This window comes from Erinaceus europaeus, chromosome 13, assembly GCF_950295315.1.
Source record: "Erinaceus europaeus chromosome 13, mEriEur2.1, whole genome shotgun sequence".
Classification (NCBI taxonomy): domain Eukaryota; kingdom Metazoa; phylum Chordata; class Mammalia; order Eulipotyphla; family Erinaceidae; genus Erinaceus; species Erinaceus europaeus.
In genome coordinates this window covers 52,136,895-52,256,401 of record NC_080174.1, presented here as the reverse complement: position 1 = coordinate 52,256,401, position 119,507 = coordinate 52,136,895, and the positions used below count along the sequence as shown (strand labels likewise).

The 119,507-nt window shown below is 41.8% G+C and overlaps 2 protein-coding genes, 1 non-coding gene and 1 pseudogene across 18 annotated transcripts; 2 read left to right on the top strand and 2 right to left on the bottom strand.

The window, feature by feature from the left end:
* The first annotated feature begins 284 nt into the window (after nt 1-284).
* SFPQ (splicing factor proline and glutamine rich) lies at nt 285-20,939 on the top strand. Of its 4 annotated transcripts, XM_060205881.1 has the most exons (14): nt 285-1,265; nt 2,229-2,417; nt 2,679-2,980; nt 3,225-3,320; nt 6,243-6,439; nt 6,535-6,619; nt 9,160-9,277; nt 9,775-9,823; nt 9,906-10,027; nt 12,494-15,438; nt 18,394-18,440; nt 19,054-19,134; nt 20,310-20,428; nt 20,849-20,939. In XM_060205881.1, the coding sequence occupies exons 1-10, from the start codon at nt 402-404 to the stop codon at nt 12,629-12,631; spliced, it is 2,160 nt and encodes a 719-aa protein (XP_060061864.1). In that variant the 5' UTR covers nt 285-401; the 3' UTR covers nt 12,632-15,438; nt 18,394-18,440; nt 19,054-19,134; nt 20,310-20,428; nt 20,849-20,939. The 4 variants fall into 4 exon arrangements, with proteins under 4 accessions (XP_060061864.1, XP_060061865.1, XP_060061863.1 ...); XM_060205882.1 differs by lacking the exon at nt 12,494-15,438; XM_060205880.1 differs by lacking the exon at nt 20,310-20,428.
* On the bottom strand, nt 18,625-85,875 carry ZMYM1 (zinc finger MYM-type containing 1). Of its 13 annotated transcripts, none has more exons than XR_009553792.1 (14): nt 85,688-85,874; nt 75,636-77,396; nt 60,584-60,687; nt 58,380-58,452; nt 57,802-58,051; nt 47,761-47,938; nt 47,441-47,653; nt 43,373-43,526; nt 33,578-33,727; nt 33,188-33,225; nt 28,878-32,154; nt 28,104-28,261; nt 25,407-25,488; nt 18,625-18,928 (listed from the first exon to the last, which is right to left on the bottom strand). XR_009553792.1 is itself a non-coding variant. In XM_060205855.1 (12 exons), exons 3-12 carry the CDS (start codon nt 77,083-77,085, stop codon nt 29,854-29,856), a joined length of 4,911 nt encoding a protein of 1,636 aa, XP_060061838.1. In that variant the 5' UTR covers nt 77,086-77,396; nt 85,263-85,419; nt 85,688-85,874; the 3' UTR covers nt 28,298-29,853. The 13 variants fall into 13 exon arrangements, 9 of the variants coding, with proteins under 9 accessions (XP_060061838.1, XP_007533163.3, XP_060061837.1 ...); XR_009553790.1 differs by lacking the exon at nt 18,625-18,928 and adding an exon at nt 22,503-22,723; XR_009553791.1 differs by having other exon boundaries at nt 25,407-28,261.
* Nucleotides 83,134-83,240, top strand: LOC132532498 (U6 spliceosomal RNA). The gene has a single exon (XR_009544452.1). It is a non-coding gene; the product is annotated as a U6 spliceosomal RNA (small nuclear RNA).
* Nucleotides 85,876-87,681: 1,806 nt separating the features above from the next.
* LOC132542373 (S-phase kinase-associated protein 1-like) lies at nt 87,682-100,090 on the bottom strand (annotated as a pseudogene).
* Between the last annotated feature and the right edge of the window lie 19,417 nt (nt 100,091-119,507).

Below are 119,507 nucleotides of genomic sequence, written 5' to 3'. Positions count from 1 at the left end.
ACCCACAGGAATGAGGATAGTTGCTTTCACCGCAAGACTCGTCCGGGACAATACTCATTCAAATTTTCCCCAGCAAATCACAGTGGCCCACAGCCAAATTCTTTTACGCGCATTGGCCAACTGGAGACTTCAGCCCACGCAATGCCTCCCGCCTCTCATTCGATAACCAATAGGAAAGATTACTACTACGTAAGTTAGTGTCATCGAGGAGCGTACTTTCAATTGGCTGTTGGAGCTACCAATCCCTGTGTGGGCGGGGCCATGTGAGCTGTCCTATATAAGGAGAGGACAAAGGCGGCGACACCGCCTGTGTCGTCCGCCATCTTGTTGGAAGCAAGGTGGCCTCCAGGTTTCCTGAGCGTCTTCTCCGCTTCTGCCTCGACCGTCCCTTGATCTCAGACATGTCTCGGGATCGGTTCCGGAGCCGCGGCGGTGGCGGTGGCGGTTTTCACCGGCGCGGAGGAGGCGGTGGCCGTGGCGGGCTTCACGACTTCCGCTCCCCGCCTCCCGGCATGGGCCTCAATCAGAACCGCGGACCCATGGGCCCCGGCCCAGTCCAGGGTGGACCGAAACCTCCCATCCCGCCACCGCCTCCCCATCAACAGCAGCAGCAGCCGCCGCCGCAGCAGCCACCGCCACAGCAGCCGCCGCCGCTGCAGCCGCCGCCGCTTCAGCCGCCGCCGCTTCAGCCGCCGCCGCAGCCGCAGCAGCACCCGCCGCAGCCGCTCCCGCCGCAGCCGCTCCCGCCGCAGCCGCCCCAAGACTCGGCGAAGCCTGTCGTTCCTCAGGGGCCCGGTACGGCTCCCGGGGTAGGCAGCGCCCCTCCGGCCTCCGGCTCGGCGCCGCCCGCCACTCCTCCGGCGTCTGGGGCTCCTGCAGGCCCAGGGCCCACCCCGACTCCGCCGCCCGCCGTCACCTCGGCGCCCCCCGGGCCTCCGCCGCCAGCGCAGCCGAGCAGCGGGGTTCCCACCACGCCTCCGCAGACCACAGGCCCGCCGCCTCCCTCCGCCGGAGGTCCGGGGCCCGGGCCCAAGCAGGGGCCAGGACCGGGCGGCCCTAAAGGCGGCAAGATGCCTGGCGGGCCGAAGCCCGGCGGCGCCCCAGGCTTGAGCACGCCTGGCGGCCATCCCAAGCCGCCGCACCGAGGCGGCGGGGAGCCCCGCGGCGGCCGGCAGCACCACCCGCCCTACCACCAGCAGCACCACCAGGGCCCCCCACCCGGCGGACCAGGCGGGCGAACCGAGGAGAAGATCTCCGACTCGGAGGTGAGTGGGCCCCGCAGCGACGCGGCGGTTTCCCTAAGATGGCGGCGCCCCCATTACCGTCCCCTCCCCCGCCCCCTCCCGCTCGGTCCTCCATTTTGTCGGCGACCGGAAAGGGCGCCTGCGCTCGGGCCTGGGGGCGGGGCTGGAGGCCCGGACCGGCTGGCAGGCTTGCGGCGGGCGCGGGACCGAGGAAGGGAGCGGGCAGACGCTCTGACGGGGCTGCTCCAGTATGCGGGACCTGGGCACCGTTGTGGACCCTGAAGTGTAGGGCTGCGTGGAGCGGGGCCGTTGAGACTGAAAAGCGCAGGCGCACTCACGTGATCACGAACTTTGGGCCTGTTTCTTTGTTTAATTTCTGTCGGGAACCGAGTAGATTTGTGGCTCCTGCGGCTGCAAGTTTTTATAATCCCGTTCGTGAGCGCTGTTTGTCTGTTCTTAAGAGTGCACATTATGAGGCCAGGAGGTGGCGCACCTTGTTAAGCACTTACTTTACAGTACAAGGACCCAGGTTCAAGACCCTGGTCCTCACCTGCAGGGAGACAGCTTTATGAGTAGTGAAACAGGGTTGCAGGTGTCTATCTCCCCATTCTCTATTTGTCTCTATCCAATAATAAATAAAAATATTAAAGAGTATTAAATGCATTGGATGTTAGGATTATGTTGGCTATTCACTTTAGATTTTAAACAGAAAGGGTGACCAGTTGATGGAGAAAATGCAGTGCTGCTGTGCCCTGCCCACCAAGGTCCCTGGAGTTTTTTTTATTTATTTATTTTTATTTTTGAGAGAGATGCAGAGAAAGACACAGTGAAAAACACCAGAGCACTGCTCAGCTCTGGTTTATGGTGGTGCAGGGCATTGAATCTGGGACTTCACAGCCTCAGGCATGAGAGTTTCTTTGCATAACCATTATGCTATCTACCCCCACCCGTCCCTGAAGTTTTAAGTCACGTTTTTCTCACTAGGGATTTAAAGCGAACTTGGCTCTCTTGAGGAGGCCCGGAGAGAAAACTTACACTCAGCGTTGCCGGTTGTTTGTTGGGAATCTGCCTGCTGATATCACAGAAGATGAATTCAAAAGACTATTTGCTAAATATGGAGAACCAGGAGAAGTTTTCATCAACAAAGGCAAAGGATTCGGTTTTATTAAACTTGTGAGTGTTTTACTCCCTATTATGTAAAGGTCATATGAAAGGGTCATATTTTGAAAGGGTCATAGTTGCAACTATAGACGTGTTAACATGTTGATTTTGATGCCTAGAGTAAGGTGGTTACAGGAAAAATAGAACTTCTGTATGTTGTGTTGCTGGTACCTAAGAAAGGTAGAGAGAAAGAATGAGGAGTGGCAGTGGGCTCAAGACAACTGAAGTGTGGCATAATTTGAGGTCATTAATGAACCTGTCTGATACTTTTAGGAATCCAGAGCTTTGGCTGAAATTGCTAAAGCTGAACTTGATGATACACCCATGAGGGGTAGACAACTTCGAGTTCGTTTTGCCACACATGCTGCAGCCCTGTCAGTCCGTAATCTTTCACCTTACGTTTCCAATGAACTCTTGGAAGAAGCCTTTAGCCAGTTCGGTCCTATTGAAAGAGCAGTTGTAATTGTGGATGATCGTGGAAGATCTACAGGGAAAGGCATTGTTGAATTTGCTTCAAAACCAGCTGCAAGAAAAGCATTCGAAAGATGCAGTGAAGGTGTTTTCTTACTGACAACGTAAGTTTTGTGCTTAGTAATTTTTGTTTACCAGTTTGTATAAAAATTGCATAAGGAGCTCAGCTGTGGTGCACCTGGCTAAGTGAATATTACAGTGCAGAAGGGCCTGGGTTCAAGCCCCTGGTCCCCACCTGGGGGGGGGGAAGAAGTTCTCCAGTGATGTCTATTTCCTCCCTTCTCAATTTCTCCGTCTTTACAATAATTTTATAAAACAAACTTATGTGTTGGACCGTTTCATTAACAGAACCCCTCGTCCAGTTATTGTGGAACCACTTGAACAGTTAGATGATGAGGATGGTCTTCCTGAAAAACTTGCACAGAAGAATCCAATGTATCAAAAGTAAGACTAATAATCGTTTTGACCAGTGTTATTATGTATGAGTATGCTTTATATGTAGTAGTTTTTCACTGTTGCTTAAAATGCACAATTTTAAATGGATATGAGTTTTATGAAAATTTTAAAGGTTTTTAAATGATTATCAAGGGCCAGGGATTAGCATACCTGGTTAAGCACTCACATTACAGTGCACAGGGACCCAGGTTCAAGCCCCTGGTCCCTGCTTGCAGGAGGAAAGCTTCACAAGTGGTGAAACAGGGCTGCAGCTGTAGGTGTCTTTGTCTCTCTCCCTCACTCTTTCTCTCCTTTTAATTTCTGTCTGTATCCAATAATAAGTAAAATGAATTTCAGATGGTTAGGGATTGTTCTTGATATTCTCTTTGGGCTACTGCATGATATGTAAGTTTCATCATTTTTTAAAATGGAAGCCCTGGGGCAGTGGCGCAATGGGTTAAGCGCACGTGGCGCAAAGCGCAGGGACCTGCATAAGGATCCCGGTTCGAGCCCCCAGCTCCCCACCTGCAGGGGAGTCGCTTCATAGGCGGTGAAGCAGGTCTGCAGGTGTCTTTCTCTCCCCTCTCTCTCTGTTTTCCCCTCCTCTCTCCATTTCTTTCTGTCCTATCCAACAACAAAGCAACGTCAACAATGGCAATAATAACCGCAACGAGGCTGCAACAACTAGGGCAACAAAAAGGGGGAAAAATGGCCTCCAGGAGCGGTGGATTCATGGTGCAGAGACCGAGCCCAGCAATAACCCTGGAGGAAAAAAAAAAATGGAAGCCCTTTATCCCTTGAGGTTGGTTGGCCAGGAGATGGCACAATAGATAAAGCATTGGACTGCAAAGCATGAGATCCTGTGTTTAATCTATGCCAGCATACGTACCAGAGTGATGTCTGGTCATTTGTCTGCTATCTTTCTCATACATATAAAGAGCTGGGTGGTGTCATACCTGGTTGAGTGCACATGTTACAATGCACAAGGACCCAGGTTTGGCCCCTGTCCCCACCTGCAGGGGGAAAGCTTGACAAGTGTTGAAGCAGCGCTGCAGGTGTCTCTGTATTCCTCTCTATTAACCCCTTCCCTCTTAATTTCTGGCTGTCTCCAATAAAAAAAGACAATAAAAAAGGGGCCAGGTGGTGGCCACCTGGTTGAGTGCATGTAGTACAATGTGCAAGGGCCCCAGGTTCAGACCTTGGTCCCCACCTGGAAGAGGAAGCAGGACTGCAGATGTGTCTCTGTCTCTCCCTATCACCTCCTCCCTCTTGATTTCTGGCTGTCTATCCAAAAAGTAAAGAATAATAAATTAAATAAAAAATTAAAATAATATAACTCTTTGACAAAAGTAACTTTGTATGCAAACTTTAGAAAGAAATGGTTTCACAAAATACAGCCATCAAATTTTGAGTTCATGTCGCAGTGGATAAAGCATTAGTCTCAAGCATGAGGTCCTAAGTTCAATCCCCTGCAGCACATGTACAAGAGTGATGTCTGGTTCTTTCTAGTGGGTTAAGTGCAGATGGCCCAAAGCTCAAGGACTGGTGTAATGATCCCAGTTTAAGCCCCCAGCTCCCCACCTGCAGGGGAGTCACTTCATAGGCGGTGAAGCAGGTCTGCAGGTGTCTTATCTTTCTCTTCCCCTCCTCTCCGATTCTCTATCCTATTCAACAATGACAACTAATAACTACATTAATAAAACAATGTCAACAAAAGGGAATAAATATTTAAAAAAGTAAAATCTTCAAAAATATGACTTAGGAAACAATTAAGGAGATGGAAATGCCCTCATTTTATCATTCCAGGATTTGTATTTTTGTATGAACCGAAATGGTTTGTTTGCCTTTTAGCATTCATTTCATAGGCCAGGGAAAAGATGGATTTTATTATTTATAATTTTTATCTATTTAAAAAAGGAGACATTAATTAAAGCCATAGGATAGGAGGGCTACAACTCCACACAATTCCCACCACCAGATCTCTATATCCCATCCCCTCCCCTGATAGCTTTCCTATTCTTTATCCCTCTGGGAGTATGGACCCAAGGTCATTGTGGGATGCAGAAGGTGGAAGGTCTGGCTTCTGTAATTGATTCCCCACTGAATATGGGCATTGACTGGTCGATCCATACTCCCAGTCTGCCTCTCTCTTTCCCTAGTAGGGTGGAGCTCTGGGGAATCAGAGTTCCAGGACACATTGGTGTGGTCGTCTGTCCAAGGAAGTCTGGTCAGCATCATGCTGGCTGGCATCTGGAACCTGGTGGCTGAAAAGAGAGTTGACATACAAAGCCAAACAAATTGTTGACCAATTATGGACCTACAGGCTGGAATCATGCAGATGAAGTGTTTGGGGGGGGGGGTGTTGCTCACTACAGACTATCCTGTACTTTGCTTTCAGGTATATATTTTGCCCTAGTTTATGGATACGTGTGAACATATGCTCTATCTCAGGGGACCTGGTCTATATCTAGGTTTTGGGACTTTGTTAGGAGGTGAACCACCTGGAATGGAATTAGAGAATCCTATGAAAGGAAAGGTCTCACCCAAGTAATGAAGCTGAAGGGTTGTCATTCCACACCTGAAGTCTCTGGACACAGTTGTGAAGCATGCTGGGGTGGCACTTGTTGCATTGAATATAATTTGATATGAATTGAGAGCAGCATGCAGTGAAGTGGGCCCCACCCTAAGGTTCCAGGACTGGGGAAAATAGGCTCTATAGTGGAAATGTGAGGTTCCTTCAAGAAGACAACGGATAGTTATTGTTATCACATTAATTTGGTAATTGGATTAACTTTGAAAAGTCCCGTTGTTAGGATTTGATGTATAATACCCAACATCTTGTATATAGCTGTGCAAAGATGGATGTTTTTAAGGCAACTAGGTAGGAGTACTGTGTTAATTAATAAATTGGTTCATGTTTTGCTTTATAAGGGAAAGAGAAACCCCTCCTCGATTTGCTCAGCATGGCACATTTGAATATGAATATTCCCAGCGGTGGAAGTCCCTGGATGAAATGGAAAAACAGCAACGAGAACAAGTTGAAAAAAACATGAAAGATGCAAAGGACAAATTGGAAAGTGAAATGGAAGATGCCTATCATGAGCATCAGGCAAATCTTTTGCGTCAAGGTAAGTTTTGCTGACCTTAAATAACACAGTTATATGTGCTTGGAACTTCAAGGCTTATTTATGTGAACCTCAAATCTTAATTTTCCTATGTTAAGATCTAATGAGGCGCCAGGAAGAACTGAGGCGAATGGAAGAACTTCACAATCAAGAAATGCAGAAACGTAAAGAAATGCAGTTAAGGTAAAATTTTGTTACATAAAGGTGATTGCTCACTAGTTGCAAGAGTACTATGAATGGAAGGAGCCCCAGCTGCGGATGGGAACACCATGCTGAGGGGAAAGAAACTGCATAAACATTGGAGTAGTGCAATGTTACATTTCTCTGTGTGTGTCCTAGAAGAGTCAGCTGGGAGTGTATAAGCGCAGATGCCGCAAAGCACAAGGGCCAGGCTTAAGGATCCTGGTTCAAGCCTCCAGCTCTCTACCTACAGGGCAGTCACTTTACAGGTAGTGAAGCAGGTCTGCAGGTGTCTCTTTCTCCCTCCTTCATTTCTCTCTGTTCTAATGACATCAATAACAATAATAACCAAAACAATAAAAAACAAGGACAAGTGCAAAACTACATTTGGGGGCCAGGTGGTAGTGCACTGGGTTAAGTGTAAGGATCCTGGTTTGAGCCCCAGGCATCCCACCTGCAGAGGGATCACAGGCAGTGAAGCAGGTCTGCTGGTGTCATCTTTCTCTCCCCCTCTGTCTTCCCTTCTCTGTTCTGTCCAACAACAGCAATTACAATAACATGGGCAACAAGAATGGGGGTTAGATGGCATCCAGGAGCAGTGAGTTTGTAGTGTAGGCATCAAGCCCCAGTGATAAACCCTGGAGACAAAAAAAAAAACACATTGAAAACCTTAGGGGGTGGTGATCCAGGAGTGGTACAGTGGATAAAGCAATGGAAGCTCAAGCATGAGGTCCTGAGTTCAGTCCCCAGCAGCACATGTACCAGAGTGGTGTGGTTCTTCCTATCATTCTCATTAATAAATAAAACATTTTAAAAATGTTTTTAAAAAACATTGTTAAAGAAGCGTTGAAGGGGGCTTATAGGCTATAGGCAGTGGTTCACACAAACTCCTGCATTTCCTTACCTGTAGGGGGACACTAGCAAAAGGTGAAGCAGGTCTGCAGCTTTTGTCGATTGTTCATCCTTATTCCTCTCAATTTCTGTTTTATCAAAAAAGATAAATGTACCTTGGCTACTGGGAAAGGTAGATTCCTCATGTAGGTACCAGCAACAACCCTGGTGGGTGGTAATTTTTAAAAGGTTAGGGGTGGGCTGGCAAAAACAGTTGATTTGAATAGTGTGCTGCTTTGCCATGGGCATGACCCAATTTAAGTTCCAGCCCTCACCATGCTACAGGAATCTGCGCTGCAGTTTTCTCTGACTTTATCTTAAAATTTTTTAAAAAAATATTTTTTAATATTTATTTTTATTTATTCCCTTTTGTTGCCCTTGTTTTATTGTTGTAGTTATTATTGTTGTCATTGTTGTTGGATAGGACAGAGAGAAATGGAGAGGGGAGGGGGAAGACAGAGAGAGGGAGAGAAAGATAGACACCTGCAGACCTGTTTCACCGCTTGTGAAGCGACACTCCTGCAGGTGGGGAGCCAGGGCTTGAACCAGGATCCTTATGCGGGTCCTTGTGCTTAGCGCCACCTGTGCTTAACCCACTGCGCTATAGCCCGACTCCCCTTAAAATTTTTTTTTTTTTAATTAAACCTTTGTTTCTGAATTAACATTATCTTTTAAGATATACTTGTGCTGGGAAAACAAACAGCTGTTGGTATGCAATAGTCTTTCATGCTTGAGACTTCAAAGTCACTACCACCACCAAAAGCCAGAGTTAAGCATTGGTCTGGGTTGGGGACAAAAGAGAAACATTGTAGGTAAAAACATTTTTTTTAAAGTACATAGAGATTAAGTACAATATCCAGCCTGGTAGTGGTGGTTCACCTGGTTAATCACTCAGTGTGCAAGGGTCCAGGTTCAAGTTCCTGGTCCCCATCTTAAGGGGGAAAGCAGAGGTGCAAATGTTTCTTGTCTTCCACCCTCTCAATTTTTGTCTATCCAATAGGTAATATTAAGTGTTTTTTTATAATTAAAAAAATATTCCCTTTTGTTGCCTTTGTTTTATTGTTGTAGTTATTGTTAGTGATGTCATTGTTGGATAGGACAGAGAAATGGAGAGAGGAGGGATAAGATGGGAAGAGAAAGACACCTGCAGACCTGCTTCATCACTTGTGAAGCAACCCCTCCCTGCAATTGGGGAGCTGGGGACTTGAACTGGGATCCTTACACGGGTCCTTACGATTTGCGCCACGTGTGCTTAACCCGCTGCACTACCACCCCGAGTCTCAATCTTTATTTTTTGGATAGAGACAGCCAGAAGTTGAGAGGAAGAGGGGAGAGAGGGACACAGAGACACCTGCAGCCCTGCTTCATCACTTGGAAAGCTTCCCCCCCCCCGCAGGTGGGGACCGGGGTCTTGAACCTGATTCTTGCTCACTGTAACATGCGCTCAACCAGGTGTGCCACCACCTGGCCCCTAAACATGTTTTTCTTTAGTGCTTTATTTGCTTTAGTCTTTACAGCTTTTGTCCTAAATATCACCATCCATGCTTTTATTGCATTTGCTGAATGAAACCTGGATTTTCCTAGAGATAGTTTTATAAGATTTATTTTAAAATATATAGCTAACATTCTAGTTTGCATTTGAATATTTTTAGGCAGGAGGAGGAGCGACGTAGAAGAGAAGAAGAGATGATGATTCGTCAACGTGAAATGGAAGAACAGATGAGACGCCAAAGAGAGGAAAGTTATAGCCGGATGGGCTACATGGATCCAGTAAGTTATTTTATTGAAATCTAATTGGAGAACAAATATACTAATATTAATAGTATATATGAAATGAATCTGTTGTTTGGGGGATCAAAATGTCTGGATGCAGTTTGAGAGTATTTTGAACAGGATGGATCGTAGTGCACTGAAGAACATGCATGTCACCATGTGTAAATGAACCGGGTTCAGGGACAAACCCCCACCCACCCACCCACCTGAAGGGAGGAATGCTTCACGAGAGGTTGACACAGAGCTGACACAGTGCTACAGGTCTCTGTCTACTCTTATCTCAATTCTGTGAAAAGGAAAAAAAAAAAAAGGAAAAATGCTGCCTGGAGCTGTGGATTCATTCATGTGCGCACTTCACCTAATCTATAACCCTGGTGTCAAAAAAAAACCTGTATTGTGAACCATTTAATTTATGGACAGCTGATTATACTCTTGAGTGTTAGTAAGAGTATAGTGCAAGTATATAAAAGGGGTCTTTTTTTTTTCCCCCCCAGAGAGAAAGAGACATGAGAATGGGTGGTGGAGGAGCAATGAACATGGGAGGTAAGTATGAAAATTGAATTGCCAGTACCATTGGGTATAAATATTCTGGTTGAATTGTAACCAGCATTTTTATTTCCCCTAGATCCCTATGGTTCAGGAGGCCAGAAATTCCCACCTCTAGGTGGTGGCGGTGGCATAGGTTATGAAGCTAATCCTGGAGTTCCACCAGCAACCATGAGTGGTTCCATGATGGGAAGCGACATGGTAATGTATCTTGAGGGACATCGTGCCAAGGAAGTTCTTGCTTTGACCACTTAATGTGTGTGTGCGCGCGCGTGTGTGTTTTAAGGAGGTGGCTGGACCTCTTTTTTTTAGATCCCCCTCATGTAAATTATAATATTGAAGATTATTTTGGCAATTTTGAAGAACTCTGGTAGCCTAAAAGATAAGGTTGCCAGTGAAAAATCAATGATGTTAGTTGTATGGGAAATTACTATGGCAACAAGTAGATTTAGGTGCTTCCTCTATTACATTGCTTGTGTACTTTGTCACTTCGGTGCTTGGCAAATCAGATTCAAACTTTAGATAACGGACCTGATTATTCTACATCTGAGAGTAGTTAAATGGCAAACTCACTTATTAAGCTGGTATTTGCCATAATGAATCAGACTTGTAGTTTTTACTATAGGCATGCTTTAGTGACATAGAAATTTGACCTATATTTGGTGTGGCTTCTACCCATGAAAAGGGAATTATTTAGTGATTGACTCGTCGTTACCCACCTGTTGGGCCTGTCTATAGGTAACACTTTCTAAAATAAACTTGACATCTCTACTTGGCAACAGGGTAGCAAAAATCAGTGATTTTTAAACATAAACAGTTGTGTGTATTTGACCTGACACTTCATGATGTTTCAGTGGCTTAGCTTTATAGATAGTTTGTCAGGAAACTTTACAGATATCAAGTGAATTGGTCTGAGTGGTTGTTGGGATTTTAAAAATATTAGGATAACAGTACTGGTTTTAGAAGTGGGGTTAGGGGAGACTATATTTTCACAACAGTTGAATCTAAGAAGTCTACCTGCAAACTTTGGGAAAGGAGGGAAGCTGCAGCATGTAGTTTAATAGATTCAGTCTACATATAGGAGTGAAAGAACTTAATATGGGCCTTCACCTCTTAAATCTTGTAAGATTTATTCTGATAGGAGAGTCCAGAGCAGCATCTAGCATACACATGGCAAGGATTGAACTCAGGAACTTGGGCTTACTACTGTTGCTGCACTACTTCCCAGGCCTAGGCCTCTACTTGAGGCTTTTGAGAATTGTATAGTTGGTGGGTTAAAGGTAGTGCTGTAAGCTTAAGATTGAATCTTTTAAATTTTATCTATAGGCAACATTTTGATCTTGATGCTTCCTAGAATGCAGATTGTAGATGTGTATCAAATTATCAATAGCTCATTTGACTTACTGTTCCCATAGTAAAGGTTCTGTTTTCTATAATAGATAAAGCTCTCTGGGTTCTAAGAAACAAATAGTGTAATTGTTAAACACTGTATTTTTTTGTTTTCTGAGATATATAGTATACTCAAAAAGTGAAAATGTTAGATCATTGAAAAATAATTTCTAAAGGTTTGAGCTTTAAGCCTTTCAACTAAATGTGTACTTTGTAGAAAACACATTTAAATTACTTGTGCAGGAACATTTAAACCCTGACATTTAGTGTACCCTACAACTTTAGTAACTAGTTTATTTGAAATGGGATTAGGTAGTATATGCTTACATACATACACAGGGACTTTCTGTTTAGCTACTTAGACTTTTCTAAAACTAGAATTGCCAAAACACAAGATGGAATAACTAAGGCACTGCTTTATTGCAGTCACTTAGGCTTGGTGTTAAGCTTTGTGAGTGATAGCCAAAGCTTGGAATCATAACTAAATGTTACTGGACTTTGCAGAAGCTTAACTGGGAAAGTTTGGGCTCTTTGAGGGTGGTGGGCTGTAAATTCAGTTTGTGAACAGTACTGATAGTACTGGGAACCTAGTTGTCTCTGGTTAATAGCGATGGCTATGAAGCTGATGTATACCTGTGAGAACATGGCAACACTTGAAGTCAAGTTACTGTGCCGGTTAAGTGACTAAATTGACAAGTCTTTCATGCTTTTCCTTTTTGTAGTCTGGTAGCATTTTACAAAAACTTTGAAATTTAAGATTTCTGCAACTTAGCAGATGTGTCTTAAGATCTTGAAAAGCACAAGGTTTCTTACACAATACATACCACTAATTGGTGAGTAGGTCTTTGGACTTCATTTGAGTGAATTGGATCTGTCTGGTTGGGCTTGTTAGGCTTACTTGGAAATTAAATTCCTGTCCAGACCTTGAAAGAATTTCAGTTTTCAGTGGGTTGTTAATCCGATGTGAAATTTCTTGACTCATACTGGAATGGGTTTTCACATCTGTACTAATTCTTAAATTTTTTAGCACTGCAGGGAAGATCTATTCTTTGAAACAGGTATATGAGAATGGCTCAAGTGGGAACATACCACAAGGCATGTATTATCGTAAACTAATTTTCAAATTACCCTTTTTTCCTTTCTATGTTCCCGGTACCTGTGGATCGACTCATTGGTGATTGTATCGACGAACGTTGACTACGGAACCTTCTAAAATATTTACTTAACACACATGGACATCAACTACATATAATGAACTGTTAATTACTGTTCCAATAGCGTACTGAGCGCTTTGGGCAGGGAGGTGCGGGACCTGTGGGTGGACAGGGTCCTAGAGGAATGGGGCCTGGAACTCCAGCAGGATATGGTAGAGGGAGAGAAGAGTATGAAGGCCCAAACAAAAAGCCCCGATTTTAGATGTGATATCTTGGCTTTCATTCCAGTTTGTTTTTGTCTTTTCTTGTTTAGATACCAATCTTTTAAATTCTTGCATTTTAGTAAGAAAGCTACCTTTTTATGGATGTTAGCAGTTTACTGACCTAATATTTGTAAATGGTCTGTTTGGGCAGGTACAATTATGTAATGCAGTGTTTGAAATGGGAATTTTTTTCTTTTTGGTTTTTTTTTTTTTAACTGTATAATGTCCCTCAAGTTATGGCAGTGTACCTTGTGCCACTGAATTTCCAAAGTGTACCAATTTTTTTTTTTTACTGTGCTTCAAATAAATAGAAAAAAAATAGTTATAATGTTGATCTTCAACCTTGCCATTCATGCTTCTATGCACATTAGGCTATACATATTCCACTTTGAAAGCATGAGAGTATTTAGACCTTCAAATGGCATATGCCATTTTTGGGAAATATTTGTAGGTTAAATATTGCTTTCCACAAATAAGTATCCCCCTTGTTTTAAAAATGCATATTGAAGTAGTTTGATTTATTTGGCATTACAGGAAGCAAGCTGGTGCTAAGTATTTTTAAATGGTTCTGTAAGCAAAGCTGAACTGTAAACCTTCAGGAATGTGTATTAAGATTATGGAATGGGTGTAAGATTATTGATAGGGGAGAAAGTGGGTATAACTAAATGGCTCTTCGATGGCCTTTGATCTAACCTTTCCTTCAAAGATTTTGAAGTAGAGAAGACCATGTTGTTGCAGTCCTTCCTCCATCCTTGTTTTCTAAAAGAACAAGTCCCAAGCCCTATCAATGGCTTGTATCCAACTTTCATATTTGAATTAAAGATTGTTAAACATGAAGTCTTTTCATTCATGTATTACTTCTAGTGATTTCTAGAGATGGGAGTTAAGTCTTAAAAATTCTACTTGAAATGGTGTTTCAGTAACCATGATGAAGGAGGTATAGCTAGAATAGAAGTTCTTGTAACTTTTGTATCTCTTCGTGTTACTTCTGCTGGGCAAATTTGTAGGGCCTTAAAAATATATTTTTCTAAGAGGAAGTTGGGGATTGTTAATAGGTTGTAGATGAGACCATTCTCACTATAAATTTAACTTTTTTTAACCTGGAAAGTTTATTTGGAGAGTTGCTCATGCTACTCAGTACAAATGTCCTTTTCTCCCACCATAAAGTTTTGGAGTACTTCGATGGTGTTGTCAGTTTGTGTCAACTTCATTGAGGAAGCTTCCATCAGAATATGAGACATTTTGACTTAATATTAAAAGTAGATTGTTAACTGTTGTCTTAGAGTAGAAACCTGCTATTCCAGTGTAAATACATTAGTAGAGAAACAACATAGTAGTAGATACACTGAATGTTTGGCTGTGTTCTTAGTTACACTTAAAATCAAATTTGTGTATTAGTTTTCATTATGGAATGGAACTTCTGCTATGGTACTAATTGGCAAAAAGTAAACTTCTAAAATTATGCTAATAGTACTGAAGTTTAGTTTTATGCCTGAGTAAAAAGACCTTTTGTTGAAATCAATTACACTTTTTTGCATAGGAAACTGGATAATACTAAAAAGTAAGATACTAGTAGAATGGAATAAAAGGCATGTCACCAAATTCCAGTTTTGTGACAGGTACATGGTGAGCTAATTAAGGGAGAGAATCTCATTTCTTCTTACCAAGGGATTTTGAATTATGGATAGCTACACTTGTATCAATGAGGAATTACCAAGTCAATTGGTGATACAAAGGACATTTTCTGTATAGAAAAAAGAGTCTTGATAAGAAAGGAGTCCATTACAATTTAACCAAATTGTATTATAGGGACTCCATGAATAAGACATGGGGTGTTCATGGGACACCCATAGAGGGTGAATTTGAATGTATGGGGTGGGGGCTGGTGGGAGATGGGGAAATCTGCCTATAAAATTAATGTTTCAGTTTATTTTTCAGATTACATGCCTTTCTTTATAAGGGATGCTGGCACAGACCCCTAAAATAATCTTTTGGTAGCACTGTACCTTTGAAGAGTGGTGAAGGATGCATAATCTCCTTACAGTTGTGGCTTTTCATAGCCTTACTGTGGGCTGTAGAATTGCTAAACATTGTTTAGCAAATAATGTTGCTTGGTTTCAAGCTTTGACTTGATTGATCACTGTAAATAGCAGTGTACCAAGGGATGTAAGCTATTCAAGTCTTGCAACGGACACAAAACTTTAAGCCTAATGTGAATTTAGGTCAGTTTTGATAAGTTTGTTTGGGAAAGGGATGGTAGTATTTTTCAAGTATTTTAGTCATTTTTCCTTGTTTAAAGAAACCCCCATTTCCTCCTCTTCATTTCCTCATAATTTTGTGTTAAGAGGAATACTGATAGTTGTGTTAAACTTTTAAAGAACTGCATTCTCTAAGAGTCTCTAGTGTAACTGTTCTATTAGCTCACAGTAGTTAGTGAAACCACAATCCTCTTAGAATGCTAAGTTCTTGAAAACGTTTTAAACCTACCACTCTATTTTATATCACTAACATAAAGAGATAGTTGGGAAGTTGTAAGGTCACACCTGTGCAGTGACACATGGCAGATAAAAATTTAGATACTTGGCTGTTCTTGGGCAAGCCACTAAGTTGTGATGGAATATTTTCTGGTGTTCATGGACTGCAATTATGCACTATTAAAGTAGTGGCCTGCTACATAACTGCGTTTAGCCAGCATTTCTGCAGTGCGTAACTGTGAGGAACGTAGTACCGCAAATGGCAATGGACATTAGGATCCGGATGTAGTATTCCTGCTTGCTCCAAGATTCTCATTGCCGACTGCATACAGGTAGGTAACAAGCAATATAATCTAACTTGGTGACTTGCTATGTACTTTTATTCCGTGGGCATTCTGACATCACACTTCTGACGATGAAATTACAGTGCAGCACCTAACACTTGTAAAGCTAGCTTATGTTAAAACTGTGTGGGCTTGGGTTTAGAGCTGTAATTGTCAGGCAGAATTCAGTGTTGTTGCATTTCTCAGGTAAAAAGTGCAAACTTGATTCTTTGGCACATGTGACATAGTTGTGTGGTTTTTAGTTGCATTGTAACTGAAGACAACTTGGAATACATGAGTGGTGTGGGGGAGGGAAACAAACCATACTTGGGGGAAAACAGTGCTTTTTAGCACCCTGACACTGATGTGTGTAATGTGATAGTTTGTTTCTGTTGCAGCAAACTGACCTCATAGGTCAGCAGTATCAGTAATTTCAAACTAAAAATCTTGGCAATTACTTCACTTCAGTAGTTTGAATTGAGTAAAGTGGGAAAGAAATTTTTTTCTAATAATGTAATTTTTTTTTAATGGACTCCATGGGAACACTTAACTTGGGTCTAGGTGGGAATCTAACGTGACTAGCTTCAAGTTATGTGACTTGTCTAAATATGTCTATACTCTAAACCTGGGGGAAGTGGTGGTGTGGCACTTTGACTTGCCTACAGTTGAATAAATGTTGGGAAACAACTTCCCAACTATAAGACCTCGTCGTATTCTACAGGGTAACCACAAATGTTCAGAGTAGTCTGTTTTTTGGGCCCCTTAGCTTTAGCGGATATAATAGAAAATGTTTTATATATCCTTTTTTTTTTTTAAGTTTTCAGAAGCATCTTTTGTTGCTTAGGACTTAGATTTTACATCAGCTGATGTTCCAGACCTCAATACAACTTAACATTGGTCTCTGAACTGCTTTGTAGCTAGCATGCATGAGAAATAGTTCTTATGTATGATGCCTTCTCTATTAACTGGAAAGTTTGGTCTACTTTGCATAAATGTGAATGTGAAAACTTCATGACTATGAGACTTACCACCATTGTATCAAAGAAAATGGCTTACTCTGACAATTCACAAGTTGGGGACAGATTGTACTTAAATATGTAGTTCATGACTCTACTCTAAAAGAGCAATTGGTAACTAGTTTAGCAACTAATATCACAGTGCAGATTGAACATAATATTTAGTGACACTTGTCGCTAAATTTGCATACAACTCTGGTGGGCTTTACTGTGGCATAATTCACTAAGATGATGGCCATCTGCTATCACCGTGATTTAGTGACTGGAAATATTGTTATGCAGTCAGTTAAAATTTTGAGAACATGTACTTGTAAGGACTTAAGGAACATCATTGGGGTGGGGGACTAATTTTGCTTCATTCTGTTTATTTGAGATAGACTTGCACTTTCGAATGAGAAGTCTGACTGAAGAAATTATTACTGATTTTAATTTGTATGTAGCTACAATTTGTGAATCTTAGTGCAGAGGGCTTTTTATGAGAAAGCTTGGGAATAAATGCGTTTCAGTGATAACACTATACTGAAGGTGCTTGCATTGTATTTCATAGTATTTTATTGTTACAAATCCAATTTATTCTTTTTAAGAGAATAGTAATGTTCAGAAGTGTGGTGCCAGAATATAAATATAATCGTAATGTTAGGCCTACAAAACAAGATACTGGTGCTTTCTGAAAGATGAAAGTAATGTAATCAGTGCTCTTCAACTACGGTTGCAACCTGCAAGGATTCCTAGCAGTCTCACTTATCCCCAATAAGTAGATGTGTGTGACTAGTTTTGGACTTTTAACCTTAATGGGGTTGCATGTCTCCTATTGTTACTCATTGTCAGCTGCACTGCAGTCCTGCATTTTTAGCCTATCCCATAATTTTGGACAGTTTTTAGAGAGCTGGGTGTTTGTTCTGGGCATTTGTATGGTTTTGGCTTTAGCTGATAAATGTTGCAGTGCTCTTTGAGCTAGTGCAGTTTCAAATGGCTGCCTGCTAAGGAAAGAATTCGGAGGATCTGACTACTCCTCATTCGTCATTGCTGCTAGATAATGATTGGCAATTTTTTATATTCATCTGTGGAAATCTCCACAGTTGTTGATTAGCTATCAGCCATAAAATTGTTGTTTTTGAACACCAGTGCTGAAAAGATTTTTTATTGGGTAAAAGGGGAGGACTGAATGTAGAATAGGGCAATTGGGAGAATGGAATAAGAATGAAAATTGATATAGTATCCCTTATGGATGGTACATGTGCAACAGGAAACTAATATTCTTGGCAGTAAATGATAGTAAGAAAAACTTCAAACTTTGCTGATCTTTCTGTTGCGAACTTGGCGCCCTGCCTGTCAAGGTCAATTTTTATTTTTCTCCTCAGAAACTAGTCCCTTGCTGTCCTGATAAGGCATAACTTACTGTGCCCTAACTTAAAATCAGTGAGGACTTAAAGGGGGAAATAATGGAGCAAATAAAAGATTGCAGGGTAACAACTGCAGTGTGTATTTTGGAATTGGGGAATGCATTCATAGAGGACTCCTGTTTGGAGGTGTGGTCAGTCCACCTGAGCATAGAAGACATACTTGGGTGCAGAGCTGGGTATGTGCTTTTATATGAGAAGAGAGCTTGTGTTAAAACTTTATGGGTGAGTTAAATGTTGTCACATACCTTCACATAAGGGATAGTATATTTTGGATGGCAGTCAAACTTCATTGTGCTCAGACTGGTGGAAATGGCAGTTAGGCTCTTGTGTTTAAGAAGATTCATCCTGATTCAGGTGTATTCTTTATGTAAGAATAATAGATTTTTCCCCTCATGAAGTTCCTTCTTTTTTTTTTCCCTTTTTTTTTTTAATGCTGCAACTTGCCCCCCCCATCTGTCTCTGCAATTTTACTCTTTAAAATTTGACGTTAACTAGCATTTTCTAACCTTGATATAACCTATATTAACTTTTTTTTTGTTCTTTAGGTAAGAATAATTGATGTTGGCTGATACGGAGTACTCACTAACTTGAAGTAAGTTTCTTTAGTTTTGTAGGGCACTTTGGGTTTAATGAAATGTATCTGGCTTTAAATGATTACCGCAGGGCTGGGATAGATGGTTATGCAAAGAGACTTAAGCCTGAGTCTCTGTAGAGCCCCAGGTTCAATCCTTACACAACCATAAGCTAGAGTTCAGCAGTGTTTTGGGGAAGGGGAAAGACACACAAGATAACTACCACCACTAAGGTAATACTTTATGATAATCAGGTTTTCACGTTGACATGTTTTGGAGCTAAAAAATAGGTGTATGAGTTGAAATAAGACGGAGAATGATTACAGAATTGTCAGACTTAGAAGGTTTAAGAGAAGATAGTACAGAAAATGCGAATTAGTGATCCAGGAGGTGGCACAGTGATAAAGCTTTGGACTCTCAAGCAGGAGGTCTCGAGTTCAATCCCTGGCAGCACATGTGCCAGTGATGTCTGGTTCTTTCTCTCCCCCATCTTTCTTATAAATAAAACCTTAAAAAAGAAAGAAAATGTGAATGAAAAAAGTATTTAAATGTACCTTTTATTAGTGTCAGAGTATTCCCTTCTCCCTTAATGGAAATGTAACTAACTTGTAAAATGATATTTTGTAATGATAGGTGGATAAGATTTTCAAGAAATCACACAACATGAGCCAGCCAAGAGGGAAGGTTAAGTTGATGAACTGAGAAACTATCTGGGTAAGTTCAGTGAATTCTTACTTTCTAAATAGCCATCAGAATAACTTATGGATGACAGTAATCTCACTTTAGTTTGCTTTACTTGAAAGCTTTGAGCATTTATACAACTTGATTGGGTTGTCTAGGTTAGAATTCACCCTTTAGAAATGAAAGGAACTTGGGAGTCAGGCTGTAGCACAGTGGGTTAAGCACAGGTGGCGCAAAGTGCAAGGACCCAGTGTAAGTATCCTGGTTCGAGCCCCAGCTCCCCCCACCTGCAGGGGAGTCACTTCACAGGCAGTGAAGCAGGTCTGCGGGTGCTACTTTTCTCTCTCCCTCTCTGTCTTCCCCTCCTCTCTCCATTTCTCTTTGTCCTATCCAACAACGAACAACATCAACAATGGCAATAATAATAACCACAGTGAGGTTACAACAACAAGGGCAACAAAAAGGGGAAAATGGCCTCCAGGAGCGGTGGATTCATGGCGCAGGCACCGAGCCCAGCAATAACCCTGGAGGGGGGGGGGAAGAAAAAATAATAAAAGGAACATAATGTGTTATGGCCAATATAGATTCAGTTCTGTTTCCTTCACATTGACAGCTTTGGGACTGTGGTCTCTTTATGTACTTCTCTGCCTCTTGAAGAAAAGTAAAAGATAAGGGGAAAAAAAAACCCCAGGGACTTGTTTTAAATTGGTCAGGAAAATGACTTAGCATAGCATATGTCTTGCTGTACTGGGTAAAGTGCACAGATTAACTGCATTGATGCCCTAAGCCTCCACCTTTGGGGTTGGAATGTGGTAGGGACCTTCAAAACACTGGTTCAGTGTCTCTCCTTGCTTCCTCTGCCACTAATTATCAAGGAAAAGGGAAAGAGTAGCTGCTGCCAGGAATGGTTGGTTCATTGGGTAGGCTCTAAGCTCTAGCAGTGGCTCTTGGGGGGGGGGGTATGCCTATATATGAAGCCTTGGGTTCAATCTGTAGCACTGACATAAGAATGATGAAAATCAAAATACAACATTATGAATGGAGTGAGGCTCTGGTCTCTTTCATTTTAGGGGGTAAATAAGGTCACATGCATATGACACTATTCTGAAAAGTGGAAACGTTTTAATAGTTTAATATTGAAGTTCCATATTAAATGAAAAGAAATCTACTTAGAAGAGCTGATAATACCCTCCTCTCCCTTCCCCAAGAGCATTGTTCAGTTTTGGCTTGTGATGGTGATGAGGACTGATGTTTGGAGCCTCCCGCTCTTCCTTTAAAAAAAAAGCTGCGGCTCAGTGCCTACACCACAAATGCACTGCTCCTGGAGGTCAGCCTTTTACAAACATTTTTGTTCCCCATGTTGTTGTCTTTGCTGCTGTTGTTGGATAGCACAGAGAGAAATCAAGAGAGGAGGGGGAAAGATAGGCACCAGCAGATCTGCTTTTTGCCACTTGTGAAGTGACCCCATTGCATGTGGGGAGCTTGAAAGGGATCCTTAAGCTGTTCCTTGAGCTTAGAACCATGTGCACTATAACCCACTGCGCTAAGGCTGGACCTACTGTGCTCCTAGAAATTTTATTAAAATAATTTTCATTATTATTGCAATTGGACACATGTAATACCAGGGACCTCATGCTCCACTGATAATTGCTTTAAATAAAAGATTTATTTACTGGGATAAAGATATTTAATGGTTATGATAAATGAGAGCTTGAAAACTGATGGTTATATTTTTTTCAATTGACAGGATGAGGTGACTAAAGAAAACCAGTGAGGAAGAGGACAGGAATGAATGAACAACCTACTTGTCATTATTAATAAAACATTTTAAAACTGTATTATCATTTGTTTTAGTTTTGTTTCTAGGTAGGACACTTAATTTCTAAAAATTCCATAGTACTTCATCAGTTTTCTAGGTGAATAAAACATTTCATAGAGAAGGATTATCTAAAAGAGCCTCTTAATTACTAGTTTAATCCTCAACAGTTGAACCTGATAATCTTAAAGTTGCCATCATTATCGGTTTTATTAATGGAACGACAACATTGTTGACTTAGAAAATAACCTAGAGTGTGGTCCGGGGAGGTGGCGCAGTGGATACAGCATTGGACTCTCAAGCATGAGGTCCTGAGTTCAATCCCCGGCAGCACATGTATCAGAGTGATATCTGGTTCTTTCTCTCCCCTATCTTTCTCATGAATAAATATTTAAAAAAAATAATCTAGAATTTCAAACATAACAGGATTAAAATAAAAGTAAATGGGGCTTGATCATAGTGCACCTTAGCTGACTATGTCTAAAATGTCAAATTTTTGAGAAAAAGGAAAGCAGCCAAGTTATACTGCTCATCTCTGGCATACAATGATGCCATTGATTGAACCCATAGTGTTTCAGACCTCAGGCATGCAAGATGATAGCTGTTTTCTTCAACCAAAAAGATACATTGAGATAAAATGTATACTGCACATCACCAGTATTCCACACCTCCCATTCCCTTTGGTGACATCAAATGTGCAGTCACAAGATTTTCATTTTACTGTATAAATGTCCCACATAATGAGAGAAACTGATTTCCCCCCCCCCTCCTCCAGGGTTATTGCTGGGCTCGTTGCCTGCACCATGAATCCACCGCTCCTGGAGGCCATTTTTTCCCCCCTTTTGTTGCCCTTGTAGCTTCGTTGTGGTTATTATTGCCCTTGTTGACACAATTCGTTGTTGGATAGGACAGAGAAATGGAGAGAGGAGAAGACAGAGAAGGGGAGAGAAAGATAGACACCTGCAGACCTGCTTCACCGCCTGTGAAGTGACTCCCCTGCAGGTAGGGAGCCGGGGGCTCGAACTGGGATCCTTACGCCGGTCCCTGCACTTTGCGCCACATGCACTTAACCCACTGCGCCACCGCCCGACCCCCAGAAACTGATCTTTAATACAAGTTATTTTAGTGTCTTTGCTCAGAGGCTTATGTTGGCATACCTAGTTAGGCTCACCAATATTACTGTGTGCATGGTTTTCAGTACCTACCTGTGGGGAAAGCTTCACAAGTGTCTACCTTTCCCCTCTCAATTTTTCTCTTATCAAGTGAAATAAGAAAATTGGGTAGGGGACATAGGATAATAGTCATGCGAAATAAACATGTCTGAGGTTCCAGGGTCCCAGGTTCAGCCCACCCACCCCCCCCCCCCCCCCCCCCGGTCACAATAAGCCCTAGTTGAGCACAGGTCTGGCTCCTGGTGACAAGGGGGGACTGAACCTGGGACTTTATAAAGCCTCAGGCATGAGTCTCTTTACCTTAAGGATTCTTTGTAGATCTATTGGGTCCTGTGAATGCACATGCCCTAAGAGAGTGAATAAGAAGCCAGAGCACCATTCCTACAGGGACCAAACCTTAGGGAAGGCCAACACTCAGTTTTTTTTTTTTTTTTTTTGAAACTTAAAGCATTAAAGGACCACAACAAAACTACATTAACCACACACCACTGAAATTTCCTTCAGTGTAGTACAAGCTCTCTAGTCAAGTGTCTTGCTTCTCCCTTGATGATTAGGTGGTTTTTCTGCTCTGGTAGGATGAGGGCTGGAGTTGAGTAAACCTGGGCAGCTGTAAACAGGGTTGGGGGGTGGGTTCCTGAACAAAAACCATACATGAATCAGCTTGAGCTACAAGTTCTGGGCCCCAATTTGATCAGTTTCTCTTTTTACCTCCAGGGTTATCACTGGGGCTCAATGCCTGCAGGACAAATCCTGGAGGATATTTTTTTCCTTTTGTTGCCCTTGTTTACTGTTATTTCTATCATTGGATTGGACAGAGAAGTTTGAGGAGGGGAAGACTGGGAGAGAAACACCTGTAGGTAGACCTGCTTCACTCATGAATCGACCCCCCTGCAGTTGGGGAGCTGGGGACTTAAGCTGGGATCCTTAAGCTGGCCCTTGTGCTTCATTCCATGTGCACTTAACCCGCTGCACTACTGCCCTCTGATTAGTACACAAAGAAAGGCTGACTAGTTATAGCTAGGTATACAAAAACTAATAAGATAAGCAGAGGTAATAAAAAGTTAAAAGCTCAGAAGTCAGCGGTAGAGCATCGGGTTAAGCTCAGGTGGCACAAAGTGCAAGGACCAGTCTAAGAATCCCACAGCCCCCAGCTCCCCACCTGCAGGGGAGTCCCTTCACAAGCGATGAAGCAGGTCTTTTCCCCTCTCTCCATTTCTCTCTGTCCTATCAACGACAATAACTACACAACAACAAAACAAGGACAACAAAAGGGAAAATAAGTATTTTAAAAAAAAATTGCCTAGCAGACACTATGTTCTGATCACAGAATTCAGGTCTGAAAGGAGATTGAATCCTCAGTCCTAGGTGGTGGCAGTGGAACTTGGGGTTGGCAAAAAAGCAAGCAGTAGGGTTTCCTTGCCTATAGGAGGTTCACAGGCATCCAAGTTTGACATCCTCGAGGAAACACGAAAGACATGTCTCTGATATCTGATTACTGTAAAAAATGGCGACTAATCCCCAGCACTGCAAAAACGGTATCATCTGTTTTCCATCTACACCATGCCTCGGCCTCGCGTGAGCTTAATGTGCAGCTTGACGATACGAGAATCCGGCATGAAGCCCAGCCAGTCTATTTTGGCGATACTCTCGATGGCACTCTGTCATTTCACGAACATCTCATAAAAACTGCAGCAAAGGTGGGCGCGAGGAATAACATCATTGCAAGACTGGCCAGCTCCTCATGGGGCACAAGCGCTTCCACACTACGATCATCATCTCTGGCATGCTATTCCACTGCAGAATACTGTGCCCCAGTATGGTTCTGTAGCCCCCATGTCCACTTGGTCGATTCCAAATTATACTCCTCCATGAGGATAATTTCTGGAACCATCTGTTCTACCCCGGTTCCATGGCTGCCAGTTCTTAGCAACATCGCCCCGCCAGATATTCGTCGGGATGTGGCATCATCTAAGTTCATTTCCCACGTCTACGCTCGACCCGACCTGCCAATATACGCGGATATCTTCGCCCACCCTGTCCAACGCTTGACGTCTCATCACCCAATCTGGTCCCCTATGCCTACACTGAACTTCTCTGTTCCAGACTCTTGGAAACAGAGTTGGCAGTCAGCTGAGATAAAGAACAAACACCTCATCACAGACCCCTGCAAGCGTCAACCCGGCTTTGACCTAGCACGTTATGATTGGGCCCTCCTCAATCGCTATCGAACAGGCCATGGCCGGTGTGCCGCTATGTTCCATCGCTGGGGAGCCAGAGACGACCCGAACTGCCCCTGCGGCTACAGACAGACTATGACCCACATAGTCAACGACTGCCACCTCTCCAGATTCAAAGGAGGTCTTGAAACTTTACATCAGGCTCAACCTGACGCTGTTGACTGGCTACGGAAGAAGGGCAAACGCTAGAAGGAGGTTCACAGGGTGCTTTGCTGGGTGTTTTAATAATTTTTTGCAGTCATTATGCTGTTTCCCCCAAACCTTCAAAATGCCAATTTACTTGATATATTTATGCAGAAGAAAACTTTGCTGGAGGGTAGGAGAATATAGCATATTTATGCAAAGAGACTCATGCCTGAGGCTCTAAGGTCCCAGATTCAATTCCCTGCACCATCATAAAACAGGTGATTAATGCTCTGGTTAAAAATAAAAAAAGGGGGGGGGGCAGGGGTCAGTTCAGTAGTGGTGCATTTTGTTGAGTGAATATATGTGAGAGGACCCAGGTTCAAGCCCCTGGTCCCCACCTGCAGGGGGAAAACTTTGTGAGTGGTGAAGCAGTGTTGCAGGTGTCTCTTTGTAAGAAAAAAAAATCACCTTAAAAATCATCTTTTTAAAATCTATTTATTGGATAGAAAACCAGAAAATTTATAAGAAGGTGTTGCAGTTATCTGATTGGGTTAAAATAATAGCTTCTCCTCAGGCAGAAGTTGAAAAACAAGATCACAAGCGAAAACACAAGTGGAACCTGAAATGTAATTGGCATATTGCACCAAAGTAAAAGACTCTGGGGTAGGTGGGTGGATGGGGATACAGGTCCATGAAGAATGATAAATGACATAGTGGGGGTTGTATTGTTAAATGGGAAACTGGGGAATGTTATGCATGTACAAACAATTGTATTTACTGTTGAATGTAAAACATTAATTCCCCAATAAAGAAATAATTAAAAAATAATAGCTTCTCCCTTTGAATAGTCTGACGACTCAGAACTATCAATAGGAAGAGGGTCTCTGAGACCCTAAGCTCCTGGAGCCACTTTTACCAAAAGAACCAATGGGTTAGGAGGGCGAGTTTTCTTACCTTGTCTGGAAGTTTTCTTTCATTGAGATAAACCAATCAAATGGTGAGACTGAGATGGCAAAGGGCCCTTCTCTTTTCTTCTCTAGAAGGTGGTGGGGAGAATGAGAAGGGGTTAAAGGGAGAGAAAACAGGGAGTGAAAAAGAGAAAGGGATTTACCAATAGAATCCAGTATAAGACATGGCAATGCCTCCCCCGACATAAACTACATGGCTCTAGAGTCCAGGTAATTTCTGGCTGCCTTTAAATCTTAGTGAGCTGTGGTCCAGGAGGTGGCACAGTGGATAGTGTTGGACTCTTGAGCATGAGGTCCTGAGTTCAATCCCCAGCAGCACGTGTACCAGAGTGATGTCTGGTTCTCTCTCCTATCCCACTCGTTAATTTTTTATGTTTATTTTCCCTTTTGTTGCCCTTGTTTTTCATTGTTACTGTAGTTATTGATGTCACTGTTGGATAGGACAGAGAGATGGAGAGAGGGGGAGTGAAAGACACCTGCAGACCTGTTTCACCATCTGTGAAGCGACTCCCCTGCAGGTGGGGAGCCGGGGGCTCTAACCAGGATCCGTACGCCGGTCTTTGTGCTTTGCGCCACATGCGCTTAACCCGCTGCACTACCCATTAATAAATTAAAAAAAAAAAATCTTAAGTGAGCTCAGGGGTACTTAGCTCCCCTTGAGGTGTGAAGGAAGATAATTGGGATAGGGCCAGAGAAAGGAGACACAGGTAGGGGGAAGCTGAGCAGAGGGCTAGCTCTGCAGCCTCTCCTGGGTTTTGGCACCAAAATGCTAAGAAATACGGGACAAAAAAAAAAAGGGGGGGGTGGACGTGGTCCGGGAGGTGGCACAGAGGATAAAGCATTGGACTCTCAAGCATGAGGTCCTTAGTTCAATCCCCGGCAGCACATGTACCAGAGTGATGTCTGATTCTTTCTCTATCTTCCTCATTAACAAAATCTTTAAAATAAAAAGGGGGAGGGTGGGAATGATGGTGGCATACCTGCTTGAGCACATGTACTACAATGCTCAAGGACCTCGGTTTAAGCCCCTGGTCCCCAACCAGCAGGAGGAAAGCTTGGTGCAGTACTGCAGGTGTCTGTCTCTTTCCCTGTCTCCCCCTACCCTCTTGATTTCTGGCTATCTCTATCCAATAATAAAGAATTATTTTAAAAAGACAAAAAATGAGGCAAAGAGACAGGTATGTAGTAGCCAAGGGAAAGCCTGAGAAGCCCAGTTAAAGTAGCCAGGGTAGCTGAGGAGCCCACCCTGGGACATGGCAGGTGAGCCTTATACAGGGTCTTCTCAGGGCCTAAATTTGTGATCCATTTGTATTTTTTTTTTGCCTCCAGGGTTATCGCTGGGGCTTAGTGCCTGCACTACAAATTTTCTGCTCCTGGATGCCATTTTTCCCATTTTGTTGCCATTGCTGTTGATGGATAGGACAGAAAATAGAGAAGGGAAAGATGAGAGTGTGAGAGAAAGACACCTGCAGACCTGCTTCACCACCTGTGAAGTATCTCCCCTGTAGACCAGGGACATGACTTCACTGGATGTTTAATCAGGTGTGCCACTGCCTAGCCCTTCCCCCCCCTTTTTTTTTAAACTCTTTATTGGATAGACACAGCTAAAAAAGGGAAGGGGGAAATGAGGAGGCTGTAGTGCACCTGGTCACAGACACACAATCAAGCCCCTGGGCACCATTTTACAAGGGAAAAGCTTCAAGTGTGGTGAACCTGAGCTGCAGGGGTCTTTCCCTCCCAATATGCCCCTCCTCTCAATTCCTGTCTTTATCAACAATAAAGGTATTTTTAAAGAGAGATCCCTATTGGCACTACTTCACTACTTGCAAAGCTTTTCCCCTTCAGATGGGGACCAAGGACTCAAACCTGGGTCCTTGCACATTGTAATGTGCGCTCAACCAGGTGCACCACCACCAGGTCTCAAATGTCTCATTCTTTCCATCTCCTTCCCTCTTTTAGCCAGAACACTGGCTTATGGTGTGGTGTGTGGGTTTGAATCTAGGACTCTGAAGCCTTAGGCATTAGTCTGTATAACCATTATGCTAACCCCCCCCCCATTCCCTCTTGATTTGTCTCTAATATTTTAAAAAGACAGGAGTCGGTAGTGCAGTGGATTAAGTGCACTTGGCACAAATTGCAAGGATCCCAGTTCCAGCCCCTGGCTCCCTCCCCACCTGCGGAGGAGTCACTTCACAGGTAGTGAAGCAGGTCTGCAGTTGTCTTTTCCCATCTTCCCCTCCTCCTCTCTCCATTTTTCTGTCCTAACCACAACATCAATAACAATGGCAACAAAAGGGAAAATAAAAAAGACATGGAAGTTGGGAAAAGGACTCCACAGGTAGAGCACTGAACTTGTGTATATATGAAACTCTTGGTTTGATGTACTGTGATGCTTTCTAGTTTCTCCCTTAGATGTATAGATTTTGTGTTAACCAGAAATTAGCAGTATGTAATGCTTACTCTAAAGCCTAAATGCTATTGTCCACACAGTAAGAAATATAAATGGTTCACAGCCAGCTATTTTTTTGTTGCTACTGGGGCTTCATTGCCCTAGACTGTTTGCAGAAAGCAAAAGATAGCAGAGCATGTAAGAATCTCCAGTGCAGTAAGAAAGGGCTACTGTTTGGTTATGTGAATGGCACAGCAGACACTTTCAGATGAGCTATTTTGTGGGCCCACCAACCTTAATCATTTTGTATTTACTGGTTTGTTGGAAATTCATGGCTGGGTGGAAGGTAGATGGCATAATGGTTATGTCCAGAGACTCTTACACCTAAAAGTCTACTCCAAAGTCCCAGGTTCAGTCCCCCATATTACCATAAGCAAGAGCTGAGCAGTGCTCTGGTAAAAGAAAAACAGGAAAAATACACATAATCATAAAATTTTTCAACAACCCAGTATTTATTAATATAACAAAGAAGTGAGAAACTTTGGCACACATGTTGCTAGGGCCTAAACTCAGAATCTATTTTTTTTGCCTACAGTTTCTGGGGCTCTGTGCCAGCACTATGAATGCACCATTCCTGGTGGCCATTTTTTTTTTATCCCTACTTTTTTTTTTTATTATTGGATAAGACAGAGAAATCAAGAGGGGAGAAAGATAAGACACCTGCAGACCTGCTGCAGGTGGGGAGCTGTGGGCTTGAACCTGGGTCCATGTGCCTTCTATGTGTGCTTAACTGGGTACCCTACCACGCACCCCAGAGAACCTCATGTTTTTATGTCCGACATTAAATTATTGTATAAGCAACCTTCTTAGGTAGAAGTGCAGAAGCTCATCAAAATGTAACCATTACAAAGGTTTAAATACCATTAACCAACTGACCAACTGGCAAAAGATCAGTAAATAACAGGTCATAATGAATTGAGGAAATAGGTACACACACGTAAGATTGTAAAGTGACACAATATTTATATAAAGCAGTCTGTTAATAAAAGAATGCACAAGTTTCCTAACTTAATAGTTCCTAATTTTCCATATAAAATTGGATCTTGGGGCTAGATAAGTAGTTCAGTGGTGAATCACATGGTGAGGTCCCACGTACTATCCTCTTTAGAAAAAAAAAAAAAAAACAAAGCAACGTCAACAATGGCAATAATAACTGCAACGAGGCTGCAACAACTAGGGCAACAAAAAGGGAGAAAAATGGCCTCCAGGAGCGGTGGATTCATGGTGCAGGCACTGAGCCCAGCAATAACCCTGGAGGGAAAAAAACAAAGCAAAACAGTAATTCTGTGCAATATAACCTATGTACAAGATTCGTAAGAGGGTCTATTTATAATTACAAAAGATTATAATGGAAAATGTCTAAGCAGGGATTGCTCAAATATGGTAAATGCACACGATGAAATCTTCATATACATACAATGAAATCTTTTGCCACCTGAGTAATTATCATGGTTTGGTGTCTACTTGACTGCACTTTTCCCGGTGGTTTTTTTTTTTTTCTTTGACAGCAGATGAGAAAGAGGAGCCAGTGCTCCATTTCTTGTGAAGCAAGAGGTGTGTGTTAGGGGTACCAAAGTGGGTACCTCACACATGGTAATGTGTGCACTCTGAGGTAAGCTGCCACCTGGCCACCCATACAACAAAATTTTATGCAGTTAAATAATTAAAAAGATTAAAAATTAAAGACACTGTACTAACAAGGAACAAGGTAACTTAAATGGAAAACACATGTTGAAAAACTGTACACTATACATTCTAGAAGGCCGTTTAAGAAACAGGTAACACTTCAGGAAGAGGGAACTGGGTACTAAAATATGAGCAGACAACTTTTCATTATGTATATTCTATATACTTCTGAATTTTTAATCTAGTGAATGCTTACAGGTTCTGTTTGGGAAAAAAATTCTTCAAAGATTAAATTATAAGATCTCAACATTCTAATGGGTATACAAAATTATTTTAGGTAAATTCAAATTAGCATGCATTATATTTCTATTTGATGGATAAACTTTTCCACAATGCCATTGAGTCTTTCAGTCTCCATGAGTTTATTTGTCAATTCCTGCTCAACAGCCATTAGGGCCAGTCCACTAACCTTCTCTTGTCCCATTGTATGACTTACGTATTTCTTAAGATGATTCAGTGTAGAATGTGAGTTTTTGGCACTTGCTGGAGTAATAGGCCAAGATAAAGCAATATACAATAGCTTTGATATTCCAGGAATATTATTGAGAAGACCATGCTGAATGAACAAAGAGCCAAGATTGATGAAGTTAATACAGTCATTTAGGACAAAGTTGAGCCTTGCATAATGTTGATAAAATCTAAGTTCTGGAATGATGTCTGCATCAAGTTTATAAAATTCTTCAACATGTTTGGCTTTTGCTTCATTTAGTGGTTCATTCCATTTAAATAGTATTTCTGCAATTTGCTTCATTTTGCAATAATCAAATTCTGAAAAATACAATTTTAAATTTTGTAATACGCTGTCCAATCCTTGGTGATAAATATGAACTTCATAGTGTTCTTCTATAGAGGTAGGAAAAAAACCACTCTCTGAATTTGTATGTCTTATTGTCTTCTGAATTTTTCTTTTTCTCTCAAAAGAAGGGTTTTCTACTTCAAAACAAGTTATTTTTTGACATATTTCCTCTGTTTTTTCCCAGACAGTTTTGAAACAGGCATTACTTCTTTCAGATGATAAACAATCCAAAATTGCTTCAATCTTTGAAGAGAGAGAAAAAATGTCTATAGTTTCACTTTTAAGTTCTTTAGAAAGAATTCCTGTAACACTTAGCACTCTATAAAGAAAATTCAAACAAAAGATAAATTCAAATTTGCAAACTGATGTCAACAAATCATTCAACTCATTAGCCAAATTTGTATTTGAAGGATGGCTTGAGACAGCTTGTAGTGTTTCAATAATCTCTGGAAGACCCTCAATCACAGATAATAACGCTCGATCATGGACAGTCCAACACAATTCTGATGTATGTTTCTTGCATGTTTTGTTTTGACTTAGTTTAAAGATGTTTTGAAAATTTGCAGTCACTTTCTCAGACATATGAATAGTGTTAAACAAAGAAGTAAGAGTATTTAGAGCACTTCGTAGTTCTTTTACTTCTTTACAAAACCTAATTATCGCAAAATCCAAGAAATGTGCATAACAATGTGTATATAAAGCCCTTGGCTCATCCTTCTTGAATTCTGCTGCTATGTTATTAAATGTCCCCCTTAAATTATTTGTACTACCATAGGCTTGGCCACATATTTTACTACAGTCAAGTCCAACATGTTGCAGATAAGTTTTGATACTAATCTGTATGTCAGTCCCAGTCCTCTCTCCAACATCTATGAAACCCAAAAACCTTTCCTTAATTAAGAAAGTCTTTGATGTTTTATGTGGGTATCTTACACAAATTGAAAGCTGTTCTTTTGTGTTACTATCAGTTACCTCATCACATATTATTGAAAAAGCTGAGGAGACATTGATCTCATTCACAATATCTTGCAACATTTCAGTCTTTATTATTTCAATAAGATCATTCTGAATTTGTGTACTATTATAAAAGTCTATTTGGGAGCTCATATGACGAAATAGGTCTTCTCCTTTATCTCTTGCTCTGATTTCTAACAATTCTAAGAAATTGCCCTTATTTACAGATGTAGTAGACTGATCATTTTCTTGTAAGATTAAACATTGTTTCCCCAAAAATAAAATATTTTCAATTATAAGTTGTAGGTACTTTTTATTTTCTTCTGTCTTTTTAGAGTGAATGGATACGTTATTACCAACAGTTTCATCACAAAACTGGTATTCTTTCCAAAACTGCAATGACTTCAAATGCATTTCACTTTTTTCATGCTTTCTGAATTTTTCTAGGGTTTTTTTCCAATTAGAAATACTTTGGGTTGTAAATGACTCTCCACTATAGCTAAATTGCTTTTGGCAGAACAACTGGCATGAATAACAAAATGTCATGTCCTTTTTAGCACTATTTTCCAAGTGCTGAAAATTTGAACATGAGGATTTTTTAATGTTTCGTGTTTTACGTTTAACAGCTTGTGCTTTCGATGGAAATTCCGGGGGACACAATTCATCACTTATGTCCACAGATTTCACACTGCACTTAGGAGCCTGGTTTGACACATGGTCTTTTTCTATTTCCATACTGGAGTCAACTGTATGCTGACTGAGTACTGGTGAAGATGGTGAAAGGCTTGGATGATCCACATTACTTTTAGTAATACCACTGCCTGATTCACTGGGTGAACTCACAGACGTCTTAAAAAAGAAAACAAGAAAATAATAGTTGTATTAATAATTATCAATAAAAATTCAAACATATCTATTAACACAAAAGGAGTAAGCTCCATAAGAGGAAAAAGGAACAATTATTATTATTTTATCTCCAGGGTTATTACTGAGACTTGGTGCCTGTACTAAAAATCCACTGCTCCTGGAGGCGACCTTTCCCTTTTTTTGTCCTAGTTTATCATTGTTTTACTATTGCTGTCATTGTTGCTGGATAGGACAAAGGGAAATGGAAAGGAGGGGAAGACAGAGGAGGAGAGAAAGATAGACACCTGCAGACTTGCTTTACCACCTGTGCAGTGACCCCCTGCAGGTGGGGAGCCTAGGGCTCGAACTGCTTTCCTTATGCCGTTCCATGAGTTTATTTGTAATCTAGATGGAGCAATATATGTTAAAAACACCTTTTAGCATATAATAATGCTTACTGCTCAGGTGACTAGAGCTACTTACTTAAAAAACAGTAGTATCCCAGAGAAAAAAGCTAATATATATCTATATATCTTTTTTTTTTTTTTTAACAGAGCACTGCTCAGCTCTGGCTTGTGATGTGGGGGGATTGAATCTGAGAATTTGGAGCCTCAGGCATGACAATCCCTTTGCATAACCATTATGCAATCTCCTCCCCACAGTAAATATTCTTTTTTTAAAAAATATTTATTCATTTTCTCTTTTTGTTGCCCTTGTTATTTTATTGTTGTTGTTATTGATGTCTTCGTTGTTGGATAGGACAGAGAGAAATGGAGAGAGGAGGGGGATATAGAGAATGGGAGAGAAAGATAGACACCTGCAAACCTGCTTCACTTCCTGTGAAGCAATTTCCCTGCAGGTGGAGAGCCGGGGGCTTGAACTGGGATCCTTATGCCGGTCCTTGTGCTTAGCGCCACCTGCGCTTAACCACTGCGCTACCGCCCAACTCCCCCAGTAAATAGTCTTACTAATGTTATCAAGTCAAATTTGAAGTTTGGTATATTTATGCTCTTATGGATAAAATAAAAAAACTTACATTTGTGATGACATTTGCTGTTTCTAAAGAAACTGTACCTGTTAAAACAAATTGGAACTTAAAATGCAAGATCTTATATTCAAATAAAAAAAGTAACAACCCCAAACAATAACTGCTTACTTCATACCAGGCAGCAAAAAGATAACTTACAAATATATATATTAAAAAATTTTAATATCTTTATTGGATAGAGACCGAAATCGAGACAGAAGGGAGAGAGAGAGAGGAAGAAAGACACCTATAGCCCTACTTCACCACTTACAAAGCTTTTGCCCCTGTAGGTGGAGACTGCGGGCTTGAACTTGGGTTTTTGTATATTGTGATATGTGCGCTCAATCAGGTGTGCCACCACCCGGCCCCTATGTTAAATATATTGACATCAATTTTTACCTGGTAAGACATCAGAGTTTGTGGAGGGCAGAGCAACTTGAGTATCAGCTAATGATACTATGTTGCTTATAACTGGAGTTGTATCTGGAGTTGTATCTTTCTTTGGAGAAACACGCTCCACTGAAGCATTTTGCACCATGGAAACATTTACTGATAAAAATAAACAGAAAGAATTTAAAAAAAAAAATTATTTACTTATTCATGGGGAATGCTAGGAGGAGACAGAGAAAGAACCAGGTATCACTCTGGTACCTGTATTACTGGAGACTGAACTCAGCTTGAAAAGTCCTTCATATTTGAAAGTCCCATGCTTTATCCCCCTCCTAGACCATGAAAAAATTTAAGAACTAGGAATAAAATTAGAATGAAAGTAGCCATAGCACTCTATCCAAGTGTGTTATTTTGCCAAGTAACAACTCTTTCAGCATGAATATTCTTTTTCAAAAATTTGATGGGGGCTGGGCAGTGGCACACCCATTTAAGCATACTATGTACAAACTCCCGGTGGTTCAAGCCCCTACTCCCCACCTGCAGGGGTTACTCTTCACTAGTGCTGAAGCAAGTCTGTAGGTGTCCATCTTTTTCCCTTTCTATGCCACGCTTCCCTCTCAATCTCTGTCCTAATAAAATAGAAGAGAGGAGAAAAAAAAGCCACCAGGAGCAGAAGCGGTGGATTCCTAGTGCTGGCACGGAGCCCGTATGATAAACCAGGACTCAAAAAAGAAAAAAACACACAAAGATTATGACAAGTAAAAATGCTTAAAAGGACGTGGGGGGGGGGGGCGGCGGCAGGTGGCGGCACACCTAGTTAGGCACATATATTACAATGTACAAAGACCCAGGTTCAAGCCCCTGGTTGAGCCTCTGGTCCCCACCTGTAGGTGGAAAGCTTTGTAATTGCTGAAGTACACAGGTGTCTTTCTGTCTCACTCCTTCTCCACTCAATTTCTGGCTATCCCTATCCAAAAAATTAAGATGATAAAAATTTTAAAAATGAATAAATTAATTAAAATGCACTATAAAGCTGAACAGTGCTCTGGGGAAAAAAAATCAGTAATAATCTTGTCTTTACAAAGCAAAGATTACATATTTTCAAAAATATTTTATTTATGTACTTATTTATTGGATAGACAGAGAAGTTGAGAGGGAAGGGGGAGACAGAAAGCGAGAGACACTTGCAGCACTGTTTTACCAATTGTGAAGTCTGCCCCCTGCAGGTGGAGACCAGAGGCTTGAACCCTGGTCCTTGCACACTATAATATGTGCGTTAAATCAAGAGTTCTATACCTGATGCTCTGAGATACCAGGTTTAATCACCAGTACCACCATGAGCAAGAATTGAGCAGAATTCTGCTCTCTTCTCTCATTAAAATAAAATATTAAGAAAATATTTATGGGGGGCCAGACAGTGACACACTCGGTTAAGCGAACGGTATTTTTCTTTCTTTCTTTCTTTCTTTCTTTCTTTCTTTCTTTCTTTCTTTCTTTCTTTCTTTTCTTTCTTTCTTTCTTTCTTTTTTTTCCCTCCAGGGTTATTGCTGGGCTTGGTGCCTGCACCATGAATCCACCGCTCCTGAAGACCATGTTTTCCCCCTTTTGTTGTAGCCCCGTTGTGGTTATTATTATTGCCATTGTTGATGTTGTTCATTGTTGGAAAGGACAGAAAGAAATGGAGAGAAGAGGGGAAGACAGAGAGAGGGAGAGAAAGACAGACACCTGCAGACCTGCTTCACTGCCTGTGAAGTGACTCCCCTGCAGGTGGGGAGCCGGGGGCTCGAACCGGGATCCTTACGCCAGTCCATGCGCTTAACCCGCTGCACCACTGCCCGCCCCCCTGCCCCGTATTTTTCTGTTTCCCCGTCCAGGGTTATTGCTAGGGCTCAATGCCTGCACCATGAACCCACTGCACCTGGAGGCTATTTTTTCCCCTTGTTGTTTTAGCTCTGTTGTGGTTATTACTGTTATTGATGTCCTTGTTGGATAGGACAGAGAGAAAATGGAAAGAGGAGGGCAAGACAGAGGGGGAGAGAAAGACATCTGCAGAACTGCTTCACCACTTGTTAAGTGAGCCCCCCATGCAGGTGGGGAGCTGGGGACTCAAACCTGTATCCTTCTGCTGGTCCTTCCAATTTTCGCCACGTGTGCTTAACCTGTTTCGCTACCACCCAACCCAGGTGAACAGTATTAAAATTTTTTAAAAAATATTTTATTCATTTATTTATGAGAAAGATAGGAGAGAAAGAACAAGATATTCTGATACACGTACTGCCAGGGACTGAACTAAGAACCTCATGCTTAACAGCCCAATGCTTGATCCACTGTGTGACCTACCGGACCACTTAAAAATTTTAAATATTCGTGAATTCAGACTCTACTGTGCTCTTGCAGATTACTCAGTGAAAGGACAGTGATCACAGCTTCCACCACCTGTGCAGGAATACCAAAGGAGACCACCCACACCGAAACAAGACAGGACTAGAATGACCACAGGAACCCAGTAAATCACCCGTGAGTACAAACACGCGTGGCTGGTGACAGAGAGGAGAGAGGGGCCTAAGGAGAGATTAAGTGACTGCTAATAGTTCAGCAGTTTATCAGTGGAGACACCACCTCCAGTCTGCTCCACCAACAAGGGGACAGCTGAAGGGAGGAAAGGACTCCCCAGAGACTCACCAAGTGCAACTCTGAGTCTCCATTGCTACTACCCTCAGAATCTGGAGCAGCAACAGGGAGGGACACCAGGGGACAGAGCTCTAACTGGGAAACTCAGGAGAAGACCTATACCTCGGTGGCATAGCTGAGGGCCTGTGAAAGTCTCTTTGCATAACCACTGGACTATCTCTGCCACACCCTGCTTTATCTCTTGGTCAGGAGTCAATGATTAAGCTAAGAAGCCTATTGATAAAAGCCCTCAGGCTCCCACAGCCTACAGGGAAGAAAAAAGAAGAGGCTTTTACATCACTGAGCTCCAACTCAGGGATTGAAAAAACTGTTAAATTTCACCACGGTAAAACCTTTATATTGAAAAGTACTGATAAAGGGAACTCATAACATAATATATAAAATGGTTAAAACAACAAGAAAAAATATTGGAGAATCGAACCAGGACAACAGTCCAGCTAAAAGTCCTCCAGAGGGTGAAGCACAAAACAACGAGTTCAACATCCAAACATTAGCTAAGGAAATATTCACAGGAGTGAGTAAAGAATTTGAAAAAATTGTAATCAGAAATGCAGGAACAACAAATGAGAATATGGAAGAAAATTCTAATAATCTCATGGTTATTAGAGAGCTGAAAGCTGAAATCGCTGAGCTAAGAAGGCAACTAGCTGAACAAGCTAAAACAGTATCAGAGCAGGGCAACAAAATAGATGAACTCCAGAAAGCAGTAGAGGGAAGAGAGAATAGAATCTATGAGGCTGAAGACAGAATTGGCAAGATTGAGGATGAATTAGAGACAACTAAAAAAGAAGTAAGAGATCTCAAAAAGAGATTAAGAGATGCTGAAAACAACAACAGAGTCCTATGGGATGACTTCAAAAGAAACAATATACGCATTATTGGCTTACCAGAGGAAGAAAGAGAAGGAGAGGAAGAAAGCATTCTCCAGGCCATAATAGCTGAAAATTTCTCTAGTCTAGACAACATCAAAGACATAAAGATTCAAGAAGCCCAGAGGGTCCCAAACAGAATTAACCCAAACCTAAAGACACCAAGACATGTCATACTTAGAATGGAAAGGAATAAGGATAAAGAAAGGATCCTCAAGGCTGCAAGAGAAAAACAAAGAGTCACCTACAAAGGAAAACCCATAAGAATAGCAGCAGACTTCTCCATACAAACACTACAGGCCAGAAGAGAATGGCAAGATATCTATCGAGTGCTGAATGAGAAAGGCTTTCGGCCAAGAATACTATATCCTGCTAGACTGTCAGTCAGACTAGATGGAAGCATCAAAACCTTCTCAGACAAGCAACAGTTGAAGGAAGCAACCATCACCAAGCCTGCCCTCAAAAGAAGTTCTGAAAGGTCTCCTATAAACAACCAGACCACCACAAATAGGACATATATCAAAACACTCTAAAACTCTACAAGATTGGTGTTAAAATATCTTCAATCTTTGATATCAATAAATGTCAATGGCCTGAATTCACCTATTAAAAGACACAGAGTAGGAAGATGGATCAGAAAACACAACCCAACAATATGTTGTCTACAGGAAACTCACCTAACTCAACAAGACAAACACAGACTTAAAGTGAAAGGATGGAAAACTATCATTCAAGCCAATGGCCCACAAAAAAGGGCAGGAACAGCTATTCTCATATCTGACATGACAGACTTTAAAATAGATAAGATTAAGAAAGATAGGAATGGACGCTACTTAATGCTCAGAGGATCAGTCAATCAAGAGGACTTAACAATTATTAATATCTAGGCACCCAATGAGAAGCCATCTAAATACATCAAACTTCTACTGAAAGAGCTACAGCAATATATTAACAGTAACACAATCATAGTAGGGGACTTCAACACCCCACTCTCTCTACTTGACAGATCATCCAGGAAGAAAATCAGTAAAGACATAAGGGAGCTAAATGAAGAGATAGATAAACTAGAACTATTGGACATTTTCAGAGTCATTCATCCCAAGACACTGGAATACACATTTTACTCAAATCCACATGGATCATTCTCAAGGATAGACCATATGTTAGGCCACAAAGACAGCATCAGCCAATTCAAGAGCACTGAAATCATCCCAAGCATCTTCTCAGACCACAGTGGAATTAAACTAACACTTAACAATCAACAAAAGATTAGTAACAGTGCCAAAATGTGGAAGCTCAACAGTACACTTCTTAACAACTTCTGGGTCAAAGAGGAAATCAAGGAAGAAATCAAAATGTTTCGAGAGTTCAATGAAAATGAAGACACAAGCTATCAAAATATTTGGGACACAGCTAAAGCAGTCCTAAGAGGGAAGTTCATAGCTATACAAGCATACATTAGGAAACAAGAAAAGGCACAAATAAACAGCCTGATTGCACATCTTAAAGACCTAGAAGAAGAACAACAAAGGAATCCTAAAGCAACCAGAAGGACAGAAATCACTAAAGTTAGGGCAGAAATAAATAACATTGAGAATAGGAAAACCATACTAAAGATCAATGAAAGTAAATGTTGGTTCTTCGAAAGAGTAAACAAAATTGACAAACCTTTAGCCAGACTCACAAAACAAAAAAGGGAGAAGACCCAAATAAATCGGATCATAAATGAAAGAGGAGAAATCACAACAGACACTGCAGAAATACAACATATCATGCGAGGCTTCTATGAACAACTATATGCCACCAAGCTAGAGAACCTGGAAGAAATGAATGATTTCCAAAATACCTACCAACTTCCAAAACTAAGTAAAGAAGAAGTGGATAACATGAACAGGCCCATCACAGCTAAGGAAATTGAAACAGTTATCAAAAATCTCCCCAAAAATAAAAGTCCTGGACCAGATGGTTTTACAAATGAATTCTACAAAACCTTCAAAGAAGAACTAATACCTCTACTTTTAAAAGTCTTCCAGAAGATTGAAGACACTGGAATACTCCCTGCCAGCTTCTATGAAGCCAACATCACCCTGATACCAAAAGCAGACAGGGACACAACCAAAAAAGAAAACTACAGACCAATATCTCTGATGAATATAGATGCAAAAATATTGAACAAAATTCTAGCCAACCGGATACAGCAGTATATCAAAAAGATTGTTCATCATGACCAAGTGGGGTTTATCCCAGGCATGCAAGGTTGGTTTAATATATGTAAATCAATCAATGTGATCCACCACATCAACAAAAGCAAGACCAAAAACCACATGGTCATATCAATAGATGCAGAGAAAGCCTTTGACAAAATACAACATCCCTTTATGATCAAAACACTACAAAAAATGGGAATAGATGGAAAATTCCTGAAGATAGTGGAGTCTATATATAGCAAACCTACAGCCAACATCATACTCAATGGTGAAAAACTGGAAGCATTTCCCCTCAGATCAGGTACTAGACAGGGCTGCCCACTATCACCATTACTATTCAACACAGTGTTGGAAGTTCTTGCCATAGCAATCAGGCAGGAGCAAGGAATTAAAGGCATACAGATTGGAAGAGAAGTAGTCAAACTCTCCTAATTTGCAGATGACATGATAGTATACATGGAAAAACCTAAGGAATCCAGCAAGAAGCTTTTGGAAATCATTAGGCAATACAGTAATGTGTCAGGCTATAAAATTAACATTCAAAAGTCAGTGGCATTCCTCTATGCAAACACTAAGTTAGAAGAAATTGAAATCCAGAAATCAGTTCCTTTTTCTATAGCAACAAAAACAATAAAATATCTAGGAGTAAACCTAACCAAAGAAGTGAAAGACTTATATACTGAAAATTATGAATCACTACTCAAAGAAATTGAAAAAGACACAAAGAAGTGGAAAGATATTCCATGTTCATGGGTTGGAAGAATTAACATCATCAAAATGAATATATTACCCAGAGCCATCTACAAATTTAATGCTATCCCCATCAAGATCCCAAGCACATTTTTTAGGAGAATAGAAAAAATGCTACAAATGTTTATCTGGAACCAGAAAAGACCCAGAATTGCCAAAACAATCTTGAGAAAAAAGAACACAACCGGAGGCATCACACTCCCAGATCTCAAACTGTATTATATGGCCATTGTCATCAAAACTGCTTGGTACTGGAACATGAACAGACACACTGACCAGTGGAATAGAATTGAGAGCCCAGAAATGAGGCCCCACACCTATGGACATCTAATCTTTGACAAAGGGGCCCAGACTATTACATGGGGAAAGCAGAGTCTCTTCAACAAATGGTGTTGGAAACAATGGGTTGAAACATGCAGAAGAATGAAACTGAATCACTGTATTTCACCAAATACAAAAGTAAATTCCAAGTGGATCAAAGACTTGGATGTTAGACCAGAAACTATCAGATACTTATAGGAAAATATTGGCAGAACTTTTTTCCGCATAAATTTTAAAGACATTTTCAATGAAATGAATCCAATTACAAGGAAAACTAAGGCAAGTATAAACCTATGGAACTACATCAAATTAAAAAGCTTCTGTACAGCAAAAGAAAACACTACCCAAATCAAGAGACCCCTCACAGAATGGGAGAAGATCTTTACATGCCATACATCAGGAAGACAACAAATAACCCCATCCAAAAATGGGGGAGGACTTGGACAGAATATTCACCACAGAAGAGATCCAAAAGGCCGAGAAACACATGAAAAAATGCTCCAAGTCTCTGATTGTCAGAGAAATGCAAATCAAGACAACAATGAGATATCACTTCACTCCTGTGAGAATGTCATACATCAGAAAAGGTAACAGCAGCAAATGCTGGAGACGGTGTGGGGTCAAAGGAACCCTCCTGCACTGCTGGTGGGAATGTCAATTGGTCCAACCTCTGTGGAGAACAGTCTGGAGAACTCTCAGCAGGCTGGAAATGCACCTACCCTATGACCCTGCAATTCCCCTCCTGGGGATATATTCTAAGGAACCCAACACATCCATCCAAAAAGATCTGTGTACACATATGTTCTTGGCAGCGCAATTTGTAATAGCCAAAACCTGGAAGCAACCCAGGTGTCCAACAACAGATGGGTGGCTGAGCAAGTTGTGGTATATATACACAATGGAATACTACTCAGCTGTAAAAAATGGTGACTTCACCGTTTTCAGCCGATCTTGGATGGACCTTGAAAAAATCATGTTGAGTGAAATAAGTCAGAAACTGAAGGATGAATATGGGATGATCTCACTCTCAGGCCGAAGTTAAAAAACAAGATAAGAAAAGAAAACACAAGTTGAACCTGAAATGGAATTGGAGTATTACACCAAAGTAAAAGACTCTGGGGTGGGTGGGTTGGTGGGGAGAATACAGGTCCATGAAAGATGATGAATGACATAGTGGGGGTTGTATTGTTAAATGGGAATCTGGGGAATGTTATGCATGTACAAACTATTGTATTTACTGTTGAATGTAAAACATTAATTCCCCAATAAAGAAATAAATTAAAAAAATAAAAATAAATAAAAATATAGTAATATCAAATAAAATAAAAAAAAATTTTAAATATTTATTTGCCTTTTTGTTGCCCTTGTTTTTTGATTACTGTTGTAGTTATTATTGCTGTTGTTATTGATGTCATTGTTAGATAGGACAGAAAGAAATGGAGAGAGGAGGGGAAGACAGAGTGGAAAAGAAATGTAAGACACCTATAGATCTGCTTCACCACCTGTGAAGTGACTCCCTCCCTGCAGGTGGGGAGCCGGGGGCTCAAACCCAGATCCTTAAGCCATTCCCTGCACTTCGTACCACCTGCACTTAACCTGCTGTGCCATCGCCCGACTCCTGCGAACATAGTATTATGAGCAAGGACTGGGTTCGAGTCCATACTCCCTACCTGTAGTGCGCACACTTCAGAAACAGTGAAGCAGATCTGCAGGTGTCTGTTTTAAAAAAGATTTACCTCATGCTTTATCTACTGCGCCACCTCCTCCACCACCTCTTTTCCTCTCTATCTCCCCCTCCTCTCCCAATTTCTCTGTCCTACTGATTTAAAAAAGGAAGGGAGAAAAAACAATTACAAATAAATACTGTACCTCTGACAGTAGTCTTCTTTTTATACTAAAAAACATTGCTTTGCAGTAAGTTAAAGACTAGGATTTCAAGTCAGTTTAGCACTGGAGTGAATCAAGGCTGTATGTTAAGGCAGAAGAATAAAGCTCCTTTTTAAAAAACAAAACAGTGGTCTGGGAGGTGGCATAGTGGCTAAGGAACCAGACTCTCAAGCACGAGGTCCTGAGTTCAATCCCCAGCAGCACATTCACCAGAGTGATGTAAGACTCTCTCTCTCCTCCTATCTTTCTCATTAATAAATAAATCTTTTTGAAAAAAAAGAGTGTGGGAGGTGGTGCAGTGGGTAAACCACAGACTCTCAAGCATGAGGTCCTTAGTTCAATCCCTGGCAGCACATGTACCAGACTGATGTCTGGTTCTTTCCATCTTCTCCTACCCTCCCCGTGAATAAATAAAATCCGGAAAAAAAATAAATAAGAGAAAGAAAACAGGGGTGAGTGGTGGTTCTCCTGGTTGAGCATACATATTACAAAGCACAAAGACCCTGGTTTGAGCTCCAGGTCCCCACCTGCAGGGGGAATGCTTTCCAAGTGATGAAGCAGTGCTGCAGGTGTCATTATCTGTTTGTCTATCTATCTCACCCTACATTCTGTATCTGGTTGTCTATATCCAATAAATATAGATAATAAAAAATTATAAATAAAAGAAAAAGAAAAGAATTTCAGGGGGGCATGGTGGTAGCACATTTGGTTGATCACATTATGTTACAATGTGCAAGGGACCCAGGTTCAAGAACCCTGTCCCCACCTGTAGGGGAGGAAAGCAGTGCTGCAGGTGTCTATCTCTCTTCCTCTCTATTTCCCCTTTCCTTCCTGAATTCTGTCTCTATTCAATAAATACATAAACCACTTCAGATAGAGGCAGGACAGAGGAGGATACATCATAGCGAACAGTTTGCCTGCTTACAGAGCTTGCCCTGATGCCATCTATAGTGTTCTCAAGAGGTACTGCGGCTTACACCTGGGTCTTTGTGGATGGCAAAGTGTATGTTATCTCCCAGCACACCAAACCATTTCTTTGACAGCTACTGAATGTCTCACATCTGCTAAACAAACATTACCTGTAGATGATTCAGTCTTAGCTTTGCTGTAAGCAGAGAAACAAGTAACAGAGCAGAAAAGCTCTATCTTCCCCACGTCATTGGTAATCTCAATCATTTCATCTGAGGGCTTCAATGCTTTGCAAAGAATAGATGTAAGTATTTTGGCTGGCTTCTGTTGAAGATTAAAGTAATAGTAACACATATCGTTAATAAACAAATATAAACCCGTTACCACCAGATATTACAAATGACGAAGAAATCACATTTTATACTTTCTTAAAAACACTGAAAATCAAAAAAGGCTTTATACATTAAAAAAGAAGTCATATCGTATACTGAAGGAAATTGATCTACCTGCTAGACTACTAAATAAATAAAGTCTAACAATTATAGGTCTTTCTATCATGCCAGTTTGGGAGTTAGCCAACAAAACCTACTGGTAATTAGTGTTAAGGAGCCAGAAAGAATACTTAACACACATTGTAAGATGATGTAGGAATCACTTTCTGTTTCCATGTTAGAATAACAAGTATATTGTAAAAAAGCACTATATATGAAGAGGTATAGAATCTAGTCCATTCAAGGGAGTCGGGTGCTAGGACCTGCAATAAGGATGCTGGTTCGAGCCCCCAGCTCCCCACCTGCAGGGGAATCACTTCACAAGCAGTGAAGCAGGTCTGCAGGTGTCTGTCTCTCCCCCTCTCTGTCTTCCCCTTCTTTCTCCGTTTCTCTCTGTCCTATCCAACAAGGACATTAATAAAACAGTAACTACAACAATAAAACAACAAGGAAAACAGAAGGGAATAAATACACACACACACACACACAAGAATCTAATCCATTCAATAAGCAGTAAGTATTGAGTGTTTAGACATGACTGGGGTTCACAAGCCAGATTTTCTAGTGAAATAGGAATTTCTAGTGAAATAGGAATCATTTCTGAACTTAAGACATGAATACTGGGGACCAGGTGGTGGCACATCGGGTTGAGTGTACATGTTACAATACCCAAGGGCACAGGTCCAAACCTCTGGTCCCACATGCAGAGGGAAACTTCATGAGTGGGGAACCAGTGATACAGGGGTCTTTCTTTCTTTCTCTCTCTCTCTCCTTATTTTCTTCCCTCCTCACAACATCTATCTCTATCAAAAAAAAAAAAATACATATATATATATATATATATATATATATATATATATATATATATATATATATGGAAGATAATGTTGACTGGGTACTGGTACACCTGGTTGAGTGAAAATTACAAATAAGGAACTACATTTGAAGCCCTGGTCCCCATGCGCAGAGGGAAAGCTTTGTGATTGGTGAAGCAGTGCTGCAGGTGTGTCTCTCTCCCTAAATCCCTGTACCCTAACAAAAAATGCAGGGTGCTTTGTGAGGCTCCTCACAATTTCCCGATAATTTCTGACTATATCTATCCAATACATATAAAAAGACTTCCATGCCCGAGGCTCAATTTCTAGCATGACCATAAACCATAGCTGAGCAGCGTTCTGGTCTCTGTATCTTTCTTCCATAAAATAAGTAAATACCATAAAAAAAAAAAATAATAAAATAAAAATAACAATCCAACACATGATAATAATGAAAAAGAACTACTCTGGGGAGTGTAAAGACAAATGAAATTAGGGGTGCAGGCAGTATCCCATCAGGTTAAACACACAGTACGAAGTACAAGGACCCCATAAGCAGTGAAGCTGGTCTGCAGCTTTCTCTCCTTTATTTTCCCCATCTCTCTCAATTTTTCTCTGTCCTATCCAATAAAAATAAATAAATAAGGGTCAGGTAATGGAACACCTGGTTAAATGCACGTACTACAGTGCACAGGGACCAAGGTTTAGGCATCTGGTCCCCGCCTGCAGTGGAGAAAGCTTCACAAGTGGTGAAGCGGGGCTGCAGGTATCTGTGTCTTTCCCTCTATAGCTCCCCTCCCCTCTCAATTTCGTTCCATCTCTATCCAATAAAAAATATTTAAAAGTAAATAAAAATACAGCAGCAGAAATCTTTTTAAAATTTTTCTTAATCTTTATTTACTGGAGATGGAACGAAATTAAGAGGGAAGGGGGAGATAGAGAGGGAGAAAGACAAAAGACACCTGCAGCTCTGTTTTACCACTTGCAAAGCTTTCCCTCTGCAGGTGGGGACTGGGGGCTTGAACCTTGGTCCTTGTACATTGCAACATGTGGGCTCAACCAGGTGTGCTACGATTCAGCTTCACAGAAGTCTATTAAAAGTCTTATTTTGGGAGTCGGGCAGTAGCACAGCAGGTTAAGTGCACGTGGCGCAAAGTGTAAGCACCCGCAGAAGGATCCCAGTTCGAGCCCTTGGCTCCCCACCTACAGAGAAGTCGCTTCACAGGCGGTGAAGCAGGTCTGCTTCTCTCCCTCTCTGTCTTCCCCTGCTCTCTCCATTTCTCTCTGTCCTATCTAATAATGACTGGCATCAATAACTACAACAACTACAACAACAATAAAAAAGACAAGAGCAAGAAAAAGGGAAAATTAAAAATAAATTGTAAACCATGCATTAAAAAGTCTTATTTTATCTCTACCATCAAATTTTCAACTGAAACCATGCTCAAAGCAACTAAAATCTATATCCTTTATTAATTTTTAAAATTTCATTTTATTTACTTTTTTTGTTGTTGCCCTTGTTTTATTGTTGTAGTTGTTACTGTTGTTGGGATAGGACAGAGAGAAGTGGAGAGGAGAGGGGAAGACAGAGAGGAGAAAATAAGACACCTGCAGACCTGCTTCACCGCCTGTGAAGTGACTCCCTTGCAGGTGAGGAACTGGAGCTCGAACCGGGATCCTTATACCAGTCCTTGCACTTTGTGCCACATGTGATTAACCCGCTGCGCTACTGCCGAACTCCCCATTTTATTTACTTAAAAAAATTTTTTTTAAATATTTATCTTCCCTTTTGTTGCCCTTGTTGTTTAACATTGTTATGGTTATTAATGTCATTGTTGTTGGATAGGACAGGGAGAAATGGAGAGAGGAGGGGAAGACAGAGAGGGAGAGAGAAAGACAGACACCTGCAGACCTGCTTCACTGCTTGTGAAGCAATTCCCCTGCAGGTGGGGAGCTAGAGGCTCGAACTGGGATCCTTATGCAGGTCCTTGCGATTTGTGCCACGTGCACTTAACCCGCTGCGCCACTGCCCGACTCCCTTTATTTACTTTTAATGTCAGAGACAGAAATATACAGAGAGATGCTAGAGCATGTTTAGCTCTGGTTTATGGTGGTTCTGGGGATTGAACCTGGGACTTTGAAGCCTCAGACAGTTAAGTCTTTGGCATAAACATTATGTTGCCTCCCCAGTCCTAAACTGTATATATTCTTACATATTTTCTCTTCTTTCTAGAGACAGAGAAAACAGAGTGAAAGAGAGTACCACTACATGTGGTGGCGGCGGCTGGATTTGAACGTGGGTTGTGTACATGGCAAAATAGCACATTATCTAAGCAAGCTATTTGGCCAGCTGACCCCCGCCCCCTGCATTTTTTTCTAAAGTAGAATCATCCATAGATGAACTAATGAAGGGAACTCAATTGTTAATTTTTTTTTTTTTTACTGGATAGAGACAGAAATTGAGAGAGAGTGAGAGACAGATACCTGTAGCTCTGTTGCACCATTCATGAAGCTTTCCTCTTACACGTGGGGCCCAGGGGCTTGAACCTGGGTCCTTGTACACTGTAATGTGTGTGCTTAACCAGGCGCACCACCATGTGGCCCAAATTTTAATTTTTTTTTCTGCCTCCAGGGTTATTGTAGCTAGGTCTCAGTGCCTGCACTACAAATCCACTGCTCCTGGAGGCCATATTTTTGTTGTTGTTGATCTTGTTATTGCTGTTGGATAGGACAGAGAAAAGTTGAGAGAGGGGAAGACAGAGAGAGGGAGAGAAAGACAAACACCTGCAGACCTGCTTCACCGTTTCTGAAGCGATCCCCCGTTTAATCCACTGCGCTACCCACTGCCTGGCCCCCTAAACTTTAATTCTTTATTTGAATCCTATGCACTCTAATTCAAACCTCAATGTATGCAATAGATTTTGATTCATACCTTCTTAAATCCTGTAATACTCTTTGAACTATTCGCATTAAGAGACTGTTCTTCCATAGGAAGTATATAGAACAAATTAGAGCTAGTGTAGCAGTAAACTCCACAGTTCTCACAACAGTTCATGGTGAAATTGTTATCAGAGTGAAACTTTGAAAAGCAGGCATTACTGCAAAGACTATGTTTTACATCCAGGTATTTTACTTCATACTGAATCTAGAAGTAAACAAACAAACAAACAAAAATCAGTAAAAATTCTGATATTTAAGAAGAACCACCAGTCCCTAAAGGTCAAATTCATATAAATATATATAGTAACTTACGATAGCAGTGTTCTGACACATGCTGCATTTTGTTAAAATGTTATTAGTAGTACACAGAGTAACAACTGGTTTTCTTTTTTCTTCATAATGTGAAAGACATGCTTGGCTGCAAAAACTTTTGCTCGAGGAAGTATCTTCAGGCTGGGCATTAATCACATCCTTTAGATTTAAAATGTCTCTAAAAATAAATTAGAGATACCATTATATACTTGTTGTTTTTACTCTAAAGTAACCTTTTTTTCCCTCCCTTTATCTTAAGTTAAATTAGTTTCTCAAACAAAACTCTCCTCAGTTTGTTTCTTTGAATGGAAGAACTATGAAATAAATAGCAGTAACAGCTGTCTAGAGGTAACAAAATCTGAATTGGTACCCAGTTCTATCATGCTCATTAAGCAATGACGTCGAAATCATTTATACTCCCTAAATACTAGATTGCCCACCTACAAAACGCAGATTATAATACATCTGTGTGTATGAATTTGAGGATTACCTACCCTATCCTAGTGGGTGCCAGTGACAGATCCACATATATATAGATGTGCTCACAACAGCACTGTTCAGAGGGTGAGCGGACAACATAATGATTATTATGGTTATTAAGAGACTTGCATGCCTGAGGCTCCAAAGTCCCAGGTCCAGTCCCTCCACACCACCATAACATAGAGCTGAACAGTGCTTTGGGAAATAACAACAAAACAAAAACAAAAGCCATTCAAACAAACAAAAAACACTGTGTAGGATAGCCGAAAGATGCAAAAAGGTGCAAATGTTCATCAACAAAAGAATGGATAAATGAACTCTAGCATATAGAAGTAATTTCTTCAGTTATATAATGAGCACAACTATCAGAGCCCTACATTTGCTATTAAAAATTAATCACTTTTATAAAACTTGATCCTTCAGGGCACCTTTCAAATAAGGTGTAATGAAATGGGATGAGGGTAATTAAACATCTCTCTTGGATGACAATTTTTTTTTTTTTTTAACCAGAACACTGCTCAGCTCTGGTTTATGGTGGTGCAGTAGATTGAACCTGGGACTTTGGAGCCTCAGGCATGGGAGTCTGTTTGCATAACAATTATGCTATCTACCCCTGCCCGGATAACAAAATTCTATGGCTGTCTCCTATGGGATGTTGTGAATTACACCAGAGCTAATAACTTTTTTCACAGAACACATTTTCTTCATTTTTTAAAAAATTAACAAGTTCAGGAGTTGGGCAGTAGCGCAGTGGGTTAAGAGCAGGTGGCGCAAAGCAAGGACTAGTGAAAGGATCCTGATTTGAGCCCCCAGCTCCCCACCTGCAGGGGAGTCACTTCACAAGCGGTGAAGCAGGTCTACAGGTGTCTTATCTCCCCCCCCCCCCCCCCCCCCCCGTCTTCCCAGCCTCTCTCCTATCCAACAATGACAACATCAATAATAACTACAACAATAAAGCAACAAGGGCACCAAAAGGGAATAAATAAATATTAAAAAAATATTAACAAGAGAAAGAACACCAGAGCATCAGTGGCATATGCAATGTTGATGACTAAATACAGGATCTCATGCTCAACTGCTATTCTTTTTTATTATCTGTATTTATTTGCTAGAGACAACCAGAGAGGGAAGTGGGAGAGACACCTACAGGCTTAAACCTGAGTCCTTGCACATTGTAACACGTGCACTCAACCAGCTGTGCCAGCACTTAGCTCCTTTTATTTTTACTTATTTATTTTTTTATTATTTAAAATTTTTTTTTACTTTTCTTTTGTTTATTTATTTATTCCCTTTTTGATCCCCTGCAGGTGGGGAGCCGAGGGCTCGAAATGGGATCCTTATACCGGTCCTTGCGCTTTGCACCACATGCACTTAACCCGCCGCGCTACTGCCTGACTCCCTACTTATTTTTTTTAAGTTTTTTTTTTTAATTATTTATTCCCTTTTGTTATTGTTGTAATTATTACTGTTGTTGTTAATGATGTTGTTGTTGTTGGATAAGACAGAGAAATGGAGAGAGGAGGGGAAGACAGAGAGGGGAGAGATAGATAGACACCTGCAGACCTGCAGGTGGGGAGCCGGGGGCTTGAACCGGGATCCTTATGCCGGTCCTTGTGCTTTGCACCACATGCACTTAACCCGCTGTGCTACCGCTGGACTCCCCCTACTTATTTTTTATCATAGACTAATGTGTCTTTTTTTTTTTTTTAAGATTTATTCATAAGAAAGATAGGAGGAGAGAGAAACCAGTCATCACTCTGGCACATGTGCGGCCGGGAATTGAACTCAGGACTTCATGCTTGAAAGTCCTAAATTCCATCACTGCGACTCCTCCCAGACCACATGTGCTTGTGTAACAATTATGTTAACATTCTCACCCTCTTTGGATCTTCAATTATCTACTCACTCAGTAGTACACTCTACTGAGTGAGCCAGTCACGCAGTGGAGTGTACTCATACAATCATGTGTGATAATCCCAGCTCAAACTCCTGGTATCTCCTGCAGGAGAAAAGCTTCATAAGTGGTGGAGCAAGGCTGCAGGTTTTTCCTTTTCTCTCTCTCTACATATGCAACTTCATCAGGAGTCATATTGTAGGTACTGGGCCATAGAGATAACCCCTAGGTGGTAGGGGGAAGAGTTGTTACAGAAAATATAGGTCTACTACAGCTATCAGAATATTAAAAAATTTAAAAAAAATTGTTAGTGCTAAGGTTTCACTGCTTCACTGCTCAGAGCCCATGCTCCCCTGACACACAGAGTCAGAGACACCAAAGCACCTGGTTCTCCTCAGTGATGCCAGTGCAGCACATGTACCAGTATTATGCTTTGGTTTTCTCTCCCCCTCACCCTATACATCTCTCAACCATAAATGCATAAAATCTTCAAACAAACAAATAAAAAACAACCTGCTGTCAGGAGGTTGCTCACTCATGTAGAGTACATAGTCTGTCAAGTATGATGGCCGTGCATTTAGCTCCAGCAAAGCATGGAAACGCCAGGAATGGAAGGTGCCGGGTGGTGGCACACCTGGTTGAGCGCACGTTGCAATGTGCCAGGACCCAGGTTCAAGTCCCGGGTCCCCATCTAAAGGGGAAACTTCACGAGCAGCGAAGCAGTGCTTCAGGTGTCTCTCTTCCTCTCTGTCTCCCTTCCCTCCTGATTTCTGGTTGTCTCTATCCAATAAATAGTTTTAAAAAATTAAGGTGGTCGGGCAGTAGCGCAGCAGGTTAAGTGCACGTGCCATGAAGCACAGGGACCGGCAAAAGGATCCCAGTTCAAGCCCCTGGCTCCCCACCTGCAGGGGAGTCACTTCACAGGCGGTGAAGCAGGGCTGCAGGTGTCTGTCTTTCTCTCTCCCTCTATGTCTTCCCCTCCTCTCTCCATTTCTCTCTGCCCTATCCAACGACTACATCAACAATAATAACTACAACAACAATAAAAAAGGGTAGCAAAAAGGAAATAGATATTTTTTTAAGTCTTTAAAAAATGAATTAACTAATTAACATCAACAACCAACAACAATAATAATCACAAAAAGGCTACAACAACAAGGGCAACAGAAGGGGGGGAGGGCCTCCAGGAGCAGTGGATTCACGGTGCAGGCACTGAGCCCCAGCAATAACCCTGCAGGCAAAAAAAAAAAAAAAGAAAGAAAGAAAGAAAAGAAATGCCAGGAATGGTGGGTCTCTCCTCTCTGGCTTTCCCCAATTGTCACTCTCAAATAAATAAGAATGTAATAGTGGTAGTAATGATGAAGAAGACATTGGGCTTGGGAGCTTGCACAGTACTATCACTCATGCCGTATTAAAATCCAACACTAGCTAGGAGTGATGAAGCTTTAGTGATGACCAAAAATAAATAAAAATAGTAAAATTAGGAGACTGAGCAGTGGTACTGCTGATTGAGTGCACATATTACCATGTGCCAAGATCCTGGTTCAAGCCCCTGTCCCTCACATGCAGAGAGGATGCTTCACTAGTGGTGAAGCATGTCAGCAGGTGTCTTCTCTCTCATTTCCCTGTCCTATCAAACAAAAAAGAAAAAAAAAATAGCTGCCAAGCACAGAGGATCTGTAATGCCAACACTGAATCTAACCAATAACCCTGGTGGCAAAACTCTCTCTCTCTCTCTCTCACATACACACACACTCACAAACTTTAATCATCATTTTCAAATGCCTGATTTCTGAAATGGAATAAAAACCACATTAACAAAACATTTTAAGTCATTAGTATATGAAGACCTCAAGAATAACTGATACTTAAAGTCTTGAGACAAAATTAGCATTAGGGATAAGGAAACCACGTAGTGCCACTACACTATTATTCCAGGTGGCCAGGAAGATGGTAGACACTAAGAAAAGTGGGCACCCACCAAAAGCAGTTGACTATCTTTCAAACTAAAGAAGGTCCTGCTTGGAGAAACTGGCAAGGAGTAACTCCAAGGATATAAACAAGAACGGCGATCTTGGTTTCAAGGTGCCCTAGATGCACTGAAGGCACTCACTCCACATTAACAAGAAACCACCTTTTACTAGTAATATCTCCATTTGTGGACAGACTTTGTCTTCTGTGAAGGCCAAAATGAAGATGTAAAGGACTACTGTCATCCACCAAGGAACCTCTACTACATATGGAAGTACAATTGCTTTAAGAAGCACTACTGGGAAAGGGTAGATAGCATAAAGGTTATGCAAACAGACTCTCATGCCTGAGGCTCCAGAGTCCCAGTTTCAATCCCCTGCACCACCATAAGCCAGAGCTGAGTAGTGCTCTGGTGTGGTAAAAAAAAAAAAAGAAAAAAAAAGCACTACCAACAAGGGCAACAAAAGGGAATTAAAAAAAAAAAGCACCACAAGGGGTGTAGGATGGTAGCACAGTGGGTTAAGTGCACATGGCACAAAGTGCAAGGATGGGCTCAAGAATCCTTGAGCTCCCGGCTCCCCACTGGCAGGGTGATTGCTTCACAAGCAGTGAAGCAGGTCTGCAGGTGTCTTTCTCTCCCTTTCTCTGTCTTCCCTTCCTCTCTGTTTCTTTCTGTCCTATCCAACAATAATGACAGCAATAACAACAACAATAACAACGATAAACAACAAGGGCAACAAAAGGGAAAAACCAGGCAGTGGTGCATGCACCTGGTTAAATACACACATTACAATGAGCAAGGACCCAGGTTCAAACCCCTGGCCCTACCTGCAAGGGAAAGCTTCACAACTGGTGTAGCAGGGCTGCAGGTGTCTCTCTCCCTCCACAATTTCTCTGTCTTTATCCAATAGTAAATAATTATGCCTTTTGACCTGCTCAAGGTGTCCAGATCCCAAGCTCCAAAAAGCAGTTCCAGAAGTTTGAGCAAGATTAGACACTTATCCTTTCATCCATATAAAACAATTCATTTTCTATTTGTACACCAATCCCCTCCCCTGCCCTGTCCCCCACAGGCTACACTGAAAAAAAAAAATGAATGGCTTCTTCCAGTTTGCATTACCACCACCTTTTCATCAATGTATAATCGTATTTTGTGGCAGTGGTACACTGAATTAAGCACACATATCACCATGTGCAAAGACCTGGGTTCAAGCCCCTGCTTCCCACCTGCAGGGTGGAAACTTCACAAGTGGTGAAGCAGGTCTGCAAGTATCGTATCTTCCCCTTTCCCTCTCCCCTCTCAAGTTTTCTCTCTGATCCAAAAAAAAAAAAGAATAAAGAAAAAATGGCCACCGACTGCAGTGTAGATTCACAGTACCAGTAACAACCACAGAGATAATAAATAGTATTTTGTATAAAAAATACAATTACACTGGGATTCGGGCGGTAGCGCAGTGAGTTAAGCGCACGTGGCGCAAAGCAAAAGGACCGGCGTAAGGATCCCGGTTCGAGCCCCTGGCTCCCCACCTACAGAGGAGTCCCTTCACAGGCGGTGAAGCAGGTCTGCAGGTGTCTATCTTTCTCTCCCCCTGTCTTCCCCATCTCTCTCCATTTCTCTGTCCTATCCAACAACGACGACGACATCAATAATAACTACAATAAAACAGCAAAAGGGAATAAATAAATATTTTTAAAAATACAATTACAAATAAAACTGATTTCCTATTCTTGCTCATATTAGATTCCTCTGCCTTACAAAGCAATACATACACAAAATTTTTCCTGTTCTAGATGACTTTTTCAGATAAAGAGTCAAAGAAACCATAGCACCAAAGCTTCTCCAACATGGTCAAGGCTGAACTCAAACCTGGGTGACACACATAGCAAAGCAGTGCACTATTCAAGTGAACTATCTTGCCAGTCCTTTAGTCTTTTTAACTTGTCTGGGATATGTGCTCAAGATATAGGAATAAGTGACAAAGACAGCAACAGGAACAATAAACTCTAAGGGCCTCATTTTCCTTAAATCTAAGAGAAACTTTTTAGACTGGATATAATCTATAAGGACCCTTACCGTTATTTGCTTCTGCAGAGAAAGAAAGCAGTCTGAAGAGAATGCCATATAGTCCATAGCAAAAAAGGGGGGGAAAAGGACAAAGCACTGAAGGCTTAAAAAAAAAAGCAAAAGAGAAAGGTTAAGTAGAGTTCCAAGGAGTAAGACTTGAAGCAACGAATAACATCTGAAGCAGCAGCCAAACAAGGAGCTGAGGCAACCAATAAAAAGTTTTTTAAGTTTCTTGAGAAGAATCATAGTGACAGCTAAACTACACTGAATTCTTATTACATGCCAGTATTATTCTCATGACTTAAGTATGTTATTCAGTGTCTATAAATTTTACATATATATAACAACACAGATGGAATAAAAAAGAAGCTCTCAATGCTTTTCAAAATTTAGCATGTATGCTAAAGCTAATAGGGATAGTAAATATAGTTCTGCTTTAGTAAGTCTGAGTGAGAATTCAGATTCTGTATTTTCTTTCTTTTATGATTTTATTTATTTATTTATGAGATAGGGGGAGAAAGAACCAGACATCACTCTGGCACATGTGTTGGTGGGGATTGAACTGGGGATCTCATGCTTGAGAGTCCAAAGCTTTACCACTGCGCCACCTCCCAGACCATGATTCTGTATTTTTTAACAGGTTTCATAATACTAGTAATAGCCACTGAGGGATCATATCTTAGCTAGCAAAATGTAGCCATCAATGGAGGCAAAATATTCAAATTATGATGGTCTGATCTAAAAAAAAAGACATTATGTGGAAGGAATTATTGTATTTTGAAGCAAAACTGGCAGTCTACTTGTTTTCTTTCCGTCTTTTTTTTTTTTTTTAAACAAATTGCCACCAGGGTTATTGCTGGGGCTTGATGCTGGTACTTTAAATCCACCACTCACAGTGATCATTTTTTCCATTCTACTTTGATAGGACAGAGAGAAACCTGAGAGGGGAGGGGGTGAAAAAGATAGACAACTAACTGCAGAACTGCTTTACCAGCTGTGAATTACCCCTCATCTCCCTCCAACCCCGCACCCGGGTGGGTCCTTGTCCATAGTAATGTGTGCAATCAACCGAGTCTGCCACAGCTGGGTCCCCCATGTGTCCTCTTATTCTGAAGCAAAGACATTTAAAAAGTGTTGAATTGACTTAGCAATCATATTAATATTAATATTAATATTAATAATAATAATAAATGTTGAACTTTCAAGCTGGAAGTGCTGAGTTCAATCCCTGGCAACACATGTTACCAGAGTGCTATTTGGTTCTCTTTCTCTTCACATCTCTCTCTCTTTTTAAATATTTACTTATTCATTTTCCCTTTGTGTTGCCCTTGTTTAATTGTTGTGGTTATTATTGTTTTTTTTATTGATGTCTTCGTTTTTGGATACGACGGATAGAAATGGAGAAAGGAGGGGGAGAGAAAGATAAGACACCTGCAGATCTGCTTCACTGCTTGTGAAGCAACTCCTCTCCAGGTGGGGAGCCGGGGGCTTGAACCAGGACCCATCTCTCTTAAAAACAACTTAGTGGTGGTCCGGGAGGTGGGGCAGTGGTAAATCATTGGATTCTCAAGCATGAGGTCCTGAGTTCAATCCCCGGCAGCGCATGTACCAGAGTGATGTCTGGTTCTTTCTCTCTCTTCCTATATTTCTCATAAATAAATAAATAAATAAATTCTACTTAAAAAAAAACTTGGTGGGGAGTTGGGTGGTAGCGCAGCAGGTTAAGCGCACGTGGCGCAAAGCGCAAGGACCAGAGTAAGGATCCCTGTTCAAGACCCTGGCTTCCCACCTGCAGGGAATTTGCTTCACACGCAGTGAAGCAGGTCTGCAGGTGTCTTAGCTTTCTCTCCCCATCTTCCTCTCTTCTTTCCATTTCTCTCTGTCCTATCCAACACAAGATATCAGTAACAACAACAACAACAACTATAACAATAAAACAAGGGCAACAAAATGAAATAAATAAACATTTAAAAAGCACCATTTTGAAATTAGGTACTACCTTTCTCTGCATCAAAATTGCAGTACACACATAAAAAAGCTAGCAACAAAAACAAGGGCAACAAAAGGGAAAATAATTTTTAAAAAAATTTTAAAAAGCTAGGAACAGATAACTGTACAGTAGTTCACAGATATTTTTAAAAATCATACACCACACACATTTACTTATTTGATTTCCCAAAAACAAATAATTAACTTTATGTACCAATACATAGCTTTATTAATCTTGGAAAATCCAAAGTAATTTAGGATTCCCTACAAAGTTAAAAGGTAAAATAGAATCTATACAGAAGAATCCTACTGGGTCCAGGTGTGGTACACCCAATTGAGTATGTTATAACGTTCAAGGACCCAGGTTCAAGTTCCTGCCCCCTCTCCACCTGCAGGTGGAAAGCTTCAGTAGTGGTGAAGCACTGCAGGTGGCGTGTTTCTTTTCTCCCTATCTTTCCTCTCAATTCCTGTCTATCTAAAACAAACTAATAATGCTAATAATAATCATACTCTGAAAATTTCAAATGAAAACTACAAGTAGGACTAGGGAGGAGGGAGGTAGCTTAATGACTATGCAAGACTTTCATGCCTGAGGCTCTGAGGTCCCGGATTCAGACCCCTGTACTGAGCAGCGATCTGGCAAGAGCGAAGAGGAAAAGAGCTATGATGTTGACCGTGGTGTGAAACTATAATCCCCCCTGTATCTTATAATGGCAAAACCACTATTCAATCAAAATTTAAAAAATGGAAAATAAATTTTGGAACTGAAACAAAACCCCTCACATTTTGTGTATTTCTTAAACCAGGACACTGTTTAGTTTTGGTGTAAGGAACTGCTGGGGATTGAACCTGGAACCTTTGGAGCCTTATGCATAAAATTTATGTGCATAATTATTATGCTGTCTCTCCAACCCACATTTTAATTTCTGCCAACCTCTCAATAACTTACTTCTGAAGAATCTGTAAAAGGAACTGAAAGCAAAAGGAGTGTTTCCACCCCCAGATAGTCTTCAAAAAAAAGTGAAAAATGTACAAAATTATAGTATCTCTATTCAAAATTTGTGTATGGGGAGTCAGGCTGTAGCTTAGCGGGTTGAGCAGCGCACGTGGCGCAAAGCACAAGGACCAGTATAAGCCCCCGGCTCCCCACCTGCAAGGGAGTCGCTTCACAGGTGAAGTAGGTCTGCAGGTGTCTATCTTTCTCTCCTGTCTTCCTCTCCTCTCTCCATTTCTCTCTGTCCTATCTAACAACGACCTCAATAACAACAATAAAAAACAAAGGCAACAAAATGGAAGATAAATAAATAAATATATTTTTAAAAATTGTGGGGGTCGGGAACACGTGGCACAAAGCGCAGGGACCATAAGGGTCCTGGTTCGAGGCCCTGGCTCCCTACCTGCAGGGGAGTCGCTTCTCGAGCTTCTCTCCATTTCCCTCTGTCCTATCCAACAACGAACAACATCAACAATGGTAATAATAATAACCACAAGGAGGCTACAACAACAAGGGAAACAAACAGGGGAAAAAAATGGCCTCCAGGAGCAGTGGATTCATGGTGCAGGCACTGAGCCCAGCAATAACCCTGGAGGGAAAAAAAAATTGTGTATGGAAGTAAAAGGGGTCTGATTTAGAACAACATACTTTAAGCAGTTTGAACAAGTTCTCTTGGGGAGAGCTGGTGAATTAGTAGATAAGATGTATTCAGAAATGCACGGTGTGGAGCAGAAAAGCTGAGTAGACCCTTTCCTCTGGTAAGCAGTCTGTCCCCTCTGAAGAATTTTTTTACAACCGGAACAGGAAGCCTGAGTAGCTGTAGTTGAAACTGAAGGAAGCATTTTATTCATGCCAGGTGATGCCAGAGAAAGTTGAACGCCCGCAGTCAAGTGTGAAGCTATAAACACAAAACAGGAAGGAAAATTATTTACATAAAATTAATCTTTCCATTTTTTTTCAAAGCTACTTTCCCAAAACAAAAGCACTGCAAAAAGGTAGAGAGATACCATACTGTTTTTGCAAAAGACTTTGATGCTGATGGTTCCAAAATCCCAGGTTCAAACCCCCCTCCTACCACCACCACACGTCAAGAGTTGAACAGTGCTTTGGTAATAATAAAAATTAAAAAAATACATATATGTAAATCCGACTAAATCAGCTGCCACATGAAGGAGAATAAATGAATGAATTTAGGATTCTCAAATGAATTTCAATAATTCTATTACCACTGTCTGAAAATGTGGTGTTTATTTTCAGTTCACTCTCCTGAGTTTTGGGCTGTTGGGCTTGACAATACTCCTACAAAAAAAAAAAAAAAAAGTTGAAGGATAATGAATACAATGTATTAAGACAACCATACAACATAAAACAAATCATGTGAAAGTCTATTCAATGAATTATGTAACTGAATTTAACCATGGCACATAGGTAAGTGCTTCCCTTACAGCTCGTGAATAACAATCATTATTGCACTACTTTTCCATTGTATATACTTAGATATGACTCCATAAAGTTTTGACAAGACTGTAAACAATCCAATAAAGAAATAAAAAATAATAAATAATAAACTTTGGTAACTTCCTCACGTGCTACCTAACAAAGGAGAGTAGATATACACAATCATGACACCTATTTCCCCTCCTTGTTCTACTCATATATAGCTAATTGCTTTCATAAAGGTTTTAAAACACACACAAAATGTTATCAACATATTGGGCTATGGGTCATATAACGGAGGATTACCTTTTCCAGAGCAGCAAGCAATCTATCTTTATGTTTGAGTGCTCACATGTTGAAGAAACAACTGATTTCTGATGGATAATATTTCCCTACATCACCAATCCAATGGGAGACATGATCTTACTTAATACTGATTTACTTTATTTCTTTTCAGATACAGGGAGAGACAGACATCACAGATGGGGGCAGTGCTGGCTGAGTTCAACTCTGAGTCAAATGACTGGCAGTTTATGCTTACTATTCAGGTAAACTCTTTTACTGGCTTCTTTATGCCATTTCTAAACAGTGTACAAGAAAGAGATAAATTAAAACTGAAAATAGCTTTGTGGGTGGCTTGGGGGATAAGATAGCCATTATGCAAAAAAGACTTTCATGCCTGAAGCACCAAAGATCCCAAGTTTAATTCCCAATCACCACAAGTCAGTGAAGCAGTGCTGTGGTAAAACAAAAACAAAACTTTCTTGTTTCATCTGAAATTTCAGCTGTGGCAATAAATATGATTATACAAAACTTATGCCTGAAGCTCTGAGGTGCTAGGTTGAGTCCCCAGCACCAGCCAAAGGTACACATTACTCCAGTGTACCTCTCTCTCCTTCTAACCTTCTCTTCATATCTCTCATTAAAAAAATAAAATGAATTTTGAAATTTCTGCTGGTTCATATACAGAAATTCTGGGTGTGGATAGATAATGGTTACATAAAGAGATTCACTCATGCCTGAGGCTGCAATCCCCCACAACACCATAAACCAGAGCTGAACAATGATCTGGTTAAAAAAATAAAAAAAAAAAAGAACATACACACCCCTTCGTATCAAAGCTCATGCCTTAGGCAATACTTTCATCCATGCAAAAGCTCAATTCTAAACAGAATAGTCTTCTCTAATCACTTTTTTCATGTAGATTTTGGATTCACTGTTAGAAGATTCTACTGTAGGGAGAGATTATTGTATATAGCATTATATATGTACTGTAATTAGAACTGTCATCTTTATTACTAAGTTGTAGAAATTTTAATGGCAAAGAAAAACAGAAAAAAATAATATTGGCTTGAGAATTATAAAAATAAGGCTAGTTACTTTTTCAATTCTAATGAATTCTGTACGAGTTTAAATGATCAAGTCACCTTCTTGATATTTTTTATTGTGGCACTTAATTCCACACACTACATTATTTGATCAACCACTTTAGTTGGAAGGTTTATTTTTTTTCAACTAATAAAGCAGTAACTGCACTATTCATTTAAAATTTTTTTATATTTATTTTCCCTTTTTGTGCCCTTGTTTTTCATTGTTGTAGTTATTATTGATGGCATCATTGTTAGATAGGACAGAGAGAAATGGGAGAGATGGGGAAGAGAGGAGGAGAGAATGATAGACACCTGCAGACCTGCTTTACTGCCTGTGAAGCGACCCCCCTTGGAGGTGGGGAGCTGGGGGTTCCAACTGGGATCCTTACCGTGGGCCATGCGCTTCGTGCCACGTGCACTTAACCCGTTGTACTATTGCCCAACTAATTTTAAAATTTTTATTATCTTTTTTTATTGAATAGACAGAGCCAGAAATTTGAGAAAGGGGGAGGAAACAGAGAAACAACAGCACAGCTCTACTGCTTGTGAGCCCTCTGCAGGTGGGACTACTAAGATTTATAATATTGTTTTAGGGGAAAAAAAAAGTAAGGTGAAGTATTTACCTGAGCATCATCAGGTTCCATCTTGAATTCATGCAGATGCTCCAATGGTGTTGCCACTGCCTTGTCATTTTCACCATCTACTAGTGATTCCTTCATTTTAGTATCTGAAGCAAAGGAGTTCTCTAGTTATAAATCAATGCCTTTTTCTTGGTGAACAGTTCAAAAATTCTTAAAACAATATGAATTAATGCAGACTGATTTAAAAATCTGTCCTTAAGGGCCAGGGAAACAGTGCTTTATCAAACAAACTTTCATGCCTGAGGGTTGGAGGTTCCAGGTTCAATTCCTGATGGTATCAGAAGCCAGAGCTCGAAGAAGCAATTACAGAAGCCAGAACTCCCATCTTCTCCACCCCATAAATAACTCTGGTCCCTGCTCCCAGAGGGATAAAGAATAGGGGGAGTCGCAGAGCAGGTTAAGCGCACGTGGCATGGTGCAAAGCGCTCAAGGACCGGCGGAAAGATCCCGGTTGGAGGCCCCAGATCCCCACCTGCAGGGGAGTCGCCTCACAGGCGGTGAAGCAGGTCTGCAGGTGTCTATCTTTCTCTCCCCCTCTGTCTTCACCCTCCTTTCTCCATTTCTCTGTCCTATCCAACAACATCAATAATAACTACAACAATACAACAAATAAAAGGAAATAAGTATAACAAAGGGCAACAAAAGGGAAAATAAATAAATAAATAAATATTTTTTTAAAAGAGAGAATAGGGAACCTTCCAATGGAGGGGAGGGGATACAGAACGCTGGAAACGCTGGAGGTAGGAATTATATGTAATTGTACCCCTCTTTATTATCAAGGTTCCTTCATAGCACCAACACTTTAAAAAATTATTATTGAATAGAGACAGAGAAATTAAGAGAGGAGATAGAGAAAACTGCAGCCCTGTTTTACCACTCGTGAAGCTTTCCACCTATAGTTGGGGACCTGGGGTATGAACCTGGGTCCTTGCACACTGTAGTGTGAACGCTTAGCCAAGTGCACCACCGCCTGCCCCCTCCTTCACTTTCTTTCAAACATATTCAATAGTTTTGCTTTATGCTTTAGTTGGAAAATCTTTTTAAAAATATTTAATTATTAATGAGGGAGAGGAGGAGAGAGAGAGAACCACATATCACTCTGGTGCATGTGCCACTAGGATTAAACTCAGGACCTCATAGTACAGAATCTCGCACCTTATCCACTGCACCAACTCCAGGGTTACTGCTGGGGCTGGGTGTCTGCACCAGAAATCCACTGTTTCTGGAGGTCATACCCCCCCAACCCCCACCGCCATTTTTGTTATTGTTGGATAGGACAGAGAAATTGAGAGAAGAGGGAAAGAGAGGGGTAGAAAAAAGACAGACACCTGCTAACCTGCTTCACCACATGTGAAGGGACACCCCTGGCCCCCTGAAGGTGAGGAGCTGGGGGCTTGAACCGGTATCCTTACACCTGTCCATGCGCTTTGTACCATGTGAGCTTAACCATACTGCACTATCGCCCGCCCCCTTAACTAGTCTTCACTTTAATCCCTCAGAAATAGCTTTAGAATAAAAACATCAATCTTAATGGTTTTTTTAGTCACTTTTTTCTTTTTCTGTTAATTTTTTTTAATCTTTATTTATTTATTTTGAATAGAGACAGAGAGAAATTGTGAGGGAAGGGGAAAATAGAGTGGGAGAGAGACAGAGAAACACCTGCAGACCTGCTTTACTACTCGTGAAGCTTTCCCCCTGCAGGTGGGGTCCAGGAGCTTGAAGCAGATCCTTGCCCACTGTAATGTGTGCGCTTAACCAGGTGCGCCATCGCATGGCCCCCTACATGCTGCTGCTTCTTTTTAAAAAATATTTATTTATTCCCTTTCATTGTCCTTGTTTTATTGTTGTAGTTATTAATGTCGTTGTTGGATAGGACAGAGAGAAATGGAGAGAGGGGAAGACAGAGAACGGGAAAGAAAGATAGACACCTGCAGACCTGGTTCACCGCCTGTGAAGCGACTCCTCTGTAGGTGGGGAGCTGGGGCTCGAACCGGGATCTTATGCCAGACCTTGCACTTTGCACAACTTGCGCCTAACCCACTGCGCTACCGCCCAACTCCCTACATGCTTCTTTTTAATTTAACAGTTTTTAGAAAATGCAAAAAAACCTTCTTTCTATCCAATCATCTGTATTTTCTGTGTCCCCATAAGATTCAGTCATCATGGTGCGGGAGGTGGCGTAGTGGATAAAGCATCAGACTCTTAAGCATGAGGTCCTGAGTTCAATTCCTGGTAGCACATGTACCAGAGTGATGCCTGGCCTTTTCTCTCTCCTCCTATGTTTCTCATTAATAAACTTAAAAAAAAAAAAAAAAGTCAGTCATCATTGGCACTTCAACTCCTTTTCTCTCTTTATTGGTTACTCTCATATACATTTCAATACATTCAAGCAGTCCAGGAAGTAGCACCATTGTTGGAATTTCAGACTTAAAAGCATGAGAGTTTGATCTCTAGCATACAATGTGTCAGATGGATGCTCTCTCCCTCTTTCATTTTACTTGTTTGGTGCCTACACACACACACACACACACACTCTCTCTCTCTCTCTCTCTCTCTCTCTCTCTCCACCACTACCAGCAGGCAATTTCTGTTCTTTAGTTCAGTCCCCAGAACGACCATAAGCCAGAGCTGAGTAGTGCTTTGGTAAAAAACAGAAACAACAATCTACTTATTAAGGCTGGCAAAATAGCTGCTTTGCCCTTGGATAGGATGCTTGCTCTGTCATAGGCACAACCCAGGTTTGTGCCGCATGAGAATCAGTGGTGTTTTTCTGTCTATGTTTCTTTTCTTTTTTTTTTTAAAAAAAAACCATTTATTTATTCATTTATTTCCTTTTTTTTGTTGCCCTTGTTGTCTCCATTGTTGTTGTAGTTATTATTGTTGTTGATGTCGTTGTTGGATAGGACAGAGAGGAATGGAGGGAGATGGGGAAGATAGAGGGGGGGGGGAGAGAAAGCTAGAGGGGGGGAAAGAAAGATAGACACCTGCAGACCTGCTTCACTGCCTGTGAAGCGACTCCCCTGCAGGTGGGGAGCCGGGGGCTCGAACCAGGATCCCTATGCCGGTCCTTGCACTTTGCTCCACGAGCAGTTAACCCGCTGCGCTACCGCCCGACTCCTTCTATGTTTCTCTCTGAAAAAGTCAGACTATAGCAGTGAAGTTCCAATGATGATCAAAATTTGAAAAATAAAGTAAAGTAAGTGAATTCTTTTTTTTTTTAAATGTTGCCAGAGGCTGAGTGGTGGCGCACCTGGTTAAGGGCACGTTACAACGCACAAAGACCCGGTCTCTGCCTACAGAGGGAAAGCTTTGCGAGTGGTGAAGCAGTGCTGCAGGTATCTCAGACACACCCTTCCTTCTTGATTTCTGGCTGTCTCTAATAAATGGAAAAAAAAAATTTTTTTTTAATTTCCTTTCTTAGGAAACTGTACTACTGTATAAACCTAACTGACCAGGCCAGGAATTTAGAAATAGTCCCAGGAGTAGAACAGTAGGTTAAGCACACGTGGCACAAAGCGCAACAGGAGTAAGAATCCTGGTTCAAGTCCCTGGTTCCCCACCTGCAGGGGAGTCGCTTCACAGGTGAAGCAGGTCTACAGGTGTCTATCTTTCTCTCCCCGTCTTCCCCTCCTCTCTCCATTTCTATCTGTCCTCTCTAACATCAAGATATCAATAATAACAATGACTACAACAACAGTAAAAAACAAGGGCAACAACAAAAGGGAAAATAAAGAGAAATAGTCCTAAATTCCTCTTCTCTTAAACTTTCCATATTTAATCACCAAACTGGATGAAATATGCCTTCCATTTTTAAAAATGTGCTACCCGGTGGAAGGATCCCGGTTCGAGCCCCTGGCTCCCCACCGCAGGGGAGTTACTTCACAGGTGGTGAAGCAGGTCTGCAGGTGTCATTCTCTCCCCTTCTGTCTTTCCCTCCACTCTCCATTTCTCTCTGTCCTATCCAACAACAACAATAACTACAACGATAAAACAACAAGGTCAACAAAAGGGAATAAATAAATACATACAGAAAGATAAATAAAAAATGCACTACCACCCGACCAAATGCACAAAAATCTGGGCTCAAGCCCACTGACCCCCACCTATAGTAGGGATGCTTCACGAGTGTGTCTTTCTCCCTATCTCCTCCTCCCTTCTCAATTTCTGTCTTATAGAATAAAAGAAAAAATGGCTCCCAGGAGTGGTGGATTCATAGCATCAGCACCAAGCCCCACTGACTGGAGGATATATATATTTATATATGTATGTAATTAGGATTTGTTAACGAGAGAACCAGAGAATCACTCTGGCACAAGGGATGCCAAGGGGGATAAACTTGGGGCCCCATGCTTGAAAGTCTAATGTTTCTATTCACTGTGCCACCTCCCAGGACAACCCCCACCCCATATACACACAACTTTTATTGAATGGGCTGGAGAAAGAGCATAATGGTGGGCTGGGAGATGGTATACTGGATAAAGCATTAGATTAGGTTAAGCGTACGTGGCAGGTTACTATATCCCTTGAAATTATTTTCCTGTTAATGTCATGCTTCTCCCCTGACCAGTAGCTTTCTTTTTGTAAACAGCTAATTTTTCAGTACCAAAATATTAAAAATTTGCCTATTTAGGCTTAAATTTTTTTTTTTGCCCCCAGTACTATTGCTGGGGTTTGGTGCCAGCACTACGAATCCACTGCTCTTGGCAGCCATTTTTTTTCCATTTTATTTGATAGCACAGAGAGAAATTGAGAGGGGAGGGGGAAGACAGAGAAGAGACACCTGCAGACCTGTTTCACCAACTGTGAAGCGAGCACTCTGAAGGAAAGGAGTGGGGGCTCAAACCTGGATCCTTGCTCTTCATATTATGTGTGCTTAACCAGGTGTGTTACCACCAGGCCCACAATAATTCTTTTTTATTTTTATTGCCACCAGTTATCACTAGGGCGTGGTGCCTGCAAGGATCCACAGCTACCAATGTTCATTTTTTCCTTTTCAATGATAACTCTATTAAGACAAGAGTAGAAACTGAGGAGGGGGGAGTTAGAGAGGGAACAAGAGGACAAGGATAGATAGTATAATGGTGATGCAAAGAGACTCTCATGACTGAGGATTCTAAGTCCCATGTTCAGTCCCCACACCACCATAAGCTAGAGTTGTGTAGTGCTCTGGTTAAAAAATAAAGGGGGAGTCAGGCGTAGTGCAGTGGGTTAAGTGCACGTGGCACAAAGTGTAAAGAAAGACCGGTGTAAGGATCCCAGTTTGAGTCCCCGGCTCCCCACCTGCGGGGGGGTGGGGGGGGGTCACTTCACAGGCGGTGAAGCAGGTCTGCAGGTGTCTTTCTCTCCCCTTTTCTGTCTTCCCCTCCTCTCTCCGTTTCTCTCTGTCCTATCCAACAATGATGACATCAGTAACAATAATAACTACAAAAATAAGGCAACAAAAGGAAATATTTAAAATAATAATAATAATAATAAAATAAAAAAGGAGAGAGCAAAACAGACACCTGCAGCACTGCATCACCGCTCATAAAGCTTCCCCTGCAGATGTGGGACTGGGGCTTAAACACTGGTCTTCACACAGGCTAATGTGTATACTCAACAGCCTAAACAAATAATTTCATTTTAAGAGCAAGGGACATAGGGCACCTGCTTTGTGTGGATGAAGCCCGAGGTTCAAGCCTCAGCACCTCTCCCACACCAAATTCATTTTATAGTTTTGAGAACCTATGGGAGGCTTTGAGTGCTCAGCACCAAGGCCTCTTTTTCAAACTGATTCCTCATGTTCTTTTTCCACAATAGGGCCTATTTTCCTGGTAAATGCCACCTGAATTTAGATTTTGGAAGTCTTTCTCTTCTGGCCACTCTAGATTGCTTACAACTACACAAATTTCCTGGGTCCCCCTTCCTTGATTTCCTCCAAGACAGCAGGTCCTGTTTTTATTTTTTTTTTATTTATCATCAGAGAACTGCTCAGCTACGGTTGATGGTGGTGCGAGGTACTGTACTTGGGACTTTGGAGTCTCAGGCACAAGAATTTCTACATAACCATTAAGCTGTCTACACCCAACCTTATCATTTTTTTGTTTTTCTCTTTTGTTGTCCTTGTTGTTTTATTGCTGTTGTGGTTATTATTATTGTTGTTATTGATGTCACTGTTGGATAGGACAGAGACAAATGGAGACAGATGGGGAAGACAGAGGGGGGGAGAAAAAGACAGACACCTGCAGACCTGCTTCCCCACTTTTGAAGCAACTCCCTTGCAGGTGGGGAGCCAGGGGCTCGAACTGGGATCCTTATTACAGTCCTTGCACTTCACACCATATGTGCTTAACCCGCTGTGCTACTACTGCCCAACTCTCCCAACCTTATTTTATTTATTTTTACTAGTGTACTACTTGACCTGGTGCCAGGGATTGAACCTGAGACCCCAGAGCCTTAGTCACTAAAATATAGGTGCTATTTTGAAAGTATTAATAAATTTTTAATACTTTACTTTTTAATTTTTATTATTTTTATTGGGTAGACAGTCAGAAATTGAGAGGGTGAAGGGAGATAGAGAGGGAGACAAAGAGACACCTGTAGTCCTGATTCATCACTTGCAAAGCTTTCCCCATGCAGGTGGGTACCAGGGGCTTGAACCTGGGTCCTTGTGAATTATAACATGTACACTCAGCCAGGTGCACCACCACCTGCCCTCAGTATTATTAACTTCTTTTTTTTATAATTTATTTTATTTTATTTATTTTCTCTTTTGTCGTCCTCTGTTGTTGTAGTTATTATTGTTGTTGTTATTGATGTCATTCGTTGTTGGTTAGGACAGAGAGAAATGGAGAGAGAAGACAGAGAGGGGGAGAGAAAGAAAGACACCTGCAGACCTGCTTCACTACCGTGAAGCGACTCCCCTGCAGGTGGGGAGCCGGGGACTCGAACTGGGATCCTTACACTGGTCCTTGCGCTTAACCCGCTGCTCTACCACCGGACTCCCATTATTAATTTCTTTACAATGAATTCCTTACTATGAACAGTACGGAATAGCTTAAAATATGTGAAAAGGCCAACGTTCTTTCTTTCTTTTTTTTTCTAAATTTTTTATTTTTCTTTTTGTTGCCCTTGATTTAGCCAAAGTTCTTATAGGAATAACTCCAGGTCTGTGGTTTCAATCTAAGTTACTACATCATGACTCAAGGAATTCTGCTACTATTTTCATTTTTGACTTTGTTCACACAACACCTACCCTCATTTTGATCCATAATTCTATTTCTAATGTGAGTAGTTATTTCAAGGCAGATAATTATATAAAGATGCTATGAAAATCACTGTCTCAAATCTAATAAAGCACATCTTAAAAACCATATTTACTTATTAATAAGAAAAAGAAGGTGGGGGTAGATAACATAATGGTTATGTAAACAGACTGTCATGCCTGAGGCTCCAAAGTCCCAGGTTCAATCCCCTACTATAAGCCTGAGCTGAGTAATGCTCTGGTTAAAAAAAAAAAAAAAAATATATATATATATGGCAACAAAAGGGAATAAATTTAAAATAATAAATAAATAAATAATTTTAAAAAGAGGGAAAGAGAATCAAGGCATCACTCGTGCAGGAGATGTTGGGGAATGACTTGCGACCTTCTATTTTCAAATTCAGCACTGTAGCTATTATAGCAACACCACACGCCACCTCTTCTGGACCCTCCTCCTCAAGGCCCCGCCACTAAATAAAATGTATCTTCAAAAAAATAAAGTATGAGCTCTGGCGCCTTACAATCTCTTCAAATATATCAGTCATCATACAAATAGTAAAACAGTGGAAAGCACCTGAAAAATGAGATTCTACAATGGAGGAGGGAGTCTGGCGGTAGTGCAGCGGGTTAAGCGCACATAGCACAAAGCTTAAAGAACAGCTTAAGGATCCCGGTTCAAGCCCCTGGTTCCCCACCTGCAGGGGAGTCGCTTCACAGGCATTGAAGCAGGTCTGCAGGTTTCTGTCTTTCTCTCCCCTTCTCTGTCTTCTCCTCTCTCCATTTCTCTCTGTCCTATTCAACAAGGACAACATCAGTAACTACAACAAACAGGAAATAAATAAATATTAAAAAAAAAAAAAACTATACCTGAGTAACGTCATTTCTTTCTTTTCCAACAATATGTATATTAAAGTAAGTTTGGAGCCATGCAGTAGTAGACTTGGCTAAGTGCACACATTACAGTGTACAATGACCTGGGTTCAAACCCCTGGTCCCCACCTGCAGGGAGAAACTTTATGACTAGTGAAGAAGGGTTGCAGGTGTCTGTCTCACTCCCTATCTCCCCTCCCCTCTCAATTTCTGTCTCTATCCAATAATCAAATAAAATAAAAATATTAAAAAATATGTTCCAGAGCCCTGTGGTATTGGTCCACCCAATTTCCTAAGCTGGGGCATTACCACATCTCACAGTATTAGTAATAGGACATGTGTAATATACTTTCATGCTGGTTAGAACTACTAGTAAAATTAAGTAACTTAAAACACCTTAAAAAAGGGGAAAAAAAAATAAAAGAAAAGAAACAAAAAGGGAGTCGGGCAGTAGCACAGTGCGTTAAGCGCACATGGTGCAAAGTGGAAGGACGGGCATAAGGATCCTGGTTTGAGTCCCCTGCAGTGGAGTCGCTTCACAGGCAGTGTAGCAGGTCTGCAGGTGTTTATCTTTCCCCCTCTCTACCTTCCTCTCCTCTCTCCATTTCTCTCTGTCCTAACAATGAGGATGACATCAATAACAATAACTACAACAACAATAAAAAAAACCAAGAGCAACAATAGGGAAAATAAATAAATATAAAAAATTTTAAAAAGCAGTGGAGGGGTAGATAGCATAATAGTTATGCAAAGAGACTCTCATGCCTAAGGCTCTAAAGTCCCAGGTTTAGTCTCCCACACCACCATAACTTAGCAGTGCTCTCGTAAAAACAAACAACAAATAAACCAAAAACACTTTAAACAAAAGTGATAGAGCAGAAAACAAAACTTATACTCCAGATGCTACCATGATGCCAACCAGACTATCCTGGACCGAAGACCCCAACCACTATGTCCTGGAGCCCCACCTCCCCAGACCCCTTCCCCCCAGGGAAAGAGGGACAAGGCTGGGAGTATGGATCGACCTGCCAACACCAATGTCCAGTGGAGAAGCAACTACAGAAGCCAGACCTCCCTCCTTTTGCACCCTATAATGATCCTGGGCCTATACTCCCAGAGGGATAAATAGGAAAACTATCAAGGGAGGGGATGGGATATGGAGTTCTGGTGGTGGGAATTGTGTGAAATTGTACCCCTCATATCCTATGGCCTTGTCAGTATTTCAATTTTATAAATAAATAAATGAGAAAAAAAATTTTTTAAAAAAAGGGGAGATGCTGGGTGGCAGCACAGTGGGTTAAACATACATGCTGCAAAGAGCAAGGACTGTGTAAAAATCCCGGTTCAAGCCCCTGGCTCCCCACCTGCAGGGGAGTCACCTCATAAGCTGTGAAGCAGGTTTGTAATGTGTCTATCTTTCTCTCTCATCTTCCCCTCCTCTCTTGATTTCTTTGCCCTAGCCAACAACAGCAATGGCAACAAGGGCAACAAAATGGGAAAAATAGCCTCCAAGAGTAGTGGATTCATACTGTAGGCACCAAGTCCTAGCAATACCCTGGAGGAAAAAAAGGGGGTGGTGGTGAAGGCACAGTGGTTATTTGAGAAGGCTTTCATGCCTGGAGCTCCAGTCACACTCAATCCCCTGCACCACAGTAAACCAAAGCTGAGCAGTGCTCTGGTCTCTTATTTTTCTTTTGCGTATTAAAATTAAAAACAACAAATAAAATAAGTAAATAAATAAATAAAAACAAAGTCTCAGGTTCAAGCCCAGTACCACCCAACATAAGCCAGAGCTGAGCAGTGTTTTGGTAAAAACAACAAATACATATGGAAGTACAAAAGAGGTCCAGGAAGTCTGCAGCAGTAATGCACAGGGCTTGGATTTGAGCAGTGCCAGGTCCAATCCCTCACATCCCCAATAGCAAGAACTGAATGATGTTGAAGTTGAAACTAAAATAATAATAAATAAAACACAAGAAGCTGGGGAATAAAGTGGCATGGGAGAGACAGCACCTAATTTGTATGTGTGTAGTTAAGTCCCAAGTTTGATCCCCAGAAGCATGTTGGAGTGATGACCTGGTTCTTCCTATTTTAATAAATAAATAAATATTCTCATTGTTTTCCTCTCCCAAAATAAATATTCAAGACCAAACTTTTATTGCTGGAGCTTAGTGTCTATATAATGAATCCACCACTCCTAGAAGTTTTTTTTTTTTTTTTTAAACCAGAGCAGGCTTAGATCTCTGGCATATGGTGGTACCAGGAATTAAAGCCAGGACATCTGGTATCTCAGGTATGAAAGACTTTTTGCATAACCATTAGGCTATTTCCCCAATCCTTTTTGTTTTTAATAGGATAGAGACTTCAGAAGGTGGAGCTGGGTGGTGGCACACCTGGTTGAGTGCACACATTACAATGCACAAAGACCTAGGTTCACGCCCCCCACCAATCCCCTCTTCCCCATCTGCAGGGACAAAGCTTTGCAAGTGGTGAAGCAGTGTGTAGGTATCAGTCTTTTTTCCCTCTAAATCTCCCCCTTTCCTCTTGACTTCTGTCTCTATCCAATAAATAAAGATAATAAAAGAGAGAAAAAAATTCAGGAGAGGGGGAAATAGAGAATAAAGAGATATTTGCAGGTGGTGCAGTGGACTCTCTTTTTTAAGTACTTTATTTAATTTGTGAGAGAGATGCAGAGAAAGACAGAAACACCAGAACACCGCACAGCTCTGACTTGTGGTGCAGGGATTGAACCTGGGACTTCGGAGCCTCAGGCATGGAGTCTCCTTGCATAACCACTATGCTATTTACCCTCATCCAGCATTGGACTCTCAATCCCTGATAACACATGTAAGTACAGAGTGATGTCTGGTTCTTTCTCTCCTACCCTTCTCAGAAATAAATACAATCTTAAAGGGGGTGGGGGAGCACCAGGTGGTAGCACAGTGGGTAAAGCAGACATGGCGCAAAGCGTAAGGACCAGTATAAGGATCCCAATTAAGCCCTCGGTTCCCCACCTCAGAGAGGTAGCTTCACAGGTAGTAAAGCAGATCTGCAGGTGTCTATCTTTCTCTCCCCCTCTGGATCTCTCTCTATCCTATCCAACAACGACAACAACAATAATAACCACACACACAAAGGGGGCAACAAACGGGAAAAAAATGACCTCTAGGAGCAGTGGATTCGTGGTGCAGGCACCCAGCCCCAGTGATAACCCTGGAGACAAAAAAAAAAGAGAGAGAGAGAGAGACACTTGAAACACTATTTCACCACTAACAAAGCTCCCCCTTCCAAAGTGGTGACTTAAGACTTGAACCTAGTGCCTTGAGCATGGTCAATCGGGTGTTCCACAACCTAGCCCCTAAAAAATTTAAATTTAAAAATTTAAATTTTTAAAAAATTTAAGCCCCTAAAAAATTAATTTAGCCCCTAAAAAATTTAAGGAGAAAAAAAAAGTAAAACATGGATCCATAAATAAACTTTAATGGGGCCAGGTGGTAGTACACCTGGCTAAATGCACAGACTAAAGTGCACAAGGACCTGATCCCTACGTGCAGGGTCAAATGAGTGAAGTAGAGCTGCAGGTGTCTCTCTCCCTTTCTATCTCCTCCTCCCCTCTCAATTTCTCTGTCTCTATCCAATAAAAATCAAGCAAACAAACAAAAATGTTTAAGCTATTAAGAATCACTTTTAGACACATAACAAACTTCTACTCATAGTGCCACCGAAGTCGTTCACTTGGATAGTGTGCTACTTTGCCATGTAAGAGACCCAAGTCTGAGCCCAGCTCCACTACCACACTGAAGGGAACTTGAGCTTCTCTTCTCCCACCACTCCCTCTTTAGATTTTATTTATTACATATGAGAACTTAACCTGACAGAGACAAGTTAGAGCATAGTTTTAGTACATGTGGTGCCAGGGATAAAATTGGGAACCTCATGTGGGCCGGGGAGCAGTGCAGCAGGTTAAGTGCCCAGAACACCAAGCACAAGCACCTAAGCAAGGATCCCGGCTTGAGCCCCCAGCTCCCTAAAGCTGCAGGAAGGAGGTTGCCTCACAAGCGGTCAAGTAGGTCTGCAGGTATTTCTCTCTCTTTCCCCATTTCTCTCAATTTCTCTCTCTTCCTCTCTCCTCTCAGTTTCTACGTCTTGTCCAATAAAATGAAAAATGGCTGCCTGCAGCAGTGGTTCACAGTGCTGGCACCAGGCCCCAGTGATGACCCTGGAGGCAAAAAAAAAAAAAAAAAAGGGAGTGGGTGGGGGAACCTCAAGCATTCTCTACCAGCTGAGCCACCCAAGCTGCAGTGCTGTGGTCTTTCATGATCTCTCTGCCTCTATCTTGGAAGGAAGGAAAGAAGGAAGGAAGGAAGGAAGGAAGGAAGGAAGGAAGGAAGGAAGGAAGGAAGGAAGGAAGGAAGGAAGGAAGGTAGGAAGGTAGGAAGGTAGGAAGGTAGGAAGGTAGGAAGGTAGGAAGGAAGGTAAGAAGGTAGGAAGGTAGGAAGGTAGGAAGGTAGGAAGGTAGGAAGGTAGGAAGGTAGGAAGGTAGGAAGGAAGGAAGGAAGGAAGGAAGGAAGGAAGGAAGGAAGGAAGGAAGGAAGGAAGGAAGGAGAGGGATGAGGAGGGAAGAGGGAAGGGGAAGAAGAGTAGATATATACACAGTGGTCCCGGTGGTGGTGCAGTGGATAGAGCATTGGACTCTGAAGCATGAGGTCCTGAGTTCAATCCCTAGCAGCACAAGTACCAGAGTGATGTCTGGTTCTTTCTCATTAATAAATAAATTTTTAATTTCTCCCCATTATATCTTTCCTAGTTATTTTTATCTACTCAAACATTACTCATCTTCAAAACCAACTATGCTCCAGATTTTATCAGACTGCAAAACCAAATAACTTTAGGTATCACAGTAGCCTTTTGGATGCTGGATAGCCCTCCCTTCCTTCAACAAACAATTACACACACACCACAGACCAAAAAAAAAAAAAAAACACCTACTTTTAGTTCTAAGGACACTTTTCAAGACAGAGTAGAAAACAAAAGCCCCAAAGCAGAAAACTAACACTGAAGAGTGCTGGGTTTCTAAAACACAGAGCTATCTTGATATTCATCAATTCCAGAAAGCACAAGCTGTGCAAATGTGTATTGAAAGATGTTTTCCCATAAGGAGTAATATAAATTGAAACAACTTAGGGTGAGGGAGATAGCATAATGGTTATGTAAAGAGAGTCTCATGCTTGAGGCTCCAAAAATCCCAGGTTCAATCTCCATCCCCCCAACACTGTAAGCCTGAGCTGAGCAGTGCTTTGATTAAAAAAAAAAAAGAGAGAGAGAGAGAGAGAGAGAGAGAGAGAGAGAGAGAAATTAAGTTGAGTGGTCTGGGAGGTGGCGCAGTAGATAAAGCATTGGACTGTCAAGCACGAGGTTCAATTCCCAACAGCACATGTACTAGAGTGATGCCTGGTTCTTTCTCTTCTATCTTTCTAATTAACAAATAAAAAAAAAAATCTTCAAAAAGAAAAAATTAAGTTGAAACTATCTATTTTGCACCCAGAAGTTTTACGTTTTACTTGGGAATTTGCTAACTGATGGGCTATTCTTATTTATTTATACAAAACATTAAAACTAGACAGACAAGAGCCAGTCAGTGGCACACTGTCAGAGTGCATGTTACCATGCACAAGGAACAGAATTCAAACCTCTGAGCCCCACCTATAAAACAGAAGTTTCATGAGTAGTGGAACAGTACTGCAGGTATCTACCTCTTCCCTTCCCCTCCGTATCTGTCTTTCACCCTCTATGGAAGAAAAAGAGAGAAAAGACAGATTAAAAAAATTAACACAACTAGGGCTGGAGGAGATAGCATCATGGCTATGAAAAGACTCATGTCTAAGGCTCCAAAGTCCCAGATTCAATCCTCTGCACCACTATATGTCAGATCTGAGTGGTGATTTGGTATGGAAAAAAAAAAAGAGAGAGAGGTGGGGGGAGATTAAGAGCACTTTACCAGTACTGAGGGGAGTTGATAATTTAATGGGATGGTGAAGGACAGAAGCTATTGGTAAGTGGTCCAGGACGTGGCATAGTGGTAAAGCTTTGGACCCTCAAGCATGAGGTCTCGAGTTCAATCCCCGGCAGCACATGTGCCAGAGTGATATCTGGTTCTTTCTCTCTCCTTCTATCTTATAAATAAATAAAATCTTTAAATAAATAAATAAAAATAAGCTATTGGTAAGAGGAAGGACACACCCCTTTCATTAAAACACCAGGGGTTCTTTGCTCTATTTTAAAATTTTAATCAAAGCACGCTTAGTTTTGTCTTATGGTGGTGCTGAGGATTGAACCTGGGACACTGGTGCCAGAGGCATAGAAGTTATTTTTGCATAACTATTGTATCACCTGTCTTCTTTCTTCCTTCCTTCCTTGCCCCCAGGGTTATCACTAGGGCTGTGCTGGCACTACAAACCCACTACTCCTGGCAGCCACCCCACCCCCCCATTTTATTGAATAGGACAGAGAAACTGACAGAGTGGGAGAGAAAAATAGACAGACACCTGCAGACCTGCTTCACCACTTGTAAAGTGTCCCCCCTGCAGTGGTTGAACTGAACCGAAAGCCTTGCACGGGTCCTTTTGCTTTGCACTATTTTCAGCTATAACCAAATGCGCTACTGCCCAGCCCCTAGTCTTTTCTGTCTCTTAACACCGCTGAACTCCAATGAAGAATCAGATTTAGGGAGTTTCACCACAAATTTATCAAGTGAAACTTGCTTCTGCCTACTTTCCAAAATGTTTCTGAAGTAAGACACTGATCATTAAACAAGCCCTCAGTGTGATTTACTAGAGCTTTGTCAGGGTGACATTTTTTTCAACAGTTTTGTAATTCAAAATTCAAAAGCAGTAGGGGCTTCCTCCTTTCCCTCCTCCTCACCTGAAGAAAGTTCTTCAGCCTCTACCTGTTGCTGCTCCCTCTGGAGTTCTTGCAGTTCCTCGGTGCTGAGTTCTTCCCTGTGCTCTTCCACTAACTCTTCAATGTCTTCATTATTGACCTTCAGACCCATAAACTTGCCCAGAGACACAATGTCCTCCACTATTGGGCTAGGTTCAGCCTCAAATCCTTCAAAGTCTCTCAGAGTTACAGCTTCTGGCCACAATTTCCTCCAACCAGAGTTCATGGTCTTGTAAGAGACTGCACGCCAAGCCTTACCTATGAGAGTGACACAGTGGAGGATGTTGAAATGGTCCTTCCAGAATTCTCTCAGTGTCAGCTGAGTATCTGAGGTAACCTCAAAACATCTCTGGAAGATGGCCTTAGTATACAGTTTTTTAAAATTTGAAATGACCTTCTGGTCCATGGGCTGCAGCAGAGAAGTTGTGTTAGGGGGCAAGAACTTCACAGTTATAAACTTAAACTCCTTAAGCAGGTCATCTTCCAAGCCTGGAGGGTGAGCTGGAACATTGTCTAATATTAACAGAGCCCTCAGGGGCAGTTCCTTTTCTTGCAAATATTTTTTTACACTGGGGCCAAACACTTCATTCATCCATTCGATGAAGAACTCCCTGGTTACCCAGGCTTTGCTGTTAGCTCTCCACATTACACTTAACTTGCTTTTTATTGTATTTTCTTTCGTGAAGACCTGGGGGTTTTCATTATGATAGACTAGTAAAGGCTTAAGTTTTAAATCTCCGACAGCATTCCCACACAACAAGAGAGCTAGACTATCCTCTGTGAGCTTATGCTCTGGCACTGCCGCCTCCTCTTGAGTGATGTCTGTTCTGTTGGGTATTTTCTTCCAAAACAAACTAGTCTCACGACAACTGAAGACTTGTTGAGGAACAAAACCCTCGGCTTCTACATAGTCCCTAAACTCACTGACAAAGGTTTCAGCAGCTTCTCTGTTGGCACTGGTTGCCTCTCCATGCTTCACTCCACAATGGATGCCACTTTTCACTCTAAATTTATCAAACCATCCATGGCGGGCTTCAAACACTTCATTGCTCTCATCACTTGTTCCAGGTTTGTCTTTTAATAGATCAACATATAATTGTTTTGCTTTCTCATACATTAGTGTCTCAGAAATTCTATCACCTGCTAACTGTTTTTCATTAATCCAGATGTACAGTAACTTCTCCAATTCTTCTAATGTCTGTGACCTTTGCTTAGTCACAGCCAACATACCTCTATCAACAACATCTCCTTTAATAGCTTCCTTACTTTTCACCATCATAGAGGCCATTGTTCCAGGCATTGTGTACTTGGCAGTGAGATCAGACATATGGCTATCATGCTTACACTTAGTTATTCTCTCTTTTTTCCGTTCCATTGTGGCTCTCATTTTTTTTTTTGGTCGAGTGGTATCACTAACCTTCTTTGAACCCATAGTGGCTTACAATAGCAAGGGGGGAAAAACTTGAAATGAAAAACAGCACAATAAAGTATATGGTGAAAACTGTGGGGTTTTGCACTAAGCAGGAGCTACAGTGAGACACTAGTGCTTCAGTCTTTGCTTTGTCCACAGAGACAGGGTGGGGGTTGCGTCTTGACTCATACAAGTTTATCAAGTGTGAAGAGTGCTGAGCAAGCCTGGATTGCTGAAGCAGTTTTCTTGTTCAAATGTGTGTTCAAATAAAACCAGTTTTGAAGTCAAAGGGGGCCAAGGTATGACTGTAGCTGGAACTCAAGAGGCACAATCTGGAAGAGAGAGCCAGACAAATAAGGCCCCAAATTTGCATACAAATATGACCCACCTCTATTTACATAGTTGACTCCTAACTTTACTCCTAATCCTACTCTACAATGTAAAGTTAAAAGATAAACAAAGGGGTAGGAGCACAATGATTATGCAAAAAGACTTTCAAGAGCACATAGAGGACATAGTGCAAGGAATGGCACAAGGATCCTGGTGTGAAGCCCCAGGCTCCCCATCTGCAGGGGGAATCACTTGGCAAGCAGTAAAGCAGATCTGCAGGCGTCTATCTTTCTCTTCCCCATCTCTCTCTGTCCTATCCAACAACAACAACTTCAATAACAATAATAATGAAACAAGGGCAACAAAAAGGGGAAAAAAATAGCCTCCAGGAGCAGTGGATTCCTGGTGCAGACACCGAGCCCCAGCAATAACCCTGGAGGAAAAAAAAAAAGATAATAAAAAGAAAAAATGGCTGCCAGAAGCAGTGGATTTGTAGTGCTGGCACCAGCTGCAGTGATAACTCTGGATGCAAAAAAAAAAAAAAGCTTTCATGCCTGAGGCTTCAATCCCTACACCACCACAAACTAGAGTTGATCAGTGCTCTGGTTTCCATTAAAGTGGTTATGCCAAAGATTTTAATACCTTGAGGCTTGTGAGTTTTCAGATATCATCATAAACTAGAGTACTGATCTGGTTAAAAAAAAAAAATCAAAGCTGGCAACATAATTATTATGTCCCTGTTCTGCCATGTGCATGGCCCAGGTTCAAGTTTGGTCTCCCGCAGCACTGAAGGAAGCTTTGATGATGTGTCCACACCACCACATCTCCTCTTTGACTTTCTAGTTGAAGTCAACAGTGAAGTCCAGGTGATGACAAAAACCTAGCAAAAAAAAAAAAAAAGACACTGGGAGGCTACAAAGCAGAGATTACAGTTTGGGGACTGTAATCTTTACACAGCTAAGAACTGAGCTGAAAATTAAGGCCAGCAAAAGGAGGATGGGAATTGATAAAAACTTGGACTGGAAGTTGAAACTCCAGACGGTTATGCTTTAGGAAATGAGCCAGAGCCCAGAAAAAAAGACCACCACCTCACTGCTCAGCTCTGATACATGGTAGTGTGATAGAACCTGGGACTTTAGTGCCTGGGGGATGAAAGGTGCTTGTTTGTTTTTGCACAGCTATCTCCCCAGCCCTGAAATAATATAGCCTTACCAAGACTCAACACCTGCCCTCTCCAGCAGGGGTAAGGAGCCCTTTTTCTGCCAAAGATCATTTAGATTATGATCAAATGGTTTACTGGGTTTTACCTGGCCTGAGTTTGGTGTTCCTCATCTCTGTCCTATGGGATCAATATAAATGCTATTATCATTTGCTTGCCTAAAAGAAAGTCAGCCATGTTAGAGAAAAAAAAAAAAGGGGGGGGGTTGTAGATAGCATAATGGTTATGCAGAGACTCTCATACCTGAGGCTCTGAAGTCCCAGATTCAATCCCCTGCACCACCATAATGCAAAGCTGAGCAGTATTCTGGTTTAAAAAAAAAAAAAAAAAAAGGAAGGACACTCAAACTCTAAAATTGTTCATCACAACATCTAGAAGACAATAAGTAACGACTAAATGAAAATCAAGGGGGGAGGAAGAAAAGGCAACAGAATCACAGGTGACATGTTATCATTGGCTAATGACTTTGATATATTTGAGAACAAAAAGAAGAGATTTGGAGCTGGAGAGATAGCATATAGTTATGCAAAAGGTTATGGCTGAGGTTTTGAGGCTACAGGTTTAACCCCCATTACCACTATAAGCCAAAGCTGATTAGTGCTCTGGTCTCTATATCTCTTTCATTTATATAAATATTAAGAGGGTGGGGTATAACATAATGATTATGCAGAGACTTTCATGCCTGAAGCACTCAAGTCCCAGGTTCAATCCCCCACACCGTAAGCCAGAGCTGAGCAGTGCTCTGGTAAAAAAAATAAAATAAAATAAAAAATAAATAAACATTAAGAAGAAAAATAGGGGGCTGGGTGGTAACACAGTGGATTAAGTGCACATGGTGCTAAGTGCAAGAACTAGTTTAAGAATCCTGGTTTGAGATACCAGTTCGAGCCCCAGGTTCCCCACCTGCAGGAGGGTCGCTTAAAAAGTGGTGAAACGAGAGTCCAGCGGTAGCGCAGGTGGCACAAAGTGCAAGGACTAGTGTAAGGATCCTGGTTCGAGCCCCCAGCTCCCCACCTGCAGGGGAGTAACTTCACAGGCGGTGAAACAGGTCTGCAGGTGTCTCTCTTTCTCTCGTCTTCCCCCCTTTCCAATTCTCTCTGTCCTATCCAACAACGATGACATCTATAACAACTACAATAATAAAAAAACAAGGGCAACAAAAGGTAATATAAATAAATATAAAATATTTAAAAAGCGGTGAAGCAGGTCTGCAGGTGTCTTTCCCCCTCCATGTCTTCCCCTGCTCCCTCGATTTCTCTGTCCTATCCAACAACAGCAGCAGCAATAACAAGGGCAACAAAATGGGGGGGGGGTGGTCTCCAGGAGCAGTGGATTCATAGTGCAAGCACTGAGCCTCAACTATAAACCTGGGAGGCAGAAAAAAAATAAGATGAAGAAATAACAAAGCCCCAAGCCCAGCCCAGAAGTAATGGAAGATTTATTTTACTTATTTCATGAGAGATAGTCGGACTGAAAGAGATGAGAGCTGCACTCTAGCATATGTGGTTTTGAGGATTAACTCAGGACTCAAGCCCAGAGCTTACTATGAAGAGAGTAACTTCAACAAACATTCCTATGAAAACTGAGTTGAAATAGCAGAATGAAACAGGATCACTACACTAAAGTCAAGTACAGATGAATCAAAGATATGAATGTTAGGCCAGAAACCATCAAATGCAGAGAGGGAAATATTGCCAGACACTTCACAATGCCTACTTTGGAAACAGCAAGGAAAATGAACTCACCAATGAGTTCTAGGAAGAAAGCATAATGGTTACTCAAAAAAAACTTTCATCATGCAGGGGTGGGTGGTGGGACAACTGGTCAAGCACATAATAAAATGTGAAAGGACCCCAGGGCTCAAGCCCCAGGGTCCCCACCTGTAGGAGAAAAGCTTTACCAGTGGTGAAGCAGTGTTGCAGGTTTCTCTCTTTTATTTCTAGCTGTCTCTACCCAATTAAGAAAAAAAAAAAAAAGGTGGGGGTAGGGGAGAGCGATTGAGTGCACATTACGATGTACAAGGAACCGGGTTCCATCCCCTGGTCCCCACCTGCAGAGGGAAAGCTTCGCAAGTGGTGAAGCAATGTTGCAGATGTCTCTCTCCCTCTGTATTTCTGGCTATCTCTATTCAACAAATAATTAAAACTTTTATGCCTGAGTGGGGGTCAAAGGTCACAAAGATTTTATTTATTTATTCTTGAAGATAGGAGAGAGAGAGAGAGAGAGAGACAAAGAACCAGACATCACTCTGGTGCACATGCTGCCGAGGATTGAACTCAGGACCTCATGCTTTATCCACCGCGCCAGCTCCCGGACTACAGGTCCCAGATTCTATCCCCAGCACCACAAGCCAAACCTGAGCAGCGATCTGTTCTCTCTTTCATTACATTCATATACATACATACATACGGCCTCCAGGGTAATTGCTGGGCCTTGGTACCTGTACCACGAACCCACTGCTTCTGAAGGCCATTTTTTCCCTTTTGTTGCCCTTGTTTTAGCATTGTGGTTATTACTGTTGTTGTTATTGATGTAATTGTTGTTGGATAGGACAGAAAAATGGAGAGAGGGGAAGAGAGAGGGAGAGAAAGATAGACACCTGCAGACCTGCTTCACTGCCTGTGAAGCGACTCCCCTGCAGGAGGGAAGAACTGGAGGCTCAAACCCGGATCCTGATGCCAGTCCTTGTGCTTTGCGCCACCTGTGCTTAACCCGCTGCGCTACCGCCAGACTCCCTAGTAAAATATTTTTTAAAAGGAAAAATGGGGGCTGGTCAGTAGCACAGTGGGTTAAGCGCACATGGTGCAGAGTACGGATCAGTGTAAGGATCCATTTGATAACCCAGCTCCCCACCTGCAGGTAGGTCACCTCACAAGCTATGAAACAGATCTGCAGGTTTGTCTTTCTCTCCCTGTCTTCCGCATCCTCTTAATTTCTTTCTTTCTTCCTTTTTTTTTTTTTAACCAGAGCACTGCTCAGCTCTGGCTTATGGTGGTGCAGGGGATTGAACCTGGGACTTTGGAGCCTTAGGCATGAGTCTCTTTACATAACCATTATGCTATCTCCCCCTGCCCATCCTCTTGATTTCTATCTGTCCTACCCAACAATAGCAATAACAACAAGGGCAACAAAAATAGCCTCTAGGAGCAGTGGATTCCTAGCCCCAGCAATAACCCTGGAGGCAAAAAAAAAAAAAAAAAAGGAAAAGATTTATGTTACTGACTTCATGAGAGATGTTAAGTTGATTGAGCGAGTTGTCACAGCAGCACTCTGGCATATGTGGTGTTGCGGATCACAACTCATGTTTTTCAGTCTAGAGCCTGGGGTTGGGCAGTGGCACACCTGGTAGAGTGCACAGGTTACCATGCGCAAGGACCTGGATTCAAATCCCTGGTCCCCACCTACAGTACTGCAGGTGTCCCTCTCCCTATTTCCCCATTCCCTCTTATCTAGTCTGTTTCTATCCAAAGAAAATAAAAATACATAAATAAACAAGGAAAAGCACAGCGGGTTAAGCGCAGGTGGCACAAAGCACATGGACCGGCATAAGGATCCCGGTTCGAGCGGTTCGAGCCCCTGGCTCTCCACCTGCAGAGGAGTTGCTTCACAGGCGGTGAAGCAAATCTGCAGGTGTGTCTTTCTCTCCCCCTCTCTGTCTCCCCCTCCTCTCTCCATTTCACTCTGTTCTATCCAACAACGACATTGATAATAACTACAACAATAAAATAAGGACAACAAAAGGGGTAAAATAATAAACAAGGAAAAGAATGTGGTCCCAAGTTCAATCACTAGCAGCACATATACCAGAGTGTTGTCTGGTTCTCTCTCCTATCTTTCTCATCAATAAATAAAATTTTTTTTAAAAAGGGAGGAGATGGGGCGATAGCGCAGCAGGTTAAGCGCCTGTGGTGCAAAGCAAAAGGACAGGCGTAAGGATCCCAGTTCCAGCCACCGGCTCCTCACCTGCAGGGGAGTCGCTTCACAGGCGGTGAAGCAGGTCTGCAGGTGTCTGTCTTTCTCTCCCCATCTTCCCCTCCTCTCTGTCCTATACAACAACAATAACAATAACCACAACAACGATTTAAAAAAAAAAAATTGTGGACCCGGAGGTGGCGCAGTGGCTGAGGCACTAGATTCTCAAGCATGAGGTCCTGAGTTCAATCCCCCAGCAGCACATGTACCAGACTGATGATGCCTGGTTCTTTCTCTCGTCCTGTCTTTCCAGTAAATAAACAAAATCTTTTTAAAAAAATATCTCCATTATCACACTTCTCTTTATCACTGTTAGAGGTTTTAGTCTGGACAATAATGGAAAAGAATTTCCAAATTACTGGGCTTAAGTAAATTTAGTAAGGTCAGTATCCAAAAAAAATATTTATTTGTACTAAAATCACTAGAAAGTGATTTCTAAATAAATTATGTATATATAGCATTATGAGACATCAAATATAGGGATAAATCTAATGTGATTATCAAAACCTTTACATAGGAAACAATACTGAAATTAAAGATCCAAGGAAGTGCTCGCTTCTGCAGCACATATACTAAAATTGGAGCAATACAAAGAACATTAGCATGGCCCCTACGCAAGGATGACATGCAAATTCATAAAGGGTTCTGTATTTTAACTTTTTATTAAAAAAAAAAGTGGAGACAGCATGCTAATAGATTAACTCAATATTGTCAGCTTCCCCCCCCCAACTGAGCTACAGATCCTAACTTCAGCAGTTTCTGTGCAACTTGCAAGATGATTCTTATGTGTACAGATCCTAAAATAGTCAAGACCATCTTTAAGTAAAAATTATAAAAAGAGGGAGTCGGGCAGTAGCACAGCAGGCTAAGCGCAGGTGGCGCAAAGCACAAGGATCCCAGTTCTAGCCCCCAGCTCCCCACCTGCAGGGGAGTCGCTTCACAAGTGGTGAAGCAGGTCTGCAGATGTCTGTCTTTTCCCGTGTCTTCCCCTCCTCTCTCCATTTCTCTGTCCTATCCAGTAACGAAGACAATAATAACTACAACAACAACAACAACAACAAAAGGGCAACAAAAGGGAATAAAGAAATATATTTTTTAAATTTCTTAATTATAAAAAGAAAAAAAGAGGGGCAGGTGGTGGCACACCTGACTGAGCGACATGTTACAGTACAAAAGGACTGGTTCAAGTCCTTTTGGTTCAAGGCCAGGTTCAAGTCCCTGGCCCCCACCTGCAGGGGGAAAGCTTTGTGAGTGATGAAGCAGGGCTGCAGGTGTCTCTCTCTATATATCTCCTTCCCTCTCGATTTCTGGCTGTTTCTATCCAATAAATAAAGATAATAAAAAGTTGAATATATATATATATATATATATATATATTTAAAAAAAGAGAGATGCACCATCAGTAAGGCAACTGGCTTTCATGCCTGAGGTCCCACATTCATTCTTGGTACCCCCATATACTAGAGCTGAGCAATGATCTGAATAAGGGGGGCAGGCAGAAGCAAAAGTTAACTAGACTACAGTAGCACAATCATGAGATACTTAATTGTTGCACACTGAATAGTAAGTATTTTGAAAATACTGAAAGCATTAACTTGTGCTAGACTAACGCAGAATCTTAGAAAACAGTTTCTCCTGCCACCTGTACCTGGTGTCAATGATGGGCAAGATTATAGTTTTGTACCCACCCTTTTATTTTTTAATTTTTTTTAAGAAAGGATTAATTAACAAAACCATAAGGTAGGAGGGGTACAACCCACACAATTCCCACCACCCAATCTCCATAACCCACCCCCTCCCCTGATAGCTTTCCCATTCTCTATCCCTCTGGGAGCATGGACCCAGGGTCATTGAGGGTTGCAGAAGGTAGAAGGTCTGGCTTCTGTAATTGCTTCCCCGTATTTTTTTAATTTTTATTTTAATGAGAGATACACAGATATAAAGAAACAGAGAGATGGAGTGAGAGACACACATACCAGAGTACTGCTCAGCTCTGGTTAGAGGTGGTGCTGGGGACTGAACCAGGGACCTCAGAGCCTCAGGCTTGAGTCTTTGGCATAACCCTTATGCAGTTCCCCGACCCCCCACCTTTTTGGATTCTGACCTATTTCATTTATGGAAAACTCTAGAAGCAAATTCAAGGCTTTAGCAAGAGCATTTCTAATGTTGTTGCTTCAATGAGTCAGAACTAAATGGGTCATGATTTCAGGTAATACATTAAGGGTTTCTTGTCTTAACATGTTTATGAGAAGAGTACAAGTTACTATCAGATGTTATTAGTAATTCAATTTATTAACTATTTTGGTAGAAAGTGCATTTTATTTATTATGGGAGGGAGAGAAGGGAGATGGAGACGCCACCTGAAGCCGTGCTCAGCTCTGGTTTAAAGTGGTGCCAGGGATTGAATTTGCGACTTTTGGGACCTCAGCATAAAAGTTCACGCTGTGGCACGTCCCCCCCCCCCCTTATTGCTCAACTCACGCCTAATTGTGTAGCCTGGGGCAGAGCCAAAGGTCAAATCCGCGTTGAGCTATCCACCAATCCCGGATTCAACTCTAATAAGAAAAAGTCTATTTGCTTATTTACCCTTTCGAGCTTTCGCTTCCGCATAATTAGGGAAAAAAGAAAGAATAAAAAAGAGCAGCCAGCACTACCCCCAGCAAACTGCAACAGTTACCCTCTGCAAGCCGAGAGACTCAGTCTCAACCCAGCACACAAAGAAAAACACTGCAGAGCGCTGCGCCTCCGTCTAACTTAGCACCAACTTTCCGAGTTCAAACCGGGAGTCCAACTTCGGCGCCGTGATTTGCTTAGGTGAGGCTCCGAGTACGAGGCTACTTAAAAAAAAAAAAAAACAGCATGCAACTTTTTTTTTCTTTTTGCAACTACAGAAGGGAGAAAGCATTGCTTAAAGGAGAATCACAGAAACGACCGGATGAAGAGTTTCGAAACCGCCGCCCCGCGGAGAGAACAAAGGCTGAGGCCCAATTAGCCGGCCGGGTCGGCGGCGGCGGGAAACGCGGCCCAGCTCCCATCGCCCGCCTCACACATGGCGGGCCCGCGCTCAAGGCCCCGCCTCCACAACCACAGCCCCGAACTCACAAGCACCTTCCTCCCTCCGACAAGCGAAACTCTCCGCTGTCTCCGGGAAGGAAGGAGGAAAGCCGGGCACCCGGCCGGCTGAAGAAGGCTTCCTGATTTTTCTCTGAGACGCTCCCGCACGAGTTTCCCCCAAAAGTTCGGCGGAAAACAAGCTCGGGGACCCCGCCCCTTTCCCGCCGGGCTGTGCGGCCGAGCATGCGCAGCAGTATCCGCCTGGCTCAACAATCGGGAAAGGGCGCGGACTGGACTGGGCTGGGGGGTGGGCTGGGGGCGTGATCTCTGGAGGCGGCCGAGCTTCTGTTTTTTTGGTTTCTTTGGAGATACGTTTATTTTACTTTATTTATTCATTTTTTTGTTGATTTTTTTTTTTTTTTGGCTTCCAGGGTTATTGCTGGGGCTCGGTGCCTGCGCTACGAATCCACTGCTCCTGGAGGCCATTTTTCCCATTTTTGTTGCCCTTGTTATTGTTGTCATAGCTGTTGTTGTTAGGTAGGACAGAGAGAAATGGAGAGAGGGGAAGAGAAAAATAGACACCTGCAGACCTGCTTCACCGTTTGTGAAGCGACCCCCCCCCCCCGCAGGTGGGGAGCCGGGGGCTCGAACCAGGATCTTTATCCCTTCCGTGTGCCTCGCGCCATGTGCGCTTTATTTATCTTTTTATTGGGCATTAGTGGTTTATAATCTACAGTAGTTTGTATATGTGTAATATTTCTCAGTTTTCCACATAACAATTCAACCACCTCTAGTTCCAGGACCTGAACTCTCCCACCCTAAGCCTTTACTTTGGTGCAATACACAAAACCCAGTCCAAGTTCTGCTTTGTATTTTTTCAACTTTTTAAAAAATATTTGTTTATTCCCTTTTGTTGCCATTATTGTTTTATTGTTGTAGTCATTATTGTTGTCATTGGATAGGACAGAGAAAAATGGAGGGAGGAGGGGACGACAGAGGGGGAGAGAAAGACAGACACCTGCAGACCTGCTTCACTGCTTGTGAAGAGACGCCCCCCCCCCCCCCCCGCAGGTGGAGAGGTGGGGGGGCTGGGGGCTCCAACCAGGATCCTTATGCCGGTCCTTGCGCTTTGTGTCACCTGTGCTTAACCCGCTGTGCTACCGCTGGACTCCCTTTTTTTTTTTTTTATTAGTGATTTAATAGTGATCGAAAAGACTGGAATAAGAGAGGTACAATTCCGTGCAATTCCCACCACCAGAGTTCTGTATCACATCCCCTCCACTGGCAGCTTCCCTATTCGGTATCACTCTGGGAGTATGGACCGAAGATTTCTTTTATTTTTTTATATTTATTCCCTTTTGTTGCCCTTTTTATTGTAGTTATTATTATTGTCATAGTTGTTGGATAGAACAGAGAGAAATGGAGAGAGGAGGGGAAGACAGGGGTAGAGAAAGATAGACCTGTAGACCTACTTCACGGCTTGTGAAGGGACTCCCCTGCAGGTGGGGAGCCTGGGGCTCAAATCCAGATCCATACACCCATCTTGTGCTTGCGCTTAAAACTGCTGCCCTACCACCGGACTTTTTTTTTTTTTTTTTTTTGCCTCCAGGATTATTGCTGGGGCTCAGTGCCTGAACTATGAATCTACTGCTCCTGGAGGCCTTTTTCCCCCCTTATGTTGCCCTCCTTGCTGTAGCCTTGCTGTGGTTGTTGTTGTTGGATAGAACAGAGAGAAATAGAGGAGGGGATAGAAGACAGAGGGGGAGAGAAAGAAAGACACCTGCGGACCTGCTTCACCACCCATGAAGCAACTCCTCTGCGAGTGGGGATCCCGGGGGCTGGAACCGGGATTCCCACCCTGTCCCTACACTTTGCGCCACAGTGCGCTCAACCGGCTGCGCTAGCACCCGACCCCGGGACCAAAGATTTCTACCAGGTGCAGAAGGGAGGAGGTCTCAGCCTGGGCTTCTTATTGAAACCAATTTACAGACCTGCCAATTTTGAACCCTTCTAGGCAGATTTGGGATTGAGTCTGCACTAGGCTAACCAGTTATATTTCCTGAGTTGGCTTTCTCGATTGGCAAAATCTGTGGACTCCAATTTTCACCCTAGAGTGGGAATAGTTACTGTGTTGGGCATTACGCCAGCTCCCCTGCATTGCTTGATGCCCGGCATTACTGTACTGTGCATAAATTACAGGTTTATAAAGATGAGAAAGACAATGCTGGGGGAGGGGGAGGCAGACACCTTACCATGTGCAAGGACCCAGGTTCAAGCTCCAAGTCCCCACTTGCAGAGAGCAGTGCTGCAGGTGTCTCTGTTTTCCTTCTTCCCTCCCAATTTCTCTGTGTCTATCCAATAAGTAAATGAAAATATATAAAGAAGAAATGCAGGGAGCCGGGAGGTAGCGCTACGGGTTAATTGCACATGGCGCAAAGCGCAAGGAAAGGCATAAGGATCCCGGTTCAAGCCCCCTGCTCCCCACGTGCAGGGAGTCGCTTCACAGGTGGTGAAGCAGGTCTTCAGTTGTCTGCCTTTCTCTCCTCTCTCTCTCTCTGTCTTCCCCTCCTCTCTCCATTTCTCTCTGTCCTATCCAACAATGATGACAACAATAATAACTACAACAATAAAACAACAAGGGCAACAAAAGATAATAAATAAATAAATATTAAAAAAAAGAAGAAGAAATGCTTTAGTGGCCCCGGAGGTGGTGCAGTGGATAAAGCATTGTACTCTCAAGCATGAGGTCCTGAGTTCAATCCCCAGAAGCACATGTACAGATGTGATGTCTGTTTTTTTCTCTTTCTCATTAATAAATAAAATCTTTAACATTTTTTTAAAATCTTTATTTGTTGGATAGAGACAGTCAGAAATTGAGAGGGAATGGGGTGATAAAGAGGTAGAGAGACACCTGCAGCACTACTTCACCGCTTGTGAAACTTTCCCCCTACAGGTGGGACCAGGGTCTCGAACCTGGGTCCTTGTGCACTGTAACATGTGCACTCAACCAGGTGCACCACCACTTGGCCCCATAAATAAAATCTTAAAAAAGAAGAAGAAGGAGAAGAAGAAGAGAGTCATGCGGGTTAAGCATATGTGACACAAAGCCCAAGGACCGGCATAAGGATCCCGGTTCGAGCCGCGTCTCCCCGCCTGCAGGGAAGTCCCTTCACAGGTGGTAAAGCAGGTCTGTCAGTGTCTTTCTCTCTTCATTTCGTTCTATCCAACAATGACAACAACAACAGTAATAACTACAACAATAAAACAAGGGCAACAAAAGGGAATAAATAAATATTAGTGCACAAGGATCCAGGTTCAAGCCCCCCATCTCCACCTACAAGGGGAAAGCTTCACAAGTGGTGAAGCAGGGCTGCAGGTGTGTCTCCCTGTCTCTCTCCCTCTCCCCCCTTCACTCTCAATTTCTCTCTGTCACTATCCAGTAAATCAATAAAATAAAAAAAAAATAAATAAATATTAAAAAATAAAAGAATCTGCTGCTCGAGAAGGAGAAGGAGAAGAAGAAGAAGGCAGAGGAGTTGGGCGGTTGCACAGCAGGTTAAGCGCACATGGCGCAAAGCGCAAAGACCAGGGTAAGGATCCCTGTTTGAGCCCCCGGCTCCCCACCTGCAGGGGAGTCGCTTCACAGGCAGTGATGCAGGTCTGCAGGTGTCTTTCTCTCCTCCTCTCTGTCTTCCCCTCCTCTCTCCATTTCTCTCTGTCCTATCCAACAACAAGGACAACAATAATAACTACAACAATAAAACAAGGGCAACAAAAGGGAATAAATAAATATTTTTTTTTAATTATAAAAAAGGAAGAAGAAGAAATACTTTAAAAAGAAATGCCTCTGGTCTGGGAGGTGACGAAGTGATAAAGCTTTGGACTCTCAAGCATGAGGTCCCTAGTTCAATCCCCAGCAGCACATGTGCCGGAGTGATTGATGTCTGGTTCTTTCTCTCTCCCATCTTTCTCATAAATAAATAAAATCTTTTAAAAAATGCCTGAAGCAGAGTAAATTCTCAGTTGAAGGAAGGAATTATTCTCAGAGATGGAAAGCGGACTCAGGCTTCTTCCCTCAGACAATGTTATAACTTTAGATGTCAACATTCCAATTTTTTTTAGTGTTTTTATTAATGATTTAACATTGGTTTAGAAAATGATCAGATTCCAGAATTCTTTCTCTTTTTTTAAGTACTTACTTTTTTTTTGGGGGGGGGGAGGGACTGGACAGTGGCTCTATTTTCTGATAGACAACCACATCATTGACTAAGTATTGATTAAGTATTCCTAATTAATTCTCCAGCTCCAGCACCATCCTGGTGGTTGGATCTCCCTGGCCTGTCCACTCCATGTTCCACTTGACTAAACCCTAATAAATGTATTTCCAGGTCAGCAAAATAGCTCATTTGGATAATGTGCTGCTTTGCCTTGTGTGCAGCCCAGGTTTGAACCCAGCCCTTACCTCACTGAAGGAAGCTTTGGTGCTGTGGTCTTTTTTCACTCTCAGTCTCTTTGTCTTTATTGCTACCTAAAAATAGATAAATAAATAAATAAATGAAATTTACTTTCCCCTTAAAAAGGAAAATTTAAGAGAATCATGGAGGTTGTGCTGTTGATTATTGCACCAGACTTGCAAGTAGGAGGTCCAGAGGTTAGTCTCCAGCATCAAATATACCAAAGTGATGCTCTGGTTCTCTGCTTCTCTCTCATAAGTAAATCCAAAAACAATAACAACACCCCTTCAATGCTTTGCTTTGTCCTGTGGACTACCCAGGCTCCAGCTGGTCCCTACCAGAGTGAAGGAACCTTTGGTGGTATTGTTTCTTTTTTTTTTTCTCATATATATTTTTTAATTTTCCCTTTTTTTTGCCCTTGCTGCTTTTTATTGTTGTTGTTGATGTCGTCATTATGTTATATGTGAGAGGGAGAGAGAGTTTTGTTTTACCAGAGCACTGCTTAAATCTGCCTTATGGCGGTTGGGGGATTGAATCTGGAACATTGGTGCCTCAGGCATGAAAGTTTTTTTTTTAAAAACCAGAGCATTGCTCTGCTCTGGTTTATGTTGTTTCAGGGAATTGAACCCGGGACTTCGGGAGTCTCAGAAATGACAGTGTTTGCATAAGCATTATGCTATCTATCCCTGCAGGAAAGTCTTTTTGCATAAGTATTATGCTGTCTCCACCCAGCCACACTCTTAATGTCTTTATCTATTTTCATTACTGAAGAATATTTCCATTGATAATAACAATGCCATACTTGATAGATTAGGGGAAATATACTAGCAAGGTGTTGATTATATCAAGTGACCATTACTGAAAGGAGGGCAAAACTTGGAATTTGAAGTGCTTGGATTATAGTTTAGGCCACAGAATGATAATTTAAAAAAATATATTTATTCCCTTTGTTGCTTTCAGAATGATAATTTTAAGAAATATTTATTTTAGTGGGGCCAGGTAGTGGCTCACCTGGTTGAGCACACATGCTACAGTGTGCAAGAACCTGGGTTCAAACCCCAGGTCTCCACCTGCAGGGGGAAAGGTTTGCGAGTGGTGAAACAGTATTCAAGTGTCTCTTTGTCTCTCTTTCCCTCCCCTCTCAATTTCTGTCTGTCTCTATCCACTAAATAAATAAATAAATAAATATAGAAATAAACTTTTTTATTAATTTTATTTCTGAGAGAGATGCAGAGAGAGAGAGAGAGAGAGAGAGAGAGAGAGAGAGAGAGAAACACCAGAGCACTGCTCAGCTCAGGCTTATGGTGGTGCGGGGGATTGAACCTGAGACTTAGGAGCCTCAGGCATGAGGGTCTGTTTGCATAACCATTATGCTGTCTCCCCTGCCCAGAAATAAATTTTTAAACTTTTTTTTATTTATTCCCTTTTGTTGCCCTTGTTGTTTTATTGTTGTAGCTATTTTTATTTATTTATTTTTTATTTTTTTTATTTTTTTTGTTGTAGCTATTGTTGTTATGAATGTCATCGTTGTTTGGATAGGACAGAGAAAAATGGAGAGAGGAGTGGAAGACAGAGGGGGAGAGAAAGATAGACACCTGCAGACCTGCTTCACAGCTTCTGCAGGTGGGGAGCCGGGGGCTCAAACCTGATTCCCTACGCCCGTCCTTGCACTTTGCGCCATGTGCGTTTAACCTGCTGCGCTACTGCCCAGCCCCGAAGATAAATTTTTTTAAAGAATTAAAAAATATTTATTAAAAATATTTATTTTAGCTTAATGAGAGAGATAAACTCACATAGAGGGGAGTTGGCAGTAGTGCAGCAGGTTTGCACGCGGCGTAAAGCGCAGGGACCAGCATAAGGATCCTGGTTTGAACTCCAGGGGAGTCACTTCACTGGCGTTGAAGCAGGTCTGCAGGTGTCTATCTTTCTCTCCCCCTTTCTGTCTTTCCCTCCTCTCTCCATTTCTCTCTGTCCTGTCTAACGACGACGACACCAAAAACAACAACAATAACTACAACAACAATGAAACACAACAAGGGCAACAAAAGGGAAAAATAAATAAATATAAAAATTTAGGGCAGGGGTAGATAGCATAATTGTTATGCAAACAGACTTTCATGCCTGAGGCTCCAAAGTCCCCAGTTCAGTCCCCTGTAACACCATAAACCAGAGCTGAGCAGTGCTCTGGTTTAAAAAATATTAAAAAATTAAAAAAAGAAAGTCACATAGGGGCCAGACGGTGGTGGATCTGGTTAAATGCACATGTTGCTTTGTACAAGGACCCAGATTCAAGCCTCCAATCCCCACCTCCAGCTTCATGAGTGGTGAAGTGGGGCTGCAGGTTTCTCTCTGTCTCTTTCCCTATCTCCATCTCCCCTCTCAATTTCTCTATATCTAATAAATGAATAAATAAAATATTTTTTAAATGAAAGTCACAGAAATAAATATCACAATACTGCTCAGCTCTGGTTTATGGTAGTGCTGGGGATTGAACCTGTGGCCACAGAGCCTCAAGTATAAAAGTTTTTTTTTTTTTTCCTCCAGGATTATCACTAGGGCTCAGTGCCTGCAGTATGAATACACTGCTCCTGGAGGCCATTTTTTCCATTTTAGTTGTTGCTGCTGTGGTTGTTGGATAGGGGAGAGAGACAGACACCTGTGGGCCTGCTTTACCACTGGTGAGGCTGCCCCCCTCCCTGCAGGTGGGGAGCTGGGGTCTCAAACCAGGATTCTTTCTTAGATCCTTGCACTTTGCTCTATGTGCTTAATCTGGTGTGCCACCGCCTGGCCCCTGGGCATAAAAGTCTTTTCACATAACATAGACATTATGCTGTCTCCCCAGGCCCAGAATGATATATATTTTTTGCAAGTCGTTTGTATTTACAATGTCAACTTTATAAAAAATCACTAAAGTTAACTGGACAACAAACTAGGCAGAAATTACTTTCCAAAAAAGAGGGGAAGCTCAAAATGCCACTTTCTCTTGAGAACTCACAGTTCAGTTTTACTCAGAGTATAGAAAGAAGAAAACTTTTGATCATACTATGAAAAATTCAACCATAAGTCTGGAATCTGTACTGAAACTACACATGCAAAGAAGACAATATTCTGCTAATACAGTTGATTTGCTGCTGCATTTGTCTGCTGTTTGTCTAATACTAACAATTATAAATAGAGCAGTGCAACTAGCATTTGGAACAATCTCTGGAGTACTGCAGTGCCAGGCACAGCATTTCACTTCTTTTCACACCACTGGTTCTCTTTGGGTAACTGGGCTTCTTCATCTTTTTTTTTTTATTATTATTTTTTATTTAAGAAAGGATTAATTAACAAAACCATAGGGTAGGAGGGGTACAACTCCACACAATTCCCACCGCCCAATCTCCATATCCCACCCCCTCCCCCGATAGCTTTCCCATTCTCTATCCCTCTGGGAGCATGGACCCAGGGTCATTGAGGGTTGCAGAAGGTAGAAGGTCTGGCTTCTGTAATTGCTTCCCCGCTGAACATGGGCGTTGACTGGTCGGTCCATACTCCCAGTCTGCCTCTCTCTTTCCCTAGTAGGATGGGTCTCTGGGGAAGCTGAGCTCCAGGACACATTGGTGGTGTCTTCAATCCAGGGAAGTCTGGCCGGCATCCTGATGACACCTGGAACCTGGTGACTGAAAAGAGAGTTAACATACAAAGCCAAACAAATTGTTGTGCAATCATGGACCCAAAGCTTGGAAAAGTGGAGAGGAAGTATTAGGGAGGTACTCACTGCAAACTCTAGTATACTTCTGCTTTCTTACTTTGGTGCCATACTCCAAACTCAGTCAATTTCTGCTTTGCATTTCTACTTCTTTTTTTTTTTTTTTTTTACATGCATAACATTCCCCAGATTCCCATTTAGCAATACAACCCCCACTATTTAATTCATCATTTTTCATGGACCTGTATTCTCCCCACCCACCCACCCACCCCAGAGTCTTTTACTTTGGTGTAATACTCCAATTCCATTTCAGGTTCGACTTGTGTTTTCTTTTCTAATCTTGTTTTTCAACTTCGGCCTGAGAGTGAGATCATCCCATATTCATCCTTCTGTTTCTGACTTATTTCACTCAACATGATTTTTTCAAGGTCCATCCAAGATCGGCTGAAAACGGTGAAGTCACCATTTTTTACAGCTGAGTAGTATTCCATTGTGTATATATACCACAACTTGCTCAGCCATTCATCTGTTGTTGGACACCTGGGTTGCTTCCAGGTTTTGGCTATTACAAATTGTGCTGCCAAGAACATATGTGTACACAGATCTTTTTGGATGGATGTGTTGGGTTCCTTAGGATATATCCCCAGGAGGGGAATTGCAGGGTCATAGGGTAGGTCCATTTCTAGCCTTCTGAGAGTTCTCCAGACTGTTCTCCACAGAGGTTGGACCAATTGACATTCCCACCAGCAGTGCAGGAGGGTTCCTTTGACCCCACATCCTCTCCAGCATTTGCTGCTGTTACCTTTTCTGATGTGTGACATTCTCACAGGAGTGAAGTGATATCTCATTGTTGTCTTGATTTGCATTTCTCTGACAATCAGAGACTTGGAGCATTTTTTCATGTGTTTCTCGGCCTTTTGGATCTCTTCTGTGGTGAATATTCTGTCCAATTCCTCCCCCCATTTTTGGATGGGGTTATTTGTTGTCTTGTTGTTGAGTCTGGTAAGCTCCTTATATATGTTGGTTATTAAACTCTTATCTGATGTATGGCATGTAAAGATCTTCTCCCATTCTGTGAGGGGTCTCTTGATTTGGGTAGTGGTTTCTTTTGCTGTGAAGAAGCTTTTTAATTTGATGTAGTCCCATAGGTTTATACTTGCCTTAGTCTTCCTTGTAATTGGATTCCTTTCATTGAAAATGTCTTTAAAATTTATGCGGAAAAAAGTTCTTCCAATATTTTCCTCTAAGTATCTGATAGTTTCTGGTCTAACATCCAAGTCCTTGATCCACTTGGAATTTACTTTTGTATTTGGTGAAATTCAGCTTCATTCTTCTGCATGTTTCAACCCATTGTTTCCAACACCATTTGTTGAAGAGACTCTGCTTCCCCCATATAATAGTCTGGGCCCCTTTGTCAAAGATTAGATGTCCATACGTGTGGGGCCTCATTTCTGGGCTCTCAATTCTATTCCACTGGTCAGTGTGTCTGTTCATGTTCCAGTACCAAGCAGTTTTGATGACAATGGCACTATAATACAGTTTGAGATCTGGGAGTGTGATGCCTCCGGTTCTGTTCTTTTTTCTCAAGATTGTTTTGGCAATTCTAGGTCTTTTCTGGTTCCAGATAAACATTTGTAGCATTTTTTCTATTCTCCTAAAAAATGTGCTTGGGATCTTGATGGGGATAGCATTAAATTTGTAGATGGCTCTGGGTAATATATTCATTTTGATGATGTTAATTCTTCCAACCCATGAGCGTGGAATATCTTTCCACTTCTTTGTGTCTTTTTCAATTTCTTTGAGTAGTGACTCATAATTTTCAGTATACAAGTCTTTCACTTCTTTGGTTAGGTTTATTCCTAGATATTTTATTGTTTTTGTTGCTATAGAAAAAGGAACTGATTTCTGGATTTCAATTTCTTCTAACTTAGTGTTTGCATAGAGGAATGCCACTGACTTTTGAATGTTAATTTTATAGCCTGACACATTACTGTATTGCCTGATGATTTCCAAAAGCTTCTTGCTAGATTCCTTAGGTTTTTCCATGTATACTATCATGTCATCTGCAAATAAGGACAGTTTGACTTCTTCTCTTCCAATCTGTATGCCTTTAATTCCTTGCTCCTGCCTGATTGCTATGGCAAGAACTTCCAACACTATGTTGAATAGTAATGGTGATAGTGGGCAGCCCTGTCTAGTACCTGATCTGAGGGGAAATGCTTCCAGTTTTTCACCATTGAGTATGATGTTGGCTGTAGGTTTGCTATATATAGACTCCACTATCTTCAGGAATTTTCCATCTATTCCTATTTTTTGTAGTGTTTTGATCATAAAGGGATGTTGTATTTTGTCAAAGGCTTTCTCTGCATCTATTGATATGACCATGTGGTTTTTGGTCTTGCTTTTGTTGATGTGGTGGATCACATTGATTGATTTACGTATATTAAACCAACCTTGCATGCCTGGGATAAACCCCACTTGGTCATGATGAACAATCTTTTTGATATACTGCTGTATCCGGTTGGCTAGAATTTTGTTCAATATTTTCGCATCTATGTTCATCAGAGATATTGGTCTGTAGTTTTCTTTTTTGGTTGTGTCCCTGTCTGCTTTTGGTATCAGGGTGATGTTGGCTTCATAGAAGCTTGCAGGGAGTATTCCAGTGTCTTCAATCTTCTGGAAGACTTTTAAAAGTAGAGGTATTAGTTCTTCTTTGAAAGTTTTGTAGAATTCATTTGTAAAACCATCTGGTCCAGGACTTTTATTTTTGGGAAGATTTTTGATAACTGTTTCAATTTCCTTAGCTGTGATGGGCCTGTTCATGTTGTCCACTTCCTCTTCACTTAGTTTTGGAAGTTGGTAGGTATCTAGGAAATCATTCATTTCTTCCAGGTTCTCTAACTTGGTGGCATATAGTTGTTCATAGAAGCCTCGCATGATATGTTGAATTTCTGCAGTGTCTGTTGTGATATCTCCTCTTTCATTTACTATCCGATTTATTTGGGTCTTCTTCCTTTTTTGTTTTGTGAGTCTGGCTAAAGGTTTGTCAATTTTGTTTACTCTTTCGAAGAACCAACATTTACTTTCATTGATCTTTTGTATGGTTTTCCTATTCTCAATGTTATTTATTTCTGCCCTAACTTTAGTAATTTCTGTCCTTCTGGTTGCTTTAGGGTTCCTTTGTTGTTCTTCTTCTAGGTCTTTAAGATGTGCAATCAGGCTGTTTATTTGTGCCTTTTCTTGTTTCCTAATGTGTGCTTGTATAGCTATGAACTTCCCTCTTAGGACTGCTTTAGCTGTGTCCCAAATATTTTGATAACTTGTGTCTTCATTTTCATTGAACTCTCGAAACATTTTGATTTCTTCCTTGATTTCCTCTTTGACCCAGAAGTTGTTACGAAGTGTACTGTTGAGCTTCCACATTTTGGCACTGTTACTAATCTTTTGTTGATTGTTAAGTGTTAGTTTAATTCCACTGTGGTCTGAGAAGATGCTTGGGATGATTTCAGTGCTCTTGAATAGGCTGATGCTGTCTTTGTGGCCTAACATATGGTCTATCCTTGAGAATGACCCATGTGGATTTGAGTAAAATGTGTATTCCAGTTTCTTGGGATTAATGACTCTGAAAATGTCCAATAGTTCTAGTTTATCTATCTCTTCATTTAGCTCCCTTATGTCTTTACTGATTTTCTTCCTGGATGATCTGTCAAGTAGAGAGAGTGGGGTGTTGAAGTCCCCTACTATGATTGTGTTACTGTTAATATATTGCTGTAGCTCTTTCAGTAGAAGTTTGATGTATTTAGATGGCTTCTCATTGGGTGCCTAGATATTAATAATTGTTAAGTCCTCTTGATTGACTAATCCTCTGAGCATTAAGTAGTGTCCATTCCTATCTTTTTTAATCTTATGTATTTTAAAGTCTATCATGTCAGATATGAGAATAGCTGTTCCTGCCCTTTTTTGTGGGCCATTGGCTTGAATGATAGTTTTCCATCCTTTCACTTTAAGTCTGTGTTTGTCTTGTTGAGTTAGGTGAGTTTCCTGTAGACAACATATTGTTGGGTTGTGTTTTCTGATCCATCTTCCTACTCTGTGTCTTTTAATAGGTGAATTCAGGCCATTGACATTTATTGATATCAAAGATTGAAGATATTTTAACGCCATTCTTGTAGAGTTTTAGAGTGTTTTGATATATGTCCTATTTGTGGTGGTCTGGTTGTTCATAGGAGACCTTTCAGAACTTCTTTCAGGGCAGGCTTGGTGATGGTTGCTTCCTTCAACTGTTGCTTGTCTGAGAAGGTTTTGATGCTTCCATCTAGTCTGAATGACAATCTAGCAAGATATAGTATTCTTGGCTGAAAGCCTTTCTCATTGAGCACTCGATAGATATCTTGCCATTCTCTTCTGGCCTGTAGTGTTTGTATGGAGAAGTCTGCTGCTAATCTTATGGGTTTTCCTTTGTAGGTGACTCTTTGTTTTTCTCTTGCAGCCTTGAGGATCCTTTTTTTATCCTTATTCCTTTCCATTCTAAGTATGATATATCTTGGTGTCTTTAGGTCTGGGTTAATTCTGTTTGGGACCCTCTGGGCTTCTTGAATCTTTATGTCTTTGGTGTTGTCTAGACTAGAGAAATTTTCAGCTATTATGGCCTGGAGAACGCTTTCTTCCTCCCCTTCTCTTTCTTCCTCTGGTAAGCCAATAATGCGTATATTGTTTCTTTTGAAGTCATCCCATAGGACTCTGTTGTTGTTTTCAGCATCTCTTAATCTCTTTTTGAGATCTCTTACTTCTTCTTTAGTTGTCTCTAATTCATCCTCAATCTTGCTAATTCTGTCTTCAGCCTCATTGATTCTATTCTCTCTGCCCACTACTGCTTTCTGGAGTTCATCTGTTTTGTTGCCCTGCTCTGATACTGTTTTAGCTTGTTCAGCTAGTTGCCTTCTTAGCTCAGCAATTTCAGCTTTCAGCTCTCTAATAACCATGAGATTATTAGAATTTTCTTCCATATTCTCATTTGTTGTTCCTGCATTTCTGATTACAATTTTTTCAAATTCTTTACTCACTCCTGTTATTATTTTCTTAGCTAATGTTTGGATGTTGAAGTCGTTGTTTTGTGCTTCGCCCTCTGGAGGACTTTTAGCTGGACTCTTGTCCTGGTTCGAGTCTCCATTATTTTTTCTTGTTGTTTTAACCATTTTATATAAGTTAACAGTTTTTTCAATCCCTGAGTTGGAGTTCAGTGGTGTAAAAGCCTTTTTTTTTTTTTTCCCCCTGTAGGCTTTGGTAGCCTGAGGGCTTTTAAACTATCAATAGGCTTCTTGGCTTAATCAATGACTCCTGACCAAGAGATAAAGCAGGGTGTGGCAGAGATAATCCAGTGGTTATGCAAAGAGACTTTCACAGCCCTTCAGCTATGCCACCGAGGTATAGGTCTTCTCCTGAGTTTCCCGGTTAGATCTCTGTGCCCTGGTGTCCCTCCCTGTTGCTGCTCCAGATTCTGAGGGTAGTAGCAATGGAGACTCAGAGTTGTACTTGGTGAGTCTCTGGGGAGTCCTTTACTCCCTTCAGCTGTCCCCTTGTTGGTGGAGCAGACTGGAGGTGGTGTCTCCACTGACAGACTGTTGAACTGTTAGCAGTCACTTAATCTCTCCTTAGGCCCCTCTCTCCTCTCTGTCACCAGCCACGCGTGTTTGTACTCACGGGTGATTTACTGGGTTTCTGTGGTCATTCTAGTCCTGTCTTGTTTCAGTCCGGGTGGTCTCCTTTGGTATTCCTAGTTGATCCGGGAAAGGAGAGGAGAGGAGAGGAGAGAAAGCGATCGGCTGCTCGTAGCTCCACCTCCGGAAGTCTGGGCTTCTTCATCTTCTTCAGTAAAATCATTTTTTATATTGAAGGACCTACACATCTCCTCAGGAGTTTTACCCTTGATCATATTGGCAACAGTCTTGCATATAACATCAAGCAAACCTTTGATGTCTAAATAGTTTTCAGCCAGAATAAGTACAGAAAGTTCTTTGGTCAACTTTCAGCAATTCTTGGTCCCAAACAGGGATATCAGCTGCTTTCTTCTCTTTATTCTCATCATCTGCAGGAAGAGGAAGGTCATCCTGTGGTGGGCACACCACTGAATAACCTGTTTTTAAATATTGCTGCCTTAACATTTGGTAGGTGAACTGGATCATCGTCTCCTTCATCATCCACTCCCAGATCTTCCAACATGGCCTTGATAGTCACAGATTATTTGGAGATTTCCAAGTCAACTTCAAATATCACTCCATCAGAACTCTGCAACTTAATTGAAGGCATTGTATTTGGTCTCCAGGAGCCTGCCAGCCAGAGGACAGTGAGAACGGAGCATTGTCAACAGGGACCAGAGGAAAAAGGCAAAGGAGAAGGCTACTCAGAATTTTGATACCTCTCCTTCCTAATCTAGACATTTGGATGTCCATCTCTTGAACTTCCAAATTAAATGAGCCAATAAATTGTCTTTTGTATTTTTTTATATGACAATGAGAAATAAAGACAGGGAGATAGAAAGGGGGAGAGAGAGATACCTGTAGCACTGCTTCACTGGTTCTGAAGCTTCCCCTTGCAGGAGGGGACCAGGGATCCTTGTGCATAGTAATGTGTATGTACAGTCAACCAGGTGTGCCACCACCTGGCCCCCAGATTATCTTGTGCAGTTTTCATCTACATTAACTTGGTTTTCTGTCACCAAGAGTCTTCCCTAATAAATGTACTGTGAACAACTAGTAAATCAGTTTGTATTACTAAAAAAGATAAAGCAACTGAACCCATTCAATGTGAAGGCTTTTTTCCCATAGTAAATGAATGGTTCTCATAAGTAAAAAAATGTCAATGAAAATAAATACTGGTGGGGGTAGATACTATAATGGTTGAGAGGGCCAGGGCTTGTTCGCAGGTAGATCTTCCTGGGTGGAAACCAGCTTGGGCGGGTGATAGGAATTTCTCTGTAAGATGAGAAATACGTGACAGAAGCAGCCTCTCAAGGAGTTTGTAACACACGGAGAGGAGAGAAATTGGTCTATAGCTGGCAGCCAGTGTTGGGTCTTTCTTTGGTTTCAAAACCGCTATAATCTTCGCACGATGCCAAACTTTGGGCATAGACTCAGATTCCAAGATGTGGGACAGGAATGAAGTGAGCCACTTCTTTGCTGCGGGACCCAGGTTAAGAATGAGTTCTGGGGTGATGTTATAGCCAGCAGCTGTTCCCGGTTTAACCCTCTTCAAAGCGTCTTCCAGTTCAGACAGTGTAAAGGGAGAGTGTTTTGGAGATGGACAAGATAACTGGAAGTGGGATGACCACTCATGGGAAATTTCTCTTTTCCAAACTGGGTCGATCTTAGCACGTCCAACTTGATTTTGGTGACTGGCCACTGAGTTTGGAGATATGGGAGGATGGGAGACGGGAGGGGGTTGGCTACCGGCACCCAGTCTGTGAAGAAGCTTCCAGGCCTTCCTACTTGAGTGGGTGAAGTTTAGACTTTCCGTGAGTTGTTGCCAGCGGGCTTGGCATGCTGCATCCAGGGAGGCAATGAGATGGTCAGCCACATCTGGGTCACCCGACTCATCATACTGCTTTAGTAGTTGCTCACATTCAGCATCAAGACAAGGCGTATAATTAGTGCGTCTCCCACGAGGAATGGCTTGGGAAGCTGCTTTGAAGATGGCTTGGCGGAAGCTCCTGTAGGAATCTTCAGAGGGGATAGAGTTAATTGGAATTGCAGGAATAGATTTGTTGGTTCTTCTTCTTCTAGTGTTTGCCCTTCTTCCGTAGCCAGTCAACAGCGTCAGGTTGAGCCTGATGTAAAGTTTCAAGACCTCCTTTGAATCTGGAGAGGTGGCAGTCGTTGACTATGCGGGTCATAGTCTGTCTGGAGCCACAGGGGCAGTTCGGGTCGTCTCTGGCTCCCCAGCGATGGAACATAGCGGCGCACTGGCCATGGCCTGTTCGATAGCGATTGAGGAGGGCCCAATCATAACGTGCGAGGTCAAAGCCGGGTTGACGCTTGCAGGGGTCTGTGATGAGGTGTTTGTTCTTTATCTCAGCTGACTGCCAACTCTGTTTCCAAGAGTCTGGAACAGAGAAGTTCAGTGTAGGCGTAGGGGACCAGATTGGGTGATGAGATGTCAAGTGTTGGACAGGGTGGGCGAAGATATCCGGGTATATTGGCAGGTCCGGTGGAGCGTAGATGTGGGAAATGAACTTAGATGATGCCACATCCCGACGAATATCTGGCGGGATGATGTTGCTAAGAACTGGCAGCCATGGAACCGGGGTGGAACGGATGGTTCCAGAAATTATCCTCATGGAGGAATATAATTTGGAATCAACCAAGTGGACATGGGGGCTACGGAACCATACTGGGGCACAGTATTCTGCAGTGGAATAGCATAATGCCAGAGATTTGTTGGTAAGATCACTGAACAGACGCCAGTTTTCTTTCCGAAAGTTCCATCTTAGTTTCTCTGAGCACAGAATCAGTGGGAGCTGGAGACCAATGTGGATGATAGCTGGGCGGTGATGACTGTGCGGGAAGATCTTGAGAACTTGTCTCATAGCGGGAAAGGCTTGGCCGTTGACTGTGCTAATCCAGCACAGGTCGGGTGACGAGTCTTTATTCCATCTAGCACTGTGAAAAGAGCCTGGCTGTTTGGGATCGTATAATAAGGAGAGGTCATTCTCTGAAGCCCAGTCGGCTAAGATAGAGCCGTCAGCACGAGTGGAGGAATATCCCCAGTCTTGGTGATGACTATTAAAGTCACCAATGTAAACGGCTGGGTGATTCAGGCTAGGCAGGACCTCATTATCCCATGAGGCACTGGGAGGCTTATATACGTTGACGAGCTGAATAGTTCCAATAGTAATGGAGTCGTAGAAGGTCGAAGAGGCCATATGGTAAACGTCAGCAAGACACAATTTGGCGTAGATGGCTCGGCCGTGTTCCACTGATGGTGAATTGAGCAGCTTCATCGACTGCTATATGTGTATCTGCCTGATGCTGTATCGCCAATTGACCAATAAGATCGCGTTTGGCAAAGGACAGCCCCACAACATTAAGTTGGAGGACTCAAAGAGCAGGACCAACAGCTTGAAAGCTGTCAGGAGCTGCTTGTTGCTGGCTTTGAAAGTGACTGGGATCCATGTGGATTCAGTCGGCTAGGAAGGATCACGTATTTCTCATCTTACAGAGAAATTCCTATCACCCACCAAGGCTGGTTTCCACCCAGGAAGATCTACCTGTGAACAAGCCCTGGCCCTCTCAACTTACATTGAAAATGGATTCCAGAAGAATTTAAAGACGGGTGCTGTCTTTGTTGATCTCACAGCAGCCTATGACACGGTCTGGCACCGTGGTCTCCTAGTCAAGATCTCAAGATGCCTGCCTCCATGGGTGGCCAACTCTATATCATTTCTTCTCCAAAACAGAAGATTCCGGGTGCATCTGGGTGACAAGTCTAGCAGATGGAGACTTGTCTCAAGTGGCCTCCCCCAGGGCTCTGTTCTGGCTCCTACGCTATTTAATATTTACATCAATGACCTCCCAGAAACTTCTTCAAGGAAGTTCATCTACGCCGATGACATCTGCTGTGCAACTCAGGCATCCAAGTTCGACATCCTCGAGGAAAAACTCTCGAAAGACATGTCTCTGATATCTGATTACTGTAAGAAATGGCGACTAATGCCTAGCGCTGCAAAAATGGTATCATCTGTTTTCCATCTACACCATGCCTCAGCCTTGCATCAGCTTAATGTACAGCTTGGCGATACGAGAATCCGGCATGAAGCCCAGCCAGTCTATTTTGGCGATACTCTCGATGGCACTCTGTCATTTCACGAACATCTCATAAAAACTGCAGCAAAGGCGGGCGCAAGGAATAACATCATTGCAAGACTGGCCAGCTCCTCATGGGGCACGAGCGCTTCCACACTACGATCATCATCTCTGGCATTATGCTATTCCACTGCAGAATACTGTGCCCCAGTATGGTTCTGTAGCCCCCATGTCCATTTGGTTGATTCCAAATTATATTCCTCCATGAGGATAATTTCTGGAACCATCCGTTCCACCCCGGTTCTATGGCTGCCAGTTCTTAGCAACATCGCCCCGCCAGATATTCGTCGGGATGCGGCATCATCTAAGTTCATTTCCCACATCTATGCTCCACCGGACCTGCCAATATACCCGGATATCTTCGCCCACCCTGTCCAACGCTTGACGTCTCATCACCCAATCTGGTCCCCTATGCCTACACTGAACTTCTCTGTTCCAGACTCTTGGAAACAGAGTTGGCAGTCAGCTGAGATAAAGAACAAACACCTCATCACAGACCCCTGCAAGCGTCAACCCGGCTTTGACCTCGCACGTTATGATTGGGCCCTCCTCAATCGGTATCGAAAAGGCCATGGCCGGTGCGCCGCTATGTTCCATCGTTGGGGAGCCAGAGACAACCCGAACTGCCACTGCGGCTCCAGACAGACTATGACCCGCATAGTCAACGACTGCCACCTCTCCAGATTCAAAGGAGGTCTTGAAACTTTACATCAGGCTCAACCTGACGCTGTTGACTGGCTATGGAAGAAGGGCAAATGCTAGAAGAACTATAATGGTTATGCAAACAGACTCTCCTATGCCTGAGGCTTCAAAGTCCCAGGTTCAATCCCCACCTCCCACAACCACCATAAATCAGGGTTGAGCAAGTGCTCTAGCTAAAAAAAATTTTTAAAAAAAGTGTGGGGTTAGATGGCATAATGGTTATGCAAACAGGCTCTCCTATGTCTGAGGCTCCATAGTCTCAGGTTCTACCCCCGAACCCCCATAAACCAGTGCTCAGGTTAAAAGAAGAAAGAAAGAGAAAAAAAGAAAGAAAGAAAAGAAAGACTTCTTTTTTTTTTTTTAATTTTATTTAAGAAAGGATTAATTAACAAAACCATAGGGTAGGAGGGGTACAACTCCACACAATTCCCACCACCCAATCTCCATATCCCACCCCCTCCCCCGATAGCTTTCCCACTCTCTATCCCTCTGGGAGCATGGACCCAGGGTCATTGTGGGTTGCAGAAGGTAGAAGGTCTGGCTTCTGTAATTGCTTCCCTGCTGAACATGGGCGTTGACTGGTCGGTCCATACTCCCAGCCTGTCTCTCTCTCTCCCTAGTAGGGTGGGTCTCTGGGGAAGCTGAGCTCCAGGACACATTGGTGGGGTCTTCAATCCAGGGAAGTCTGGCCGGCATCCTGATGACACCTGGAACCTGGTGACTGAAAAGAGAGTTAACATACAAAGCCAAACAAATTGTTGAGCAATCATGGACCCAAAGCTTGGAAAAGTGGAGAGGAAGTATTAGGGAGGTACTCACTGCAAACTCTAGTGTACTTCTGCTTTCTTACTTTGGTGCCATACTCCAAACTCAGTCAATTTCTGCTTTGCATTTCTACTTCTTTTTTTTTTTTTTTTACATGCCTAACATTCCCCAGATTCCCATTTAACAATACAACCCCCACTATTTCATTCATCATTTTTCATGGATCTGTATTCTTCCCACCCACCCACCCACCCCAGAGTCTTTTACTTTGGTGTAATACTCCAATTCCATTTCAGGTTCGACTTGTGTTTTCTTTTCTAATCTTGTTTTTCAACTTCGGCCTGAGAGTGAGATCATCCCGTATTCATCTTTCTGTTTCTGACTTATTTCACTCAACATGATTTTTTCAAGGTCCATCCAAGATCGGCTGAAAACGGTGAAGTCACCATTTTTTACAGCTGAGTAGTATTCCATTGTGTATATATACCACAACTTGCTCAGCCATTCATCTGTTGTTGGACACCTGGGTTGCTTCCAGGTTTTGGCTATTACAAATTGTGCTGCCAAGAACATATGTGTACACAGATCTTTTTGGATGGATGTGTTGGGTTCCTTAGGATATATCCCCAGGAGGGGAATTGCAGGGTCATAGGGTAGGTCCATTTCTAGCCTTCTGAGAGTTCTCCAGACTGTTCTCCACAGAGGTTGGACCAATTGACATTCCCACCAGCAGTGCAGGAGGGTTCCTTTGACCCCACATCCTCTCCAGCATTTGCTGCTGTTACCTTTTCTGATGTGTGACATTCTCACAGGAGTGAAGTGATATCTCATTGTTGTCTTGATTTGCATTTCTCTGACAATCAGAGACTTGGAGCATTTTTTCATGTGTTTCTCGGCCTTTTGGATCTCTTCTGTGGTGAATATTCTGTCCAATTCCTCCCCCCATTTTTGGATGGGGTTATTTGTTGTCTTGTTGTTGAGTCTGGCAAGCTCTTTATATATGTTGGTTATTAAACTCTTATCTGATGTATGGCATGTAAAGATCTTCTCCCATTCTGTGAGGGGTCTCTTGATTTGGGTAGTGGTTTCTTTTGCTGTGAAGAAGCTTTTTAATTTGATGTAGTCCCATAGGTTTATACTTGCCTTAGTCTTCCTTGTAATTGGATTCCTTTCATTGAAAATGTCTTTAAAATTTATGCGGAAAAAAGTTCTTCCAATATTTTCCTCTAAGTATCTGATAGTTTCTGGTCTAACATCCAAGTCCTTGATCCACTTGGAATTTACTTTTGTATTTGGTGAAATACAGTGATTCAGTTTCATTCTTCTGCATGTTTCAACCCATTGTTTCCAACACCATTTGTTGAAGAGACTCTGCTTCCCCCATATAATAGTCTGGGCCCCTTTGTCAAAGATTAGATGTCCATACGTGTGGGGCCTCATTTCTGGGCTCTCAATTCTATTCCACTGGTCAGTGTGTCTGTTCATGTTCCAGTACCAAGCAGTTTTGATGACAATGGCCCTATAATACAGTTTGAGATCTGGCAGTGTGATGCCTCCGGTTGTGTTCTTTTTTCTCAAGATTGTTTTGGCAATTCTAGGTCTTTTCTGGTTCCAGATAAACATTTGTAGCATTTTTTCTATTCTCCTAAAAAATGTGCTTGGGATCTTGATGGGGATAGCATTAAATTTGTAGATGGCTCTGGGTAATATATTCATTTTGATGATGTTAATTCTTCCAACCCATGAGCATGGAATATCTTTCCACTTCTTTGTGTCTTTTTCAATTTCTTTGAGTAGTGACTCATAATTTTCAGTATACAAGTCTTTCACTTCTTTGGTTAGGTTTATTCCTAGATATTTTATTGTTTTTGTTGCTATAGAAAAAGGAACTGATTTCTGGATTTCAATTTCTTCTAACTTAGTGTTTGCATAGAGGAATGCCACTGACTTTTGAATGTTAATTTTATAGCCTGACACCTTACTGTATTGCCTGATGATTTCCAAAAGCTTCTTGCTGGATTCCTTAGGTTTTTCCATGTATACTATCATGTCATCTGCAAATAAGGAGAGTTTGACTTCTTCTCTTCCAATCTGTATGCCTTTAATTCCTTGCTCCTGCCTGATTGCTATGGCAAGAACTTCCAACACTATGTTGAATAGTAATGGTGATAGTGGGCAGCCCTGTCTAGTACCTGATCTGAGGGGAAATGCTTCCAGTTTTTCACCATTGAGTATGATGTTGGCTGTAGGTTTGCTATATATAGACTCCACTATCTTCAGGAATTTTCCATCTATTCCTATTTTCTGTAGTGTTTTGATCATAAAGGGATGTTGTATTTTGTCAAAGGCTTTCTCTGCATCTATTGATATGACCATGTGGTTTTTGGTCTTGCTTTTGTTGATGTGGTGGATCACATTGATTGATTTACGTATATTAAACCAACCTTGCATGCCTGGGATAAACCCCACTTGGTCATGATGAACAATTTTTTTGATATACTGCTGTATCCGGTTGGCTAGAATTTTGTTCAATATTTTCGCATCTATGTTCATCAGAGATATTGGTCTGTAGTTTTCTTTTTTGGTTCTGTCCCTGTCTGCTTTTGGTATCAGGGTGATGTTGGCTTCATAGAAGCTGGCAGGGAGTATTCCAGTGTCTTCAGTCTTTTGGAAGACTTTTAAAAGTAGAGGTATTAGTTCTTCTTTGAAAGTTTTGTAGAATTCATTTGTAAAACCATCTGGTCCAGGACTTTTATTTTTGGGAAGATTTTTGATAACTGTTTCAATTTCATTAGCTGTGATGGGACTGTTCATGTTATCCACTTCCTCTTGACTTAGTTTTGGAAGTTGGTAGGTATCTAGGAAATCATTCATTTCTTCCAGGTTCTCTAGCTTGGTGGCATATAGTTGTTCATAGAAGCCTCGCATGATATGTTGAATTTCTGCAGTGTCTTTTGTGATTTCTCCTTTTTCATTTACTATCCGATTTATTTGGGTCTTCTCCCTTTTTTGTTTTGTGAGTCTGGCTAAAGGTTTGTCGATTTTGTTTACTCTTTTGAAGAACCAACATTTACTTTCATTGATCTTTTGTATGGTTTTCCTATTCTCAATGTTATTTATTTCTGCCCTACGTTTAGTAATTTCTGTCCTTCTGGTTGCTTTAGGATTCCTTTGTTGTTCTTCTTCTAGGTCTTTAAGATGTGCAGTCAGGCTGTTTATTTGTGCCTTTTCTTGTTTCCTAATGTGTGCTTGTATAGCTATGAACTTCCCTCTTAGGACTGCTTTAGCTGTGTCCCAAATATTTTGATAGCTTGTGTCTTCATTTTCATTGAACTCTCGAAACATTTTGATTTCTTCCTTGATTTCCTCTTTGACCCAGAAGTTGTTAAGAAGTGTACTATTGAGCTTCCACATTTTGGCACTGTTACTAATCTTTTGTTGATTGTTAAGTGTTAGTTTAATTCCACTGTGGTCTGAGAAGATGCTTGGGATGATTTCAATGCTCTTGAATAGGCTGATGCTGTCTTTGTGGCCTAACATATGGTCTATCCTTGAGAATGATCCATGTGGATTTGAGTAAAATGTGTATTCCAGTTTCTTGGGATGAATGACTCTGAAAATGTCCAATAGTTCTAGTTTATCTATCTCTTCATTTAGCTCCCTTATGTCTTTACTGATTTTCTGCCTGGATGATCTGTCAAGTTGAGAGAGTGGGGTGTTGAACTCCCCTACTATGATTGTGTTACTGTTAATATATTGCTGTAGCTCTTTCAATAGAAGTTTGATGTATTTAGATGGCTTCTCATTGGGTGCATAGATATTAATAATTGTTAAGTCCTCTTGACTCTCTGATCCTCTGAGCATTAAGTAGTGTCCATTCCTATCTTTTTTAATCTTATCTACTTTAAAGTCTATCATGTCAGATATGAGAATAGCTGTTCCTGCCCTTTTTTGTGGACCATTGGCTTGAATGATAGTTTTCCATCCTTTCACTTTAAGTCTGTGTTTGTCTTGTTGTGTTAGGTGAGTTTCCTGTAGACAACATACTGTGGGGTTGTGTTTTCTGATCCATCTTGCTACTCTGTGTCTTTTAATAGGTGAATTCAGGCCATTGACATTTATTGATATCAAAGATTGAAGATATTTTAACGCCATTCTTGTAGAGTTTTAGAGTGTTTTGATATATGTCCTATTTGTGGTGGTCTGGTTGTTCATAGGAGACCTTTCAGAACTTCTTTCAGGGCAGGCTTGGTGATGGTTGCTTCCTTCAACTGTTGCTTGTCTGAGAAGGTTTTGATGCTTCCATCTAGTCTGAATGACAATCTAGCAGGATATAGTATTCTTGGCTGAAAGCCTTTCTCATTGAGCACTCGATAGATATCTTGCCATTCTCTTCTGGCCTGTAGTGTTTGTATGGAGAAGTCTGCTGCTAATCTTATGGGTTTTCCTTTGTAGGTGACTCTTTGTTTTTCTCTTGCAGCCTTGAGGATCCTTTCTTTATCCTTATTCCTTGCCACCGAGGTATAGGTCTTCTGAGTTTCCCAGTTAGATCTCTGTACCCTGGTGTCCCTCCCTGTTGCTGCTCCAGATTCTGAGGGTAGTAGCACTGGAGACTCAGAGTTGCACTTGGTGAGTCTCTGGGAAGTCCTTTCCACCCTTCAGCTGTCCCCTTGTTGGTGGAGCAGACTGGAGGTGGTGTCTCCACTGAGAAACTGTCGAACTGTTAGCAGTCACTTAATCTCTCCCTAGGCCCCTCTCTCCTCTCTGTCACCAGCCACGCGTGTTTGTACTCACGGGTGATTTACTGGGTTTCCGTGGTCATTCCAGTCTTGTCTTGTTTCGGTCCGGGTGGTCTCCTTTAGTATTCCTAGTTGATCCGGAGAGGAGAGGAGAGGAGAGAAAGCGATCTGCTGCTCGTAGCTCCGCCTCCGGAAGTTGAATCAAGAAAGACTTCTTATGCCTGAGGCTCCGTAGTCCCAGGTTCTATCCCCCACACCACAATAAACCAGAGGTAAGCAGTGCTCTGGTTAAAAAAAGAAGAAGAAGAAGAAGAAAGAAAGAGAAAAATAAATAAATAAAAGGAAGGGGGGGTTAGGAGGTAGCACTGCAGGTTAAGCCCACATAGGGGCTATATCTCTGTGGCATAGCTGAGGGGCTGTGAAAGTCTCCTTGCATAACCACTGGATTATCTCTGCCACACCCTGCTTTATCTCTTGGTCAGGAGTCAGTGATTAAGCTAAGAAGCCTATTGATAGTTTAAAAGCCCTCAGGCTCCCATAGCCTACAGGGAAGAAAAAAAAAAAGAGGCTTTTACATCACTGAGCTCCAACTCAGGGATTGAAACAACTGTTAACTTCCACAACTGTGAACCCTTTAATTAACTTACTTAGACACAAGTCAATCCAGGCAATAGTGATCAATAATTTGAAAAGCACTGATAAAGGGAACTTTATCATTTTATATATGTTTTAACCATATATAAAATGGTTAAAACAACAAGAAAAAATATTGGAGAATTGAACCAGGACAACAGTCCAGCTAAAAGTCCTCCAGAGGGTGAAGCACAAAATAACGAGTTCAATTTCCAAACATTAGCTAAGGAAATATTCACAGGAGTGAGTAAAGAATTTGAAAAAATTGTAATCAGAAATGCAGGAACAACAAATGAGAATATGGAAGAAAATTCTAATTATCTCATGGTTATTAGAAAGCTGAAAGCTGAAATCGCTGAGCTAAGAATGCAACTAGCTGAACAAGCTAAAACAGTATCAGAGCAGGGCAACAAAATAGATGAACTCCAGAAAACAGTAGAGGGAAGAGAGAATAGAATCTATGAGGCTGAAGACAGAATTAGCAAGATTGAGGATGAATTAGAGACAACTAAAAAAGAAGTAAGAGATCTCAAAAAGAGATTAAGAGATGCTGAAAACAACAGAGTCCTATGGGATGATTTCAAAAGAAACAATATACGCATTATTGGCTTACCAGAGGAAGAAAGAGAAGGAGAGGAAGAAAGCATTCTCCAGGCCATAATAGCTGATAACTTCTCTAGTCTAGACAACACCAAAGACATAAAGATTCAAGAAGCCCAGAGGGTCTCAAACAGAATTAACCCAGACCTAAAGACACCAAGATATATCATACTTAGAATGGAACGGAATAGGGATAAAGAAAGGATCCTGAAGGCTGCAAGAGAAAGACAAAGAGTCACCTACAAAGGAAAACCCATAAGATTAGCAGCAGACTTCTCCATACAAACACTACAGGCCAGAAGAGAATGGCAAGATATCTATTGAGTGCTCAACGAGAAAGGCTTTCAGCCAAGAATACTATATCCTGCTAGACTGTCATTCAGACTAGATGGAGGCATCAAAACCTTCTTAGACAAGCAACAGTTGAAGGAATCAACCATCACCAAGCTTACCCTGAAAGAAGTTCTGAAAGGTCTCCTATAAACAACCAGACCACCACAAATAGGACATATATCAAAACACCCTAAAACTCTACAAGAATGGCATTAAAATATCTTCAATCTTTGATATCAGTAAATGTCAATGGCCTGAATTCACCTATTAAAAGACACAGAGTAGGAAGATGGATCAGAAAACACAACCCAACAATATGCTGTCTACAGGAAACCCACCTAACTCAACAAGACAAACACAGACTTAAAGTGAAAGGATGGAAAACTATCATACAGGCCAATGGCCCACAAAAAAGGGCAGGAACAGCTATTCTCATATCTGACATGACAGAGTTCAAAATAGATAAGATTAAAAAAGATAGGAATGGACACTAAATGCTCAGAGGATCAGTCAATCAAGAGGACTTAACAGTTATTAACATCTATGCACCCAATGAGAAGCCACCTAAATACATCAAACTTCTACTGAAAGAGCTACAGCAATATATTAACAGCAACACAATCATAGTAGGGGACTTCAACACCCCACTCTCTCAACTTGACAGATCATCCAGGCAGAGAACCAATAAAGACATAAGGGAGATAAATGAAGAGATAGATAAACTAGAACTATTGGACATTTTCAGAGTCATTCATCCCAAGAAACTGGAATACACATTTTACTCAAATCCACATGGGTCATTCTCAAGGATAGACCATATGTAAGGCCACAAAGAAAGCATCAGCCAATTCAAGAGCATTGAAATCATCCCAAGCATCTTCTCAGACCAAAGTGGAATTAAACTAACACTTAACAATAAACAAAAGATTAGTAACAGTCCCAAAATGTGGAAGTTCAACAGTACACTTCTTAACAACTTCTGGGTCAAAGAGGAAATCAAGGAAGAAATCAAAATATTTTGAGACTTCAATGAAAATGAGTACACAAGCTATCAAAATATTTGGGACAGAGCTAAAGGAGTCCTAAGAGGGAAGTTCATAGCTATACAAGCACACATTAAGAAACAACCAAAAGCACAAATAAACAGCCTGATTGCACATCTTTTTATTTATTTATTTATTTATTTATTTTTAAATTTATTTCTTTATTGGGGAGATTGCACATCTTAAAGACCTAGAAGAACAACAACAAAGGAACCCTAAAGCAACCAGAAGGACAGAAATCACTAAAATTAGGGCAGAAATAAATAACATTGAGAATAGGAAAACCATACAAAAGATCAACGAAAGTAAATGTTGGTTCTTCGAAAGAGTAAACAAAATTGACAAACCTTTAGCCAGACTCACAAAACAAAAAAGGAAGAAGACCCAAATAAATCGGATACTAAATGAAAGAGGAGATATCACAACAGACACTGCCAAAATTCAACATATCATTCGAGGCTTCTATGAACAACTATATGCCACCAAGCTAGAGAACCTGGAAGAAATGGACGATTTCCTAGATACCTACCAACTTCCAAAACTAAGTCAAGAGGAAGTGGATAACATGAACAGGCCCATCACAGCTAAGGAAATTGAAACAGTTATCAAAAATCTCCCCAAAAATAAAAGTCCTGGACCAGATGGTTTTACAAATGAATTCTACAATACCTTCAAAGAAGAACTAATACCTCTACTTTTAAAAGTCTTCCAGAAGATTGAAGACACTGGAATACTCCCTGCCAGCTTCTATGAAGCCAACATCACCCTGATACCAAAAGCAGACAGGGACACAACCAAAAAAGAAAACTACAGACCAATAACTCTGATGAACATAGATGCAAAAATATTGAACAAAATTCTAGCCAACTGGATACAGCAGTATATCAAAAAGATTGCTCATCATGACCAAGTGGGATTTATCCCAGGCATGCAAGGTTGGTTTAATATACGTAAATCAATCAATGTGATCCACCACATCAACAAAAGCAAGACCAAAAACCACATGGTCATATCAATAGATGCAGAGAAAGCCTTTGACAAAATACAACACCCCTTTATGATCAAAACACTACAAAAAATGGGAATAGATGGAAAATTCCTGAAGATAGTGGAGTCTACATATAGCAAACCTACAGCCAACATCATACTCAATGGTGAAAAACTGGAAGCATTTCCCCTCAGATCAGGTACTAGACAGGGATGCCCACTATCACCATTACTATTCAACATAGTGTTGGAAGTTCTTGCCATAGCAATCAGGCACAAGCAAGGAATTCAAGGGATACAGATTGGAAGAGAAGAAGTCAAACTCTCCTTATTTGCAGATGACATGATAGTATACATGGAAAAACCTAAGGAATCCAGCAAGAAGCTTTTGGAAATCATCAGGCAATACAGTAAGGTGTCAGGCTACAAAATTAACATTCAAAAGTCAGTGGCATTCCTCTATGCAAACACTAATTTAGAAGAAATTGAAATCCAGAAATCAATTCCTTTTACTATAGCAACAGAAACAATAAAATACCTAGGAGTAACTCTAACCAAAGAAGTGAAAGACTTGTATACTGAAGACACAAAGAAGTGGAAAAATATTCCATGTTCATGGGTTGGAAGAATTAACATCATCAAAATGAATATATTACCCAGAGCCATCTACAAATTTAATGCTATCCCCATCAAGATCCCAAGCACATTTTTTTAGGAGAATAGAAAAAAATGCTACAAATGTTTATCTGGAACCAGAAAATACCTAGAATTGCCAAAACAATCTTGAGAAAAAAGAATAGAACCGGAGGCATCACACTCCCAAATCTCAAACTGTATTATAGAGCCATTGTCATCAAAACTGCTTGGTACTGGAACATGAATAGACACACTGACCAGTGGAATAGAATTGAGAGCCCAAAAGTGAGACCCCACACGTATGGACATCTAATCTTTGACAAAGGTGCCCAGACTATTACATGGGGAAAGTAGAGTCTCTTCAACAAATGGTGGTGGAAACAATGGGTTGAAACATGCAGAAGAATGAAACTGAATCACTGTATTTCACCAAATACAAAAGTAAATTCCAAGTGGATCAAGGACTTGGATGTTAGATCACAAACTATCAAATACTTAGAGGAAAATATTGGCAGAACTCTTTTCTGCATACATTTTTTTTTTCTCCTCCAGGGTTATTGCTGGGCTCGGTGCCTGCACCATGAATCCACCGCTCCTGGAGGCCATTTTTTCCCCTTTTTGTTGCCCTAGTTGTTGCAGCCTTGTTGCGGTCATTATTGCCATTGTTGACGTTGCTTTGTTGTTGGATAGGACAGAGAGAAATGGAGAGAGGAGGGGAAGACAGAGAGAGAGGGGGAGAGAAAGACAGACACCTGCAGACCTGCTTCACCGCCCGGGGAAGTGACTCCCTGCAGGTGGGGAGCCGGGGGCTCGAACCAGGATTCTTAAGCCGGTCCCTGCGCTTTGCGCCACATGCGCTTAACCCACTGCGCCACCGCCCGACTCCCTTCTGCATACATTTTAAAGATATCTTCACAAAGTGCAGGGACCGGCGTAAGGATCCCGGTTCGAGCCCCCGGCTCCCCACCTGCAGGGGAGTCGTTTCACAAGAGGTGAAGCAGGTCTGCAGGTGTCTATCTTTCTCTCCCCTCTCTCTCTGTCTTCCCCTCCACTCTCCATTTCTCTCTGTCCTATCCAACAACAAAGCAACGTCAACAATGGCAATAATGACCACAATGAGGCTGCAACAACTAGGGCAACAAAAAGGGGAAAAAATGGCCTTCAGGAGTGGTGGATTCATGGTGCAGGCACCGAGCCCAGCAATAACCCTGGAGGAAAAAAAAAAAAAAAAGACATCTTCAATGAAACGAATCCAATTACAAAGAAGACTAAGGCAAGTATAAACCTATGGGACTACATCAAATAAAAAAGCTTCTGCACAGCCAAAGAAACCACTACCCAAACCAAGAGACCCCTCACAGAATGGGAGAAGATCATTACATGCCATACATCAGATAAGAGTTTAATAACCAACATATATAAAGAGCTTGGCAGACTCAACAACAAGACAACAAATAACCCCATCCAAAAATGGGGGGAGGACTTGAACAGAATATTCACCACAGAAGAGATCCAAAAGGCCGAGAAACACATGAAAAAATGCTCCAAGTCTCTTCTTCTTCTAGCGTTTGCCCTTCTTCCGTAGCCAGTCAACAGCATCAGGTTGAGCCTGATGCAAAGCCTCGAGACCTCCTTTGAATCTGGAGAGGTGGCAGTCGTTGACTATGTGGGTCATAGTCTGTCTGTAGCCGCAGGGGCAGTTCGGGTCGTCTCTGGCTCCCCAGCGATGGAACATAGCGGCGCACCGGCCATGGCCTGTTCGATAGCGATTGAGGAGGGCCCAGTCATAACGTGCTAGGTCAAAGCCGGGTTGACGCTTGCAGGGGTCTGTGATGAGGTGTTTGTTCTTTACCTCAGCTGACTGCCAACTCTGTTTCCAAGAGACTGGAACAGAGAAGTTCAGTGTAGGCGTAGGGGACCAGATTGGGTGATGAGACGTCAAGCGTTGGACAGGGTGGGCGAAGATATCCGGGTATATTGGCAGGTTCTGTGGAGCATAGACGTGGGAAATGAACTTAGATGATGCCGCATCCCGACGAATATCTGGCGGGGCGATGTTGCTAAGAAATGGCAGCCATGGAACCGGGGTGGAACGGATGGTTCCAGAAATTATCCTCATGGAGGAATATAATTTGGAATCAACCAAATGGACATGGGGGCTACGGAACCATACTGGGGCACAGTATTCTGCAGTGGAATAGCATAATGCCAGAGTTGATGATCGTAGTGTGGAAGCCCTCGTGCCCTAGAGGAGCTGGCCAGTCTTGCAATGATGTTATTCCTCGCACCCACCTTTGCTGCAGTTTTTATGAGATGTTTGTGAAATGACAGAGTGCCATCGAGAGTAACGCCAAGATAGACTGGCTGGGCTTCATGCCGGATTCTCGTATCGCCAAGCTGCACATTAAGCTCACGTGAGGCCGAGGCATGGTGTAGATGGAAAACAAATGATACTGTTTCAGCAGTGCTAGGAATTAGTCGCCATTTCTTACAGTAATCAGATATCAGAGACATGTCTTTCGTGAGTGTTTCCTCGAGGATGTTGAACTTGGATGCCTGAGTTGCACAGCAGATGTCATCGGCGTAGATGAACTTCCTTGAAGAAGTTTCTGGGAGGTCATTGATGTAAATATTAAATAGCGTAGGAGCCAGAACAGAGCCCTGGGGGAGGCCACTTGAGACAAGTCTCCATCTGCTAGACTTGTCACCCAGATGCACCCGGAATCTTCTGTTTTGGAGAAGAAACGATATAGTGTTGGCCACCCATGGAGGCAGGCATCTTGAGATCTTGACCAGGAGACCAAGGTGCCAGACCGTGTCATAGGCTGCTGTGAGATTAACAAAGACAGCACCGCCTTTAAATTCTTCTGGAATCCATTTTCAATGTAAGTTGAGAGGGCCAGGGCTTGTTCGCAGGTAGATCTTCCTGGGCGGAAACCAGCCTGGGCAGGTGATAGGAATTTCTCTGTAAGATGAAAAATACGTGATAGAAGCAGCCTCTCAAGGAGTTTGTAACACACGGAGAGGAGAGAAATTGGTCTATAGCTGGCAGCCAGTGTTGGGTCTTTCTTTGGTTTCAAAACCGCTATAATCTTCGCACGACGCCAAACTTTGGGCATAAACTCAGATTCCAAGATGTGGGACAGGAATGAAGCGAGCCACTTCTTTGCCGCGGGGCCCAGGTTAAGAATGAGTTCTGGGGTGATGTTATCATAGCCAGCAGCTGTTCCCGGTTTAACCCTCTTCAAAGCGTCTTCCAGTTGAGACAGTGTAAAGGGAGAGAGTTTTGGAGATGGACAAGATAACCAGAAGTGGGATGACCACTCTCTTTTCCAAACTGGGTCGATCTTAGCACGTCCAACTTGAGTTAGGTGACTGGCCACTGAGTTTGGAGATATGGGAGGATGGGAGATGGGAGGGGGTTGCCTACCGGCACCCAGTCTGTGAAGAAGCTTCCAGGCCTTCCTACTTGAGTGGGTGAAATTCAGACTTTCCATGAGTTGTTGCCAGAAGGCTTGGCGTGCTGCATCCAGGGAGATAATGAGATGGTCAGCCACGCCTGGGTCGCCCGACTCATCATACTGCTTTAGTAGTTGCTCGCATTCGGCATCAAGACATGGACATGAGGACATGAGGACATGGACAGAATATTTACCACAGAAGAGATCCAGAAGGCCGAGAAACATATGAAAAAAGGCTCCACGTCTCTGATTGTCAGAGAAATGCAAATCAAGACAACAATGAGATACCACTTCACTCCTGTGAGAATGTCATACATCAGAAAAGGTAACAGCAGCAAATGCTGGAGAGGGTGTGGGGTCAAAGGAACCCTCCTGCACTGCTGGTGGGAATGTAAATTGGTCCAACCTCTGTGGAGAACAGTCTGGAGAACTCTCAGAAGGCTAGAAATGGACCTACCCTATGACCCTGCAATTCCTCTCCTGGGGATATATCCTAAGGAACCCAACACATCCATCCAAAAAGATCTGTGTACACATATGTTCTTGGCAGCACAATTTGTAATAGCCAAAACCTGGAAGCAACCCAGGGGCCCAACAATAGATGAGTGGCTGAGCAAGTTGTGGTATATATACACAATGGAATACTACTCAGCTGTAAAAAATGTTGACTTCACTGTTTTCAGCCGATCTTGGATGGATCTTGAAGAAATCATGTTGAGTGAAATAAGTCAGAAACAGAAGGATGAATATGGGATGATCTCACTCTCAGGCAGAAGTTGAAAAACAAGATCAGAAGAGAAAACACAAGTAGAACCTGAAATGGAATTGGCATATTGCACCAAAGTAAAAGACTCTGGGGTGGGTGGGTGGGGAGAATACAGGTCCATGAAGGATGATAAATGACATAGTGGGGGTTGTATTGTTAAATGGGAGACTGGGGAATGTTATGCATGTAAAAACTATTGTATTTACTGTTGAATGTAAAACATTAATTCCCCAATAAAGAAATAAATTAAAAAAAATAAAATAAAATAAACTGCAGCTTCTCAGACCAAAAAAAAAATTACTAACAATAGTAATAATGACAACAACAAGGGCAACAAAGTTGGGAAAAATGGCCTCCAGGAGCAGTGAATTGGTAATGCAGGCGCTGAGCCCCAGCAATAACCCTGGAGGCAAAAATAAACAAAAAACTAAAGAAACAAACTATAAAAAAGAAGGTTCAGGACAGCAGGTTAAACACATATGGTGCCAAGTGCAAGGATGGGCTGAAGGATCCCGGTTCAAGCCCCTGGCTCCCACTGCAGGGGAGTTGCTTCACAGGTAGTGAAGCAGGTCTGCAGGTGTCTATCTTTCTCTCCCCCTTTGTCTTCCCCTTCTCTCTCCATTTCTCTCTGACCTATCTAACAATGACAACATCAATAACAACAACAATAATAACTAAACAACAATATAAAACAAGGGCAACAAAAGGGAAAAATGTTTATAAGAGGTTTCAAGCCCCCAACTCCTCACATGCAGGAGGGTCTCTTTACAATGGTAAAAAAAATTGGTTTGAAATGTGCAGAAGAATGAAACTGAACCACTACATTTCATCACACACAAAAGTAAACTCCAAATGGATCTAGGACTTGAATGTTAGACCAGGAACTATCAAATACTTAGAGGAAAATATTGGTAGAACTCTTTTCCATCTAATTTTTAAAAAAATATTTTATTTATTTATGACAAAGACAGGAGGAGAGAGAAAGAACCAGACACCACTCTGGTACATGTGCTTCCAGGGAGCGAACTTGGTACCCCATGTTTGAGAGTCCAAAGCTTTATCACTGCATCACCTCCTGGACTACTCCATCTAAATTAAAAAAAAAATTGTTTAGCTTTATTTATTGGATAGAGACCGGCAGAAATCGAGAAGGAAGGGGGAGATAGGGAGGGAGAGAGGGAGGGAGAGATACATCTGCAGC

What these genes read in the sequence shown, in the direction of transcription:
- SFPQ (XM_060205880.1), top strand. Translation starts at nt 402, where the DNA reads ATGTCTCGGGATCGGTTCCGGAGCCGCGGCGGTGGCGGTGGCGGTTTT. An exon ending in AGAAGATCTCCGACTCGGAG is followed by an intron (nt 1,266 to 2,228) that starts GTGAGTGGGCCC and finishes TTTTCTCACTAG; the next exon opens with GGATTTAAAGCGAACTTGGC. An exon ending in AGGAGCAATGAACATGGGAG is followed by an intron (nt 9,824 to 9,905) that starts GTAAGTATGAAA and finishes TATTTCCCCTAG; the next exon opens with ATCCCTATGGTTCAGGAGGC.
- ZMYM1 (XM_060205855.1), bottom strand. Translation starts at nt 77,085, where the DNA reads ATGGGTTCAAAGAAGGTTAGTGATACCACTCGACCAAAAAAAAAAATG. An exon ending in TAAGACTGAATCATCTACAG is followed by an intron (nt 33,728 to 43,372) that starts GTAATGTTTGTT and finishes TATTTTTATCAG; the next exon opens with TAAATGTTTCCATGGTGCAA. An exon ending in AAACTCTGATGTCTTACCAG is followed by an intron (nt 33,226 to 33,577) that starts GTAAAAATTGAT and finishes TTGTTTTAACAG; the next exon opens with GTACAGTTTCTTTAGAAACA.